Below are 144,179 nucleotides of genomic sequence, written 5' to 3'. Positions count from 1 at the left end.
CTAGAATCAAAGGCCCCACTTCTGTTCTCCTTTAGCTTCCTACCATCTTACTCCCTGCCTCCTCTACAACAACGTGGCCTCCCTCTCCTGCAACAACGTAGCCTCTTCTCTCCCAAAATGGCCTCCTACCTCCTTCTTTTAAAACTTTTTGGGGTGAAAGCTCTCTTCCAGCACATATTAGCATACAAGCCCCTTTCCAAACAGAAAGGTAATTAGCCATATCACCTGGGCAACAGCCATTCCACATGGGCAGTGCCATTTTTAAAAATAAAAGTGAGCAAATCCAAATAACACAAATTTTACAAACATATTTGCCCAACAGTGGCTCTGTGGTATAATTCAAAGTCAGGTAGTATGATACCTCTGGCTTCATTCTTTTTTTATCAGTTGGCTTTGACTATTCGGGATTTTTTGTGATCACATAAAAATCTGATGATTTTTTTGTTCTATTTACTTAAAAACTGGCATTGTGATTTTAATGTGGATTGCTTTAAATCTGTATACTGCTATTGGTAATATAGCCATTTTAATAATTTTGATTCTTTCAATCCATGAACACACAGTATCTTTCCATTTCATTTTGTCCTTTTCAATGTCTTTTAATAATGCCTTGTAGCTTTCAGTATAGTGGCTATTCACATCCTTTCTTAAGTTTATTCTGAAATATCTTATTGCTTTTGTTGCAATTATAATTTTATTTTAATTTGAACTTCTTATGTTTCATTGTTGGCATATAAGAAGGAAGTAAACTTTTGTATAGCAGTTTTATACTCTGCAACTTTACAGTATTTGTTTATTGTCATCTGCAAAAGTGACATTTTTTACTTTTTCTTTCCTAATTTGGATACTTTTAATTTCTTTTTCTTGCCTGATTTTCTGGCTATACTTCCAGAATTATGGTGAATAAAAATGTTAAGAGTAGTCATTCTTGTCTTTTCATGGTTTTAGACAAAAAGATTTCAGTTTTTCACCACTGAGTATGATACTGGCTGAGGGTTTTCATATATGACCTTTGAAATATTGAGGTATTTTTCTCCTTTACATATTTTAATGATAGATAAATATATTTTATTGAATAATTTTTCTACATCTATTGATAGGGTGAAGGTTTGGGAAGAAGGAGGTTGAAAAAATGGGACAGGAATTCAGCAGAAAAATGAAACCAAAAAACAAACAGATAGACAAAATAATAGAAGTTATTTTTGGTTAGAGTGAAGCTATACATAAAATATCTCCCAAAGTTCTGCTTGTCTCATAAAAATTTGTTGCTCAAACTTCCAAAGGTCAAGAGATACTGAAAAGAAAACCATGTACTAGTAGCAAATGTAATTTTCCTTTTCAACTATTGCTATGGCATAAGGTAATTTTGCTTGGAGTATAAACTATAGTATTTATCTTATTGACTTTAGGATTTGGATCCATACTACCACAGTCCAGGCAAATGTCTTTAGTGCTTTCCCTTTAAGGACCCAGCCAGGTAGCACACCATCTTTATATGCCATGTTTGCAGGTTTGAAGCCCGGTCAGGACACATAGAAGAATCAACAAATAAATGCATAAATAAGTGGAAAAACAAAGTTAATGTTTCTGTTTCTCTCTCTCCCTCCCTTTCTTTCTTTAACAATAATTAAAAGTTTTAGAAGAACTAAAAACATTGAACACATGAAAAAAAAATGAATGCTTCACCTTTTGTATTTGGCCATCATTACCCCCCCCACACACACACACACACACGAATATGGGATTAGGGAGACCAGACAAGAGGATCAAATGAGAAAGAGGAGCCACTGAGAACGTGCAAGAGAAGAGAGGGCCATGCAGGGAAGATAGAGTTAGGTGGATGAACCAAAAGAATTTTCCTAGATTAAAGAAGGCCATTGTTTCCCAGTGCCTTCTGATATAACAGAGGGTACAACCAAACATTGAAGAGGTAAAATAAACCTTCAAAACCATAGGGTGGCTTTTTCAGGGTTGTGTAAAGAAAGCTGAAGTCAGGAAGAACAGTTGGAAGCGAGGAGAATATGAAGAAAAATCTGGAACTCAAGTTCTAGAGTAAAAATGACAGACAGAGTGGGAGGATCAGGCTTTGTGAGGCACAACTTTTCTCTGATATGCAACATAAATGAGGCAGAGTTTTGTCCCTTGGAAGAGGAAGTCACTATATAGGACTGAGGAAACGACGGTTTACTGAGTTCAGAGATCAAACAGCAGCTCTAAGAGTCAGAAGTACCATCTCCCTGTGAAATGCGGCTTCTGTCACTTCTATTGCTAGGAGTTCTCATCCCAGGTGGTGACAATAAGCATGAACACAAGCACGGTAAGAGTAACCCTGGCTGGAACTCTGGGTGTGGGTGATATGGATGAAAGCATGCTGTGCATACCCCTGAGGGTCTGGGCCAGCCCGTCTCCAGCCCTCTTCTTCTATTTTGGAGGCTGAGGATGGAGCCAGAGGCCCTGGTACAGGCAAATAATTCTGACATTTTGTTTTTCAGACTCTATTTGTTTTTTTTTTCTGAGTGTTTTTTAGTTTTCATTATTTTCCCTCCATTTTCTTCTGCTTTTCTTTTTATTTCACTTTCCTTATTCTCTTATCCTTTCACCACAGCTCTCCACGGGCCGACCTCTTTCCATCTCATCCAGATATCATCATTTGTCAACAACACCTGGGCACAAAATCAAGGCTCAGGCTGGCTGGAAGATTTGCAGATTCATGGCTGGCATAGTGACTCGGGCACTGCCATTTTCCTGAAGCCTTGGTCCAAGGGAAATTTCAGCGATGTGGAGATTACTCAGTTGGTGGAAACATTCCGGGTTTATTTCATCGGACTCACTGGGGAAATACAGACTCATGTCAATGACTTCCAGATAACATGTGAGTATAGTCCTCTAATTTTGGGAGATTACCAATGAAGCTCTCTCTCTCTCTCTCTCTCTCTCTCTCTCAGTTCATGCTACTGCATCCCAGGATCTTTATTCTTCTTTCTAAGTTTTTCCAACTATATGTACACATTTCTCTAGAGCAGTTTTCCTCTTAGACTGCTTACCTCCCCAAGGTATTTCAGATTCTTCCTGCCTCTTATATTCTTGCCTGATAAAAACCCTCCTTTTTGTATAACTCTTTTTAAAACCCAAAGCAAGAAGCTCTCACTTTTTCTTCCCTGTCTCTGAGTAAACTTAAGTGTGACTTCTTTTGTTCATAATCCATCTCCTCAGGCATCTCCTGCCTGCTCCTCCTCTCAATGTAATTCTCCCATTCATCCTAGAATGTGTACTTCCTCCTGACTTCACCACGCTGCTCCTCACAAAATCCCCTTCTTTCTTCTCACCCACTGTACTTTATTACAACAGCCCTTCCCCACCATTTATGACATGTATACTTTTCCTCTGTTCTCTTCTTATTGAAAAGTCTCCAAATAACCTTGACTGGATAGCTCAGTTATTTAGAGCATCATCCCGATATGCTAAGGTTGCAAGTTCAATCACCAATCAGGGCTTATACAAGACTTAACCAATGGGTGCATCAGTGGGTGGAAAACAAATTGTTTCTCTCTCTGTATTTCTCTCTCTCTCTCTCTCTCTCTTTCTCTCCCTTTCTCTCTAAATCAGACAGTCAATAAAAATTAAAGAAGAAAAGTCTCTGAATACAATCATACACCACTTGATATTGAGAACATGTTCTAAGAAATACAATGTTAGACAATTTTTGCGGTATAATCTCCCACACACCTAGGCAATATGGTATATTTTATTCCTTCAAGGCTAAAATCCTTTACAGCACAGTATTTAAAAAATATATATATAACATTAAATCAAGCACAAAAGAAAATTATCCAATCAAGAGATGCAGTAAACATAAGAGATATAAGATTATTTCTGCATACTGTTTTGCAGCAGAATTCTTTTTCTGAAGTAGGAAGTATTCATTTTAAAATTCCAATTAAAAGTATAATAAATACATAAACCAGTAGCATTATTTATTATCATTATCAGTTATCATGTACTGTATATATTTTGTTGTTATTCTCTTATACAACCAGCAGCAAAGTAGAGTTTTTACCCCATTATCACCACAAACACAAGCAAAACATTATGATGTTATCATGGCCACGATGTCACTAGGCAGCTTCATTATAATCTATGGGGCTACCTTCTTGTATGTGGTTTCTTCACTGGAAAGTCATTGTGCAGCATGTGATGGTGCTGGATTGGTTTTAGCTCATCATTTCATACCTCAAACCTTTCTCCCCAACCAAACTCAATAGTCTAGACTCTTTCTTCATCCCTTTCCTACTTGTTGGCATTTAAATATCTTTGTCTGTGTTTTTCTTCTATACAGATCCCTTTGAGATCCAGGGTAGAGCCGGCTGTGACCTTCATTCTGGAGAGACCATAGTAGGATTCTATAAGTTAGCTTTTGGAGGTGTAGATTTACTGAAAGTCCAGAATTATTCATGGATGCCTGCCACAGAGGGCGACAGCCTAGCACAGAAGTTCTGTGACCATTTCTCTAAATTCCAAGGTTTCACTAATGATATAGAAGAGCTCCTGTCAAACACCTGCCCTCGATTTCTCTTGGGTGTTCTCGATGCAGGAAAGGCGGAACTGCAGAGACAAGGTCAGTCCTCTTTTCTCTCCAAGACTTTTCTATTTCACATTCCACCACCTCTGTGTATTCAAAGGTTGGAGTTGCCTAAGTGGGAGGGGCTTAATCAATAAATTATTTGGGTTCCAACAAAGTGGAAGGAGTCACTCTACAAACATGGATTGCTGAGCCCTTATGCTCTAGATTAGAGTCATAATGTGACACTGTCCTGCTCCTTTCTGCCCCAGTGAAGCCCGAGGCCTGGCTTTCCAGTGACCCCCCTCCTTTGCCTGGTCATCTGCTGCTGGTGTGCCATGTCTCAGGATTTTACCCCAAACCTGTACGAGTGATGTGGATGAGGGGTGAGCAGGAGCATCCAGGAACACGTCAAGGTGACATCCTGCCCAATGCTGATGGGACGTGGTACCTCCGAGTAACCCTGGATGTTGTGGCTGGGGAGGAGGCTAACCTGAATTGCCGAGTAAAGCACAGCAGCCTGGGAGGCCAGGACATCATCCTCCACTGGGGTGAGAAAGAACTGGATCTGGCCATAAACGGGAAGAGATGGTCAACAAACATGGAGGGAGGGACGAGCAAAATGGTGAGACTTAGTAGGTGTGACAGAGAAACAAGGAGGGAGGGAGAAAAAGAAAAAGGGAAAAACAGCAAGAGTGAGGAAGAGAGAGATGAAATAAGGCAGCAATTTTTAACTGGTGTGCTGTACGAATTTTATAAATACTTGGCTATTTAGTCAGGGGCACTGACCTCTTTTTCCTTAGATTGTGAAATTTAAAAAATGACAACAGCCAACACAATAGCCATCCAGAGTGAATAAATTAAAATTATACTTATTTTTGTCATATCTGCAAAAATAAATTTTTTGGTGTACCACAGTATTTTAATAATAACTTTATGTTTGCCATGAAAAGAAAAAGGTTGAAAATCACTCAACTAAGGTATAAAGGAGGCAAGAATTAGGGACTTATAAATTGGGTGATGTGGGCAAGAAGAAGTGACAGAAGATAGATATAAATAAGGATTATTGTGTTAGAGAATTCTGAGAGGGGAAGTTGGATTTGCCTTTACATCCAAGCAGGTGAGTGATGGTGCTGACACTCAGGTGAGCAAAGGAAGGGCTGGAGACTCAGGGATGGGTTTGCAGTGACATCTGTGTGTCTTCTCCTAATTTCCAGGACATCCTACCTCCACTGTGGTGATAATTTTGGCAGTAATATTGCCCATTTTCATTCTTTTGATATGTCTTGCATTATGGTATTTGCGGCACCGGTAAGTTTTAAAAATCTTTTCTGCCCACCTCTTACTCTTTTATACCATTTTTACCTATTTATATCACTTTAGCCTCAATTTTTATCTTTTTAATTTATTGGGTAACATGGTTCACAAAACCATGCAAGTTTCAAGGGCACAACTCAATATAACACCATCAATGATGCAATAAAACTGCATTGTTCTCTGCCCCACCGCCATCTGTCTCTTTCTGCCCACCTTTTCTGCCCTTTGTCATCATCCCTCTACTTCTGCTCCACTTTCCCTCTGGTTTTGGAATTCTGTTGTCTGAATCTATGTGTTATGTATTTACATTTTGGGCTAATCACTTCACTTTCTTTCATCCAGTCCCTTCTTCCCCGCCCCTCTGAGAGCTGTCCATCTCTTCCCTGTGTCCATGCCTCTGCACTTTCTCCCCACTTCCCATCTATTTATGTAAATCTATTTTTAACTGTGGTAAAGTATACATGACATGAAACTTATTATCCTAGTCACTTTAATTTCCCGAAGTTAGAAGCAGGAGGCAGTTAGACTGTCGCATGCACCCGATCTGGATCCACCTAGCATGCCCACCAGGGGGCATTGCTCCATTGCAGCTGGAGCCATTGTAGCACCTGAGGCAGAGGCCATGGAGCCATCCTCAGTGCCTGGGCCAACTTTGTTCCAATGAAGTTTTGGCTGCAGGAGGGGAAGAAAGAGACAGAGAGGAAGGAGAGGGGGAAGGGGGGAGAAGCAGATAGGCGCTTCACCTGTGTGCCCTGACCAGAAATCGAACCCGGGACTTCCACACGCTATGCTGATGCTCTACTACTAAGCCAACCAGCCAAGGCCATCTTAGTCACTTTTAAATGCATATTTTAATAGTATTAATTCCACTTATATTTTGGTTCAATCTCTAGTATTCTTTTCATCTAGAAAACTAAAACTGTATACCCATTAAACAACATCCTGTCATTTCTTGTTTATCTAGGCCTGAACAACCAACATTCAACTTTATGTCTATATAAATTTAACCTCTCTACATACCTCATATCAGTGGAATCATTAGTATTTTTCTTTTTATAACATTGTATTGTTTTATTTAGCATAATGTACTCAGGGTTCAGCTATGGTATAGCATATGTCAGAAATTATTTCCTTTTTAAGGAAGGCCGAATAATATTTTATTGTATTTATATAATATCTTTGTTTATCCATTCACCTGGCAATAGGCATTTAGGTTGGTTCTACATTTTGGTCATTTATGAATGAGTTGTTATGAAATGGGTGTAAAATATGACTTATGCAGAGTTAAAGCTGTTTGTGTTCTTAGCAGGTCATGTCAGAACATTCAGTGAGATTTCATCATGTCTCCTTTTCCATTTGGAATAAGTACCCAGAAGACCAGAAGCTCAACTGACCAGCCCAAGAATCAATCTCATCGTACTTAAAAATACAATCATATTTGATCCACTCAGAGTATCTAAAAGGTTGTGAGATATATCATAATTTATCCACTAGAAGAAAAATAATTAAGAACGGTGAATTTATTAAAGATGGCATCAATAGTGGGCTCCACCAGGATTTCATAGATGTAAGGTGTGAGAAAGAATTTATCTCAAAATAAATAAAATAAAGTGCAAATTGCCCCTGACTTACAATCTGTTCACTTTATAATGGTGTGAAAGCAATACACATTTAGTAAAAATGCTACTTGAATTTTTATTTTTTTCTTGCACTATTTATATGCAGTATGATACCCTCTCATGATGCTGGGCAGTGTCAGTGAGCCTACGTCCCAGTCAGCCGCAAGATCAGAAAGATAAACCACCAATAATCTGCCATGTGTTTATTGTTAGATAATTTTCCCACAGGAAAACTAATGTGTTTTCATTGTGTTGAAGGTAGGAGAGGCTAAGGAATGCTATTCAGGTTAGTTGCATTAAATGGTTTTTGACATATAAAATTTTCAATTTACAATGGATTTTGTTGCATGTAACTCTATTGTGAGTCAAGGAGCATCTATATCCAATTTAATGGTGACATATCTCTGGTTGTTTCAGAACATTTTAAAATATATTTTTAACCCTAGTCAGATAGCTCTGTTGGTTAGAGCATCGTTTCAAGCACAGAGGATGCCAGTTCAATCCCTGGTCAGGGCACATACAAGAACAGATCAATGTTTTTGTCTCTTCCTTTCACTCTCACTGTAAATCAATAAATAAAAAATTTTAAATATGTACATTTTTTTCTGCTTGTACTGAAATAACATTTGTCAAAGTAAGCTAATTAAAATTATACTATAATAATTGTGATTGCAGAGATACTGATTATTTATATTGTAATTCCTCTGCTTCTACCTGATGACTTTCTAACACTCAATGCATATTTGTGATATTTTCTCCTTCCCTAGCACTACAATGGAAGGACCTTCCCCTGTCTGGTGTCATGCAGAGATCCATTTTACTCAGTGTCCTCAACATAGCAGTGACCTTTTTTTTTCTTTTGTACTGGTAAGTCCTTTGAGAGAAGGCTTGCTCTAGATGGTTCCCTGGCAAGATGTTTAAATTCATATGTATTTGTTCAGTAAAAATTATCTGAGTTAATATAAATGCCATGTTAATGGTTTCCTTAAAATTATGTCCCATCTTTTTATTTTTTTTAGTTGATGCTCTACATTTTCCTCTTATAAAATACTTCTCACATAGCAAAATAACATATATATCATATTATCCTTTTTTCTGTACTGAACCCCTCTGGAAAAAAAAAACCCTCCATCCATACCCATACTAATATAGCTAATATTTACCTACAAAGATTAATCAGAATAGGATCCTGCTCCTCATTTCTTAGTGAGAATGAATGAGAGGTAGAAGTGTGAGGGATAATAGAGCAAGGAAGTTGTTAAATAGTCTAGTCTGAATCAAGAGGGTTTTTCTGTCTCAGGGACTTTGAGATCTGTGATGTTCCAATTCATTTTGATCTTTGATTTACATTTTGTTTTATTCTTTGTTTTTTCCTTATTTTATAGTTCTCTAGTAATACCATTTTAAAAGTTCAAATTCACTTGATCAAACAGCGGCAGGAGATAGGTGGAAACCATATAAGTATAGTTTTTATAGAACTTAAAAATAATGTAAGAGCAAGCAGAACTTTTGGAAAAGCTAGGGGTACTGGAAGCATTTCCTTCACCTGGAAATTTTAAGACAATGTTGACTTTAGGAGTTGGAATGAGAAGAAAATGACTGAAAATGTAGGTTTAATGTCTCTCCATTAGAATAGTGGTCACTTTCCAGAATGCATTAAACTCCATCTCATCTTGTAGAGTACACATGTTGTTGTATGCTTTCCTGCACCTTCAGTTACATTTTAGGGACAAAAACAATCCATGTTTCTTGGAAAGTGGACTATGAGTCAACAGCAGCAGCAATACCTATGAGTTTGCTAGAAAAAGATTTTTCAGCCTGACTCCAGACGTATTACATTAAAAAAAAAAAATGGAAACAAGAATGCGGTCTTTTATATACATTTAAGTTTGAGAACTCCACATCCTAAAATTTCTCAACCTTTCACTACTGACATTTGGAGGCCAATAATTCTTTGTTATGGAGGGTTGTCCTGTGCACAATAGATTTTTAGCAACATCTCTACTCACCAGATACCAGTTACATCTTCTCAATTTTGACAACCAAATATATCTTCAGATACTGTTAAATGTCCATTAGGGGGCAAATTTTACTGCAAAAAAAGAGAGCAGGCTTATTTGGAATAATTCATGTGTTTGTCCTTAATTTGGTTCCAATCCAGATGAAGCCTACTGATTATGTTTGGTGGATAAAAAAAAGGGGGGGATCTTTATTGTCTCGATGGCATGCCTCCTTCAAAGCTCAAAATTGACATAGAATTTGGTTGCATGAGTAAATCTGACCAGGAATAAAGAGCACAAATGCAGCAGAATGATGAATTAACAGAGCCAAAGATCATATCCTGCTCTATGTGAAGATTTAGCCACCTCTGGATACCTTAGTTATATAAACCCAGGTATTCAGCCAGGGCTTAAATTCTCCAGATATTTTAAAATGAAGAACTGTAGGTACCATGCAAGTATGTCAGGAATCCCAGCTGGGGATGGACAGTGTCTGTCTTCGAGATTCAGATATGAGGGGTAGTCAGCCTGATTTGTGGGCTGAACATTTGAATCACACAGAAAGCTATAAAATCCTTAAACACGAAGACCTTTTCCAAATTTAATGAAACTACATTAGTACAATTTAATTAAATACTGTACTGAACAGCACAGAATAAAACATTTCCACAGTAGTTTTATTGGACAGAATGACTTTAAGTTGTGTATAGTGGGGAGAAGAAAAGATAGTGCTGGAGTAGGCAGACATACCAACATCTACCTCCCAGAACCAAAGTGGATTACAAACTAATTTTAAGAACTATCATCTACAAAAACCAACTTTGGACAAAACTAAGAGGACTCTTCAAACAAGGAACACTGAAGAAGCCACACGGAGACTGGTAGGAAAAGCAGAAACGTGGAGAGGGCTGCCCAGCTCCCCGGAGTGAACAGCAGCCAGGAGAGACTCGCGTGGTGTGAAGTGAGTTTAGCAGAGAGGGGAGGGTCCTGAACCCCAGGAACAAAGCTCCAGCCTACAGCCCCAGAGCCTAGAAGAGGTGTAAGGACAGTATTTCGCTGGAAACAAGTCAGAATACTGTTTGTGAGAAAGAGTCTGATTTCTCAGACCCAGGATTCTTCTTAAAGGGACCGCGCAGAACACCTCTCTCACAACCACTTACTTGGGGTTCCAGGGGTCAGGGAGAGAAGAGAGTACCAGAATAGCAGGAAGAGAGTGTAATCTAGGAGGCAAAGGAAGAAACATTTTGGGAGATAGCCACCCTAACCCCTGGGACAAGTCATTCCCCAAATTTGAAGTGAATATTTCCCCTTGAAACAGCAATACCAGCAAAGGGAAGCAGGAGAGCAGCCAAACAAGCTCCCCCCGTGGCACTCAGAGCACAGTCGCATACAAGGAGAGAGCTTTCAGGCCTACAGTAGTGAGTGTTAGGGTCTGAACTGTAGTGCTCACACCCACGCGGCTGAGGGCTCACCAGAGGGCGGGCGGCAGCGGGAGATGGAAGCGTGGTTCTGTTGGCAAGGGCAGAAGGCAGCTGGCCACCACTGGGCTCAGGTGTGAGCTCAGCCTTGCCCGGCTGGGAAGGAGGGGGCTTGCAAAAGCAGTCAAGCCCAGCTACCGGCAGCCTGTAATCCAGCCTGCGGGAGAAGGGCAGGAACCCTGGAAAGGGTAGAGACCAGCCCCTGAGCAAGGGTGCAGGAGCACAGCCTTGCCCCACCCATGCAACCCAGGCTTGTGGTCTAACTTGGGAGCCGGCTCCTCCTGTGGGGGTGGAGCCAAAAGCACAGAACAGGCAGAGACCCGCAGCTGAGCAAAGGTGCTCGCCAGTGCGCTCAGGACTGAGCTTAATGTCATCCATGGGGGAGGGGCAAAGGCCAAGGCCACCAAGGCTTGTGCACCCGAGCACGTGATCACAGCCACTCCCATGAAGAGAAAATGTGGAGGCAGAGAAATGCAACACAAATGAACCAAAAGTAATCCCCAGAAAAGGATCTAAATGAATCAGATATAACCAAATTACCAGATGCAGAGTTTAAAATAACGATTGTTAGGAAGCTCAAAGATATTAGAACAATAGATGGTCATTACGAAAACCTAAATAAAGAGATAGCAAATATAAAAAAAGACATTGAAATAATAAAAGAGTCAGTCAGAAATGACAAATACAATATCTGAAATAAAGAACACAATGGAAGGAAATAAAAGCAGGATAGATGAAGCGGAGAATTGAATCAGTGACTTAGAGGACACGATAAATAAAGGCACAGAAGCAGAGCAGAAAAAAGAAAAGAGACTCAAAAAGTCTGAGGAAACTCTAAGAGAGCTCTGTGACAACATGAAGAGAAATAACATCTGCATCATAGGGGTTCCTGAAGAAGAAGAAAAAGAACAAGGGATAGAGACTTTGTTCAAACATATCATAGCTGAAAACTTCCCTCAATTAAGGCAGGAAAACATCTCACATGTTCAGGAAGCACAGAGAACTCCATTAAGGAGAAACCCAAAGAAATCAACACCAAGGCACATCATAATTAAAATCCCAAAGCTAAGTGATAAAGAGAAAATATTAAAAGCTGCTAGAGAAAAAAAGACTATCACCTACAAAGGAGCCCCCATAAGAATGACTTCTGACTTCTCAACAGAAACACTTGAGGCCAGAAGGGAATGGCAAGAAATATTCAAAGTAATGCAGAACAAGAGCCTACAACCAAGATTACTTTATCCAGCAAGGCTATCATTTAAAATTGAAGGAGAAATAAAAAGTTTTACAGACGGAAAAAAAAAAATGAACTCAAGGAATTCACTGCAACCAAACCAAGGCTGCAAGAAATGCTAAGGGACCTGTTGTAAATAGATCAAAGGAGAAAAAGAATATAGCAAAAGAGGAATACAGTTTTAAAGAATAAAATGGCAATAAACAATTACATATCAATAATAACCTTAAATGTAAATGGATTAAATGATCTGATCAAAAGACATAGGGTAGCTGCATGGATAAGAAAGTAGGACCCATACATATGCTGTCTACAAGAGACACACCTTAAATCAAAAGATGCACACAAACTGAAGATAAAAGGATGGAAAAAAAAATATTTCACGCAAATGGAAATGAAAAAAAAGCTGGGGTAGCAATACTTATATCAGACAAAATGGACTTTAAAACAAAGACCATAGTTAGAGATAAAGAAGGTCACTACATACTGATAAACGGAGCAATCCAAAAGGAAAATATAATCATTATAAATATCTACGCACCTAATATAGGAGCACCTAAATATATAAAGCAGACTTTGATGGACTTAAAGGGCGAGATCAACAGCAATACTGTTATAGAAGAGGATTTCAATACCCCATTAACATCATTAGCTAGATCCTCAAGAAAGAAAATTAACAAAAAAACAGCAGACTTAAAGGACATATTAGATCAACTCAATTTAATAGATATCTTCAGAACCTTTCACACTAAAGCAGCAGAATATACATTCTTTTCAAGTGCTCATGGTACATTCTCTAGGATAGACCACATGTTAGGGCAAAAAGTGCTCTCAACAAATTTAAGAAGATTGAAATCATATCGAGCACTTTCTCTGGTCACAATGGCATTAAACTAGAAATCAACCACAACAGAAAAACTGAAAAACATTCAACCACTTGGAAACTAAATAGCATGTTATTAAATGATGAATGGGTTAACAATGAGATCAAAAAAGAAATTAAAAAATTCCTAGAAACAAACGATAATGAGCATACATCAACTCAAAATTTATGGGACACAGCCAAAGCAGTCCTGAGAGGGAAGTTTATAACATTGCAGACATACCTCAAAAAACTAGAAAAAGCTCAAATAAACAACTTGACCCTACATCTCAAAGAACTAGAAAAAGAACAGCAAGTAAAGCCCAGAGCTAGTAGAAGGAAGGAAATAATAAAGATCAGAGCAGAAATAAATGACATAGAGGCTAAAGAAACAATACAGAGGATCAATGAAATGCAGGAGCTGGTTCTTTGAAAAGGTAAACAAGATCAATGAACCTTTAACCAGACTCACCAAGAAAAAAAGAGAGAGGACTCAAATAAATAAAATTAGAAATGAGAGTGGAGAAATAACAATTGACACAAGAGAAATACAAAATATTGTAAGAAAATACTATGAAGAACTGTACACAAAAAAACTAGACAACCTAGATGAAATGGACAAATTCCTTGAAACATATAATCTTCCAAAAATCAATCTGGAAGAATCAGACAACCTAAACAGACCAATTACAACAAATGAGATTGAAACAGCTATCAAAAATTCCCAAAAAAGAAAAGTCCTGGGCCCGATGGCTTCACAAGTGAATTCTACCAAATATTCAAAGAAGAACTAACTCCTATGCTTCTCAAGCTATTTCAAAAAATTTAAGAGAAAGGAAGACTTCCAAATTCCTTTTATGAGGCGAGCATAATTCTGATTCCACAGCCAGGCAAAAACAACACAAAAAAAGAAAATTATAGGCCAATATCCCTGATGAATTTAGATGTAAAAAATCCTCAATAAAATATTAGCAAACCGGATCCAGCAATATATGAAAAAAATCATACGCCATGATCAAGTGGGATTTATTCTTATGAGGCAAAGCGGGAGGTATCACACTTCCAGATATCAAGTTATATTATAAGGCCATTGTTCTCAAAACAGCCTGTTACTGGCATAAAAACAGGCATATAGATCAAAGGAACAGAACTGAGAACCCAGAAATAAACCCACACTTTTATCAACAAATGATATTTGACAAAGGAGATAAGAGCATACATTGGACTAAAGACAGCCTCTTCAACAAATGGTGTTGGGAAAATTGGACAGCTACCTGCAAAAAAGTGAAACTAGACTACCAACTTACACCACTCACAAAAATAAACTCAAAATGGATAAAAGACTTAAATGTAAGCTGTGAAACCATAAGCATCTTAGAAGAAAACATAGGCAGTAAGCAGTCTGACATCTCTCGCAGCAATATAGTTGCTGATTTGTCTCCACAGGCAAGTGAAATAAAAGACAGGATAAACAAATGGGACTTTATCAAACTAAAAAGCTTCTGCACAGCTAAAGACAATAAGAACAGAATAAAAAGACAAACTACACAATGGGAGAATATATTTGACAATGCGTGTGATAAGGGGTTAATAACCAAAATTTATAAAGAACTTGTAAAACTTAATACCAGGAAGACAAACAATCCAATCCAAAAATGGGCAAAAGAAATGAATAGACACTTCTCCAAAGAGGACACACAGATGGCCAACAGGCATATTAGAAAATGCTCAACATCACTAATGATTAGAGAAATGCAAATTAAAACCACAATGAGATATCACCATACAGCAGTCAGAATGGGACTCATCAATAAAACAACACAGAGTAAGTGCTGGCGAGAATGTGGAGAAAAGGGAACCCTCCTGTATTATTGGTGGGAATGCAGACTGGTGCAGCCACTGTGGAAAACAGGATGGAAATTCCTCAAGAAATTAAAAATCGAACTGCCTTTTGACCCAGCTATACCACTGTTAGGAATATACCCCAAGAACACCATAACACTGTTTGAAAAGAAGAAATGCACCCCATGTTTATGGCAGCATTGTTCACAGTAGCAAAGATCTGGAAATAGCCCAAGTGTCCATCAGAGGATGAGTGGATTAAAAAGCTTTGCTATATATATACTATGGAATACTATTCAGCCATAAGAAATGATGACATAGGATCTTTTACAACAACATGGATAACATTATACTTGAGCGAAATAAGTAAATCAGAAAGAACTAAGAACTATATGATTCCACACATAGGTGGGACATAAAAATGAGACTCAGAGACATCGACAACAGTGTTGGGGTTACAGGGAGGGGGAAAGGAGGGGGGAGGGGAGGGGCACAAAGAAAACCAGTTAGAAGGTGACAGAAGACAATTTTATCAATGTCACCCCATCAAAATTAATAAAAAAAAACCCAAAAACGAATGTGTCTCATGGCTAATTCAGACAGTTAGAAGAATAGTATAAGGATGCTAATTCTGCTTCTCAGTCCATATCCTGAAAAAGGGGCCCCAAGCAAATTGGTGATTTGGCTCCTCTGATTTTGCCAATTGGATTTAAAAAAAATAGGTCAGGGACACCCTGAAATGGAACTAACAATACATGAGCATAAATTTAAAGGACTTTTAGATACTGGAGCTGATGTAGCTGTTATTGCTAAGCTACACTGGCCTCCTTCCTGGCCTACTCATGCAACAGCCACAGAATTATAAGGTATAGGTCAGAGTAAATCCCCTCAACAAAGTTCTAGTTTTCTACATTGGGAAGATTAAGAAGGTCATTCTGGATTTTTTAAGCCTTATGTGCTCTCTGGATGGCCAATTAATTTGTGAGGTAGAGATGTTTTGAAAAATATGGAAGTGTTGCTTGTCTGTCCTAATGGTTTAGTCAGTACTCAGATGCTCGATCGGGGATTTTTGCCCAGCAAGGGTCTAGGGAAAGAACAGCGAGTAATTCTCACCCCCATAGAAGTGGCATCCAGTATCAGAAGGTGTGGATTAGTATATCAAAATTTAGCACAGGGGCCTGGGTAGCTTCTGCTACCTCAATAATGCATTGTGTAGACCCAATTACTTGGAAATCAGATAATTCTGTATTGGTAGACCAATGGCCTCTTTTTCAAGAGAAACTTAGGGCAGCTGCTCAATTGGTACAAGAGTAGCTACAGCTTGGGCACATTGAACCATCTAATAGCCCATGAAATGCACTTCCATATTTTGATCTTGTTACCTTCTGGATTATCAAGGGGCACAGGCGACCCATACACCTTATAGGTTTTGAGCCTCAAAATTATTGTTGTTCCTTTTTTCAAAGGATCAGCAACAATGGCTCTGGGAAACTTACAGTAAAGGGCAAATCACTCTTGCAAATCAGTGGACAACTTTATACTGAAACTGTCAACTTAAAATCAGCTAAAAGTCTAGAATTATATGCCATTATCATGGTTTTTCAGCATTTGCCATATTCCTCCTTTAAACTTTATACAGACAGCAATATTTACTTATGGTGTTTCCACTACAAAGACTGCTGTCTTAGGGACAAATGCTGATGAACTATTTCAGCAGTTCCTCCTTCTTCAAAGACTTGTATGTCAACATAGAGCTCCATGTTTCATAGGACATACTTGAGCTCACTCCATGCTCCCTGAAGCTTTAGCACAAGGGAATGCCCTTTTTATTTATTTATTTTTTTGAAGTTGGAAATGGGGAGGCAGTCAGACAGACTCCCTCATGCGCCTGGATGGGATCCATCCAGCACGCCTACCAGGGGGGAATGCTCTGCGCATCTGGGGTGTTGCTCTGTTTCAACCAGAGCCATTCTAGCACCTAAGGCAGAGGCCATGGGGCCATCCTTAGCACCCAGGGTGGCTTTGCTCTGGTAGAGCCTTGGCTGTGGGAGGGGAAGAGAGAGACAAAGAGGAAGGAGAGGAGGAGGAGTGGAGAGGCAGATGGGTGCTTCTTCTGTGTTCTCTGGCTGGAAATCAAACCCAGGAATCCTGCACACCAGGCCAATGCTCTACCACTGAGAAAACCGGCCAGGGCCTAGGAATGCCCTTGTTGATCAAGCTACCCAAAAGAAAATTATTTGGAGTAACCATGACAGATCAAGCAATTCATTCTCATACTATTCATCACCAGAACGCTGCAGCATTGTGTAAACAGTTTTAACTTTCTCGGGAAGCAGCACAGCAGATTGGGAAATCCTGCCCACAGGGTCCTATACTATAATCTGCCCCTTTATTTGGAGTTAACCCTCAAGGACCTCTACCAGGACAACTTTGGCAAATGAATGTTACTCATATACCTTCATTTGGCAAACAGTCCTATGTCCACATTACAGTGGATACATATTCTGGATTTATAGTAACCTCTGTCAGAACAGGACAGGCTGCTAAGCATGTTATAGCTCATTGTCTGTATGCATTGTTCTATTATTGGATTTCCTAAACTGGCTAAACTGAAAAATGCTTCTGCATATGGAGCAAAAGCATTTACTGTATTTTGTCATGGTTACAATCTTTACGTTAAGGTATTATTAAAGTATACCCAGCAAATATTTTAAGGTCAATTAAAAAAAAATTTAAAAGGGGGTAGTCATATCTTAGAACTCCTACAGGTCTACCATATCATGCTTTTTACTTAAAAAAAATTAAATTTCTTTTGAATGCTGATGTACAGGCAACACCAAATCTTTTTCGCCTGCAAACTACTACCTTCTTTATTTGATCCAGCTAAAACACTCTTTTGTCTTTTTCCAAACAGCTCCAGATATATGGAAAAGATTTATATAAGCCGATGGGGATCCTCAAACCCCTCAGCGAGATCTTCTGAGCATGGCTTTTAAGATACCTAGAGGCAGAAAAATCCCAATAACGATCAGCTTTTAGGATACACTCTTAAAGACCCCAACGCCCTAAATGGATCTCATAGGATGCCATCTAGGTCTTGCTTCAATAGTGGAAAGGAAGGTCATTGAGCTAAAGCCTGCCAGGCTTACACGCCTCTGCTGTGAGGAAACAGGGACACTGGAAGGTAGGCTTCCCCTTCGCTCCTCTAAGGGAGGGTTCAGTCTCTTCCAGCCCTGCTCCAGCCGCCTATGACCTAACCTTGCCCAGAATGTTGAGGTTTGCCACTGAAGGCTGAAGGTGCCCAGGGCCATCAGCCCCATCTACGACACTGTGGACGAGCCTAAGGTATTTCTTCCAAGAAACAGCTAAACTGATCTCATTTGCACAAGGGCCACTTGTCTTGCCTGAATAGTCAGGTTTTTTATTCTTCCCTCAAAGATCTCTGTTGTGGGTGTTGATAGTCCTATTTTCTGCTGCTTTGTTTAATATATAGTGTTTCCTTTTTTTTTCCTACCTCAATGCCCCACTCATATTTCAGGCTGGGACCTACTCCTAATTTAGAGCTCTCTTTCCCCCTTTTGCCAACTTCTATTATGAAAATGCCTTTGCCACCCAGCTTAGTGTATCCCAAGGTTCTCTTTACCAAGCCAGAGTCACAGAACTCCAGGGAAAAGCAACCTGGTCTCATCTCTCCAGGCAGAGGAGAACAGAAGCTCCATATCCACACATGCTGCAGATGGCTTTTCCAGTCTACCTGAATCATTACCAACTAGAAGCAGCGGTCACTGGAACTTGGACGTGAGCTGCAAAGTATAGAATTGTGACAACAATTCCAGTGCCATGCGGACTTTTCCTGAATGTGGACTTTTCCTGGACTTCTGCTCCTTGTGACAGCTCCTAACAGACGAAACTGGGGTTGGGTTGCAGTTTTCAGGGATTTGGCATGGTGTTGGGGCCAACTTGGACTTGGTAAACATGTTAAGGACACTACTCTTTTATGGATTCTTGCTGTATTGGCCAAGAGTTTGCTTAAAGGCTTTAATCACTGTAAAAAAAAAAGACTAGATAAAGAAGACGTGGCACATATACACCATGGTATACTATTCAGCCATAAGATATGATGACATCGGATCACTTACAACAAAATGGTAGGATCTTGATAACATTATACCGAGTGAAATAAGTAAATCAGAAAAAAACAAGAACTGCAGGATTCTATACATTAGTGGGACATAAAAATGAGACTAAGAGACATGGACAAGAGTGTGGTGGTTATGGGGGGTAGGGGGAGGGAAGGAGGGAGAGGAGGAGGAGTATAAAGAAAACTAGATAGAAGGTGACAGAGGACAATCTCTCTTTGGGTGATGGATATGCAACAGAATTGAATGACAAGATAACCTGAACATGTTTTCTTTGAGTGTATGTACCCTTATTTATTGATGTCACCCCATTAAAATAAAAATTTATTTCTAAAAAAATGTGTATAGCATAATTTAAAGCTTCTTAAGCTACATGACAAAAATGTAACTAAAAGTTACATGAAAGATAAGATTTCCATGTGAAGGTAGCACTTTGAAGGCTTCAGAGCTTATGTAATAAGTTTAGCAAGTGTTCCCAGTTTATGTCAATAGCCACAAGTGTAATGATATGTGACAGGTGGTGACTGAGACCATGGGAGACAGGGTTAGGGACTCGCACACAGGTGTTCAAGGCAGGAGCTAAATGCACTCAATGGTGAGTTTATGAAAGAATCAGAATTTTTGAAGGTTTTGAGGAATCTGAAAGTAGTGTAAGTCAATATGATTAGAGTAATATGGGTTGATACTACTGAAGAGATCTTTCTTGTATCCTTTACTGGACTTATTTGGGATAGTATTGACATCATACATTCACATGAATAAAACTGTTATCTAAAGGAAAATCACTTTGAAAAAGAATGAGCCCAGGGAAAAAATATTAGTTAGCTCTAAAATTTGATATGGGGTAGGAAGAAGCTGGAGTGTATAAATCTTCTAAAAATTAACCCTAAGAAGAAGTTGGCTGTGTGGGCAGAGTTGGAAAATTAAATAATTGCTGAGTAGATGAATGGACTTAGAAAAGGCCCCATTGTGTAACTATATAGGACAGTCTGGGCATTCATTCTCTAACCCTATGATGAAAGAGCAACTTGTTCAACCAAAAGGCACAATTTTATTATACAAAACTTTAGGTGTCTATTGTTTGTAGATATAACTGTTGATGTTATTTATAACTTCTGTTAACATTTTCATGGATTGGCATTTTTTATTCTAATATAATATTATAAATCAGACTTCTTTGAGGAAAATATAAGAAGGTCATCCTTTTGATTATTACAAAGTTTTCAATAATAGATGAAACATTTTCTTATATTTACACAAATTTACTAAAAATATGATTTTAGATCAATTCTACGTGATTTCCTCTATTTTCATTTTCTTACTTAGGAAATTCTCTTTGTTTCTTTGTTTAATTATTTGTTTGTTTTGTTTTTTTAAAACTGATTTTAGAGAGAAAGGAAGGGAGAGAGAGGAACAATGATCTGTTTCTGCTTGTATCCTCACCTAGGATAAACCAGCAACCTCTATGCTTCTGATGTTCTAACCAACTGAACTACTCAGCCAGGGCTCATTTGTTTAATTTGTGTCTTGTGATGTTTAAAATGAAGTTTTTACTTTTGGCAGGAAGGTTAATGAAAAAGGATCTGTGAGTATGACTATGGGATACCCCCAGGGACAAACATAGGAGGGGAGATTTCTTCTAAAAAGAGACTTGACCACAAAAATAAATATTTTTTGTGAAAAGAGGAACTTAACAAAGAAAAACATTTTAAACACACAAACAACAGTGTAGAGATTAAGGGTAGAGGGGCATAGATGGTAATGGAGGGAGACTTGACTTGGAGTGGTGAACACACAATGCAGTATACAGATGTTGTATTTTAGAGCTGGACACCTGAAAACTTTATAACTTTATTAACCAATGTCACCTCAATAAATTCAATAAATATTATTTAATGGTTGTTAGGAGCTAATGAAATTTTATCATATTAGGAGAAAATAATATTTTATTCCAAAAAATAAAATTAATGATATATATATATATATTTTAATTTGTCCTTTGACTGATTTTAGTTTAGAAGGAATTTCTCTAATGATTTTATTAAGTGTTGCTGGGTTGTTACCAGAAATTAATTTCTGCTTTCCTAGTACTTTACTGTGCTTTGTGAATTTCATCACCTCAAAATTGAAATATGGTCTCTGGCTATTTTTATCCATAGAATAGCCCAATTTCTTGTGGAAAAATAAAATTATTTTACATTGATTTTTCATCCAACATGGAGGTTAAGTTCTGGAACCCATTGTAATAGGCAAAAATCCTCAAAGTAGCAAACTTATATTTATTATTATTATTTATATATACAGAACACAGTGCTCTGGTTGGTTGCCTCTCATCCTTCAGCCAATAGTATGTTGTGTACAATCTCACGTAGGCAAACTAGCTCAAGTGAAAATAGCCGTAGCTCCATTTTCCATATGTGCAAGTCTTTGTCTATTCATCTGCTGTACACTACATATTTAATTTTGACTTAATATTCTTTTAATATGTTTTAATTAACATTTTTATATTACTTTTAATTTTTAGGTTAGAAAATGCTTATTTTACTTCAAAAATAACTAAAATATTAAATATATAAAAATACTTATATACTACAAAATCCTGTCATATAACTAAAAATCCACAATACAAAGTTAGATATATACAATTTAGAATTTATTAGGACGTCAGAGTAATGGCGGGGCAGGAAGCGATACCGATAAATCTCCCTCAAAACTCAACAAGATCTTCAACCAAAAACAGAAAAACCTATCCTTGGAGCCTCCAGATGTTTCGCAATACACCCGAAGGTATGGTCAAGCGAAAAATTGGCTAAATATATAACCAAACCCCAAAGGAAATAGGGAGTAAGAAATGCTCCGCCTTCCTCACTAACCTAAACAGGGCAGCTTTCTCTGGGATCCATGAATATAGAAACTGAGGCGGGCAAAGGGGGTGAATAGATCCAGGCCGCGGCATAAACGGCCGAACCAGGCTGTGGCACGGAGATCCAAGCCGAGGAAAAACTGATCCTGTGACAACCCGGGCAATACAAGCTAACACTCGCGCCAAACCCAAACAAAGAAAGACAAGTGGGGCAGCCATTTTACCCGATCTCCTGGTTGGCACGAGCAGATAGTGGGCGAGAGATTTCTTCCTAAGCCCCGAGAGTGGGTGTCCGTGTTACCCCACAGAGAGGCAGAGTCAGAGGCCTTTCTGTGGGCCAAAAGCAGAATCTCTGGGCAGCCCCAGCACCCTGGGAAAGACATGCACGGGAGGGAGCGAGAACTAATTCCAACAGTGGAACTTCTCCGTGCTGGTAGGGGATTCACTCAGAGGGAAATGCGGCCGGCCTCATATCCTGGTCTGCGCACGTAGAGATTCCTCCGAGTGCCTCGGCAGTGCATGCCCGTGTTATCGAACAGAGGGGCAGAGTCAGGGGCATTTGTGTGGGCCAAAGCGGAATCTCAGGCCACCCCAGCGCCTTGCAAAAGCCACGCACGGGAACGGAGCGAGAGCCAATACCAACGCTTCAACTTTTCCATGCGGTTGGGGGTTTCACTCAGAGCATGAGACTGCTGGCCGGATATCCTGGTCTGCGCATGCAGATAGTGAGTGAGAGTTTCCTCCAAGCGCCCCGGAAGTGGGCGCCCGCCTGTGTTACCAGACAGAGTGGCAGAGCCAGAGGTCTTTGAGTGGGCGGAAACCCTGCCTGATTATGCTAGAAGCTCTGACTGACTGAGCCTTACCCAGAGCCCTGTGCTGAGTGGAAATAGAGTGGGGAGAGGCCATCTTTTTAAGCCTCTTACTATCCAGGCAGAGGTAGCAGCAACCCCATAGCTGGATTATCAGGCTACTAATTGAGGAAGGAAAGACTAGGATAAAGGCTCCAGGAACACGAACTCTCTCACTGTCGGAGCCTATAAATGCTAATGAGCCTTGACTGCCAACGAAACTAAGGCACAATACATGACATCGCCATAGAGACTTATCAACTGCAAACCTCTACCTGAGCATGCCAAAGGGGCAGAACCCGGAGTACAGAGTCACTGACCAGGAAGAGGGAGAGAAAAGAAAAAGCAAGAAGATAACCTCTCAAAATCAAGAATAATCCGCAGACTTTATAACCTATCCCATTTTATTATATTTGTTCATTTGTTTCTCTTATCTTCATTCTTGATACTTTTTTTTCCTCCTCCAATTTGGCCGATTAAGTCTTTGCCGGTCTTACTCTCTCCTCTCCTTGAACTACACTACCCATAAGTGTTACATCTCCCATTATCTGTTCTCTCCTCTTCCTTTCTCTCTATGAGGGTTGCACTCCAAAACCCTTAACTCTCTCTCTCCTCTTTTTTCTTTTTTCTTCTTTTAGTGGTTTCCTCTTTTTTCTCTCTCTCTCTTTTTCTTTTCTCCCTCTATATTAGTTTCTTCCTTTCTCCTTTACATCTCCTTTCATTCAAACCTCAATAACAGACAAATTGTCGTATCTGGGACTCAAACTTATGTTTGTGGCATTTTGGGGGGTTTTTACTTCACCTTTTTAACTCACTAGCAGTGCTTTCATCCCTGGCTCTCCATTTTATCTTGTTCTTGTTCCACTAAATACAATAGTAATTTTTCAATTTGTCCCCCCATTTTTGTGTTTTCCTCTAATTCCTCTCATCATAACTCTTAGTCAACCAACACCTAAAAGAAAATCATTTTATTCTTGACCCAAATTTTTTCCTTATTTGCTTTTTGTGGGTCCATACCCCCTTCTTTTTTTTTTTTTTTTTTTTGCCGCTTTATTACTTTTCCCCAATTCAGGCCCTCCATTACAGGCATTGTTTGTTATAATTCACAGTTCACCACAAGATTTTCTCAAGAAAGAGAGGAGAGGAGAGGAGAGGAAAAAAGGAGGGGGGGGAATAATTTCCTTTTTTTTAAATTTTTATTTTATTTTATTTTTCTTTATTTTATTATTAATTTTTTTGTAAAAAAAAACAACTCTTTTTGATTTTTTATTTTTTAACTTTTTATTCTTTATTAAATCTCATTAATACTATCAACAAAACCACCCTCAGATGCCATTAAGGAAGAGAAAATCAAATATCATGGATACAAAAGAAAGAGAGGTAACACAGCTAGATGAGGAAAAATCTATGGAGAAAAAATTTAATATATTGGAAACCTTGGAACTAAATGACAGAGAATTCAAGATAGAAATCCTAAAAATACTCAGAGATATACAAGAAAACACAGAAAGGCAATTTAGGGAGCTCAGAAAACAACACAATGAACACAAACAATATATTTCCAAGGAAATTGAAAGTATAAAAACAAATCAAACAGAGATGAAAAACTCAATTCATGAGCTGAAAAACGAAGTAACAAGCTTAGCTAATAGAACAGGTCAGATAGAAGAGAGGATTAGTGAAATAGAAGACAAGCAACTTGAGGCACAACAGAGAGAAGAAGAAAGAGACTCAAAAATTAAAAAAAATGAGATAGCCCTACAAGAATTATCTGACTCCATCAAAAAGAATAACATAAGAATAATAGGTATATCAGAGGGAGAAGAGAAAGAAAATGGAATGGAGAACATACTCAAACAAATAATAGATGAGAACTTCCCAAGCCTGTGGAAAGAACTAAAGCCTCAAGTTCAAGAAGCAAACAGAACTCCGAGTTTTCTTAACCCCAACAAACCTACTCCAAGGCATATCATAATGAAATTGACATAAACCAACAGCAAAAAAAAATTCTCAAGGCAGCCAGGGAAAAGAAGAATACAACATATAAAGGAAGGACCATTAGATTATCATTAGATTTCTCAGCAGAAACTCTACAAGCTAGAAGAAAGTGGACCCCAATATTTAAAGTCCTGAAAGAGAGGAACTTTCAGACACGAATACTATCCCCATCAAAGCTATCCTTCAAATATGAAGGAGAAATAAAAACATTCACAGATACAGAAAAGATGAGGGAATTTATCATCAGAAAACCCCCACTCCAGGAATTACTAAAAGGGGTTCTCCAATTAGATACAAAGAACAACAACAACAAAAAAAAACAGAGCCACAAGTAAAAGCTCCAAGAAGAACACAATAAAACCAAATTTAAACTGTGACAACAACAAAAAGAGGGGGGGGGGAGAGGATGGAGATTAACAGTAGCAAAGGACGATGGAGCGCAAAAGTACTAACAAAGTAGTTAGCTACAATGAACAGGGTAGAGACCCTTTTCATTACTCAAAGGTAACCACCATTGAAAAAGCACCACAGAAGCACATGAGATAAAAAAGATAGCAACAGAGGAAAGATGTATTGAATACAACCAAATAAAAACAAAAGATAGAAAAACAAAAGAGAAGGATCAAACAAGACACAAAACTAACAGAAAGCAAGATATAAAATGGCAATAGGGAACTCACAAGTACCAATAATTACACTAAATGTAAACGGATTAAACTCACCAATAAAAAGGCACAGAGTACCAGAATGGATTTAAAAAAAAATCCAACTGTATGCTGCCTACAGGAAACTCATCTAAGTAACAAGGATGAAAACAAATTCAAAGTGAAAGGCTGGAAAACAATACTCCAAGCAAATAACATCCAAAAAAAAGCAGGTGTAGCAATACTCATATTGGATAATGGTGACTACAAGACAGGAATAGTACTCAGAGACAAAAATGGCCATTTCATAATGGCTAAGGGGACACTGAATCAAGAAGACATAACATTCTTAATATATATGCACCAAACCAAGGAGCACCAAAATATATAAGACAGCTACTTATTGACCTTAAAACAAAAACTGACAAAAATACAATCATACTTGGAGACCTCAATACACCGCTGATGGCTCTAGATCGGTCATCCAAACAGAGAATCAACAAAGACATAGTGGCCTTAAACAAAACACTAGAGCACCTGGATATGATAGACATCTACAGGACATTTCATCCCAAAGTGACCGAGTATACATTTTTCTCCAGTGTACATGGATCATTCTCAAGAATTGACCATATGTTGGGCCACAAAAACAACATCAGCAAATTCAGAAAAATTGAAGTTGTACCAAGCATATTTTCTGATCATAAAGCCTTGAAACTAGAATTCAACTGCAAAAAAGAGGAAAAAAATCCCACAAAAATGTAGAAACTAAACAACATACTTTTAAAAAACAAATGGGTCAAAGAAAAAATAAGTGCAGAGATCAAAAGATATATACAGACTAATGAAAATGACAATACGACATATCAGAATCTATGGGATGCAGCAGAAGCAGTGATAAGAGGGAAGTTCATATCACTTCAGGCATATATGAACAAACAAGAGAGAGCCGAAGTGAACCACTTAACTTCACACCTTAAGGAATTAGAAAAAGAAGAACAAAGACAACCCAAAAGCAGCTGAAGAAAGGAGATAATAAAAATCAGAGCAGAAATAAATGAAATAGAGAACAGAAAAACTATAAAAAAAATTAATAGAACAAGGAGCTGGTTCTTTGAAAAGATCAACAAAATTGACAAACCCTTGGCAAGACTTACCAAGGAAAAAAGAGAAAGAACTCATATAAACAAAATCTAAAATGAAAGAGGAGAAATCACCATGGACACCGTAGATATACAAAGAATTATTGTAGAATACTATGAAAAACTTTATGCCACTAAATTTAACAACCTAGAAGAAATGGATAAATTCCTAGAACAATACAACCTTCCTAGACTGAGTCAAGAAGAAGCAGAATGCCTAAACAGATCTATTAGTAGAGAAGAAATAGAAAAAAACATTAAAAACCTCCCCAAAAATAAAAGTCCAGGCCCTGACGGCTATACCAGCGAATTTTATCAAACATTCAAAGAAGACTCGGTTCCTACTCTACTCAAAGTCTTCCAAAAAAATTGAAAAAGAAGCAATATTTCCAAACACATTTTATGAGGCCAACATAACCCTCATACCAAAACCAGGCAAGGATGGCACAAAAAAAGAAAACTACAGACCAATATCTCTAATGAATACAGATGCTAAAATACTAAACAAAATACTAGCAAATCGAATACAACAACATATTAAAAAAATAATACATCATGATCAAGTGGGATTCATCCCAGAATCTCAAGAATGGTTCAGCATACGTAAAACGGTTAACGTAATACACCATATTACGTTACGTTAACAAAACAAAGAACAAAAACCACATGATCTTATCAGTAGACGCAGAAAAGGCTTTTGATAAAATACAACACAATTTTATGTTTAAGATTCTCAACAAAATGGGTATAGAAGAAAAATATCTCAACATGATAAAGGCCATATATGATAAACCATCAGCTAACATCATATTAAATGGCACTAAACTGAAGGCTTTTTCCCTTAAATCAGGAACAAGACAGGGTTGTCCACTGTCTCCACTCTTATTTGATGTGGTACTAGAGGTTCTAGCCAGAGCAATCAGACAAGACAAAGAAATAAAAGCCATCCATATCGGAAAAGAAGAAGTAAAGGTATCACTTTTTGCAGATGATATGATCCTATACATCAAAACTCCCAAAGAATCCACAAAAAGACTACTAGAAACAATAAGCCAATACAGTAAGGTCACAGGATACAAAATTAACATACAGAAGTCAATAGCCTTTCTATATGCCAACAATGAAACAATTGAGAACGAACTCAAAAGAATAATCCCCTTCACGATTGCAACAAAAAAAATAAAATACTTAGGAATAAACATAAAAAAGAATGTAAAGGACTTATATAATGAAAACTATAAACCATTGTTAAGAGAAATCGAAAAAGATATAATGAGATGGAAGAATATACCTTGTTCTTGGCTAGGAAGAATAAATATAATCAAGATGGCTATATTACCCAAAGCAATATACAAATTTAATGCAATTCCCATCAAACTTCCAATGACATTTTTTAAAGAAATAGAGCAAAAAATCATCAGATTTATATGGAACTATAAAAAACCCCGAATAGCCAAAGCAATCCTAAAGAAAAAGATTGAAGCTGGGGGCTTTACAATACCTGACTTCAAACTCTATTATAGGGCCACGACAATCAAAACAGCATAGTATTGGCAGAAAAATAGACACTCAGACCAATGGAACAGAATAGGAAGTCCAGAAATAAAACCACATATATATATAGTCAAATAATTTTTGATAAAGGGTCCAACAACACACAATGGAGAAAAGAAAGCCTCTTCAATAAATGGTGCTGGGAAAACTGGAAAGCCACATGCAAGAGAATGAAACTGGACTACATTGTGTCCCCCTGTACTAAAATTAACTCAAAATGGATCAAAGATCTAAACAGAAGACCTGAAACAATTAAGTACATAGAAGAAGACATAGGTACTCAACTCATGGACCTGGGTTTTAAAGAGCATTTTATGAATTTGACTCCACAGGCAAGAGAAGTGAAGGCAAAAATTAATGAATGGGACTACATCAGACTAAGAAGTGTTTGCTCAGCAAGAGAAACTGATAACAAAATAAACAGAAAGCCAACTAAATGGGAAATGATATTTTCAAACAACAGCTCAGATAAGGGCCTAATATCCAAAATATACAAAGAACTCATAAAACTCAACAACAAACAAACAAACAATCCAATAAAAAAATGGGAAGAGGATATGAACAGACACTTCTCCCAGGAAGAAATACAAATGGCCAACAGATATATGAAAAAATGCTCATCTTCTTTAGCTATTAGAGAAATGCAAATCAAAACGGCAATGAGATACCACCTCACACCTGTTCGATTAGCTATTATTAGCAAGACAGGTAATAGCAAATGTTGGAGAGGCTGTGGAGAAAAAGGAACCCTCATACACTGTTGGTGGGAATGTAAAGTAGTACAACCATTATGGAAGAAAGTATGATGGTTCCTCAAAAAACTGAAAATAGAACTACCTTATGACCCAGCAATCTCTCTACTGGGTATATACCCCCAAAACTCAGAAACATTCATACGTAAAGACACATGCAGCCCCATGTTTATTGCAGCATTGTTCACAGTGGCCAGGACATGGAAACAACCAAAAAGCCCATCAATAGATGACTGGATAAAGAAGATGTGGCACATATACACTATGGAATACTACTCAGCCATAAGAAATGATGACATCAGAACATTTACAGCAAAATGGTGGGATCTTGATAACATGATATGAAGCGAAATAAGTAAAACAGAAAAAACCAGGAACTGCATTATTCCATACGTAGGTGGGACATAAAGGTGAAACTTAGAGACATTGATAAGAGTGTGGTGGTTAGGGGGGGAGGGGGGAATGGGAGAGGGAAAGGGGGAGGGGTAGGGGCACAAAGAAAACAAGATAGAAGGTGACAGAGGACAATCTGACTTTGGGTGATGGGTATGCAACATAATTGAACGACAAGATAACCTGGACATTTTATCTTTGAATATATGTATCCTGATTTATTGATGTCACCCCATTAAAAAAATAAAATTATTATAAAAAAAGTAATTATTAAAAAATCTGCAATATAGTGAGACCATAAAAAATGAACTGTGATATGGTGAGAAATGACTGTATTTTCTAATGTATTTCTTTATTTTATTATAAGTTACCCAAAACTTCTGAAAATTAGTACACTTATTTATCACATTGATGTTTGGCATATCATATGTCATTTCTTTTTTTTTTAATTTTTATTTATTTATTCATTTTAGAGAAGAGAGACAGAGAGAGAGAGAGAGAAAGAGAGGAGCAGGAAGCATCAACTCCTATAAGTGCCTTGACTGGGGAAGCCCAGGGTTTTGAACCAGCGACCTCAGCATTCCAGGTCGACTCTTGATCCACTGCACCACCACAGGTCAGGCGGCATGTAACATTTCAATTTTTTGACTATTAAGATTTTTGTTCATTGTTATATATTCACTTCAATATCTCTCCTTCAATATCTATAGTTCATAATGGTATTATAAAACCAAGATGGACTTACAGAAAAATTTATAGCTTTAAATTTATTTGTAGACATAGATAAATGTTGACAATAAATAATCTAGAAGGCACTCTAGAACCAAGTAATAAACGTAAATAAGCACAAAAGTGTAGAAGAAAAAAAAATCAATATAAGGGCTGTATTATTAAAATAGAAATAAGACAATCCATAAAATAGTAATTATCAAATTATCTATAAACTATTTTATGAAAATATTAACAAAGTATAAATGTAAATTCTAGCAGAATTGATAAAAAATGCACAAATGAAAAACACTAAGAAATAAAAAATGAGTGTTAATGGACAGAGAAAATGGATATTTCAAGTGATCTGATGTCAAAATGAAATGGAAAGTTTTATTGAAAATTGTAAATCATTAAAATAGAACTCAAAAGAAAAAATCCTAAGTATGCCAGTTACCATGACAATTCTAAAGGCAAAGAGATAACTAAACTCACTGGTCTTAAATTCTTATTTTTTTTTGTTTGTTTTTTTTTGTTTGTTTGTTTTATTTTTGTTTTTTGTTTTCAGAGAGAGAAGGATAGACAGGGACAGACATACAGGAACGGAGAGAGATGAGAAGCATCAATCATTAGTTTTTCATTGCGCATTGCAACACCTTAGTTGTTCATTGATTGCTTTCTCATATGTGCCTTGACCGCGGGCCTTCAGCAGACTGAGTAACCCCTTACTGGAGCCAGCAACCTTGGGTTCAAGCTGGTGGGTTTTTTGCTCAAACCAGATGAGCCCGCGCTCAATCTGGTGACCTTGGGGTCTCGAACCTGGGTCCTCTGCATCCCAGTCCAATGCTCTATCCACTGCGTCACCACCTGGTCAGGCTTAAATTCTTATTTGATGGTTCATTTCAGAATATAAAAAAGACAAAAAATGAAGTCATTTTATGAGACTAGGATATCACAACTGAGAAATACTACAACCTGACAAAAAACTTGAAACAAAATGTTTGCAAATAAATAAACACTAAGCAAACAAATAAACCAATTACCCAAGAGCTGTTATCCCATGTAAGTAAAAAAAAATTACTTTTTTTACTCATGGAAAAAAAGTAAATTTAGGTGTACATGCAAAGTTTTACTGAGAATGTAAGAATAATTGAACATTAGAAAATGAATTAAAGATGCTGTCTAAGTTAACAAACTGAAGGGAAAAAATGAACAATCTTATCATCTCATTATATATGTGACAAAAGCTTCAATAAAACTAATATACATTGATGAAGAAAACATCTTATCAATTTTTCAGTAATAAGGAACTTCCTTAATATATTTTTGTTTAGCTATAACCAAGGTATAAGAAATATACTTGAAAAAGAATTTTAAAATTTTAACATTAAAATTAGGAACAGGAGAGTTGCCATTACACTATTCAAAGTGGTACTTGCTAGTGCAGTACGTAAAAAGGAAGGATATAAAGAAATATGAAATTGTAAGTATTTGCCTCTTGTTTGTTAAGTGCTGTTGAGTAGGCTCTTACTCCAGGAGACACTATGAATGAGCTATGTCCACAATGTTTTGTCCTCAACAGTCTTGCTCAGCTCCTGTGTATTCATGTCTATGGCTTCTTTTACAAAGTCACTCCATCTCACAGTTGGTCTTCCTCTTTTCCTACTGCTTTCTAGTTTTCTCAGCATTATCATTTTTTCCAAAGAACCTGCCTTTTCATCATGTGCCCAAAGTAGAATAACTTCAGTTTTGTCATTTTGTCTCCAGCAATGCTTGAGACTTAATTTGCTCTACAACCCAGTTTTTCTTCTGACAGTTCACGATATTCATAGAGCTCTTCTCCAACACTATGTTTCAAATGAGTCATTCTTTTCCTATAAACCTTCTTCATTATCCAACTTTTGTATCTGTATATACTAACCGGGAATAAGAAGATAATATCTAATGACATGTCTTTTTTAATTCTTCTATTGTTTCTCTTTCATTGCTCAACTTGCTGTTAATTTCTTTGCCACAGTGTCCACTTGACTTGCATATGCTATAATATGCATATTACTTTATACAATATGATCTGATCTGTTTTTTAGAAAACAAATTAAATAATAGAGAAGTGAATATTTAAAAAACTCAACTATTCAAATGAATATAAAATCAACACACTATCTTATCTGGACAGCAAGAAAACAAATGTTCTGCTACATAATTAAGTAGACAAATTAAGGAGTCTTTAATTTAATGCTGGCAACCAAGAGTGGATTCACAACCTAAAGAATTTGCAGCTCAAATGAATTTAGGGGTTTGCTTTTATAAGCTGTATGGCCAGTATTCAGAGCCACCATCACAGCCACCTGGCCTGTGGAGATTTGTATTTGATTTGGACAGATGGTGATTTAACAACAGAACCAAGAACTGGTGGGCCATTAAATTTAATCCTAGCTTGCACCCAGTGGGCAAGAAATACATACAATGAGAAAACACTTCCCTTTCCATTCAGGGCTCCCAAAGCCACTGACTTATCCAAGTTTCCTAGAATCAAAAGTCTCTCCCTCACCAGCCTTATTTACCTCTGTTCCCCATCTCCTTCTCTCTGCACAAACTCTGCACAAACTGGCTTCTCCTTCAGCACTCCACCATCTTGGCTGCCTCTCCTCTCCTCCACATGGTCTTTTTCTGCTCTCCTCAATTATGGGCTCCTCTGCCCTATTTTATAGTGTAGAAATCAAAACGTTTAATCCAATGTACAAACAAGGAAGTCTCTGATACAAAGTCACTTATCTGAAGCATAATGGGATTCCTCATGAGAATGCACCACTGCACATCATGCAAAGTCAACGGTGTGGGGAAAAGCCTTAGGGTATAATGACTTTGCCAGTTTACAGCTTGTCTCCCACACGCAATGCAAACTATGAGCGAGCAAATATCTACATCATATTTACAAACTTATTTGACCCACACAGTGGGGGGCAGCTTTGCTGGAGGCCTTCCCCTTGTCCCGAGAAGCTTTTCAAAAAACTAGAGAGAAGGCCAAGGACATTTTGTGCTTTTGACAAAGTGTTCAGAGACTGGTGAAATGTACCTTTGTAATTGTTGAAATTGAATGATTTGTCATGTTGTTGTAATTTGTGTAATGTGTCTAATTTGCTTGTGCAGGAATACCTGTGCTTTAGGTTGTAAGTGAACAAAGGGTGTGGAATGTTGGTCCAATAAGATTGTAAATATGATGTATATGTTTGATCGCTCATAGTTTGCATTAGGTGTGGGAGACAGACTGTAAACGGGCAAAGTCATTATAGCATAAGGCTTTTCCCCACACCACACGATGTAGGGTGGTGCAATCTCATGAGGAATCCCATTATGCCTCAGATAAGTGACTTTGTATCAGAAATTTCTTTGTTTGTATATTGGATATTTACACTATAAAATGGGGCAGAGGAGCCCATGCTGGAGGAGAGCAGAGAAAGGCCATGTGGAGGAAAAGAGAAGCAGGATGGTGGAGTACTGAAGGAGAAGTCAGTTTTTGCGGAGTTTGTGAAGAGAGAAGGAGATGGGGAACAGAAGTGAATAAGGCTGGTGAGGTAGAAACTTTGATTCTAGGAAAGTTGGATAAATCAGTAGCTTTGGGAACCCTGAATGGTAAGGGAAGTGTTTTCCCACTGTGAGTATTTCTTGCCCATCAGGTGCAAGCTAGGATTAAAGCTAATGGCCTATCAGTTCTTGGCTCCATAGTTTTATTAGCATCTGTCCGGATCAAATGCGAACCTGCATGGGCCAGGTGGCTGTGATGGTGACTGTGGCTACTGGCTATGTACACCCCCATCAGGGTATTTCACAATGTCCAAAATCTGTAAGTCCATCCAACAAAGGAGCCAGTGCCCACTCCGGTCATAGTCCAGGATCAGTCCACGCACATAGGGCCTCAGCCACTCCCCTCATCCCTGCCGTCCTGGCAGGTAAACACTGTCTCAAAGAGGAGCACATGGCAATGTCAGTCAGCATTTCCATCTCTGCTCCAGAGAACATGATGGCACCCACCCCTGTGTCCCAACCTTGCAGGCCTACCAGTGTGGTAATGTACCAAAGAATTGCAAAAAGTAATACTAGTATTTTAGGAGGAAAAACTCAGGCTTCTTGCCCTGTCCTTATTTTAGAGAATGAAGGGAGAAGAATATGGGAGTTTCCTGACTTACAAGGACAACTGGGCATTTAGTTTAAGTATAATTCTCTGAAAGGATTAAGATTATTTAAAGAACTTTCTTTCTCTTTCAAATAAGAGACAAAATTTACATACCACCATACACTGATTTTAACTCTCCTTCCTTTCCTGGAATCCTGAGAGTAACATATACCTCTAGGCAAAGGAGGGGAGATAGACACTAAAAGATTTATGAATGTCTTCAATATGTAAAATGACATCACTATTGTGTTACCTTGAAAGTTTTAACACTTTTTATAGATCCTCTAGACAAATGTTATAAGCTGGCTAACGATTGTGTCATGCTGTCATGCCCTCCCAACCTTTATGTAGTCAAGGGTATATAACCAGCCTCAGAGTTATATTTGACACTGCACAATTTGGGTCAGATATATCCTGTGTTAGTCATATGCAGCCGGCTTAATAAACCTCTCCTCCTAAAAATTCATTTGAACTTGGTGTCTCTACATAAACCCGTGGAAGTAAGGTATGGTATTTTATAACACCAGGGGCATAGTAGGTACTTCTTGCTGCTGGGCTTTCACCTTTGGAGACAGTGGATTGCAATTCCAGACCCAATTATCCTCATTCTCCAATGAGGAATTGAAAACCCCAGCTTCTGCTGCTGGACTTGAGCCTCGGGCTGCCACCGCCTTCTGCTCCACGGGCCTCCCACAGCTGCTGGCTCTCCACAATGTCCAGGGCAATCTGCAACTCACAAATCTGTGATTCCTTCTCCAGCAGCTGCTCCATTTTCAAGCAAATCTCATGAACTTGATCAGCCTTCTCCAGTGTTTGCTCCAGATCCAGGGTCGGCATCTCTTTCTCCCACATTTGCTCCAGCTACTTCCACTGTTCAGTTTGCAGGTCCCAGGAAGCTTCTTCCACAGAGCTCTTGGTTTCCTCACACATAGCTGTAAAAATCAGCCAGTTTATGGTCCCCGAAAGGACAGCCATGGGGAACCATAACAGCATCCAGTCCTCTACTCCACTGCTCAAAGGTGGTGGTGGCTTCATACCGATCTGGATTGAATCCTGCCACAGACTGTGCCAAACGTAAAGCTAGTAGCCATGGCCACTCTCACAGCTGACTGGCCTGTGGTATCATTTGATTTGGACAGATGGTAATGAAACAATGGAGCCAAGAACTGGTGGGCCATTAGCTTTAATTCTAGCTTGCACCCAGTGAGCAAGAAATACACACAGTGGGAAGACACTTCCCTTTCCATTCAGGCTCTCAAAGCCACTGACTTATCCGAGTTTCCTAGAATCAAAGTTTCTACCTCACCAGCCTTATTTATCTCTGTTTCCCATCTCCTTCTCTCTACACAAACTCTGTACAAACTGACTTCTCCTTCAGCACTCTGCCAACTTGGCTGCTTCTCCTCTCCTCCATGTGGCCTTTCTCTGCTCTCCTTCAGTATAGGCTCCTCTGCCCCATTTTATAGTGTAGAAATCAATACCTTCAATCCAATATACAAACAAAGAAGTCTCTGATAAAAAGTCATTTATCTAAGACATAATAGGATTCCTCATGAGAGTGTACCACCCCACATCATGCAATAGTCAATGGTGTGGGGAAAAGCTCAGTTTTAAAATTAAGCCTTAGGTTATAAGGACCCTGCCTGCTTACAGCCTGTCCCCCACACCCAATGCAAACTATAAGTGAGCAAACATATCATATTTACAAACTTATTTGACCAACAATTACCATCTGCCTGAATTAACTGAGAACCTGTGAGGGCCAGCTGTGAAGGTGGCCATGGCTACTGGCCTTACAGGTAATTACCAGAAGATAGAGGGAAAAGGAGGGTTAGGGGAGGCAGATGAGGGTAACAGGATGATTGTTAGGTTGACCAGGGAGAGATAAACAAGGCCTGGTAAATTTTATAAGAAGTTTATTTATGCACCTGTGGCCAGGTGGGGTGAGACTCTAGTGGCATCAACAGCGAGAGAATAAAAAGCCTCATCCTAAATAGGGCAGAGTTTGGTGTATTTCTTGTTGCAGGGGGAAAACTTCTGTTCCCTTGACTGATTGCATGATATGGGGTGGTGCACTCGCAGGAGGATTCCATTATGCCTCAGATAAAAGACTTTGTATCAGAGACTTCCTTGTTTGTATATTGGATTACAGGTTTTGATTTCTATACTATAAAGTGAGGCAGACTGAGAACTTGCTCTCTCTTGGTTCCTGAGATTAGCATTAGAGCAGAGAGCAGAAAAGGAGAGCAGAGAAAGGCCACGTGGAGGAGAGGAGAGGCAGCCAAGATGGCAGAGTGCTGAAAGAGAAGCCAGTTAGTGCAGAGTTTGTGTAGAGAGAAGGAGATGGGGAACAAAGGAGAATGAGGCTAGTGAGCTAGAAACCTTTGATTCTAGGAAACTCAGACAAGTCTGTAGCTTTATGAGCGCTGAATGAGTGGGTTTTGGAGCCCAGTATGTGTTTTTACTTGCCCGCCGGGTGCAAGCTAGGATTAAAGATAATGGCCCACCAGTTCGTGGCTCTGTTGTTTCATTAGCATCTGTCTGAATCCAATGCAAACCTGCATGGGCCCGGCGGCTGTGATGGTGGCTGCGGCAACTGGCTTTACACTGTACCATTCTGAAAAGTAAGCCAGAGAGCAGCGGATGCCTCAGGGACTCAGTTTTGTGGCATTGAGGTCAGAGTTTTCCCCATGTTTTCACAAGAATGTTACTGGTGCTTCTGCCTCACAGGAGAATCAAGTAGAAAATGTTTGGATTGCAGGAAGATCAAATCTCTGGGTCTCAGAGGCCACACCCACTGGACTCCTTGTATCTATACACCCTACTGAGATATGTAAAAAAAGTAAGGAGAGACTGACACCTGGGGCCATGGAATGGGAGCCACACCCACCATCCCTCCTAATCCCTAAATTGCCCCAGGCTCCAGACTCTACCAGAGGTTTTATTTCAGTGGCTGAGCCCAACAAGCAGCCAGCACTCAGAACCAGCAGGAGGCAGAAAACATGGAAACTTTGGCTTTTTCTGACTTTATTCCAGGGCCAATTTGGGTAAAACACAGCCTAGGTGTGCATCTTCGTGTTTCCATGTGCACCTGGGCCCAGCAGAGGCAGCCACAAACTCTGGTTTGCTTGGAACCCTAAGAATGTTGTGGAGGGCTAGTCACGGGAAGTGTTCCCCATTAGTCTACACGAAGTCCCCTTCACAGAGGCCCAGGGCAAGCACATCCAGAGGCCAACTATGAAAAGCATTTGTTCAGAACCTAATGACCCTTGCTGGTGGTGTGTCCTAAGGGAGGGCACGTTGGACACAGGGCCTAGCCAAGGCAATCTCGCTTTATGTGATCAACATCTGCATAGCAGCTTGCACACACATTGAACAGGGGAGAGCTTCACAGTCAGCTGATCTTGGTCCCAGATATCTTTCCTGCTATGGTAGGTTTCACAGGGGGGAGAGAGGTTTGGGACACAAATATTCAACGTATGGTGTTGGTCAAATAAGTTTGTAAATATGATATATATGTTTGCTTGCTTATAGTTTGTATTGGGTGTGGGGAAAAGCCTGTAAGCACGCTGAGTCTTTTATTTTTTTTGTGCTGATTCTTTTTTTTTTTTAATAAATAAATTTTTATTTTAATGGGGTGACATCAATAAATCAGGGTACATACATTCAAATAAAACATTTCCAGGTTATCTTGTCATTTAGTTCTGTTGCATACCCATCACCCGAAGAGAGATCGTCCTCTGCCACCCTCCATCCAGTTCTCTCTGTACCCCTCCCCTCCCCCTCTCCCTCCTTCCCTCCCCCCACCCCCCGTAACCACCACACTCCTGTCCATGCCTCTTAGTCTCGCTTCTATGTCCCACCAATGTATGGAAGTTCCTGTTTTTTTCTGATTCGCTTATTTCACCCCGCACAATGGTACTAAGACTCCAACATTCTGCTGCAAGTGATCCAATGTCATCATTTCTCCTAGCTAAATAGTATACCATGGTGTATATGTGCCCCATCTTCTTCATCCAGTCCTCTATTTTTTTTTTGACACTGATTAAAAGACTTTAAGCAAACTCTTGGCCAATACAGCAAGAATCCATAAAAGAGTAGTGTCCTTAACATGTTCACCAAGTCCAAGTTGGCCCCATCACCATGCCAAATCCCTGAAAAATGCAACCCAACCACAGTTCAGTCTGTTTGGAGCTGTCACAGGGAGCAGGAGTCCAGGAAAGTTCCCCACAGGAAAAGTCTGCATGGCACTGGAATTGTTGTCACCATTCTATACTTTGCAGCTCATGTCCAAGTCCCAATGACCGCTGCTTCTAGCTGGTAATGATTCAAGTAGACTGGAAAAAGCCATTTGCAGCATGCGTGGATATGGAGCTTCTGTTCTCCTCTGCCTGGAGAGTTGAGACCAGGTTGCTTTTCCCTGGAGCTCTGTGACTGTGGCATGGTAAAGAGAATCTTGGGATAAACTAAGCTGGGTGGCAAAGGTAAATTCATAATACAAGTTGGCAAAAGGAGGAAAGAGGGCTCTAAATTAGTAGTAGGTCCCAGCCTGAAATATGAGTGGGGCATTGAGGTAGGAGGGATAAAGGAAACACTATATATTAAGCAAAGCATAGGACTATCAACACCCACAACAGAGATCTTTGAGGGAAGAATAAAAAACCTGACTATTCAGGCAAAACATAGTTAAGTGGCCCTTGTGCAAATGAGATCAGTTTACCTGCTTCTTGGAAGAAATACCCTAGGCTCGTCCACAGTGTCGTAGATGGGGCCGACGGCCCTGGGCACCTTCAGCCTTCAGTGGCAAACCCCAGCTTTCTGGGCAAGGTTAGGTCATAGGTGGATGGAGCAGGGCTGGAAGAGACTGAACCCTCCCTTAGAGGAGCGAGGGGGAAGCCCACTTTCCAGTGTCCCTGTTTCCTCCCAGCAGAGGCGTGTAAGCCTGGCAGGCTTTAGCTCAATGACCTTCCTTTCCACTATTGAAGCAGGACCCAGATGGCATCCTATGATACCCCTTTGGGGTGTTGGAGCCTTTAAGGGTGTATCCTAAAAGCTGGTAGTTCCCCTGATCTCTATTGGGTTTTTTCTGCCTCTAGGTATCTTAAAAGCCATTCTCAGAAGATCTCACTGAGGGGTTTGAGGATCCCCATCCGCCTATATAAATCTTTTCCATACATCTGAAGCTATTTGGAAAAATAAAAAACAGTGTTATTAGCTAGATCTAATAAAGAAGGTAGAAGTTTGCAGGCGAAAAAGATTTGGTGTCTCCTGTTCATCAGCATTCAAAAGAAATGTAATTTTTTTTTTAAGTAAAAAGCATGATATGGTAGACCCATAGGAGTCATTGGCCTGGTGTGCAGGATTCCTGGGTTCGATTCCTGGCCAGAGCATACAGGAGAAGTGCCCATCTACCTCTCCACCCCTCTCCCTCTCCTTCCTCTTCGTCTCTCTCCTCCCGCCCTCAGCCAAGGCTCCATCAGAGCAAAGCCACCCCAGGCACTAAGGATGGCCCCATGGCCTCCACCCCAGTCGCTAGAATGGCTCCAGTTGTAACAAAGCAACACCCCAGATGGGCAGAGTATTCCCCCCTGGTAGGCATGCCAGGTGGATCCCAGTCAGGTGCATGCAGGAGTCTGTCTGACTGCCTCCCCATCTCCAACCCCAGAAAAACACAAAAAATAAATAAATAAAAGAAAAAGTACTAAAAAAACCAACCCCCCAAAAACAAACAAACAAACAAACAAAAAACAGGGGGCATTCCCTTGTGCTAAAGCTCCAGGGAGCATGGAGTGAGCTTAAGTATGTCCTATGAAACATGGAGCTCTATGTTGACATATAAGTCTTTGAAGAAGAAGGAACTGCTGAAATATTTATCAGCATTTGTCCCTAAGACAGCAGTCTTTATAGTGAGCACACCATACGTAAATATTTGCTGTTTGTCTACAGATTAAGGGGGGAAAATGGCAAATGCTGAAAAGCCATGATCTTTGTGCCCCTCCCCTCCCCAACCCCTCCCTCTCCTCCCCCAACCCTGTAACCCCAACACTGTTGTTCATGTCTCTGAGTCTCATCTTTATGTCCCACCTATGTATGGAATCATATAGTTCTTAGTTTTTTCTGATTTACTTCTTTCACTCAGTATAATGTTATCAAGGCCCATCCATGTTGTTGTAAAAGATCCTATGTCATCATTTCTTATGGCTGAGTAGTATTCCATAGTATATATATAGCAAAGCTTTTTAATCCACTCATCCTCTGATGGACACTTGGGCTATTTCCAAATCTTTGCTATTGTGAAGAATGCTGCCATAAACATGGGGGTGCACTTCTTCTTTTCAAACAGTGCTATGGTGTTCTTGGGGTATATTCCTAACAGTGATATAGCTGGGTCAAAAGGCAGTTCAATTTTTAATTTCTTGAGGAATCTCCATACTGTTTTCCACAGTGGCTGCACCAGTCTGCATTCCCACCAATAGTACAGGAGGGTTCCCTTTTCTCCACATCCTCGCCAGCACTTATTCTGTGTTGTTTTATTGATGAGCACCATTCTGACTGGTGTGAGATGATATCTCATTGTGATTTTAATTTGCATTTCTCTAATCATTAGTAATGTTGAACATTTTTTCATATGCCTGTTGGCCATCTGTGTGTCCTCTTTGGAGAAGTGTCTATTCATTTCTTTTGCCCATTTTTGGATTGGATTGTTTGTCTTCCTGGTATTAAGTTTTACAAGTTCTTTATAAATTTTGGTTATTAACCCCTTATCAGATGCTATGTCAAATATATTCTCCCATTGTGTAGTTTGTCTTTTTATTCTGTTCTTATTGTCTTTAGCTGTGCAGAAGCTTTTTAGTTTGATAAAGTCCCATTTGTTTATCCTGTCTTTTATTTCAGTTGCCTGTGGAGACAAATCAGCAAATATATTGCTTTGAGAGATGTCAGAGAGCTTACTGCCTATGTTTTCTTCTAAAATGCTTATGGTTTCATGGCTTACATTCAAGTCTTTTATCCCTTTTGAGTTTATTTTTGTGAGTGGTATAAGTTGGTGGTCTAGTTTCATTTTTTTGCAGGTAGCTGTCCAGTTTTCCCAACACCATTTGTTGAAGAGGCTGTCTTTACTCCATTGTATTGTCTTACCTCTTTTGTCAAATATCAGTTGTCCATAGAGCTGTGGGTTTATTTCTGGGTTATCAGTTCTGTTCCATTTATCTATGTGCCTGTTCTTATGCCAGTACCAGGCTGTTTTGTGTACAATGGCCTTATAATATAAGTTGATATCTGGAAGTGTGATACCTCCCGCTTTTTTCTTCCTTTTCAAGATTGCTGAGGCTATTCGTTTTCTCTTTTGGTTCCATATAAATTTTTGGAATATGTGTTCTATATCTTTGAAGTAAGTCATTGGTATTTTAATTGGTATTGCATTGAATTTATAAATTGCTTTGGGTAATATAGACATTTTAATGATGTTTATTCTTCCTAACCATGAGCACAGTATATGCCTCCACTTATTTGTATCTTCCCTGATTTCTTTTATCAATGTTTAATAATTTTCCGAGTACAAGTCTTTAATCTCCTTGGTTAGATTTATTCCTAGGTACTTTATTTTTTTGGTTGCATTGGTAAAGGGGATTGATTCCTTGATTTATCTTTCTGACAGGTCATTATTAGTGTATAAAAATGCCTCTGATTTCTGAGTATTGATTTTATATCCTGCCACCTTGCCAAATTCATTTATCAGGTCTAGTAGTTTTTTGACTGAGACTTTAGGGTTTTCTATATACAATATCATGTCATCTGCAAATAATGATAGTTTCACTTCTTCTTTTCCTATTTGAATGCCTTTTATTTCTTTTTCTTGTCTGATTGCTGTGGCTAGGACTTCCAGAACTATGTTGAATAAGAATGGTGAAAGGGGGCACCCCTGCCTTGTTCCTGATCTTAAGGGGATTGCTTTTAATTTTTGCCCATTAAGTATGATGTTGGCTGTGGGTTTGTCATAGATGGCTTTTATCATGTTGAGGTATGTTCCCTGTATTCCCACTTTGCTGAGAGTTTTGATCATGAATGGGTGCTGGACTTTATCAACATAATGTTAAAAGGAGCAATCCAAAAGGAAGATATAACCATTATAAATATCTATGCACCTAATATAGGAGCACCTAAATATGTAAAGCAGACTTTGATGAACTTAAAGGGCGAGATCAATAGCAATACTATAATAGTAGGGGATTTCAATACCCCATTAACATCATTAGATAGATCCTCAAGAAAGAAAATTAACAAAGAAACAGCAGACTTAAAGGACATATTAGATTAACTCGATTTAATAAATATCTTCAGAACTTTTCACCCTAAAACAGTAGAATATACATTCTTTTCAAGCACTCATGGTACATTCTCAATAATAGACCACATGTTAGGGCACAAAAGTGGGCTCAACAAATTTAAGAAGATTGAAATCATATCAAGCACTTTCTCTGATCACAATGGCATTAAACTAGAAATCAACCACAATAGAAAAATTGAAAAACATTCAAACTCTTGGAAACTAAATAGCACGTTATTAAACAATAAATGGGTTAACATTGAGATCAAAGAAGAAATTAGAAAATTCCTAGAAACAAACGATAATGAGCATACATCAACTCAAAATTTATGGGACACAGCAAAAGCAGTCCTGAGAGGGAAGTTTATAGCATTACAGGCATACCTCAAGAAGCTAGAAAAAGCTCAAATAAACCATTTAACCCTGCATCTAAAAGAACTAGAAAAAGAACAGCAAGTAAAGCCCAGAGCTAGTAGAAGGAAGGAAATAATAAAGATCAGAGCAGAAATAAATGACATAGAAGCTAAAGAAACAATACAGAGGATCAAAGAAACCAGGAGCTGGTTCTTTGTAAAGGTAAACAAGATCGATGAACCTTTAATGAGACTCACCAAGAAAAAAAGAGAGAGGACTCAAATAAATAAAATTAGAAATGAGAGTGGAGAAATAACAACTGACACAACAGAAATACAAAATATTGTAAGAAAATACTATGAAGAACTGTACGCAAAAAAACTAGACAACCTAGATGAAATGGACAAATTCCTTGAAACATATAATCTTCCAAAAATCAATCTGGAAGAATCAGACAACCTAAACAGACCAATTACAACAAATGAGATTGATACAGCTATCAAAAATTCCCAAAAAAGAAAAGTCTTGGGCCCGATGGCTTCACAAGTGAATTCTACCAAATATTCAAAGAAGAACTAACTCCTATGCTTCTCAAGCTCTTTCAAAAAATTCAAGAGGAAGGAAGACTTCCAAACTGCTTTTATGAGGTGAGCATAATTCTGATTCCAAAACCAGGCAAAGACAACACACAAAAAAACATTATAGGCCAATATCCCTGATGAACTTAGATGCAAAAATCCTCAACAAAATATTAGCCAACCGGATCCAGCAATATATGGAAAAAATCATACACCATGATCAAGTAGGATTTATTCTTGGGAGGCAAGGCTGGTACAATATTTGCAAATCAATCAATGTGATTCAACACATAAACAAAAGAAAGGAGAAAAAGCACATGATAATTTTAATAGACGCTGAGTCTTTATAGCCTTTGTTTTAAGACTAAGCTTTTCCCCTCACCCTTGACTGATTGCATGATGTGGGGTGATGCACTCTTATGAGGAATCCCATTATGCCTCAGATAAGTGACTTTGTATCGGAGACTTCCTTGTTTGTAAATTGGATTAAAGGTTTGGATTTCTAATCTACACTATGAAGTGGGGCAGACAGTGAGCTTGTGCTCTCTCAGTTTCTGAGATTAGCAGTAGAAGAGAGAGCAGAGAAAGGAGAGCAGAGAAAGGCCATGTGAAGGAGAGGTGAGGTAGCTAAGATGGTGGAGTGCTAAAGGAGAAGCCAGTTTGTGCAGTTTGTGTAGAGAGAAGGAGATGAGAAACAGAGGTGAATAAGGCTGGTGAGGTAGAAACCTTTGATTCTAGGAAACTCAGATAAGTCAGTGGCTTTGGGAGACCTAAATGGAAAGGGAAGTGTCTTCCCACTTTGTGTATTGCTTGCCTGCCAGATGCAAGCTAGGATTAAAGCTGATGGCCCACCAGTTCTTTGCTTCATTATTTCATTACCATCTATCCGAATCTAATGCAAATCTGCATGGGCCAAGTGGCTGTAACGGTGGCCACAACTACTGGCTTTACATATGGGTTCCCTGGAACCTATTGTTGGAATGGATTGAGAGGTTTAGTTACTATCTGGAAGGGCACAATCAGCCCCAGTGGAGGACTATTGGCCTTTCTCCCTGTGACCAGGATACCCCAGCTGGAAGAACTTCTGTAGAAGAGACTGTTAGCCCTGCCCCATCTAACCTGCTGCTAACCTCACTGGGGAAAAATAGAATTGGAGCGTCCAGCAGTATGTAACGGATTAAACTCTGATGTAGTTGGCCCTTTCCCCATACTGAGCTCCTGATGAAGAGACCCCTAACATAAGAGGTTCTTGTAGTGTTGTCATCTTGACCTCAGCTTTCCTGACCTACCATGCTTACAACCTGTGAAGGGGTTCATGTTGTGATGCCAGTCTGAATCCACACTACAGACTTTCAACAGAAGATTCTGTGGAAAGACCTGGCAGCTGCAAGAGAAAGTAGAATAGCTGAAAAGTGGAGAAAACTTATGGAGTTTTGGTACTTTAGAGAAGCTGCTGTCAACTCTAAGCATGAGAAAGCTGATCCATACACAAGTTGATACCACCCACACTATGCAGGCACAGAAAACACTGACAGAAACAGTGAACAGAGCAGTAGATCTAGACAAGTAGCCCAGAGTGAATTGCAAACAATGGCTGATTCCAGCCCATACCCAAATCCTGCCAAGAGGATCCAGAACCAACACAAACAGTGGTGGGTGGCTGACCACACAAATGCTAGACTCAGTTAGCTACACAAGCAGCACACTCAGTGGAAGAGTCCAAAAAACATGAGACACAGTGGAGAATAAGTATGCTCAAGAGGGTAGACCCTGCAGAGCATCTTAAACACATGATCAAAGTTGACCCTTAGAGCCAGCCAGCCTGAAGGGATAACCTTACGACTGAAAGGGCCAACTGCATTCAAAACTTACATACAACAAAAAGATAAATATAACCATCAAGAAGCATTGTTAAAGGAAGTAACTCAGGTAGCCTAGAGGTCAGTACCACTGAGCCTATGTTCCTCATAAAGACAGCACAACAAATTTGAAAGCCAAATAGCACTACGTACTACACAGAAAAAAATGGGCAGACTAAGAAATATGACTCAAATAAATCAATAAGAGAGTTCCCCAGAAAAGAAAATAAATGAAATGAAAATAATCAAACTACCAGAAGCAGAATTTAAAATAATGGTTATTAAGATGCTCAAGGATCTTAAAGTAAGATTGGATGATCATAATGAGAACTTAATGATAGTAAGCATTAAAAAGAACATTGAAAACATAAAAAAGTACCAGTCAGAAATGGAAAATACAATATCTGAAATGAAGACTTCACTAGAAGGAATCAACAGAAAGCTGAATGAAGTGGAAGATAGAATTAGTGATTTAGAGGAGAAGACAAACATAAGCACAGAAGCAGAGCAGCAAAAAGAAAAGAGGTTCAGAAAGACTGAGGAAAATCTAAAAGGCCTTTGTTTCAATATAAAGAGAAACAACATCTGAATTACAGAGGTTCCTAAAGGTGAAGAGAACAAACAAGGGATAGAGGACTTGTTTGAAAAAATCATAACCAAAAACTTCCTTATATTGATAAAGAAAAAAGTCACGTAAGTTTAAGAAGCACAGAGAGATCCATTAAAGAGGAATACAAGGAGGTCTACACCAAAACACATCAAAATTAAAATGTCAAAGTTGAGACAAAGAAAGAATACTAAAAGCTGCAAGACAGAGGCAATTAATTTCCCACAAAGGAGCTTCCATATAGCTGACATCTGAATCTGACTTCTCCACAGAAACACTTCAGGCCAGAAGGAATTGGTGAGAAATATTCAAAGTGATGTACAAGACCTAATCAACACTACACTATCCAACAAAGCTATCATTTAAAATTAAAGCTGACATAAAGTGTTTCCTGGACAAAAAAAAAAAAAAAAGACTCAAGGAGTTCATTACCACAAAACCATTACTGCAAGAAATATTAAAGGGTCTGCTATAAGAAGAGGAAAAGAAGAAGAAGAGCGAGAGAGAGAGGGAAAGAGAAAAAGCAAGAGAAAGAGATTGATAGGTTTAAGGAATAAAATGATAATAAATAAGTACATATCAATAACCTTAAAGGTAAATGGGTCAAATGTTTCAATCAAAAGACATAGGATAGCTGCATAGTTAAGAAAACAAGACCAGTGTATATACTGTTTACAAGAGACCCACTGAGGACAAAAGATACACATTGACTAAAAGTGAAAGGTTGGAAAAAAATATTTCTTGCAAAAGAAAATAAAGAATGGTAGATATATGATAGAACAGGGAGGCACTTTAAAATCATTATGCTAAGTTAAAGAATTCAGACATGAAAGATACATGTATGATTTTATTTATGTAAAATATCTAGAACAAGTAACTCCATAAAGACAGAAAGAAGGCTTTTGATTAATAGGAGTGTGGGGTTGGGGAGTGACTGCTTAATGAATATGGTATATTATTTTAGGGTGATAAAAATATTTTGGAAATTGTTAGAGCTAATGGTTTCACAACAATATAATGAACTAAATGCCAATAGAGTGTATACTTTAAAATGGTTAACTTTATGTCATTTTTCACCTCATTATAAAATGAACAAGTAATTATGAGATATTCACACTTTAACAAAAAACTTTGGAGTTCAAGGATAAGATGTTTTATTAGAAAATAATGAAAAAAAGATGAAAAATATTTAGAGGAAAAATATTGCCTATTGTAACAGTAATATGTTATAGTAATTAAATATATAAAAATATAGAAAAATATGGGAGATATAGAGAAATGTTAGGATATGATATTAAAAACCATTAAGGCAATTGAATAAGGCTGTCTGGATCAGAACTAATCTAGTGTGTACAGATATGATAGGCAGATTATGCTTATCACGTAGGGCCCAGTTAGTGTGTGTGTGTGAAATTATATATAGACAAAAGTGGCTTGATGTCATAACTCTGTACTGTAAGTTAACATAAACAAGAAGCTTTCCTGGGAACATCTTAAAAGTGGCTTGATGTGACATTTCAAAAGATTAACATAAAAAGGCCTACCTGCTATGAACTCCCCAAAAGGTGGTTTATGGTGATAATTCTTTAGATTGACACCTGTTAGAAGGTGTAGGAAAGAAAGGGTACTAAAGCTAAGGGGCCTCCCTGCTGTGGTAGTTGCCAAACTCCAAACATTGAATATGGTCTGTCTCCACACCACTCTGACCAAGGACAGCTGAGAGGAGCACACCAATGGGGTCCCCTCAAGCTGTACCCAGGTATGCCAAAATAATTTTTGAATAATATACTGCCTGTGTGATTCTTGCAACTAAGTTGTTTGTCAGTCATGTCTTTCCTCCGGTGGCAGTTGGTCTCGACACTGAAAATAAGTAGAATCCTCATAGCTGCCTCAAGAGTAGTCTCGAAGAGGCTGCCAGTTCTGCTGTTAAGCAGGAGTGTCCCACTGTGCAGTGAAGTCGAATCAGGGACGTCTGATTGACGTAGAGCTTGAGCTCTACTAGGACACCTATGAAGTATAATAGAAAGAAGTTGCCTCATCAACAATAGAAGCAAGAAAAGAATAAGATTGAATTGACACTAGCATTTGAAATACTTGGACACATATCTGCTATTTATCTATAAGGATCACATGAACCACATGTTCACTGATCCATTTTGAATTAATTTTTGTACATGGGGACCAACTGTAGCTTACTGGTTTTTTTTGTTTGTTTGTTTGGGGTTTTTTGGGGGGGATTTTTTGCATGTGGCTTTCCAATTTTCCAGCAACATTTATTGAAGAGACTTTCTTCCATTGTGTGTTTTTGACTCCTTTGTCAAAAATTATTTGCCCTTGTACATGTGGTTTTATTTCTGGGCCCCATATTTTGTTCCATTGGTCTATGTGGTTTTTGGCCAACACCATCCTGTTTTATTGTGGCTCTGTGAAATAATTTGAAGTCTAGTAGTGTGATACCTCTGGCTTCATTCTTTTTTTTTTTTTTTTCAGTTGGCTTGGGCTATTCAGGGTCTTTTATGTCTCCATACAATTCTGATGATTTTTTGTACTATTTCATTACAAACTAGCATTTTGATGTTAATAGGTATTGCATTAAATCTGTATATTTATTTAAATAATATAGCCATTTTAACTATATTTATTCTTTCAATCCATAAACACAAAGTATCTTTGAATTTCAGGTGTCCTTTTCAACATCTTTTAATAATGAATGCTTTGTAGTTTTCAGTATATAGGCCCTTCACATTCTTTGTTAAGTTCATTCTTAAATATTTTATTTTTGCTGCAATTGTAAAAGAAACTGTTTTATTAGTTTTATTTTCTAAGGTTTTATTGTTGGCCTATAGGAAACCAGTAGATTTTTGTATGTCAATTTTATAGCCTGCAACTTTACAGTATTTTTTGGTTTCTAAGAGTTTTTTGGTGGTCTTTGGAGTTTTCTGTATTCAAAATTATGTCATCTGCAAAAAGTGACATTTTCCTTCTTCTTTCCTAATTTGGATGCATTTTTTTCTTTTTCTTGCTGATTGTTCTAGCTAGAACTTCCAGAAGTATGTTGAATAAGAGTGGTAAGAGTAAGCATTCTTGTCTTCTTCCTGATTTTATAGAAAAAGCTTTCAGTTTAGTTTTTTACCATTGAGTATGATACTGGCTGATGTTCTTTATATATGACCTTTATTATGTTGAGATGACTTTCTTCTATAAATGTTATATTTTATCAAATGCCTATTGTGCATCTATTGATAAGATCATATAATTTTGTCCTTTGTTTTGTTAACATCATGTATTACATTGATTGATTTGTAGATATTGAAACCTTCTTGTACCCCAGGAATAAATCCCACTTAATTGTGATGTGTTATTTTTTTAAGGTTTTGATGTATTCCATTTTCTTGTATTTTGTTTACATTTTTGCATCTTTATTCATCAGAGATATTGTTCTATATCTTTCCTTTTTGTCTTGTCCCTGCCCAGTTTGGTATTACAGTTATGTTGGTCTTATAAAATATATTAAGAAGTATCACTTTTTCTTCAATTTTATGGAAGAGTTTGTGAAGAATAGGTACAAAATTTTTGAATGTTTGTTAAAATTCACTAGTGAAGCCATCTGGTCTTGAACTTTTATTTTATGGAAGTCTTTTTATAGTTGTTTCAATTTTCTCACTGATTATTGGTCTATTGAGGTTTTGCAATTCTTCATGATTCAGTCTAGAAAGATTATATAGTTCTAGACAGTTATCTATTTCTTACAGATTACCGATTTTGGTGGCACAAAGTCTTTCATAGTATTTCAATATAATCCTCTGTATATCTATAATGTCTGGTAACTTCTCTTTCATTTCTTATTTGATTTATATAAGTCATTTCTTTTTTTTTTTTTTTTAGTGAGACTAGTCAGGGTTTTTTTCTAGTTCTTTAAGATGTAATGATAGATTATTTACTCAAAATAGCTCTTGTTTCTTGAGATAGGCCTGAAATGATATAAACTTCCTCTTATTACTGCTTTTGTAAAATCCAGAAGTTTTGATATGTTGCATTGTCATTCTGAATTCTCTATTTATGTCTTTGATCTACCTTTTATTTCTTCTTTGACCTCCTCAGTTTTTAGAAATATGTTGATTAGTTTCCACATTTCTCTAGGTTTCTTTTTTTCTTTTGGCAGTTCAGTTCTAATCTCAAAGTATTGTGTTCAGAGAATATGCTTGACATAAATTCAACAATTTTAAATTTATTGAGGTTAGTTTTATGATCCAACATATGATTAATCCTGAGAAAATTCCTTGTGACCTGGGGAAGAATGTATAATCTGATGTTCTTGGATCAAAGTCTCTGTAGATGTCAATTATATCCATTTGGTCTAATCTATCACTTAAGGCCATATTGTTTTATTGATTTACTTTTTAGATTATCTATTTAGAGCCATCTATGGAGGATTTAACTCCATAACTATTGTTTTAATTTTTTTCAGTTTTCCCCTTTAGTTCTAAGTACTTGCTTTACATATTTTGGTGCTCAGTGATTCTGTACAAAAATATTAGGAAGTGTTATGTCTTTTTGATGTAGTGTTCTCCTTATCATAAAAATAGCTGTACTCATAACATTATAAAACACTGAAGAAAAAAATTGATAAAGATACAAAAAAGTAGAAACATATATTGTGTTCAAACTAAAGAGAATTAACATAATTAGATTGTCCATACTACCAAAAGAAAACTGTATGTTCAAAGCAATTTCTATTCAGATACCAATGATGTTTTTCAAGGAATTAGAATAAATATTCCAAAATAGATATGGAACCACAAAAACCCTCAATAGCCACAGCAATCTTGAGAAAGAAGAACAAAGTTGAAAGAAACATGCTACTTGATACTTAATTTTACTACAAGGCCAAAGTAATCAAAATAACATGGTACTGGCAAAAAAATAGACATATAGCTCTCAGTGGAAGAAAACAGAGACCCCAAAAATAAATGCATGCTTGATGGTCAATTAACTTTTTTTATTCTGAAAGTATGTTTATTAAAGCTGGAGTCAGTAAAACAAAGAGAGGTTTAGGATAGAAGAATCAACATAAGAGAGCCCAGACACAGCTGTTTTGTTTTCTAGAAATGTTGTAGGGAAGAAATGAGCTTAGGCAGGGCTGCATGGCTCACTGAGAAGGAAATGTCACAGTGGCAGAAGTGGGCCAAGGTAGGACTGTTTTGCTTACTGAAAAGTCAGAGAAAATGGGACCTTGGAGATAAGTTCAGGGGTTAGCCTTGAAAGAACTGCTTCTGACCATTGCTTTACTGGTTGCAAGTCTCTGGGCCTAAGAGGGAAAAAAAGCTGTGGGTATACTCCCAGGAAGAAGGGCAAAGGTCAATAAATATTTGACAAAAAAGAATTTACATTGAGACCAAGCCACTTCATTCAATAAGTGGTGTTGAGAAAATCAGATACATGCTAAAAATAAATAAATAAATGAAAGTAGACCACCTTCTCACACCACATACAGGAATGAACTTAAAGTAAATTAAAGATTTAAATTAAGAAGAGAAACTATAAAAATTCACCCCAGCCAGTGGTTCAGTGTTAGAGCGTCCTCCCAGTGTATGGAAGTCCCGGGTTCAATTCCCGGCCAGAGCAGACAGGAGAAGCACCAATCTGTTTTCCCACCCTTCCCCTTCTCTTTCCTCTATCTCTTTCTTCCCCTCCAGCAGCCAAGGCTCCATTGAATCAAAGTTGGCCCTGAGGACGGCTCCATGGCCTCCACAGCAGAAGCTAGAATGGCTCCAGCTGCAATGACACAATGCCCCAGATGAGGAGAGAATCGCCCCCTGGTGGACATGTCGGGTGGATTCCGGTTGGGCGCATGCGGGAGTCTGTCGACTGTCTCCCAGCTTCTAACTTTGAAAAAATACAAAAAAACCCACAAAAACTGTAATGAATTCTAGAAGAAAACATAGAAAGTTAAATCCTGGAAGTTTCCATAGCAATGTATTTTTTCTGATATATCTCTTTAAGCTAGAGAAACAAAAGAAAAAGGAAACAAAATTACATTAAACTAAAAAGATTTTGCATAGCAAAGGAAGCCATCAACAAAATGAAAAGACAATTCACTGATTGAGAGAACATATTAATCAATAATACATTTGATAAGGGGTCAATATACAAAATTTATAAAGAACTTATACAACGCAAAACCATAAATTAAAAAAATATATATAATTAAAAAATGGGCAAAGAACCTGAACACACACTTCTCCACAGAGAATAAACAGGAATTATGAAAAGGTTCTCAAATCAGGAATTAAGCATAAAAATAAAAAAAAATCATAGACAAAATAATATAGGTGATCTTTGATTTAGTCTGAAGCTATATATATCATATCTCCCAAATTTCGGCTTGTCTCACAAAATTTTCCTTCTCAAACTTCCAAAAGTTAAAAGCAACTACAGGGAAGGTCATAGACTGGTAGCAAATGTCATTTTTCTTTGCATAAGTTGCTCTCCTCAATGTAATTCTCCCATTCTTCCCGGAATGTGTACTTCCTCCTGACTTCATCACCCTGCTCCTCACATTACCCAGATTTCTTCTTACCCACTGTATGTCAGCAACAGCTCTTCTCCACTATTATGATATGTATACCTTTTCCCTGTCCTTTTCTTATTGAAAAATCTGAGAATAACTTGGATGATTACTCAGTTGTTTAGAGCATCATCCTGTAATGCTAAGGTTGCCGACTTGATCCGTAATCAAGGCATATACAAGACTCAACCAATGAGTACATGAATGGGTGGAAAACAAATGGTTGTTTCCCTTCCTCTTTCTCTCTCTCCCTGTGTCTTTCTCTCTGTCTCTAGCTCTCTCTCTAAATCAGGCAATAAATAAAAAAATTTTCATAAAGTCTCTGAACATAGTTATACACCACTTCACATTGAAGCCACGTTCTGAGAACTATTGTTAAACAAATTTATTGTTGTGTAACTATCATAAAGTGCTCTTAAACAATCATAGATAAGATGGCCTACCACACTCCTAGGATATATGGTATATTTTATTGCACCAAGGCTAAAATCTTATAAAGCACATTTCTGTACTAAAAATATATAACATTAAATCAAGCACGAGAGAAAATCAACCAATCAATTCCTGCAGTAAATATGAATGGTATTAGGCTATTGATGGAATAATATAGCATATTGTTTTATGGTAAACTTCTTTTTTTGTAAGTAGAATGTGTACATTCTAAAATAACAATTAAAATATAAAAAAATACATGAACCAGAAGCATCATTATCTCTATCAAGTATAATGTACTGTACCTATTGTATTGCTATTCTCTTATAAAAGTGGCAGTAGAGTGGGTTTATCACAGTATCAACACAAGGACATGAGCAATTCACTGTGCTGTTTTGATAACAATGATGTCACTAGGAAAATAAAAAATTTTTAGCTTTATTATAATAATATGGGATTACCTTCTTGTAGTTAGTTTGTTGTTCACTGAAAAGTCCTTGTTCAACAAGTGACAACACTGGATTGGTTTTTGGCTTATCACTTCACATCTCAAATATTTTTTTTCACCCAAATAAAAAATACTAGGATCTTTATCAATCCCTTTTCTCTTGTTGGCTTTAAATATATTTCTCACTCTTTTTCTTCTATTCAGATCCCATTGACATACAGGCTGTGAGCTGCATTCTGGGGAGAGCACAGTAAGCTTCTTGAGGGGAGCTTTGGGAGGAGTGGATTTCATGAGCTTCCAGAATAATTCGTGTGTGCCTGCCGCACAGGGTGGCAGCAGAGCACATAGGTATTGTGCAGTTCTCTCTGAATACCAAGGTATCTTTAATATCATAGAGGTGCTCCTCTCAAACACCTGTCCTTGATTTCTTTTGGGTGTTCTCGATGCAGGGAAGGTGGAACTGTGGGGATGTTAGTCCTGTTCTTTCCCCAAGACTTTTTTTCAGTTTTCCCCAATTCTGTGAATTCAATGTTCGTAAGTGCCTAAATAAGGAGGGCATTAGTCACTAAAGTATTTGGTTTCCAAAGAAGTGGGAAGGGTCACCGTCCAAATTTGTGGATTTCTGAGTCCCTATGCTCTCGAATAGTGTCACAATGTAACATTGTCCTGCTCCTTTCTGCTCCAGTGAAGCCCGAGGCCTGGCTTTCCAGTGGCCCCTCTTCTTTGCCTGGTCATCTGCTGCTGGTGTGCCATGTCTCAGGATTTTACCCCAAACCTGAACGAGTGATGTGGATGAAGGGTGAGCAGGAGCATCCAGGAACTCATCAAGGTGACATCCTGCCCAATGTTGATGGGACGTGGTGCCTTCAAGTAACCCTGGAATTGTGGCTGGGGAGGAGGCTAACCTGAACTGCCGAGTAAAGCACAGCAGCCTGGGAGGCCAGAACATTATCCTCCACTGGAGTAAGAAAGAACTGGTCCTGGCGGAAATGGGAGGAAATGGTCCACAAACATGGAGGGAGGGGAAAACAATATGGTGAGACAATGGATATGAGAGAGAAACAAGAAAGGAGGAAGGGAGGGAGAAAAAGGAAGAGGGAAAACAAGAGAGAGAAAGAGATGTACTAGGGCAGCAATTTTCAACTGGTGTGCTGCAAGATATTTTAAAACACACAACATTTGCCTTATATAGTCAGGGGCACTAAACTCTTTTCCCTTAGATTATCAATTAATAAAAATAATGAAAACAGCCAATACAGTAGTAGCCATCTAAAGTGAATGGATCAAAATTTTACCTATTTCTTTTTTGATCTGATCAGCATAGAATATAATATAATTTTTGGTGTGCCAGAGAACTTTAGTAATTAGTTTGTGTATGTCACTAGATGAAAAAGGTTGACAATCACTTCTTTAAGATAAAAACGAGGTAATAGTGATGGACCTATTAATTGGTTCAAGTGGCACAAGAAGTGATAGAAGATAGATATGGATGATTGTGTTAGAGAATCTGAGAGGGCAAGTTGGCTATGCCTTTACATCAAAGCAGGTTGTGATGGAGCTGACACTCAAGTGAGCAAAGGAAGGGCAGGAGACTCAGGAATGGGTATTTCAGTGACATCTGTGTGTCTTCTCCCAATTGCCAGGACATGGCACCTCCACCACGATGATAATTTTGGCAATAATATTGTCCACCTTTATTCTTTTGATATGTCTTGCATTATGGTACTTGAGGTGAAGGTAAGTTTTTAAAAATCTTACTTTTTTGTCCATCTCCTACTTTTTTATGCCATTTTTATTTATTTATGTCATTTAGCCTCAATCATTCTTTTTTTAATTTATTTTTTAATTATTTGGTTGACATGATTTGCCAAATCATACAGGTTTCAAGTGTACAACCCAATATTACATCATCTGCACTCTGCATCATGCTCAGCCCACCTCCAGAAAAGTCTCTTTCCATTCACCTCCCATTTCTTTGCCCTCCTCCCCCTACTGCCACCCCCCCTTTCCCTCTGGCTATTGCCATTCTGTTATCTGTGTCAATGCGTTATATATTAATGTTTTTGGCTTATCCCTTCATTTTCTTTGATCCAGTCCCCTCTTCCCCTGTCTCTCTGACAGCTGTCCATATTTTCTCTGTTTCCATGGCTCTGAATTCTCTCTCTACTTCCCACCTATTTTATGTAAACTTGTTTTGTTATTGTGGTTAAGTATACATGACATGAAAATTATTACCTCAGTCACTTTTAAATGTATAGTTTAATAGTATTAATTACACTTCCAGTTTTATACAATCAATCTCTAGTACTCTTTTCATTTAGAAAAATTAAACTATATACCTATTGAAGTACATTTTGTCATTGCCTGGACATTTGGCCTGGGCAACCAACGTTCCATTTTCTGTCTATAAATATTTGACTACTCGACATATCAGTGGATTCATCAGTATTTGTTTTCTATGACTGGATTATTTTATTTAGCACAATATACTTATATGGTTCAGTTATGTTGTAGCATGTGTCAGAATTTATTTCCTATTTAATGAAGGCTGAATAATATTCAATTGTACAATATATAACATGTTTATTTATCCATTTACCTGACAATGAGCATTTGGGTTGATTCCACCTTTTGGTCATTATGAATAAGTTGCTATGAAATATGTCTAATACAGAGGTAACCTGTTTGTGTTCTTAACAGGTCATATCAAAATATTCCATGAGGTTTCATCATGTCTTCTTTCCCATTTGGAATAAGTACTCAGAAAACCAGAAGATCAAGTTGGCAGCCCAATCTCATCATACTTAAAAAATAATCATATATGATCAAGTCAGAGTTTGCATAGATTGTGAGATATATTATAATTTACACACTAGCAGAAAAATAATTAAGAACTGTGAATATATTATAAAGTGGTATTTATGGTAGGCTCCACCAAGATTTTATAGATATAAGATGTAAAAATAATGGATCTCAAAATAAATAAAATAAAGTAAAGATGGTCCCCAAACTTACATATTTTTTTTTACTTTATAAAGGTGTGAAAGTAATACACCTTTAGTAATAGTGGTACTTGAATATTAATTTTTTTTTAAGTGAGAAGTAGGGTGGAAGAGAGACAAACTGTCACATGCTCCCAACCTGGATCCACCCAGTAAGCCCCCTGCTGGGCGATGCTCTGCCTATCTGTGGTTGCTTCTCTGTTGCTAGGTAACCAATCTATTTTAGAGAATACGGCAAGGCCTTAGCACCCAGGCCCAACCTGCTTAAATTATTTGAGCCATGACTAAACCAATGGCCAGGGCTACCTCAGTTGCTCTCTGGTTGGTTCTCTGGTCAGGCACATACTTGGAGTCCACACAGCTACTGGCAACTGGCCAGTCTGTGTGGTTCTTAGAGCTGCATGGCTGCTTGGAGAATGCACAAATGAATGGAGCAAATGTTGCCAGTGAGTACAAAGAAGAGAAAGCTTATTTGTTATGCTTGGGTTATATTGCCTTAGTCTTTGGGAAGGACTAGGTCTTCTTTAAATTAACAAATTAACGTTTATATCATTTGCAACCTTGTGTTGGATTTTCTCCCTAATCTATCAGATACTTTTTCCAGACTAGACTAACAGGACTCTATGGCTCCATCTTGACTTCTACTTTTTTTTTACCCACATAGTCTGGGAATAGAAGGTTTGTACCTTAGGGAGATTGAAAATTTGGCCTTTCTTCTTAAATGGCGGAGGTGGTGTTTTAATCCCCTTAGTGGGGCAAAGATGCAGTATACTGGAATGTCTGAAACTGTAACTTCCTAGAGAAGCAAGTAGGCTTTTAAATGTCTAATTTTCTTTGCTCCCTTCCGTTATTAATGTGTAAAACCTACACTAGTAATTTCATCACCTTAACCAAGGAACTAAACATATCTATTACTTCCAATCATTGCCTTCTGTTTCTGTGTCTGTATGTGTGTGGGGGCGTGCGCTTGGGGAGGTTATAACAATTAACATAAGATCTATCCACTTAGCACATTTTTAAAGTACACAGTATCATATTGCTAAGTATAGGTACATCTACCACAGATCTTTAAAACTTTCTCATCTTGAATAATGGAGACTTAGTGTCTTGGTTCCAGTAAAAAGAGTGTGAAGAGGTAAAAGAGTAACTTCACTGTAAAAAAAACCCAAAAAAACTTCCAGACACAATCTTAGTCAGATGATTAAGGTTAAAATTACCAGTCATAAGTCATATTGATATCATGTGTCCCAACTATGACATAATGTGAAAAGCATGTTATTGCTATGGTGTTTTTTCTTCAAGTCCACAACCCCAAAATTATCAGACAAACCCAAAGTTTTTCTGAAAAGCTTCAGACAAACCAAAAGAGTTTTAAAAAATTATGTAATATTTAACCTGTATTCTTTAAAATTATCAAGATTATGAAATCAAGGGCAGACTGAGAAGATGATGCTGATCAGAGAAGACTACGGAGACGTGATAGTTAAATGCAGTGTGATAACCTGGACAGATTCTTTGAACAAGACACAAAAATTAGTGAAAAAACTGGTGAAATCTGGAAAATCTGAATTTTGTTATTGATAATGTATCAATGTTTATTTCTGAGTTTGAAAATTTTTTCAGAATTTTGTAAAATATTAACTTTAGGGGACATCAGGTAAAAGTTATATGGAAACACTATACTCTAAGTTGTGTATAGCATAATTTAAATCTCTTTAAGCTACATGACAAAAATGTAACTAAAAGTGCGAAAAAAGAAAGATCTTGCATTTGCAGTTAACACTTTGAAGGGTTCAGAGTTTATTTAATAATTTTAGCATGTGGACCCAGTTTATGTCAAGAGTTATGACTGTAATGACACATGACATGTGGTGACTGAGGCCATGGGAAACAGGGCTAGGGACTCTCACAGAGGTTTTTAAGGTGGGAGCTAAATGCACTCAGTGGTGAGTTTATGAAAGAATCACAATTGTTGATGGTTTTTAGGAATGTCAACATTGTGTAATTAAGAGGTAGAGAGATGATGATTAGAGCAATGTAGATTGATACTACTAAAGAGATCTTTTTGTATCCTTTATTGTGGTTATTTTATACAATATTGACTTCATACTTCACATGAATAAAGCTGTTATCTAAAGGAAAAACACTTTGAAAAAGAATGAGCCCTCAAAGAAATAATATTACTCAGCTTTAAAATTTGGTATGGGAGGGGGAAATCTGGAATATATAAACCTCCTAAAAATTTACCCCAAGAAAGTTGGCTGTGTGGGCAGAGTTGGAAAATTGAATAATTGCTGAGTAGATGAATGGGGCTTAGAAAAGGCCCCACTGTGTGACTAAATAGGACAGTCTGGGCACTCACCCTCTTCTAGACCTATGATGAAACAGCAAAGTGCTCAAATTGAAAGATAAAATTTTATTTTACAAAACTTTAGTTGCTTATTGTATATAGATATAATTTTTTTATTTTATTTATAAAATTAAATTTAATGAAGTGACATTGAGCAAGAAGAGTACATAGGTTTCAGGTAAATATTTCTATAGCATTTGATTTATTAATTATGTAGTGTACCCATCACACAAAATCAAATTATTTTCTATATAGCTATATAGATATAACTATTGATGTTATTTTAAAATTTCTGTTAACTTTTATTAAATTGGAATTTTTTTTGTGGCAGAGACAAAGAGTCAGAGAGAGGGACAGATAGGGACAGACAGACAGGAAGGGAGAGAAATGAGAAACATCAATTCTTTGTTACGGTTCCTTAGTTGTTCATTGATTGATTTCTCATATGTGCTTTGACCGGGGGCTACAGCAGACCGAGTGACCCCTTGCTCAAGCCAGCGACCTTGGGCTCAAGCTGGTGAGCCTTGTTCAAACCAGATGAGCCCACGCTCAAGCTGGCGACCTCAGGGTCTTGAATCTGGGTCCTCCACATCCCAGTCAGGTGCTCTATCCACTGCGCCACCACCTGCTCAGGCAAATTGGGATTTTTTTGTTCAAATAGTATTAAACTTACAAGTCTGACTTCTTTGAAGTAAATACAAGAAGGTCATTCTTATGATAAATACAAAATTTTCAGTAATAGCAGATGGAATATTTTCTTACATTTACACAAATTTATTAAAAATATGATTCTAGATCAATTTTAGGTAATTCTCCACCCATCATTTTTTTAGTTAGGATATTCTATTTGTTTAAAGCATGTCTAGTAATTTATTTCCAGTGAATTTTTCACTTTTAGCAAGATAGTTAATGAAAGAGGATCTTGTGACTATGGGACACTCCCAGGAAAAAGCATAGCTAAGGAAATTCTTCTGAAAAGAGATGTGGCCACAAAAAGTAAATATTTTTTGTCAATAAAAGAATTCAGCAAAGGAAAAAAAATACTTAAAGACAACAGTGCAGGGATTGCAGGAGGAATATGGGGGTGAGGGAAGGTGGATGAGGGGAGAGGGGAATAGATGGTGATGGGGGAGACTTGACGTGGGTGCTGAACACACAATGCAACATACTGAGGATGTATCTTAGAGTTGTACAGCTGAAACCTAGATAATTTCATTAACAATGTCACCCCAATAAATTTCCTAATTTTTTTTATAAAGTAGTTAGAAGCTAATGAACTTTTTTCAAGCTAGAAAGAAATAATATATAATACCTTATAACAAAAATTAATATTAATGCTACAGATTTTTTTCTTTGGAATTTGTTCATTGCATAATTTTAATTTAAAAGGAATTTTACTAATATTTTTATTAAGTGTTATTGAGCTGCTATCAGAAACTTATTTCCACGTTCCTCAGTTCTTTGCTGTATTTTTATAAGTCTGGTCACTTCAAAACTGAAAAATGATATGTGGTAATTTTGACCCATGTAATAGCACAATTTATTGTGAAAAAATAAAATAATATTATCTAATTTTTATTTTGTAAAGGATTTGAACTTCCTCAAATTAATATAATACTTATAATATTGACATTTGGCACATGTTATATCAATCTTTTGATATTAAGTTTTTTGTAGGTTGGTATATATTCTCTTCAAATTTACTCTTTATCTAGAGTCCATAATGGTATTATAAAACTAGGGTAGACTTACAGAATTATTTATTGCTTTAAATATATTTTTAAAGAAGAATAATTGTTGACAATAAATAATCTAGAATTCACTCTAAAAACAAGCAAAAGAAACAGAAAATAAACCCAAATGTGTGGAAGAAAAAAAATCAATATAAAAGCTGTACTATTAAAATAGAGATTGAGACAAACCATATAATAGTAACTATCAGATTATTCATAAACTACTTTTTGGAAATATTAACAAAGTATAAATATAAACTCTAGCAGAATTGATGAAAAAATGATGCACAAATGAACAACACTACGAATTAAAAAGTGGGTGTTAATGGAGAGAGTTAATGGATATTCAAGTGGTTTGAAGTCAAAATGGAATGGAAAGTTTTATTGAAAATTATAAATGATAAAAATGAGTCAAACAAAGAAAAAAACCCTAAGTATGCCAGTTATCATAAAAATTAAACCTAATAACAAAGATGTAAGTAACCTGAAAGGTCCTAATTTTTTATTTGAGGATTAATTTAAGGACATAAAAAAGATGAGAATAAACTGAAGTCATTTTATGACACTAGTGTATCACAACAGAAAAATGCCACAGGTTAACAGAAAACTTAACATGAAATATTTGCATGTAAATAAAAACTAAGCAAGCAAGTAAACCAAACATCCAAGAGCTGTTACTTAATTTCACTCATGGAAGATAGTAAATCTAAGTGTATATGCAGAGCTTTTATTAAAAGTGTAAGAATAATTGAACATTAGAAAATGAATTAATGTAGTTATCAAAATTAAAAAACTAAAAGAGAAAAGTGAACAATCCTGTCACCTCATTATATGCCTAACAAAACTCTTAATAAAATTAAATATACATTGTTGAAGAAAAATTATCAAGTTTTTAATAAAAGGGAACTTCCTTAATATAGTTTACTTAACCAAGATAAAGGATATAGGCTTGATAACAAAAATTTACAAGGTGTAACATTAAAATTAGGAACAAGACAAGAGTATCTGAAATTGCCATTACACTCTTCAAAATTAGTACTAAGTTGTACTTTCTATCCCAGAGAGTAAATAAAAAGATAGGGTATGAAGAAAGATAAAATTGTCATTATTTGCCTGTGCTTTTTATATGCAGTTGAGTTGGCTCTGACTCCAGGAGACTCTATGAAGGAGTTATGTCCACAGTGTTTTGTTTTCAACAGTCCTGCTCAGTTCCTGCAGGCTCATGCCTGTGGCTTCTTATAAGGTCAACCCATTGCATGGTTGGTCTTCCTTTTTTTCTACTGCCATCTATTTTTCTCAGCATTACCATCTTTTTCAAAGAACCTGCCTTCTCCTGATATGCCCAAAGTAGAAAAGCTTTAGTTTTGTCTTTTTTGTGTCCAGCAATGTTTCAGACTTAATGCTCTAGAACCCAGTTGTTTGTCTTTCTGACAGTCCAGGATATTTGTTGAGCTCTCCTTCAACATCATGTTTCAAATAGGTCTTTCCTTTCCTATCAACTTTCTTCATTATCTAACTTTTGCATCTGTAAATAATAATTGATAATAAGATAATATCGAATGGCACATCTATTCTAATTCTATTGTTTTCCTTTAATTGCTTAATGTTCTTTTAATTTCTCTGCCACAGTTTCCCTTTTTGCATTTGGTATAATATGCATATTATTGGCCCTGGTTGGTTGGCTCAGCGGTAGAGCGTCGGCCTGGCGTGGGGGGTACCCAGGTTCGATTCCCGGCCAGGGCACATAGGAGAAGCGCCCATTTGCTTCTCCACCCCCCCTTCCTCTCTGTCTCTCTCTTCCCCTCCCGCAGCCAAGGCTCCATTGGAGCAAAGATGGCCCGGGCGCTGGGGATGGCTCCTTAGCCTCTGCCCCAGGCGCTAGAGTAGCTCTGGTCGCGGCAGAGCGACGCCCTGGAGGGGCAGAGCATCACCCCCTGGTGGGCAGAGTGTCGCCCCTGGTGGGCGTACCCGGTCAGGTGCATGCGGGAGTCTGTCTGACTATCTCTCCCCGTTTCCAGCTTCAGAAATAAAAAAAAAGATAATAATAATATGCATATTATTTTATATAATATGATCTGATATGGATTTTTCATAAAATAGATTAAACAATAGAAAGATTAATATTAAAGAAAAGAATTCAGCCTGACCTGTGGTGGCACAGTGGATAAAGCGTCGACCTGGAAATGCTGAGGTCGCCGGTTCGAAACCCTGGGCTTGCCTTGTCAAGGTACATATGGGAGTTGATGCTTCCAGCTCCTCCCCCCCTTCTCTCTCTCTATCTCTCCTCTCTCTCTCTGCCTCTCCCTCTCCTCTCTAAAAAAATGAATAAATAAATAAATAATTAAAAAAGAAAAGAATTCAGCAATTTAAATAAATAAAAAACCAACACATTAAATAAAAATAATACTAAATTAAAAATTTTACATTGAGACCCTTTATCCAAAATTATTTCCAGCAAAAAAACAAAACAAAATAAAAGACAAAGAGTTGTTATTTGCAGAAAATCAAGGTGACTTTTTAATGACATAAGTAGATGTAAACTGAATAGATGTTATATTTTTGTTTATTTTATCCTTAATTATTAGTCTTTGGTGCTTTTATGGCTGCATGAAATGTTTCTTATTTTTATTTAGATTTTTAATTTCTCTCAGCAATTTTTCTTTAGTATTCATTGTATGTTCTTACATTTCTATTAATGAATTTGTTCTTACATATTTTATTACTTTTGAGGCTTTGTGAATAAAATTGTTTCCTTATTGTGTTTTACAATTACTCATTGTTAATGTAGAGAAATAATATTGTTTTTGGTATATTTAGCTTGGATCCTGTTAGCAATTTATTATACGTTTTAATCCAGAATTTTCATTGAGTTATAAAAAATATGTTCTCTTTCTTCATTGGCACTTTCTTTTTGAGTCATCATTGTTTTTTTACTTTCTGTTAATTCTTAAATGTGCGATATATTTTTTAAAATTGATGTTTATTGGAGATGCCGTCAGAGTAATGGCGGGGTAGGAAGCGATACTGATAAATCTCCCACAAAACTCAACAAGATCTTCAACCAAAAACAGAAAAACCTATACTTGGAGCTTCCAGATGCTTCGCAATACACCCAAAGGTATGATTGAGTGAAAAATTGGCTAAATATATAACCAAACCCCGAAGGAAATAGGGAATAAGAAATGCTCCGCCTTCCTCACTAACCTAAACAGGGCGGCTTTCTCTGGTAACTGTGAATATAGAAACTGAGGCGGGCAAAGGGGGTGAATAGATCGAGGCCGCTGCGGAACAAACGGCCGAACCAGGCTGTGGCACGGAGATCCAAACTGAGGAAAATCTGATCCTGTGGCAACCCGGGCAATACAAGCTAACACTCGCACCAAACCCAAACAAAGAAAGACAAGCGGAGCGGCCATTTTACCTGGTCTCCTGGTCGGTGCGCAGTTAGTGGGCGAGAATTTCTTCCTAGGCCCCGAGAGTGGGTGCCCGTGTTGCCCCACGGAGAGGCAGGGTCAGAGGCCTTTCTGTGGGCCGAGGGCAGAGTCTCTGGGCAGCCCCAGCGCCCTGGGAAAGCCACGCACAGGAGTGAGTGAGAACTAATTCCAACGGTGGAGATTTTCCGTGCGGGCGGAGGTTTCACTCAGAGGGAAACGCAGCCGGCCTCATATCCTGGTTTGCGCGCGCAGATAAGGAGTGAGCAATTCCTCCGAGTGCCTTGGGAGTGCGCGCCCATGTTATCGCACAGAGGGGCAGAGTCAGGGGCCTTTGTGTGGGCCAAAGCGGAATCTCGAGCCGCCCCAGCGCCTTGCAAAAGCCCCGCACGGGGACGGAGCGAGACTCAATTCCAACGCTGCAACTTTTCCCTGCGGTTGGGGGTTTCACTCAGAGCGTGAGTCTGCTGGCTGGATAGCCTGGTCACAGACAGTGAGTGAGAGTTTCCTCCAAGCACCCCGGAAGTGGGCGCCCACTTGTGTTACCGGACAGAGTGGCAGAGCCAGAGGTCTTTGAGTGGGCAGAAAGCCCGCCTGATTATGCTAGCAGCTCTGACTGACTGAGCCTTACCCAGAGCCCTGTGCTGAGTGGAAATAAAGTGGGGAGTTGCCAGCTCTTTGAGCCTCTTACTATCCAGGCAGAGGCAGCAGCAACCCCATAGCTGGATTATCAGGCTACTAATTGAGGAAGGAAAGACTAGGAGAAAGGCTCCAGGAACATGGACTCTCTCACTGTCAGAGCCTATAAATGCTAATGAGCCCCGACTGCCAATGAACTGAAGCACAATACATGACATCGCCATAGAGACTTATCAACTGCAAACCTCTACCTGAGCGTGCCAAAGGGGCAGAACCCGGGGTACAGAGTCACCAACCAGGAAGAGGGAGAGAAAAGAAAAAGCAAGAAGATAACCTCTCAAAATCAAGAATAATCTGCAGACTTTATAACCTATCCCATTTTATTATATTTGTTCGTTTGTTTCTCTTATCTTCATTCTTGAGACTTTTTTTTCCTCCTCCAATTTGGCCGATTAACTCTCTACCGGTCTTACTCTCTCCTTTCCTTGAACTACACCACCCATAAGTGTTACATCTCCCATTATCTTTTCTCTTCTCTTCCTTTCTCTCTATGAGGGTTGCACTCCAAAACCCTTAACTCTCTCTCTCTCTCCTTTCTTTTTTCTTCTTTTAGTGGTTCCCTCTTTTTTTCTCTCTCTCTCTTTCTTTTCTCCCTCTATATTAGTTTCTTCCTTTCTCCTTTACATCTCCTCTCATTCAAACCTCAATAACAAACAAATTATCTTATCTGGGACTCAAACCTATGTTTGTGGCATTTTGGGGGGTTTTTACTTCACCTTTTTAACTCACTAGCAGTGCTCCCATCCCTGGCTCTCCATATTATCTAGTTCTTGTTCCACTAAATACAATAGTAAGTTTTTAATTTGTCCCCCCATTTTTCCATTTTCCTCTTATTCCTCTCATCATAACTCTTAGACAACCAACACCTAAAAGCAAATCATTTTATTCTTGACCCAAATTTTTTCCTTATTTGCTTTTTGTGGGTCCATACGCTCTTTTTTTTTTCTTTTTTCTTTTCCATTTTTTTCTTTTTTTTTTTTTTTTGCCCCTTTATTACTTTTCCCCAATTCAGGCCCTACATCACAGGCATTGTTTGTTATAATTCACAGTTCACCACAAGATTTTCTCAAGAAAGAGGGGAGAGGAGAGGAGAGGAAAAAAGGAGGGGGGAATAATTTCTTTTTTTTTAATTTTTATTTTATTTTTCTTTATTTCATTATTAATTTTTTTTAAAAAAACAACTCTTTTCAATTTTTTATTTTTTTTAACTTTTTATTCTTTATTAAATCTCATTAATACTATCAACAAAACCACCCTCAGATGCCATTAAGGAAGAGAAAATTTAATATCATGGATACAAAAGAAAGAGAGGTAACACAGCTAGATGAGGAAAAATCTATGGAGAAAAAATTTAATATATTGGAAACCCTGGAGCTAAATGACAGAGAATTCAAGATAGCAATCCTAAAAATCCTCCGAGATATACAAGAAAACACAAAAAGGCAATTTAGGGAGCTCAGAAAACAACTCAATGAACACAAAGAATATATGTCCAAGGAAATTGAAACTATAAAAACAAATCAAAAAGAGATGAAAAACTCAATTCACGAGCTGAAAAACGAAGTAACAAGCTTAGCTAATAGAACAGGTCAGATAGAAGAGAGGATTAGTGAAATAGAAGACAAGCAACTTGAGGCAAAACAAAGAGAAGAAGAATGAGACTCAAAAATTAAAAAAATGAGATAGCCCTACAAGAATTATCTGACTCCATCAAAAAGAATAACATAAGAATAATAGGTATATCAGAGGGAGAAGAGAGAGAAAATGGAATGGAGAACATACTCAAACAAATAATAGATGAGAACTTCCCAAGCCTGTGGAAAGAACTAAAGCCTCAAGTTCAAGAAGCAAACAGAACTCCAAGTTTTCTTAACCCCAACAAACCTACTCCAAGGCATATCATAATGAAATTGACACAAACCAACAGCAAAGAAAAAATTCTCAAGGCAGCCAGGGAAAAGAAGAATACAACATATAAAGGAAGGACCATTAGATTATCATCAGATTTCTCAGTAGAAACTCTACAAGCTAGAAGAGAGTGGACACCAATATTTAAAGTCCTGAAAGAGAGGAACTTTCAGACATGAATTCTATACCCATCAAAGCTTCAAATACGAAGGAGAAATAAAAACATTCACAGATACAGAAAAGATGAGGGAATTTATTATCAGAAAACCCCCACTCCAGGAATTACTAAAGGGGGTTCTCCAATCAGATACAAAGAACAAAAAAAAACAGAGCCACAAGTAAAAGCTCCAAGAAGAACACAATAAAAACAAAGTTAAACTGTGACAACAACAAAAAGAAAGAGGGGGAGAAGATGGAGATTAACAGTAGCAAAGGACGATGGAGTGCAAAAGTACTCACAAAATAGTTCGCTACAATGAACAGGGTAGGGACCCTTTTCATTACTCAAAGGTAACCACCATTGAAAAAACCACCACAGAAGCACATGAGATAAAAAAGTTAGCAACCGAGGAAAGATGTATGGAATACAACCAAATAAAAACAAAAGATAGAAAAACGAAAGAGAAGGATCAAACAAGACACAAAACTAACAGAAAGCAAGATATAAAATGGCAATAGGGAACTCACAAGTATCAATAATTACACTAAATGTAAACGGATTAAACTCACCAATAAAAAGGCACAGAGTAGCAGAATGGATTAAAAAAGAAAATCCAACTGTATGCTGCCTACAGGAAACTCATCTAAGTAACAAGGATAAAAACAAATTCAAAGTGAAAGGCTGGAAAACAATACTCCAAGCAAATAACATCCAAGAAAAAGCAGGTGTAGCAATACTCATATCTGATAATGCTGACTACAAGACAGGAAAAGTACTCAGAGACAAAAATGGCCATTTCATAATGGCTAAGGGGACACTGAATCAAGAAGACATAACAATTCTTAATATATATGCACCAAACCAAGGAGCACCAAAATATATAAGACACCTACTTATTGATCTTAAAAAAAAACTGACAAAAATACAATCATACTTGGAGACCTCAATACACCACTGACGGCTCTAGATTGGTCATCCAAACAGAGAATCAACAAAGATATAGTGGCCTTAAACAAAACACTAGAACACCTGGATATGATAGACATCTACAGGACATTTCATCCCAAAGTGACTGAGTATACATTTTTCTCCAGTGTACATGGATCATTCTCAAGAATTGACCATATGTTGGGCCACAAAAACAACATCAGCAAATTCAGAAAAATTGAAGCTGTACCAAGCATATTTTCTGATCATAAAGCCTTGAAACTAGAATTCAACTGCAAAAAAGAGGGAAAAAATCCCACAAAAATGTGGAAACTAAACAACATATTTTTAAAAAATGAATGGGTCAAAGAAGAAATAAGTGCAGAGATCAAAAGATATATACAGACTAATGAAAATGACAATACGACATATCAGAATCTATGGGATGCAGCAAAAGCAGTGATAAGAGGGAAGTTCATATCGCTTCAGGCATATATGAACAAACAAGAGAGAGCCCAAGTGAACCACTTAACTTCCCACCTTAAGGAACTAGAAAAAGAAGAACAAAGACAACCCAAAACTAGCCAAAGAAAGGAGATAATAAAAATCAGAGCAGAAATAAATGAATTAGAGAACAGAAAAACTATAGAAAAAATTAATAGAACAAGGATCTGGTTCTTTGAAAAGATCAACAAAATTGACAAACCCTTGGCAAGACTTACCAAGGAAAAAAGAGAAAGAACTCATATAAACAAAATACAAAATGAAAGAGGAGAAATCACCACGGACACCGTAGATATACAAAGAATTATTGTAGAATACTATGAAAAACTTTATGCCACTAAATTCAACAACCTAGAAGAAATGGATAAATTCCTAGAAAAATACAACCTTCCTAGACTGAGTCAAGAAGAAGCAGAAAGCCTAAACAGACCTATCAGTAGAGAAGAAATAGAAAAAACCATTAAAAACCTCCCCAAAAATAAAAGTCCAGGCCCTGACGGCTATAGCAGCGAATTTTATCAAACATTCAAAGAAGACTTGGTTCCTATTCTACTCAAAGTCTTCCAAAAAATTGAAGAAAAAGCAATACTTCCAAACACATTTTATGAGGCCAACATAACCCTCATACCAAAACCAGGCAAGGATGGCACAAAAAAAGAAAACTACAGACCAATATCTCTAATGAATACAGATGCTAAAATACTAAACAAAATACTAGCAAATCGAATACAACAACATATTAAAAAAATAATACATCATGATCAAGTGGGATTCATCCCAGAATCTCAAGGATGGTTCAACATACGTAAAACGGTTAATGTAATACACCATATCAACAAAACAAAGAACAAAAACCACATGATCTTATCAATAGACGCAGTAAAGGCTTTCGATAAAATACAACACAATTTTATGTTTAAGACTCTCAACAAAATGGGTATAGAAGGAAAATATCTCATTATGATAAAGGCCATATATGATAAACCATCAGCTAACATCATATTAAATGGCACTAAACTGAAGGCTTTCCCCCTTAAACCAGGAACAAGACAGGGTTGTCCACTCTCTCCACTCTTATTTAATGTGGTACTAAAGGTTCTAGCCAGAGCAATCAGACAAGACAAAGAAATAAAAGCCATCCATATTGGAAAAGAAGAAGTAAAGGTATCACTTTTTGCAGATGATATGATCCTATACATCGAAAACCCCAAAGAATCCACAAAAAGACTACTAGAAACAATAAGCCAATACAGTAAGGTCACAGGATACAAAATTAACATACAGAAGTCAATAGCCTTTCTATATGCCAACAATGAAACAACTGAGAAGGAACTCAAAAGAATAATCCCCTTCACGATTGCAACAAAAAAAAAAATAAAATACTTAGGAATAAACATAACAAAGAATGTAAAGGACTTATATAATGAAAACTATAAACCATTGTTAAGAGAAATCGAAAAAGATATAATGAGATGGAAGAATATACCTTGTTCTTGGCTAGGAAGAATAAATATAATCAAGATGGCTATATTACCCAAAGCAATATACAAATTTAATGCAATTCCCATCAAACTTCCAATGACATTTTTTAAAGAAATAGAGCAAAAAATCATCAGATTTATATGGAACTATAAAAAACCCCGAATAGCCAAAGCAATCCTAAAGAAAAAGAATGAAGCTGGGGGCATAACAATACCTGACTTCAAACTATATTATAGGGCCACGACAATCAAAACAGCATGGTATTGGCAGAAAAATAGATACTCAGACCAATGGAACAGAATAGAAAGTCCAGAAATAAAACCACATATATATAGTCAAATAATTTTTGATAAAGGGTCCAACAACACACAATGGAGAAAAGAAAGCCTCTTCAATAAATGGTGCTGGGAAAACTGGAAAGCCACATGCAAAAGAATGAAACTGGACTACAGTTTGTCCCCCCGTACAAAAATTAACTCAAAATGGATCAAAGATCTAAACATAAGACCTGAAACAATTAAGTACATAGAAGAAGACATAGGTATTCAACTCATGGACCTGGGTTTTAAAGAGCATTTTATGAATTTGACTCCACAGGCAAGAGAAGTGAAGGCAAAAATTAATGAATGGGACTACATCAGACTAAGAAGTGTTTGCTCAGCAAGAGAAACTGATAACAAAATAAACAGAAAGCCAACTAAATGGGAAATGATATTTTCAAACAACAGCTCAGATAAGGGCCTAATATCCAAAATATACAAAGAACTCATAAAACTCAACAACAAACAAACAAACAATCCAATAAAAAAATGGGAAGAGGATATGAACAGACACTTCTCCCAGGAAGAAATACAAATGGCCAACAGATATATGAAAAAATGCTCAACTTCTTTAGCTATTAGAGAAATGCAAATCAAAACGGCAATGAGATACCACCTCACACCTGTTCGATTAGCTGTTATTAGCAAGTCAGGTAATAGCAAATGTTGGAGAGGCTGTGGAGAAAAAGGAACCCTCATACACTGTTGGTGGGAATGTAAAGTAGTACAACCATTATGGAAGATAGTATGGTGGTTCCTCAAAAAACTGAAAATAGAACTACCTTATGACCCAGCAATCCCTCTACTGGGTATATACCCCCAAAACTCAGAAACATTCATACGTAAAGACACATGCAGCCCCATGTTTATTGCAGCATTGTTCACAGTGGCCAGGACATGGAAACAACCAACAGCCCATCAATAGATGAGTGGATAAAGAAGATGTGGCACATATACACTATGGAATACTACTCAGCCATAAGAAATGATGACATCGGAACATTTACAGCAAAATGGTGGGATCTTGATAACATGATACGAAGCGAAATAAGTAAATCAGAAAAAAACAGGAACTGTATTATTCCATATGTAGGTGGGACATAATAGTGAAACTAAGAGACATTGATAAGAGTGTGGTGGTTATGGGCGGGAGGGGGGAATGGGAGAGGGATAGGGGGTGGGGAGGGGCACTAAGAAAACAAGATAGAAGGTGACAGAGGACAATCTGACTTTGGGTGGTGGGTATGCAACATAATTGAACGACAAGATAACCTGGACTTGTTATCTTTGAATATATGTATCCTGATTTATTGATGTCACCCCATTAAAAAAATAAAATTATAAAAAAAAAAAAAAGGGAATAATATTCAGGATTCTGATCCAAAAAAAAAAAATTGATGTTTATTGTTTTCCAGTTTTGAAGTTATTCTTCTATGTTTAACACATGAGCAACATCAAAGGCTATTTATATTGAATTCTTTTTATCCTGTGTATAGTTACATTTCTCTCTTTCTTTTCATGCCTTGTATTATATTGTTGAAAATGCATGATGATATATGTATTCTGCTCTCCCAAGAGTTATTGGTGTTGTTCTTTGTTCCTTTGCATGTTTGTTTAGTGACTTGCCTGGAATAAGTCTGAACAGTCTGACTTCAGACTCTCCCACAGTATGTGGCCAGAGATAGCTCAGCAAGTTTTTTTTTAAGTCTTGTTTTTCTTTTTAAGATTGCTTTCTTAGTGAACACTTGTATGTCAGCTTGTCTTAGTAAACTGTTTTCAAACACTAAGCCTGTAAGGTTTCTACCTTTTGCCTATGAATCTTTGTTTGAGAAGAGGTATACATTTAAGGTTCAGGAAGTGTTCCCTGAACTTGACATTCCTCTCAACTTTTTGTTTCTATCCACGGCATGTGCACAAGCCTCATATTCATCTAGGGACCTGCAGTGAGAGGGGAGAAACCAGAAGAATGCAGCAGAAGGGCCTGCCAGAATGACTGGCTCAGCCAGTTAAAGATTATCCACATCTTTAACTCTAACAGGAAATCTCTAACTGTTCTCCTGGAGAATCTTACAATACTTACAAGAAAAACAAGATCTGTAAATAGATAGGGCCAAGGGTCTGGAAATCCCATCCCCCTTGTTGCCCCGCAACCCCCACCCCCACCCCATTAAATCTAACTTTGGGGAGTTATGCTTTGGTGCTACTAGCTCAACATGCTATTCCGGGTACCAATAAATTCTTCTTCCTCTGTTAAATTGTCTGGGCATCTACTATTCTCCTCTTGGTGTGCCATTTTTTTCTACAGCAGAAGCTGTATATGATCATTTCTGGTCACTTTTGAGCATGCATGCAGCCTTGCTTATGTGTGCATCCTTCCAAACTGTCACGGATATGTGGAGGATTATCATGATTCACTAAGGTCATTTATTCACATGATCTTCCTCTAAATTTTCTTACTAGTCTGCAGTTATTTTGCTGACCCTATCCAGTGATATACCCCCAGGCAAGTTGGGAAGTTAACTTTTCTATGTGTGTGACTTTGAGTTTTCTATTGTTTTTGACAATATTGCCCCTGACTTTGTTTTCTTCCCTACTTCTCTCTACATCAAGTTAGCCACCTCCTGAAGAAAAGCTTCTGATTTTTGTGGTTCTTCCTTCCCTACTAGCACTGCACTGAACATTCTGGGCATGGGGAGGAGCTGAGAGTAGCTCAGATTAGAATCCCAGTATGCTTATCAAGAATTAATACTTTTTCTAAAATAAGCACTTCTCAATTAATTATATGTCTTTGAATCATTCCAGAGACATACGTAAATATGGATGTCTTTAAAAATAATTGTTCAGTGTCATTACTGTTTTTGGGGAAAAGATTAGCTAGTCTCCTCACTTCAATATTCTGAAAGTTTCCCATACTGAAAGCAGGTGGTCAGATTTTGGCAGCACCATTTGCCTGCATAGTATTAGGATGCTTTAGGAACACTCCCACTAATGTAAGGCCTTGGTGTCATGCACAGAACTAAAAACTAACAAAGACTTAGTTATGTTTAAAAGGGCCGTGGGGCCTGTTGGGTGGTGGTGTAGTAAAGTGAAGTACTCAAGTTTCCTTTAACTCACATTTGGGTACCAGGGTGGGGTAGAGAGGAACGGCCCCATGTTACCCAGAAGTAATCAAAGAGCATGTTATTCTGAAAATTTTGGGTGGCCAGCACACAGAAACCTGGTACTTCAATGAATTAATTGATAATGAGATTTGAAACAACACTCCTGAGTTTGAGATTTGCATATGCTTCAAGTTACCACCAGTGAACTATGTCCTTATCAGATAACCAGCCTCCTGAGTATGTTACCTAGATATAAATATGACCTAAGTTTTACTATAGTATACATTGGAATTTAGTGCATAATTAGATACTAAATACCATTTGTCCATTTTTTCAAAGAAGACATTTACTTAAAACAGGGCATCAGATTTTAATGATATGGAGAAGTCTTGTGTCATGAAATACATATGAATTGTAACTTGTTTTTAGTTCCTCAAATAGGATATACTCCCTATATTTACTGGGACTTAGCATATACTGTGTTCTCTAATTCACAATAACTCTTACTCTTCTCTCAGAATGCAGATCTATCATCACTCTATGGAAATTCCCTTTGATATCCTTGACTTGGTCCATCCCTCCTATCACTTGTTATCATGTCACTGTATACTTCAAAAATGTCTGGCACAGAGTAAGTACTCAATATTTAATAAAGAAAAGAAAAATAAATAAATCCAAGAAGCTTTTTAAAGACAAATAATAATATTGATTAAATTTAACTTTAAAATGTAATTTGAAAAATAGGGACAAATATACAGATATCTACACTGCTTTCTATGGTATCACATGCTCAGCAGATATGGTGCAGCCCATAACACATCCTTGCAACAACCCATATGCTAGAACCACCAAAACACTTCCAGCTAGAGCCTTAATTTCAACATGACCCGAACTGACTGTGCATCTCCATACCATTTGTATGGCCAGTGGCCACTGCTGTCATGACAATACAGGTTCTCACTGGATTCAGGCAGATGGTCAAGAAACAATGGAGCCAAAAAATGGTGGGCCATTTCATTTATTAAAGTCTTGTACCAGTGGACAAGTAAACAGGCAGGGAAGATTGCTTTCCTGTCATTCAGAGCTCCCAAAGCCCTGATGCATTCTCTGGTTCCACAACCCCAAAAATCTCCTCAGTTCCTCTTGGAATCAAAGACCCTCACAAGCCTTAGCTCCCAAAGCCCCTCAGCTTTGGTTCCACATCAGAACTTCTTCTTCTCTTTCTGCAAAACCCAGGCTGGGGAAAAAATCCCTTCTCCAGCAATCATTAGCAGTACAATGGCCCCTATCAAGCAGGAAGGTAATCCACAATTTGCAATCTGCCACCCTGACAGCAAGCACCACAGCCTTTCAGAGACTACATACACATGGTGCTGCCCAGGCCATTGCAAAATATGTGAGCAAACCTAAAAAACACATTTTGCAAACTTATTTGCCCAACATCGTTCTTCTCAAAAATGTTATCTATCTTCATAAATGACACCATTTTATGTCCTCCTGGTCACACTTTGTTTGACTAATCCTGCTTACCACCATGCTTTGTTCTTTCTACTCTGCAGCCTCACTGCTACTGCCTTTGTTCAGGTCACTAAAGTCATCTGCCTTGTAGCTTTCATCACTGTCTGATTGCAAATCTCAACGTGAATTAGAAAACTTTTCTAAATTCTATTTTAGCCATGTCACTCTCATGTTTAAAATCCTTTAAAACTTGCTTGAAAAACAAGACAATTTTTCAATATGGCACCTGTAATCAGGGCCTTCTCTTGTTTTGTATCTCTACTTTTTTTCCTTTGATCCCTAAAGTTCAATATCTACTTCTCTCATGTAAGTTCCTACAAATTTTCTACTTTCTAGTATGTTTTTCTATGTGTAAGGCAGATAGTCCCTTCATTACTATAATAAAAAAATATGTAGAACTTAATGCTTTTACTTTTCCCACATAAAATTTTAAAAATATGTCATATGTATTAGAACTTTCTATAGAGCTAGAGGGCTGCTACTCGGAATACACACTTGTACCCCTTTACCTTTGTGTGCACATGGTGCAATTGATCCTTTAGTTTCTAGCAGAACCAAAGGAGAAACTGTTGATGGTCTATTTACTATAGTCCTAGATTACTTTTCTTGCAAGTACAGTGACTGTTTTCAGGATGAAATATCTTCCCAGGCATATATATCTCTCTGCTTGGATTACTGTCACATGACCAACTGCTCTTACAGCCTAAAACTCAGTAAAACCAGTGTTAATAAATAATCCTTCAGCTATTACTAGCAAGGAAAGTTATATTAAGTGTTGAAGATGTGATAGAGATCAAGAAACCCTCAATCACTGTTGATAAAATGTCAATTGTTATAACCACTATGGAAAACAATATGAAGGCTCCTCAAAAAATTAAAAATAGAGTTTCCATATGACCCAGCAATCTCTCTGCATCTACCTAAAAATTTTGACAGCATTTATTTCTAAAGATATATGTACTCCTATGTTCATTGTAGCATTTATTCACAGTGGCCAGGACATGAAACAATTGAAGTGTCCCTCAATAGATGATTGAATAAAAAGGATGTGGTACATAAATACAATGAAATACTACATAGTAATGAAAAAAAGAGAAATACTTCCATTTACATCAAGGATGAATCTTGAGAATATTATGCCAAATAAAAGAAGTCAAATGAGAAAAGTCAAGAACCATAAGATTTTACACATAAGTGGTATATAAATCTGAGAGCAACAAATAAGCAAAGAAAACAAACAAAATCTTACAGATAACAAACAGTATGGTTGCTACCAGAGGGAAAGAGGGCAGGATGAGGTAAAAAAGGGTAAAGAGGGTCAAAACATGCTGATGTAAGGAGTCTTAATTTGAGGTGGTGAACACATACTGCAAAATACAGAGAATGTATTATAGAACTGTACAGTTGAAAACTATATAATTTTATTAAACCATGTTATACCAATAAATTTAATATAATTTTTAAAATAAATAAATAATTTTTCATTATTATACTCTGTGTGCTTTTATTTATATTTGTAGCATCTGTAAACATCACTTATATGTATTATTTTTTTATTGCATGAACTTTGGACTGTGGATTTTGAAGTCTTTTATCTGCTGTCTTTTTTGAAGAACTTCTTTAATGTTTCTCTTCACAGTTGAACACTTTCTCTCTTTTTTTTTATTCATTTGAGAAAGTGAGAAAGTGAGAGAGAAAGTGATACAGTCAGAGAAGGAGAAAGAGGAGAAACAGAAAGCATCAACTCCCATATGTACCTTCACCAGGCAAGTCTGGGGTTTTGAACCAGCAACCTCAGCAATCCAGATCGATGCTTTATCCACACTGCACCAAAAAAGGAAGCAGTTAAGCCCTTTCATTGTTTTCTAACATTATAATGAATCTATTCATCTTTTAAAATAAATATTTTAAAAACATTTTTAGCATTTTAGAGATAAATGAAAGAGTGGGGTTCTTTGCCACTGTGACTAAATCAAGTCTCCTATAAAAAGCATAATTTAATAAATTTTTCTGACAAACACTATTTTATCTTGTTCTTTGGTAGTCAATAAGATATGATTTGATGCCCTAGCTGGGTAGTTCAGTTGGTTAGAGCATTGACCACAAGCACAAAAGATATGATTTCATATAAACTTTATTTATTTATTTTTATATCTACCTCCCCAGGGTATAAAGTAATATGAAAATTAATTCTTTGATTATTAACACTTTTTCTGAAATATTAATCAAATGCATTAAATTTTATAAGTACATATAAATTATTATTTAGTTAACTATATATTTTAAATAAATTTTTAAAATTACATTTATTGAGGTAATTTTATTTATTTATTTATTTGTTTACAGAGACAGAGAGAGAGTCAGAGAGAGGGATAGACAGGGACAGACAGACAGAACAAAGAGAGATGAGAAGCATCAATCATCAGTTTTTCTTTGCAACACCTTAGTTGTTCATTGATTGCTTTCTCATATGTGCCTTGACTGTGGGCCTTCAGCAGACCGAGTAACCCCTTGCTCGAGCCAGCAACCTTGGATACAAGCTGGTGAGCTTTGCTCAAACCAAATGAACCTGCGCTCAAGGTGGCAACCTCAGGGTTTCAAACCTGGGTTCTCTGCATCCCAGTTCGATGCTCTATCCACTGCACCACTGCCCGGTCAGGCTATTGAGGTAATTTTAGTGAATAACATTATATCAGTTTTAAGTGTACAAGTTTATAAAAAAAATCAATATATTGTGTTATGTGCTCATTACTTAACATCTAGTGTCTTTCCATCACCATATAGTTGACCCTTGTTACCCTCTTCAACCTCCCTTTACTCTTCTTTTTCTCTGATATCCACCCTACCGTTGTCTGTGACCATGTGTTTGTTTGTTTTGTTTGTAGCTTTCTGTTTTCTATCCCATATATTATTTTTTGAGGAAATTATACTGGTTCCATAGTGGCTGCACCAATTTACATATTTACCAGCAACATATGACACTTTCTTCTCTACATCTTCTCCAACACTTGTTACTTATCTTGTTGATAACAGCCATTCTAACAGGTGTGAGGTGGTAGCTCTGTGTTTGATTTGCATTTCTCTTGTACGTAGAGAAGTTGAGCATCTTTTCATGGATCTGTTGGCTATTGCTGTCTTCTTGAGAAAAGTATCTTTTCAGGTCTCCTGCCCATTTTTAAATTTGGATTTTTTTGTTTCTTGTTGTGGTGTTGAGTTGTACGGGTTCTTTGTATATTTGATTATTAGTCCCTCACTGAAGATCTTGTTTGCACATATCTCCTAATATTTGTTGGTTGCCTTTTAGTTTTGTTGATGGTTATTTTTACTGTGAAGAAATGTTTCAGTCTGATGTAGTACACTCATTTATAAAAATAAATTTTAGTATTTTTGTATTATTTAAGTTAATTTTTGGTTTTACTTAAATAATTAGTTTTAAAAGGGAGTTTTATGGCATATTCTTTCAGTTTTTGAGTATTCAAAATTAATTAGGCCCTCATTAGAAAATGATACTTTACCTGAACAAAATATTTTAAATTTCTTTCATTACTTTAGAATTCTGATACATTCCCCACAATACTGAATTGTCTGAAGCCAGTGACTTAGAGTCAGAAACAATGGATGAGATTGAGTGAAAACTTTTTTTATTATTATTATTTAGACAAATTTAATAGGGTGGCATTGGTCAACCAGAGTACACAGATTTAGAGAAATCTCCACATCATCTGGACAGTCAATTATGCTCTATACTCATCACACAAAGTCAAATCATCCTCTTTAACCCCATATTTGTTTCTCTTTATAACCCTACCTCCACCCTCAGCTCCTTCCCTCTCCTCACTTACCCTCCTCCTGTTAATCACTGCACTCTTATCTATGTCCATGAGTCTCAATTCTCTGTCCCACCTATGTATAGAATAATACAGTTCTTAGCTACTTCTGATTTACCTATTTTACCCTGTATAATGTTCTCAAGGTCCATCCAGGTTGTCATAAATGATACTATGTCATCATTTTTTATGGCTAAGGAATATTCCATTGTACATATGTACCACATCTTCTTGATACAATCCTCTATTGAAGGGCATTTTGGTTGTTTCTATATTTTGGCCACTGTGAACAATGCTGCAATGAACATGGAGGTGCATGTGTCTTTATGTATCCGTGTTTTCAAATTTTGGGGGTATATACCCAGAGGGATTGCTGGGTCACATGATAGTATTATTCTCAATTTCTTGAGGAACCACTATACTTTCTTCCATAATAGTTGTACAACATTATATTCCGACCAACTGTGAATGAGGGTTCCTTTTACTCTGCAGCCTCTCCAACACTTGTTATTACTGGTTTTGTTGATAATAGCTAATCTTACAGGTGTGAGGTGGAATTTCATTGTAGTTTTGATTTGCATTTCATCAATACCTAGTGAAGATGAATGTATTTTTATACATCTATTGGCTATTTCTTCTTGAGAGAAGTGTCTGTTCATGTCCTCTTCCCATTTTTTTTTATTGGATTGTTTGCTTGTTTGTTGTCGAGTTTTGTGAGTTCTTTACATATTTTGGATATTAGTCTCTTATCTGAGCTGTTGTTTGAAAATATCATCTCCCATTTAGTTGGTTGCCTGTTTTATTGTCAATTTCTTTTGCTATGCAGAAGCTTCTTAGTTTGATGTAGTCCCATTCATTTATCTTTGCCTTTTAATTCCCCTGCCTTTGGGGTCAAATTTATAAAATGTTCTCTATGGCCAAGGTTCATGAGTTTAATACCTATGCTTTCTTCTATGTGATTTATTGTTTCAGATCTTATATTAGGACTTTGATCCATTTTGAATTAATTTTTTTGCAAGGAGACAAACTGTAGTCAAGTTTCATTCTTTTGCATGTGGCTTTTCAATTTTCCCAGTACCATTTATTGAAGAGGCTTTCTTTTCTCCATTGTGTGTTTTTGGCTCTATTATCAAAGATGATTTTATGTTATATATGTGGTTTTATTTCTGGGTTCTTGATTGTGTTCCATTGGTCTGTGTGTCTATTTTTTTGCCAATACCATGCTGTTTTGAGTATCATGGCTCTGTAGTATAATTTGAAGTCAGGTTTTGTAGTACTTTCAGCTTAGTTTTTTTTCCTCCCCTTAGGATTACTTTGGTTATATTCAGGGGGTTTTATGGTTCCATACAAACCTGATAATTTTTTGTTCTATTTCCTTAAAAAATAACATTGAAACTTTGATGGAAATTGTATTAAATTTGTATATACTTTGGATAATATGGCCATTTTAACTATATCTATTCTTGTTATCCAAGAATAAAAAATATTTTTCCATTTCATTGTGGCTTTTTGATATCATTTAATAATGCTTTGTAGTTTTTAGAATATAGGTTCTTTACATTCTTTGTTATGTTTATTTGTAGATATATTTTTTTTCATTGCAACTTTAAAAAGAATTATTTTTTTTCTGAGTTCAGTTTCTGAAGTTTTATTGTTGGCATATAAGGAAGCAATAGACTTTTGTATATTAATTTTGTATCCTGCAAACTTTGTGTATTGGTTTATTGTTTCTAATAACCTTTCTGTGGAGTCTTTAGGGTTTTCTATATACAGGATCATGTCATCTCCAAAAAGTGAAACCTTTACATCTTCTTTCCCAATAAGAATGCCTTTTATTTCTTTCTCTTGTCTGATTGCTCTGGCTAGAACTTCAAGCACTATGTTGAATGAGAGTGAAGAGAGTAGGTAACCTTGTATTGTTGTTGATTTTAGAGGAAAAGTTTTCAGTTTTTTACCATTTAGTATGATGTTAGCTGATGGTTTGTCATAAATGGCCTTTATTATGTTGATATATATTTTCCTTCTATACTCATTTTGTTGAGTGTTTTAAACACAAGAGGATGTTGTATTTTATCAAATGCCTTTTCTGCATTTATTGATAGAATCATATGGCTTTTGTTCTTTATTTTGTTGATATGGTGTATTACATGAATCATTTCTTGTATGTCAAACCATCCTTTTGTTTCTGGGATGAATCTCACTTGATCATGATGAGTTATTTTTTTAATGTGTTGTTGTATTTCATTTGCTAGTATTTTGTTTAGGATTTTTGTATCTGTGTTCATTAGAGATATTTGTCTATAGTTTTCTTTTTTTGTGTTTTCCTTGCCAGGTTTTGGTATGAGGGTTATTTATGTTGGCCTCATAAAATGTGTTTGGAAGTATTGTTTCTTCTTCAATTTTTGGAAGACTTTAAGAAGGATAGGAACCAAATCTTTGAATATTTGGTATAATTCACTAATATAGCCATATGGTCCCAGACTTTTATTTTTGGAGAGGTTTTTGATAATTTTTTCTATTTCCTTCCTGTTTATGGGTCTATTTAGGCTTTCTACTTCTTTGTGATTCTGTCTAAGAAGATTGCATTTTCTAGGAATTTATCCATTTTATCTAGATTGTTGAATTTGGTGGCATATAGTTTTTCATAGTATTCCACCATAATCCTTTGTATATCTATGATATCTGTGGTAATTTCTCCTCTTTCATTTTGGATTTTGTTTAAATGAGTCTTTTCTCTTTTTTCCTTAGTGAATTTTTCCAGGGGTTTATCAATTTTGTTGATCTTTTCAAAGAACTAGCTCTTTGTTGTATTGATTTTTCTATAGATTTTCTGTTCTCTATTTCATTTATTTCTGCTCTAATTTATACTATTTCCTTTCTTCTGCTGGTTTTGGGTTGCCTTTGTTCTTCTTTTTCTAGTTCCTTAAGATGTGATGTTAAATTGTTTACTTGAGCCCTCTCTTGTTTCTTCACATAAGCCTGTAATGATGTGAACTTCCTCTTATTATTGCTTTCACTGCATTCCAGAAATTCTGATATGTTGTGCTGTCATTTTCATTTGTGTGTGTGTGTGTATATATATATATATATATATATATATATATATATATATATATATATATATATATCTTTTGATTTCTGCTTTTATTTCTTTTTTGACTCAGTTGTTTTTTAGAAGTATGCTTTTTAATTTTCAAATTTTTATGGGTATGTTTACTTATTTTTGCAGTTAAATTCTAGATTCAAAGCCTATGGTCAAAGAATATGCTTGGTATAATTTTAATCTTTCTGAATTGATTGATGTTAGTTTTGTGACCCAACATATGTCTATTCTTGAGAATGTTTTATGTACACTGGAGAAAAATGTATACTCTAACATTTTGAAATAAAATGCCCTGTAGATGTTTATTATGTTCATTTGTTCTAGGGTTTCATTTAAGGGTAATATTTCTTTATTTATTTTCTGTTTGGATGATCTAATGCCATCACTGGTGTATTGAGATCTCCAAGAATGATTGTATTTTTTGGGGGGGTGTATTTTTAGATCAGTAACTAGATGTCTTATATATTTTGGTGCTACTTAGTTTGGTGCATATATTAAGAACTGTTTTGTCTTCTTGATACAATGTTCTTTTTATCAGTATGAAATGCCCATCTTTGTCTCTGGTTACTTTTGTTGTCTTGTAGTCAGCATTGCCAGATATGAGTATGGCTAATTCTGCTTTTCTTTGGATATTATTTGCTTGTAGAATTGTTTTCAAACCTTTCACTATGAATCTATTTTTAGCCTTGTAGCTTAGATGTATCCCTTGATGGCAGCATACAGTTGGATTTTGCTTGTTAAACCAATCTGCTACTCTGTGCTTCTTTATTGGTGAGTTCAATCTATTTACATTTAGTGTAATTGTTGACACTTGAGGATTTTCTATAGCCATTTTATATACTGCTTTCTGAGAGTTCTGTGCCTTGTTTGTTTCTTCTCTTTTGTTTTTCTGGTGGTGGTATTCCATACATGTATCCTGTTTCTTCTTTTTTTAAGCTATGTGTTTCAGTAGTAGCATTTTTAGGGGTGGTTACCATTAGGTTATTAAAAGAAAATTATTATAGTTATTAGAGTCCACTATTTCATGAATGCTTCTGCACTCCATCTTCTTTTGCTATTTCTGGTCTTTATCCTTTCTCCTTTTTTTTTTTTGTTATTATTGTCAAAGATTATAATTTTTTTTACTGTGGTCTTGTTAAAACTTTTACTTGTTATTTAGTTTTGCTTTGTCCTTTGGTCATATAACCCCATTTACTATTTCCTGTAGTAGGGGTTCTCTTGTAATAAATTCCCTCAGCTTCTGTATGTTTGTAAATGTTTTTATATTTAAAAGATAGCTTTGATGGATATACTATTTTTGGCTTGTAGCTCCTCTCTTTCAGTATTTTAAATGTTGGGGTTTGCTCTCTTCTGGCTTGTAGAGTTTTTGCTGAGAAATTTGATGATAGCCTAATAGACCTTCCTTTATATGTTATATTCTTCTTCTCCTTAACTACCTTAAAATTCTTTCTTTGTCATTGATTTGTGATAATTTCAATATGATGTGCCTTGGAGTAGATCTGTTTGGGTTGAGGTAACTCAGTGTCTATTTGCTTCTTGGATTCAAAGCTCTAATTTCATAGACTTGGGAAGTTCTCATTGATTATTTGTTTCAATATGTTCTCTATTCCCTTTTCCCTCTCTTCTTCTTCTAATATACCCATTATTCTTATATTGCTCTTCCTGATGGAGTAGGACAATTTTGTAGGGCTTTCTCATTTTTTTTAAATTCATGAGTCTCTCTCTTCTTCTCTCTGTAGTATCTCTAGTTACCTGTCTTCAATGTCACCGATTCTCTCCTCTATGTGGCCTGTTCAATTGGCTAAGCTTGTTACCTTATGTTTTAGTTCATGTATTGAGTTTTTCATCTCTGTTTGGTTCTTTTTTATAGTTTCAATTTCCTTGGTGAAGTACTCTTTATATTCATTATGTTGTTTTTTGAGCTCACTAAATTGCCTTTTAATGTTTTCTTGTATCTTAGGGAGTATTTTTAGAACTTCAATTATGAATTCTCTGTCATTAAGCTCTAAGATTTCCATGTAATTGAGATTTTTTTCTGAAGATTTTTCATCATCTCTCTGAGTTATGTCTCTGTCTTGTATATCCACATTTTATTTTCTTTCTTATTGGCATTTGAGAGTGGTATTAATAACACTAACAAGAGATAACTGAAAAATAATTAAATAAAATATAAATTGAAAAAAATACAGTGAAAACATAAAGTCAAAAACAAACAAAATGCCACAAAAAGTAGTATGATTCCCAAATATAATAATTTGATGAAAAATGATGTTCAGGTGAGAGAGAAAAAAATAAGAGAAAAGAAAAAGGAGATAGAAGGGGAAGAAAAGGGAAGAGAGATAAAAAAAGAAGAGAAAGTGTCAGAAATGAAACCCCTGAAAAAATCAAGAATAAAAAATATAACAACTAAGAAAAATTAAGTTCACATGGGAAAAAAAGAGAAAGAAGAAAAAAGGGGGAAAGATGGGAAAAAGAAAAAAATATAAAACAAGTATTTTTTCCAGTTTTGAAAGATGCCCAGGTACCTCTGCCTCTTATAGGAAAGAGCAGCCCAGAGACCCAGCTGAGGGGGTCCACCATCACCACTGTTTTTACAGCAAGAAGAGCAATTAGGGACCAGGAGGTGGCACACCTGGTCTTCTTCCAATGCCACTAAAAGCACAGCCTTGGGCAACACAGGGGCTATGCACTCTGAGCTGGTGTTCAAACTTTGGGAGCATGTGGGTCACAGATTGTACAGATCAAGCACATCTCCATACCACATAGGCTAAACTCCACAGAGCACACAGGCAAATCAAGTGTGCCTCTATGCCCCATGGGCCAATCTCCACAAACTATTCATGCACAGTTCTTGGGAGCATACCACAGGCTTTGTGCATGCCCAGGGACTTTAATCACAAATGGGTGCAGTAGACACCACAAAATGGACCAGCTCCCATTCTTTGTTGTCAACCTTATCTTAGCTTCTTCCCCCTCAGATTCTCCTCTTCTCCTGGCTCCAAGACAAAGCCTGTACTATAAGTGCCTCCCTCCCTCATGTCCACGAGGGAAGTGAAAAACTCAGTCCTCTGGTTTTTATCTTCTGTGAGCAAATTCTATCCCTGGCCCACCTTCTCGTGCAATCATACATTTGCCCACCTGGTATGTGTATATTTCAGGTTCATCTTGCTTTATTTCTTTGTAAATAGTTGTAGAATTTGTTTAAATTTCAAGGGAAGAGATTGGGAGTATCTCTCATGCTGCCGTTTCTCTGATGTCACTCTCAAGTGAAAACTTTTCTCAACTCTGAGCATAATTCTGTGAGTGCTTTATATTACAAACAGAGGTTTTAGACTGGGTGGCTTTGTTTTCTCTTAAGGATTTCTTTCTGAAATTTTAGTGTTGAACATATCTTTTGGACAAGGTGGGCTCTGACTAAATGTCAGTTGAATGTGTCTATGAAAACCAAAGTTGTAGTATTTAAACTGCCTGCAGGCTGCCACAGCAAGAACTGATGAACAAAAGTAAACTCTGCACACAGAATTAAGTCTCCCATAAACAAACCAGTCTCTGGAGTCACTTTTCTGTCTCAAATAAAACTCTTCTATTAGACACACTGAGGGGACTCCAGTGCGTCCAGTACATAGACTGTGAGGAGAAGACTGCATGACTGCTCTTCATACCCAGGGACCTGGAGACACACTCAACTCATTTAGGGTTGAGTGGGAGCCCAAGGCCCTGTGCATTCCCTATAGACCCACTCATACAACATTAATGAACATCCATCTACTTATCAGCTCACCACTTCTAGGACAAGCATACTCATGGAAAATTTTAACATTGACAGTTGATCTGACAGGAAAAACTGAGAAAAGAAATATTTTCCTAAGATTACCTGATAATCTGTATTGCCACTGCTGCTCCTTCCTCACTGTGGATTATGGACATTTGCTTGTGGATTATACAGCTAGACTCAAAGTGCCTATTGTCTTCTGATAATGATTTTAGGAAGAGCAGGATATAAAGACAGAGGATAGTCTGAGAGGACAGGAGAAACAGGCAAGGCAATAAGAATAGTGACAGTAGATCTCTGAGAAAAATTAATGCACAAGTAGAGAAATACCAAAAAGACCAAGAAGAAGAGGAAGGGAGTCTGCGAAGCTGATCAGAGAAGGAAACCACAGAGAGACCAGGAGTTGGGACACTGCTGAAAAGGCCATGGGGCACTACTGAAGACCTTCTGTTACTTCTTTTTATAGAAAACAATATTGAGTATCCAAGTGTGGGCTTGAGTTCTCCAATGCCAAAAGGTACTACATTTTCGAGACAGACCACCAACCATAAACTTTGTTATAAAACCAGGATCCCTTCTCTAGTTTTTGGTACAATGGGAAGGTTAGGAGGTAAACAAGAGCAAACAGCAAATCTGGAAGCCAGATAGTAAAAGAGATGGAGGGGAAATGAGAGACCTGTGGGAGGCTTGTGGCTGAGGCATGCAGTCAGGTTTCTCTGACAGGGAAGTGAGCAGAAAGAGAGGTTTGTTTGTGTGTATGACAAGAGAAGTTACAGATGAGTTCAAAAGGTTTTGTAGGGGCAGCTGATATCTGAATCACTCACATACTGAGGCATCTTTGCCTAACAGAGTTTCAATGCTGCTGCCCCTGCTCTTCAAGGAAATTCTACACGAGGGGCCAAGTACAGTGGGTGAGAAGAACCCAGGTGGATAGATACTTGTGGTTTGGCAAAACTTGGTGAAGAAAAGTTCTGGAGAGGATCTGGAGGCAGGGAGTAATTTTTCCCCTGGGTGCCGAAGGAATCTGTATAACAGGCTAGTGCCAGACAACATCCATGACCTCAGTCTGTTTCTCTTTCTGATTTGGGGGATAAGAAGGAATATTGTGGAGAAGGAGATGTAGGAGTATGTGCAAAATTTGTAACTATTCCCATTTTTCTATTCCTATATAGGTCCCTTGTCTACTCGCCTCTTTACCCTTTTTCAGTGGTCACTTCTCTGTCTTTTACCTACCCAAATAGCACCCCATCATCCAGAAGTAGAGTATCTCTTCTTTCTCATGCTCCAGATCTCATCCTTTGCCAACCAGAGTGTCAGTACACAGAAGGCTCAGGCTGGCTGGGTGAGCTACACAATCATCACTGGGACAGTGTGTCAAGCACCATTTGCTTTCTGTGGCCCTGGTCCCAGGGTAATTTTAGAAAAAAGAGTCAAAGAACATCCACATGGTATTGCAGTTTTACATCAATAGTTTCCCCTGCTAAGTGCAGGCATTTTCCAGTCAGTTTCAGTTTGAATGTGAGTTTGCTTTTTCAAGCCAATATTTGCTGGAAATCTATGACCACGGAAAATGGTATATGGGCTCTGACCATTATTCAATCTTCCTGATCTTAGGTTCAGTCTCCCTTGGTTCATTCCTTCTTTGTTTCACCTTTTACTACTATTCCTACTCTACTGTCACCCCACCACATATAAAGAAGGGCCTGCATGTACATATCTCTGCACCCTACCCTTGTACTCTGGCTCCTGGGTATATTTGTCACCTTTTCCTTTTTCCCTCATTCTTGGACACAGACTCAGCCTCTTCCAGGATCTGCCTTCCTTTCTGCCTTGCCTAAGTTTTCACATGACGTAATTAGTACCTAACCATTCCTGAGTGAGCTCTTTCTGACTTGTCTGCTATCTTTTTAATAGTCTTCCCATCTAGTCCCTTCAAATTAACTATTTTAACATTTTTTTACTATCTTCACATTTTCTTCTCACAGATTTCTTCTGTCTTTTCTGTCAAACTCTAGTCTTCCACATGATTTACCAGAAAATATTTCTTTTCTTGAATCCCTGTATTTTCTAGATGTTGATGTCTCCTCCTTACAGTTCCTTCCATATTGACTCTCTCTTCCTTGTCCAACCCCAAATCCCTTTGAGACCTATGTATCAGGTGGCTTTGGAATGGATTCTTGGAAGGCTCAGAAAGTTTTTTCAATGAGGCATGTCAAGAATCAGATTTCCTGAATTTCCAAGGAAATTCCTGGAAGCCGTCTCCAGGAACAGGGAGTCAGGCTCAGAATGTCTGTAATGTGCTTAATCACTACCACCTTGTTAAAGAAATAGTGCAGGGTCTTCTCAGTGACACATGCCCTCAATTTCTGTCAGGCCTCCTGTAAAGAGGGAAGTCAGACCTGGAAGTCACGACAAGGTGAGCCCAACCTCCTCTCCCCTTATAACCTCAGTGTTAAACTTTTGTATTTGAGTTTTGTACTCTCTGTCATCCATTTGCAATACAGAGTAAGAGGCTAGAAGGGGAGTGTGGGTTCAGGGGTGTTTTCACAACAATAGAAAAAGGGATTACTCAAACTGCTAAGGTACCCAAGTCACGAAGCTCTGACTTGGGATGGCCTCCTAAACTCTACTTCTTATATCTTTCCAGTGAAGCCACAGGCTTGGGTGACCAAAGGCTCCAGTCCTGGTCCTGGACATCTGCTGCTGGTGTGCCACGTCTCTCTCTGTCTTTCATCTGAAACCTGTGTGTGTTATGTGGATGTGGGATAACCAGGGGCAGTGAGACACTCAATGTGGTGAAAACCTGCCCATTGTTGATGGAACATGGTATCTCGAGTAACCCTGGATGTGGCAGCTGAACAGGCAGCTGGCCTGACCTGCCACGTGAAACACAGTCTGGGAAGCCATGATGTAATTATCCACTGGGGTGAGAAAGAATAAGGGCCCCAATTAGAACGATAGTCGTCCCATAGTTCCAGGCTAATGAATGAGCAGCTGAAGAATGAATAGGAATGCTATGCATCAGAAAATAGAAAAATGACAATACAAACCACGAAAAAGAGTAAAGATTTATAGCAATTAAATTTCAAGAAATGAAAGGGAAAGCTTTAGAGGTCCTAAAGAAAAATAAAGGAAGGAGCTCATAATTTGGTAAGAAAGAGAGAAGGGGATAAGATTAGACACATAGACTCAGGAAGAATTGCAATAAGTGATGTAGAAAATACAGAAGGAAACTCTTGGAAGGTCCAAACTCTGTGTAATGAGAAGTATTAACTGAGATAGGACTGACTGTTTAATAGATTGACATTATTTTGACCCCAATCAGATGGATAACCCATCCCCCTGATATTTATCTGTTTGGCTATAATAGTTACACTGGTTACACTGGTGGTTGTGGGCTCATTGTTTAAACAGCACAGGTGAGACTTTCCTTGCTTTGTTTCTTCAACTATACTGCTCACAAAAAATTAGGGAATATTTTAAAATGAATATAAGGTGATAAAAAAGGAAGCATTTGATTTTTTTTTATTAAACAAGAACATCAGAAAAACAAAATACAAGTCAAAGTAAGTTGTTTGATTATGCAAATGAGGTGCAAAACCAACTTTTATTTCATTGGTGAAAATTCACTATACAAAAGGATGAAAGTACTGGAGTATCTACACATTCCCTGATCTCCTAATTTTTGTGAGCAGGTACTTATCTACTTTTTCTTTTCTCTCACATTTTTATTTCTATCTGAGTTCCCATCTTTGAGATAAAAAAATCTTCTTTTTCTCCTACAGCTCAAATTAGAATGTGTGCTCTCTTCATGCCCCTAACCCTGTCTCTTTCACAGAAGGCAACATCCAGCTACCCAGGAGTTCAGGAAATTACTGGCACAGAATTTATGGGTTAAAAACAGATTGTTGAAGAAATAGAAAATGAGCCTGAACCAACTCTGATAATATTTGTTTTAACTTATACATAAATTTCTGCTCTGTTTCTTATTAGAAATGGTTCATACCAATAAATAAAGCATGATTTCATTAAAATAGCTTGTTCTCACAGAGATTCTTACTCATTTGGAAACCCCTGTACTGCCTCCTCAATCTTCTGACAATATTTTTTCTCCTTTGGTCATCTGTTTATTGATCCTTCAAATTCTATTTCAGATGCCTGTGTCTGAGTGTTCCTTGAAAGCTTCTTTAAATGCCTCCATTGAAATCTCCAAACAAGTGCCAGATGATTTCATTTAGATGTAGAAATTAATGAACAAAGTAAACTAACAAACAAAATGAAAACAGACTCATAGACACAGAGAACAGACTAATAATAGCTTTCAGAGGGGAGCAATTTGAGGGGCTGGTAAAAAAGGTTAAGGGATTTAGCAGAGTAAAACCCACAAAGACACAGAAAACAGTATGGTAATTACCAGAGAATTGAGTGAATGGAGGGTAGGGGGAAGCAGAAAGAAGTAAAAAGGAAATAAATAGTGATGAAAGGAGATCTGACTTGGGATGGTGAACACACAATACAGTATATAGGTGATGTATTATAGAATTGAATACTTTTAAAGCAAATAATTTTTTAACCAATGTCACCCCATTACATTCAATAAAAATAAATAGGAGAAACTCCAAGTGGTAACATAGTAGGTGGATATTCCAAGTTTCATCTCCCAGGACTAAATTGGGATTACAACTACACTCTTCACAAAAATAAGGGGATATTTCAAAATAAATATAAAGCAGTAAAAAAGGAAGCATTGTATTTATTTATTTTATCACACAAGAACATCAGAAAAGCAAACAACAAGTCAAAGAAAGTTGTTCAATTATGCAAATTAGATGCTGTTGGGCAGATAAAATATATTATGCTCACTTTGTTAAAGATGGCACTGCCCACGTGGAAGCCCATCACCCAGGTGATAATATTGATTGTCTTTCTTGCTTGGGATGGGTGTGATTATATTAATGTGTGTTGGGGGACAGGCTGTAAATAGGCAGGATCCTTATAGCCTAAGGCTTAGTTTTAAGACTAAGCCTTTCCCACCCTTTTTGATGTAAGGTGGTACACTCTCATGAGGAATCTCATTATGCCTCACATAAGTGACTTTGTATCAGATACTTCCTTGTTTGTATATTGGATTAAAGGTTTTAAATGTACACTATAAAGTGGGGCAAACCAGAAGCTTGCTCTCTCTTGGTTCCTGAGATTAGCATTAGAGGAGAGAGCAGAGAAGCCTATGCTGTAGGAGAGCAGAGAAAGGCCACGTGGAGGACAGGAGAAGCAGCCAAGATGGCAGAGTGTTGAAGGAGAAGCCAGTTTGTGCAGAGTTTGTGCAGAGAGAAGTAGATGGGGAATAGAGGTGAATAAGACTGGTGAGGTTAGAAACCTTTGATTCTAGGAAACTTGGATAAGTCTGTGGCTTTGGAAGTCCTGAATGGAAAGGGAAGTGTTTTCCCACTGTGTATTACTTGTCCACCAGGTGCAAGCTAGTACTAAAGCTAATGGCCCACCAGTTCTTGGCTCCCTTGTTTTATTATCATCTCTCTGAATCTAATGCAAACCTGCATGGTCCAGGCAGCTGTGTTGATGGTGGTGGATACTGGCTTTACAGATGCCAAACCAACTTTTATTTTATTGGTGAAAATGTATTATAAAAAGGCTGAAAATACTGAAGTATCTGCACATTGCCTGATCTTGAAAGTGCACAGCCTACAATTTCCCCATCCTTGCAATGCCCCTGCAACACGACTTGCCAAAATGCAAAGCTTAGAGAGTCATAGGATATCTTGAAGGTGGTCAAACATAGATGACAGTGGCAACAGCACTTGGAACATCCCAAAATGTGAGTAGCAGACTGTAGGATTGCTTTCAAAAGACTGGCACAATACGAAAAAGATGAGGGCAGGGTTGCTCATCTGCCACAACAGCAAGAGATGGCTGATACTTGACCATATTGGCAAGAAGAAACAGGTACAACAATGCAACAGAGCTGCAGGGACAGTTTGACAGTTTCTTGCTGCCACTGGTCAACAGATATGCATCCAGACCATACAAAATTGTTATAAAGTACTGGACCCCAGATTCTGAAAGGCACTGTACCTCACTTCATCTAGTCCATGTAGAGACACCCAGTCCAGATAAATTTTGAAGAGTTTTATTAAAGAAAGAAATTTTAAATATGCCGGCCACATATGGCTGACATGGAGCATCTGCAGGCCCAAATTGTGCAGTCCCAAAAATAGTTCAGGGGCTGCTTATATACTCTTGATCACACACGGGCGGGGGAGAGCATGACATTATAGCACAATTATTAACAAGATTATAACATTTGTCTAGGGGCTATACAGAAACATTAAGACTCAAGGTAACACAATCAAAGACATTTACAAATCTTTCAGGGTTCCTCTTGCCTCACTAGCATAGAGGTATTTTACTCAAGATTCCAGGAAAGGGAAGAACTACAATCAATGCAAGGTGGTATGTAAATTCTTCCCCTTATTGAAAGAGAAGAAGTTTCTCAGTTAACCTTAATCCTTTCAGAGAACTTAAAACTAAATGATGCTAGTCATCGTTCCATCCTTTTTACATTTCCTTTTACATTTCTTTTCCTCCATTTTCCAAGGAAAGGTCAGGAAAGCTTGATCTTTTCCTCCTAGAATATCAATATTAATTTTGAGCTTTTTGGTACCTTACAACAAAATCACTCCATTATGTTGGACTTTATGCCCAACAACCAATGAGATGCATTCTGTTATCTGCTGAACACTAAAGAACCCATAGAAGGTGGGCTAATGAGCATCATCATTGGCCCCATGATGAGTCATGGTTCAGTCTGCAGCCTGACAGTTATTGTGTCCTGATCTGGCATGAACGAGGAACATGGGAAAATCCACGTTTCATGTGAGAAAGAAACTCCTTCGGTGGTGGTGGAATTATGGTAAGCTGGCATCACCTTGGTGGTCATACCAACTTCCACATCATCAAAAATGGATCACTGACTGCTGTCAGATATCAAGATGAGGTTCTGCACCCTATAGAGTTACCCTATGCTGGAGTAGTTGGAAACAACTTTCTTTTCATGGTCAATAATTCAAGGTCCCACCATAAATATCTCATCAACAACATTCTTCAGGAGTATAAAGCCAGTAGCCACAGCCACCATCAAAGCCACCTGGCCCATGCAAGTTTGCATTTTATTTGGACAAATGGTAATGAAACAACGGAGCCAAGAACTGGTGGGCCATTAGCTTTAATCCTAGTTTGCACTGGCGGGCAAGAAATACACACAGTGGAAAAATACTTCCCTTTTCATTCAGGGCTCCCAAAGCCACTGACTTATTCGAGTTTCCTAGAATCAAAGGTTTCTAGATCACCAGCCTTATTCACCTCTGTTCCCCATCTCCTTCTCTCTGCACAAACTGGCTTCTCTTTCAGCACTCTTCCATCGTGGCTGCTTCTCCTGTCCTTCATGTGGCCTTTCTCTGCTCTCTTCTCTAATGCTAATCTCAGGAACTGAGAGAGAGAGAAAACAAGCTCCCGGTCTACCCTATTTTATTATATAATGTAGAAATCCAAACCTTTAATCCAATATATAAAAAAGGAAGTCTCTGATACAAAGCCACTTATCTAAGGCATAATGGGATTCCTCATGAGAGTGCACCATGCCCCCCACCATGCAACAGTCAAGTGTGTGGGGATAGGCTATAAGGATCTTGCCTGCTTACAGCCTGTTCCCCACTCCCAATGCAAACTATAAGCGAGCAAACATATATATCATATTTACAAACTTATTTGACCAACAAAGAGGCAGAGATCAAATGCATGGACAGGTCTTCACATTCTCCAGTCTTGAATCTTATTGACATATGTTGGGCAGATAAAATGTATTACGCTCACTTTGTTAATGATGAGGCCGTCACCCAGGTGATATTAATGTGTGTTGAGAATCCTTGTAGCCTGGGGCTTGGTTTTGGGATTAAGCCTTTCCCACCCTTTTTGATGTGGGGTGGTACAATCCAATCATGCCTCAGAAAAGTGACTGTATTAGAGACTTCCCTATTTTGTATATTGGATTAGAGATTGTGAAGCTACAATATAAAATGGGGCGGAACGAGAATTTGCGCTCTTGGTTCCTGAGGTTGGCATGAGAGAGCAGAGAGAGTAGAGCCAGCAGCGGAAGGAGGCCATGTGGAGGAGGCCAGGAAAAGCAGCCAAGATGGCGGAGTGCTGAGTGAGATGCCAGTTTGTACAGAGTTTGTATCTGGGATAAGGAAGGAGATGAGGAACTGAGGAGAATAAGGCTGATGAGCTAGAAACCTTTGATTCTAGGAAACTCAGATAAGTCAGTGGCTTTGTGAGCACTGAATGTGATTTGGAGCCCTGTGTGTGTTTTTACTTGCCCGCTGGGTGCAAGCTAGGATTAAAGACTATGGCCCACCAGTTTGTGGCTCCATTGTTTCTTTACCGACTGTCCGAATCCAATGCGAACCTGCATGGGCCGGGCGGCTGTGATGGTGGCCCTGGCCGTGGCTTCTGGCTTTACAACATACATGGGATACACTGGGAAGATGTCTGGAAAACTATCCGATTCTTCCCACAACTCTTCTTGAGCTGGAAGTTGCCCTGGAGCAAGAGTGGCAGAGGATCCCACCAGAACAGCTGGAAAATCTGATCTTGTCCATGCCCCATCATTATCAGTGTGTTTTGGCAGTCTTGGGTGACCATATACCCTAATGAACAGTCAATGTGTCACTCTTGCCCAGTTTGACATGCTTCTGTTCACTCCCACCAATATGTCACTTGCTACTCTATCACCATAGTTCAGTTTGCATCATTTGCATAATCAAACAACTTTCTTTGACTTGTTTGCTTTTCTGATGTTCTTGTTTAATAAAAATATCAAATGCTTCTTTCTTTATCACTTCATATTCATTTTGAAATATCCACTAATTTTTGTGAGCAGTGCAAATTTAAGAACAATCATCTTGACAGACTATCTTTGGACTAAATGAAGGGGAGTCCACAACCAAGGAGTTACAGAACCCACATCAAAACTAAAAGGAGGGCAGAGACCTAAAAAAAAAAGGCTGCCTTGCTTCCAGAAGCAAGCAGGGAGGGGGGAGGGCCTGGAGGGATTTTTCACTGTGTGGAGGTTTGTCTGACAAGGGACAGTCCTAAGTCTGAGGGCAGAAACCCTAACCTAAAGCCTCAGAGCCTAGAAGAAGTGCCCACACAGCATTTGGAGGTGAAAAGAGCTGAGGCTTTTATCCGCAAGAATAAGACGGAACTCTCAGAAATGCAGACTCTGCCTTAAAGTCAGCACAGAAAATCTCATACACAGACACTTGCCCAGGGCTCCTGAGAATAAAGGGCTGAGAAGACTAGAGTTGCATGAGGAGAGTGTAGAGTTGGAAGGCCAAGGAGAGACACATGGGGGAGGGCCACCAGAACCCCTGTGTTGAGTCATTCTCCAATACTGCAGTTGCCATTTTTCTTGGATGACACAGTCCCTTCTGTGCAGCACTGGCCTGGAGGAAAGCAACTGCTCTGCCCTCAGGAATCTTTTCTGCCCCACCCTGTGAAGACTTGGCCTCACAGGCAGGAAGCAGGGAGTGTAGCAGTGACTCAGTTTTCTGGTATTGAGACTGGAGCTTTCCACCACACTCTCCTGAGACTTTGCCTGGTGTTTTGGCCTCATGGAAAACTCAGTAAAAACTGTCCAGAGTGTAGACAGACCAAATTGCTGTGACTCCAAATTCCTTGCTGTCTTCCTTCTTGAGACCAAAGGCTTCCCAGCTGGAATAATTCTATAGAGGGGAGTGTCAGCCCCATCCAATTTAAACCTGATGTCACCTTGCTGGGGAAAAATAGATCTGGAATATCCAGCAGTGTCTAAGAACTAGACTCTGGAGTAGGTTCTACTTTCCCCACACTGAGCTCCTGACCAAGAAATCCCTGAAGTAGTGGGTTCCAGTAACATTGTCATCTCAACCTCAACTGCCTTAACTGACCAAGCTGCAACATGTAAAAGAGTTGATGCAGTGAGGTCAAACTGAGCGCACACTACATTCTTTTTACAGAAGACTCTGTGGGAAGACCAAACAGCTTTAAGAAGAGGTGGGGCAGCTGAAAAGTGGAGGCAAACCTTTTAGAGATTGGGTCCTTTTATGGAGCTGCTGTTAGCTCTAAGCAGGAAGAAGCTGATTGTTATACACAGGTTGGCCCTTCCCACACTACCCAGGCCAGGAAAACACAGACATAAACAGAAAACAAAGCAGTAGCTTCACACAGGTAGCACACGGCAGGTTACAAACAATGGCTGACATCAACCCACACCCAAACCTTGCCAAGAGACCCAGAATTGATACAATCAGTAGTGGATGGCAGACCCCACCAATGCCAGACTCTACTAGCTACGTAAGTGACACACCCTAACTAAGAAGGAGCCCAGGCACCAAATACTACAGAGAATAAATACAACAAACAGAATAGACACTGCACAGGTCAAATCCCATGATCAAGGTTGACACTTGGAGCTAGCCAGCCTGAAGTGATAACCCCAACCATGAAAGGGCCAACTGCATTCAAGACTCACATACACCAGGAGAGTAAATATAACCCTCAAGATACATTCCTAGAGCAAGGAAATCAGATGACCTGGAGTTTAGTACCACTGAGTCCATCTTTCTCATAATGATGCCACAACAAATCTTAAAGTCAGAATAGAGCTATATAATACACATACAAGATGGAAAGACAAATAAATATGATCCAAATAAATCAACAAGTGAAATCCTCAAGAAAAATAAAAAATGAATTGAAATGAAAATAACCAAACTATCAGATGCAGAGTTTAAAATAATGATTATTAGAGAAAAAAATGATGGTTATTACGATGTTCAAGGACCTTAGAGTAAGAATGGATGATCACAATGAGAACTTAAACAAACAGATTGTAAGCATGAAAAAAGACACTGAAATTATAAAAAAAAAGAACCAATCAGGACATCAGAGTAATGGTGGCAATGGAGATACTGCTGATCTCTCTCCTTGAAATTTCAATAAACTGAACAACTATAATACAGTAAAGGAATCCAAGCTGGGCTTGTAGGCATGCCTAAAATATCTGCACACCAGTTGACTAATGGTGAGAAAAGCTGGAAAATGGGACGAAAGATAAAATGCACTTGTGGTAATCTTCAAAGAGAATCCCAGAGTGACTGGGTCCTTTTTCTCTCTGACAGAACTATAGGGAGGACGAAATCCTAAGCTCTCTGGGTTTTGTCTGCCAGAGATATGAAGATGGCAGCCCATCTTCATATCTGAATATTTTTTCTGCAGAGAGGAGCAAAGAGATTAATGAGCTGGAGGGGTGCTACAAAACCAAAGCAGTGACAGAACAATGGGTTATGGCCAGTGGTCCAACAATCTACTCACAGCTCACACTTAGTACAGAGACAGAGGAAACCAAAGTGTAAACCCACAGCCTCCGAGATCTTGCCTCTCTCACTTTGCAAGGCAGAGACAGACCCCACAGCTAACTCTCCAGAGGCACACTCTATCCTGAAGAACAGAAGTGCCCCACATTTGGTCCCCTAGTCTGCTGAGATGTGAAGAGGAGCACCTGCAAACCTGAGAATGCCACTCTTAAATTTGAAAAGCATAAAGCCATAAATCTGCAAAGCCCTCAAAACATGGCTCACCCACTAGTGCAACTGCAGCTCCACCTACATTATTTTGACAGCAATACCTCAGCAGAAGTCAGCCTAAGAATTTAACAGAGCTAAAACTTGTAATACATTGACATTTACTGGAAGAAAACAGTAATCTCTCAAAACTAAAAACATTTCTTTCTATTTTCTCTTTTGAATTTCACTTTATTTAATCTTTATATTTTTATTCTTATTGTTTGTTTTTTATTTTTTTGGATTTCTCTCTTCTTTGTTTTTTTTTTACTTGTCATTTTTAAACTTTTATGCTTTTCATTGCTTTTTTAACTTTTATATTTATTCTTTAGTTGTTTTATTTTAGAGTTACTAACAATACTGCTCTCAAATGCCATCAAGGAAGAAGAAATTCAATACCATGGCTACATAAGACAGACAAGTAGTTCAGAAAGACAATAAAAAATGTACAGAAAGCAATCTTAATCATATGAAAACCTTAAAGTTAAATGATAGAGAAGTCAAAATTAAGATTCTGAAAATATTTAATTAGACATAAAAACACTGACAGGCAATTTAATGAGCTTAAAGAACAAATTAATGAACAAAATGAGTACTTCACTAAGAAGATTGAAACTTTAAAAAAGAATCAAGCAGTGATAAAAAAAATCAGTACATTAATTAAAAAATGAAATAGCAAGTTTACTTAATAAAACTGGCCAGAAAAGAAGAGAATCAGTGGCATGAAAGACAGGAAACTAGAGAAGCTACAGAGAAAAGAAAAAAGAGACTCATGAATTAAAAAAAAAAATAGAGTTCAAGAAGAACTATGTGACTCCATCCAAAAGAGCAATATAAAAATAATGGGTATATCAAAAGAAGAAAGGGTGAAGGGAATGGAGAGCCTATTCAAATAAATAATTGATGAGAACTTTGCAAGCCTATGTAAAGAGTTAAGAGCCTTGAATCCAAAAAGAAAATAAAATGCCGAGTTACCTCAGGCAAAATAGATGTTCTGCAAGGCATATTGTAATAAAATTGTTAAAAATCAATAACATCCTCAAAGCAGCAAGAAAAAAAAAGGACATAACATGTAAAGGAAAGCCTATTAGGTTATCTTTCTCTGCAGTAAGTCTACAAACCAGAAGAGAGTGCCCCAAACAGTTAAAATACTAAAAGAGAGGAATTACCAGCCAGGAATACTATATACATCAAAGATATCTTTTAAATATGTAGGAGAAGTAAAAACTTTTGCAAACATCAGAAGCTAAATTTCAGAAAACCTTCACTGTTAGAAATATTCAACGAGGTTATTCAACCAGATACAAATAGCAAAACAAATCAAAACTATTGATACAAGTAAAAGCTTTAACCAGGTCAAAATAAAAATAAGGATAATCTGTGACAACAATAGCATAAAAGGAAGAGGATAAATATCTGCAGTAGGAAAGGAGGGTGGACTGCAGAAGCACTCGTAAGACAAAGAACTCTTCTACCTAATAGTAAGCATCTACAAAAAAAGCCACTATTGAAGCAAACAGCTTAAAAAGAAGAAAAAGAAACAGTGGATAGAAGTCTGGAAACCACCAAACAAAAACAACTGATAGAAACACAGAAGAGAAGAGCCAAATGAGACACAGAGCTACCAGAATAAGAAACATAAAATGGCTATTGGATATCCTCAAGTGTCAATAATTACCCTAAATGTAAATAAGCTGAACTCACCAATAAAAAGGTACAGAGTAGCAGACTCATTCAAAATGCAAAACCCAACCTTATGCTACTTTCAAGAGACACATCTAAGCTGCAAGGACAAAAGTAGACTCAAAGTAAAAGTTTGGAAAATAATTCTCCAAGAAAATAATACCTAAAGAAAAGTAGGCCATAGCCATACTCATATCTGACAATGCTGACTTCAAGACAACAAAGGTAACAAAAACAAAGATGAACATTTCATAATGATAATGGGAACACTATATCAAAAGACATAACATTTCTTAATATACATTCACCAAACCAGGGAGCACCAAAATATATAAGACATCTATTAACTGATCTAAAAATAGAAACAGACAGAAACACAATCATCCTTGGAGATCTCAACACATTATTGATAGTTTAGATGGAGCATTCAAAATTAATAAAAAAATAAATAAAATTAATAAAGTAATCTTGGCCTTAAATCACTCACTAGACCAAATGAAAATATACATTTATAGGACATTTCATCCCAGATCATCAGGTTATACATTCTTTTTCAGTGAGCATGGATGATTCTCAAGGATAGACCATATGTTGGTCCACAAAACTAACATCAACAAATTCAGAAATATTAAAATTATAGCAAGCATATTTTCTGAACATAAGGCTTTGAAATTAAAATTCAACTGCCAAATAAATAAATAAATAAATAAGCCCACAAAAATGTGGAAATTAAACAACATACTTATAAAAATATGCATGGGTCAAATAAAAAATAAAAGCAAAGATCAAAAGATATATACAGACAAATTGGAATGACAACATGATATATCAAAATATCAAAATTTAAGGGAAGCAGCAAAAGCAGTAATAAGAGAAAAATTTATATCATTATATTCTTCTGTCAAGAAACAAGAGAGATCCCAAGTAAACAATCTAACATCACATCTTAAAGAAGTAGAAAAAGAAGAACAAAGGCAATTCAAAATTAGCGGGGAAAAAAGAAATAGTAAATATTAAAGCAGAACTAAATAAAATAAAGAACAAAAAAATGTATAGAAAAATTAATACAACAAAGAGCTGTTTCTTTGAAAAGATCAATAAAATTGACAAACACCTGGCTATACATACTAAGAAAAAAAGATAAAGAACTCATATAAACAAAATTCAAAATGAAAGAGGAGAGATTATCACAGACAGCATAGGTATACAAAGGATCATAGTAGAATGTTGTGAAAGATTGTATGCCACCAAAATCAGTAATCTATAAGAAATGGATAAGTTTCTAGAACTATACAATCCTCTCATACTGAGTAACAAAGAAGTAGAAAACCTAGATAGACCCATAAGCCAGAAGGAAATAGACTTAACTATAAAAACCTCCCCAAAAGTAAAAGTTCAATATTAGATGACTATACTAGTGAATTCTACCAAACATTTAAAGAAAATTCTATACCTATCCTTCTCAAAGTCTTCCAAAAAAAAAAAAAAATAGAAGAAGCAATGCTCTCTAAAACAATATAATTCTGACACCAAAACCTGGAAAGGACAACAACAACAACAAAATAACTACAGACCAATATATCTAATGAACACAGATGCAAAATCCTAAATAAAATACTAGCAAATCAAATACAACAACACATTAGAAAAATAATACATCACCATCAATTGGGATTCATTCCAGGAGCACAGAAATAATTCAACATTTGTAAGTTGATCAATGTCATACATCAAATCAACAAAACAAAAAGCAAATATTATATGATCCTATCCGTAGACGCAGAAAAGGCATTTGATGAAATAAAGCATCCTTTTATGTTTAAAACACTCAATAAAATGTGTATAGAAGGAAAGTATCTCAAGTCAATAAAGGCCATAATGACAAATCATCAGCTAATATCATATTAAATGGTGAAAAACTGAAGGCTTTTCCTCTAAAATCAAGAACAAAACAAGGCTGCTCTCTTTCTCCATTTCTAGTCAACAAAGTTGTGGAAGTTTGAACCAATGCAATCAGGCAAGATAAAGAAATAAAATGCATTCATATTAGGAAAGAGGAAGTAAAGGTATCATTTTTTGCAGATAACATTATCCAGTATATAAAAACCCCAAAGACTTCACCAAAAAACTATTAGAAACAATAAACCAATACAGTAAAGTCAAAAGAAAAAAAAGGGATATACAAAAGTCCACAGCTTTCCTATATGCTAACAATAAAACTTTAAAAAATAAACTGAATAGCCTGACCTGTGGTGGCGCAGTGGATAAAGCATCGACCTGGAAATGCTGAAGTCGTCAGTTCGAAACCCTGGGCTTGCCTGGTCAAGGCACATATGGGAGTTGATGCTTCCAGCTCCTCCCCCTTCTCTCTCTCTGTCTCTCTTCTCTCTCTCTCTCTCTCTCCCTCTCCTCTCTAAAATGAATAAATAAAATTTTTTTAAATTAAAAAAATAAAAATAAAAAAATAAACTGAATAAAACAATTCCTTCTACAATTGCAACAACAACAACAAAAATACCTGGGAATAAACTAAACAAAACATGTGAAGGACCTATATACAAAATAACTACAAAGCATATTAAAGGAAATAAAAAACACACAATGAAATGGAAAAATATTTCATGTTCCTGGATTGGAATAATCAATATAGTTAAAATAGCCGTATTAACCAAAGAAATATATAAATTTAATGCAATTTCCATCAAAATTCCAAAGTCATTTAAAAAAGAAATAGAACAAAAAATCACAGATTTGTATGAAGCCATAAAAAACCCTGAATAGCAAAAGCAATCCTGAGAAAAAAGAATGGAGCTGGAGGTATCTTACTACCAAACTTTAACCAAAGAAATATATAAATTTAATGCAATTTCCAAAGTCATTTAAAGAAGAAATAGAACAAAAAATCACCAGATTTGTATGGAGCCATAAAAAACCCTGAATAGCAAAAGCAATCCTGAGAAAAAAGAATGAAGCTGGAGGTATCTTACCACCTAACTTTAAATTATGCTATAGAGCCACAATAATTAAATCAGCATGGTAATGGCAGAAAAATAGACATACAGATCAATGGAACAGAATCAAGGGGCGAGACATTAAAGCACATATATAGTATATGGGCAAATAATCTTTGACAAAGGAGCCAAAACACATAATGGAAAAAAGAAAACCTCTTTAGTAAGTGGTGCTGGAAAAATTGAAAACCACATGCAAAAGAATAAAACTTGACTACAGTTTGTCCCTCTGCACAAAAATTAATTAAAAATGGATCAAAAACCTAAATATAAGATCTGGAACTATATATAAAAGCAATTCTTTATATATATATATAAAACTTTATATATATTTTATATATATATAAAACTGCAATTTTTATCACAATACCAATGATGTTTTTTTATGGAACTAGAACATATATTCCAAAAACAGATACAGAACCACAAAAGGCCCACAGAGTCATAGCAATATTGAAAAAGAAGAACAAAGTTGGAGAAAGCATGCTACTTGATATTGAACTTTATTACAAGGCCATGGTAATCAAACCAACATGGTACTGGCACAGAAACAGACATATCAATCAATGACAGAAAATTGAGACCCCAGAAATAAACCCATGCCTTGATGGCTAATTAAATTTTTTTTATTTTAAATATATTTATTAAAGCTGGGGACAGTGAAACAAAGAGGGGCTTAGGATAGAAGAAACAAAAGTCCAGGCACAGCTGTTTTGCTCTCTGAAAATGTTATAGGGAAGAAATGAGCTTAAGCAGGGATGCTTTGGCTCAAGGAAAAGTAAATGTCACAGTGGCAGAAGTAAGTCAAGACAGGGCTGCTATTGGCTTACTGAAAAGTCAGAGAAAGAGCCTAAGACATAGGTTCAAGGGTAAGCACTAAAAGAGCAGCTGCTGCCTATTGTTCTACTGGTTACAAGTCTCTATTCCAGAGAAAAAAGAAAGATGTGGGTGTGCTTCCAAGAAAAAGGGCAGAGGTCAATTAATATTTGGCAAAGGTGGACTTACAGTAGTGTAAAGACAGTTTATTCAGTAAGTGGGATTGAGGCCTCCCTGTGATGTCGTAGTGGATAAAGTGTCAACCTGGAATGCTGAGGTCTCCAGGTCAAGGCACATATGGGAGTTGATGCTTCTTGCTCATCTCCCCTAACTTTTCTCTTTCTCTCTTTCTTCCCTCCTTCCTCTCTCTCTAAAATGAATAAATTAAAAAATAAATTTACCAAAAAAAATAGGTGGAGTTGAGAAAATGAGAAAGATGTATGAAAAAAAAAGACACTAGAATACCTTTTTACACCACATAGGAGAAAAAGTAAAAATGGATTAAAGACTTAAATTTAAGCTTTGAAACTGTAAAAATCCTAGAAGAAAATATAATAGTAAAACTCTGAATTTTTTTGTGAAAATATTTTTTTCTGATTTTTCTCTTCAGGTACGGGAAATAAAAAGAAAAGTAAACAAATGGGATTAAATCAAACTGAAGAAAGTTTTTGCATAGCAAAGGAAACCATCAACAAAATAAGACAACCATTAAATAGGAAAATATATTCATCATTAATATATTTGATAAAAAGTCAATATCCAAAATTTATAAAGAATTTACACAATCCAAACTAGAAAAAAAAATCTGACTAAAAAATGAGCAAAAAACCTAAATACACTTTTTTCCAAAAAGGTGATCAATAGACATATGAAACAATGCTCCACATCACTAAATATTGGAAAATGCAAATTAAAACCACAATGAGATGTCACCTCACACCTGTAAGAAAAATTCTCATCAAAAAACCAATAGAGCCCTGGCCAGTTGGCTCAGTGGTAGAGCATCAGCCTGGCGTGCAGGAGTCCTGGGTTCGATTCCTGGCCAGGGCACACAGGAGAAGTGCCCATCTGCTTCTCCACCCTTCTCCCTCTACTTCCTCTATGTCTCTCTCTTCCCCTCCCACAGCCAAGGCAAAGTTGGCCTGGGCACTGAGAATGGCTCTATGGCCTCTGCCTCAGGCACTAGAGTGGCTCTGGTTGCAACAGGGCAATGCCCCAGATGGGCAGAGCATCGTCCCCTGGTGGGCATGCCCAGTGGATCCCAGTTAGGCGCATGCAGGAGTCTGAGTGCCTCCCCGTTTCCAACTTCAGAAAAATACAAAAACAAAACAAAACAGAAAACCAATAAACAAGTGTTGGTAAGGATGAGTGAAAATGAAACCCTGTGTATTCTGAATGGCACATAAATTGGTGCAACCACAGTGGAAAGCAATGTGGAGTTTCTTTAAAATATTAAAAATTAAACTGCCATATGGCTCGGTGATTCTACTTCTGGAAATATAGCCAAAGACAACGGAAAGACTAATTTGAGATTATATATACATCTCTATGTTCATTCCAGTGTCATTTAAAATGGGCAAGATTTGGAAGCACACCAAGTACCCATCAGTAAATGATTGGATCAAAACCTTTTACATTTACTCTGTGAAATACTACTCAGCCATAAAAAAATTTTAAAAAAAATTTAAAAAAGAAATCTTACCTTTTGTGACAGCATGGATAAACCTGGAGTGTATTGTGCTAAGTGAAATAAGCCAATTGAAGAAAGATTAATAATACCTTATGATTTCACTTATTTGTAAAATATAATGAACAAAATAAACAAAATAGAAAAAGACTCATAAGTACAGAAAATAAACTGACAGTTGTCAAAGGGGTGAAGTTTTGGGAGGGAAAACAGTGTTTAAAAGGTGCAGAAATGACGTCAGAGTAATGGCGGGGTAGGAAGCGATACCGATAAATCTCCCCCAAAACTCAACAAGATCTTCAACCAGAAACAGAAAAACCTATCCTTGGAGCCTCCAGATGTTTCGCAATACACCCAAAGGTATGATCGAGTGAAAAATTGGCTAAATATATAACCAAACCCCGAAGGAAATAGGGAGTAAGAAATGCTCCGCCTTCCTCACTAACCTAAACAGGGCGGCTTTCACTGGAAACTGAGAATATAGAAACTAAGGCGGGCAAAGGGGGTGAATAGATCCAGGCCGTGGCACAAACGGCCGAACCAGGTTGTGGTACGGAGATCCAAGCCGAGGAAAAACTGTTCCTGTGGCAACCCGGGCAATACAGCTAACACTCGCGCCAAACCCAGACAAAGAAAGACAAGCGGGGCAGCCATTTTACCCGATCTCCTGGTCGGCGCGCGCAGATACTGGGCGAGAGATTCCTTCCAAAGCCCCGGGAGGGTGCGCCCATGTTACCCCAGAGAGAGGCAGAGTCAGAGGCCTTTGTGTGGGCTGAAAGCCTCTGGGCCGCCCCAGCGCCCTGGGAGAGCCACACACGGGGAGAGAGTGAGAACTAATTCCAATGCTGGAACTTTTCCTTAAGGGTGGGAGTTTCACTCAGAGGGTGAGGCCACTGGTCTGATATCCTGGTCTGTGCATGCAGATAGTGAGCGAGAGATTCCTCCGAGTGCCTCAGCAGTGCCTGCCCGTGTAATCCCACAGAGGGGCAGAGTCAGGGGCCTTTGTGTGGGCCAAAAAGTGGAATCTCGGGCCGCCCCAGCACCCTGAGGGAGCCTCACACAGGAAGGGAGCAAAAGCCAATTCCAACGCTGGAACTTTTCAGTGTGAGCGGGGGGTTTCACTCAGAGGGCGAGACTTCCGGCCTGACATCCTGGTCTGGGCGCACAGAGAGTGGGCAAGAGACTCCTCCCAGCACCTCAGGAGTGGGTGCCTGCCCGTGTTACCGGACAGAGTAGCAGAGCCAGAGGTCTTTGAGTGGGCAGAAGCCCTGCCTGATTATGCTAGCAGCTCTGACTGACTGAGCCTTACCCAGAGCCCTGTGCTGAGTGGGAATAGAGTGGGGAGTTGCCAGCTCTTATGTAGGATTAAACTGTATAATTCTATAATACATTATCTGTATATTGCATGGTTTGTTCACAAACCAAAGTCAAATCTTATTTTGTCACAACATACTTGGTTCCTTTTAACTTTTACTACTCTCCCACCCCCTTCCCTCTAGTAACCACAATACTATATTGTTTGTATCAATTAGTTTTTATTTGTTTGTTTTCTTTGTTTATTTGTTGCTTTCAGTTTTATAATCTAAATGTGAGTGAGACCATATGGTTCTTGACTTTTCTGTCTGACTTCGCTTAGCATATATTCTCAAAATCCACTTATGTTGTCAAGAATGACAATATTTCATCTTCTCTAATTGCTGAGTAGTATTGCATTGTACATGTGTACCACATCTTCTCTATCCAATCCTCTATAAAGTGACACTTGGATTGTTTCCATGCCTTGGCCTCTGGGAACAATGCTGCGATGAACATGGGGGGTGCATGTGTTGTATGTACCCGTGTTTTTAAGTTTGCAGGTAGATACTGAATAGAGGAATTTCTGGGTCATATGGTAGTTTTATTTTTTAACTTTTTGAGAAAGCACCAGACTTTCTTGGATAATGGTTGTACTAGTTTGCATTCTGACCAGCAGTGAATGAGGATCTCTTCTTCTTCACAGTTTCTCCTCCAACACTTGTTATTATCTTTCTTGTTGATAAGAGCCAATCTAACAGGTATGAGGTGGTACCTCATTGTGGTATTGATTTGCACTTCTCAAATAGCTAGTGAAGATGAGCATCTTTTCATATATTTGTTGGCCATTTGTATGTTCTCTTGGGAGAAGTGTCTGTTCAGGTCCTCTCCTTGTTTTTTTAATGTGATTGTTTACTTGTTTGTGGCTGAGCTTTCTGAGTTCTTTATATCATATATTTTGGATATTAACTCCTTATCAGAGCTGTTATTTGCAAATATCATCTTCCATTTAGTTGGCTGTCTGTTTTGTTGTCAGTTTCTTTTTTTTTTTTTTTTATTTTTTTTTTTTTTATTATTTTTTTTATAGAGACAGAGAGAGAGTCAGAGAGAGGGATAGACAGGGACAGACAGACAGGAATGGAGAGAGATGAGAAGCATCAATCATCAGTTTTTTGTTGCGCGTTGCGACACCTTAGTTGTTCATTGATTGCTTTCTCATATGTGCCTTGACCGTGGACCTTCAGTAGACCAAGTAACCCCTTGCTCGAGCCAACGACCTTGGGTCCAAGCTGGTGAGCTTTTGCTCAAACCAGATGAGCCCGCGCTCAAGCTGGTGACCTCTGGGTCTTGAACCTGGGTCCTTCTGCATCCCAGTCCAACGCTCTATCCCACTGCGCCACCGCCTGGTCAGGCTGTTGTCAGTTTCTTTTACCGTGCAGAAGCTTTATAGTTTGATATAGTTCCATTCATTTATTTTTGCCTTTGCCTGACCTGTGGTGGCGCAGTGGATAAAGCGTCGACCTGGAAATGCTGAGGTCGCCGGTTCGAAACCCTGGGCTTGCCTGGTCAAGGCACATATGGGAGTTGATGCCTCCAGCTCCTCCCCCCCTATCTCTCTCTCCTCTCTCTCTCTCTCTCTCCTCTCTAAAAAAAAAAATGAATAAATAAAAAAAAAAAATTATTTTTGCCTTCACTTCACTTGCTTTTGGGGTCAAATTTATAAATTGTTCCCTACAGCCGAGTTCCATTTCAATGGATGGGAAGGAGTTTCCCCACATACCTAACATGAAATTTCTTGAAGACCAGGTAGATGTTTTATAATTCAACCAAAGCCTGACACTGTTTACCTGGAGATAGTATCAGATTTCACAGGATAAGAAATTAGTTCTTTAAGAATGGCCACCTCCTACCTAACTTCAGTTGCCAATTCCATGCTCAGATTTCAACTGTGCTTCTGAATAACTAACTCATTATGGATTACAAGTTTCCATGCTTTCATCTTGGGATTTCATTAAATTTCTAGAGTTCCTCACAGAATTCAGATAAATATTATTCTTACTGGATCACCTTTTTATTATGATAATAACTTAACTCAGGAAAAGACAGCTGAAACAGATGCATAAGGCAAGGTACAGAGAAATGTCTCAGAGCTTCCATGTCTTTTTTTTTTTAACAACTAAATTTAACAGGGTGATATTAGTCCTTTACAAGGGTGTCATCCCTTAAATCTTGAGGTGTTTGTCAACCCAGAAGCTTTCTGAACCCCATATTTTGGGGCGTCTATGAAAATATCTTTATGTAATAAAATTAATTAAATAATTTCATCGACTATTGATTTAACATCCATTTCCTCTCCCCTTCTTGAAGTTCAGTTCAGTGGAACTGAAAATTTTATTTTTCTATAATATACCACAGGGTATTATTTTCTATAATACAATCACAGGGCCAACCCTCATCTTTTGGTTACCTTAGGGCTTTTTAAAAGTCACATTATTAACATAATAAAAGATACCTTGAATACTTCTGAACACTTAGAAAATTCCAAAGATTTTAGGAGCTCTGTGCCAAAAACAGATGAAGACCAATATATACTTCTTATAAAGTATAATATCACATTATTTCTTATTTTTGGATGTATACTCAAACAATTAATATTTAAACCAAGCATGGCCAACAGTTTTTGCCCCCAGGCCAGATTAGAAAGAAGACTTTTCTCACGGATGAGACGAAATATTAAAATTTAAAAATGTTAAATACATCGCTTCTTGGCCTTTTGGCTAAGATCAAGTGTAAAAAATGTTAAATACAAAAACGATTTGTTTAAGTAAACAAAATTTTATTATGTAATTTGTTTATTAATAAATGTAAGGAATTTAGTACAACAAATAAAATAATGTGACATGCTGCGCTTTGCATCGCTTATTATTTTTTAAATATCTGGCTCTATAGTTGTAGTAGCTATTCTTAACACAGCCTCCAAATGTAAATCATTCAATCTTGATCTTGTTGTACTTTTATTTAGATTCATTAAAGAAAAAGTTTGTCACAAATATAACTTGAGCTGAAGATTACTAAATATTCTTGGCAAATTTTTTTAAAATTTCTGTATTTTCCATTATTCAATTGCTTATAAAAATTGCACAGCTGAATACAGAAGTTGTAAATCTTTATAATGGAATTTTTTTAAAAAATAAAGAAGTATCGCGAATCCATTCAACCAATTATTGGAAGTTAACCCTAGATTAGTCACACACGGATTTCTTTTCAGCATATCACTATCTTCTTAAATATCTCGATTTCCAATAATCAAAGATGCTTCCACTTCTGAGTAGCTGAGATTTTATCTATCATTGTTCTACATAGTTAGATATTGTAGTTTATGTATAATGATTTAAAAGTACCATTTATTTCATTTCCACAGTGTGTCATTCAAAGAATATTAAAAATTTAAGCATGGGCTGCATAAACTCATGGACTGGATCTAGCCTGCAAGCCGTACATTGGCCATGCCTAATTTAGACATTATTTTATATTTTCTTTTAAGGCTAAAAAAAATTTTTAAGCATGTCTTTAACTCCATATAAGAAAATATAACATAGTGCTTGCCTTTGTCAGTTTGATAGATATTCTAATCATTTTGACATATTAGTTACTTAGAATTCTTATTTTGAATTTCCAGACATTGAACAATAAATGGTTATATTTTCATCATTTGTATTTAGTTGAAATTTTTGTATGCTTTTTAAATTTTTTATTATTTTAATCTTTTTAATTTTTTATTTATAATTGAAATACATACAATATTATATTACTTTTAGGTGTGTAACATAGTGATTAGACATTTATATAACTTATGATGTGATCACTCTAAAAATTCTAGAATTCGTCTCATACATGTATGGTGCTAAGCATTTGAAATTTATTCATGTTACCTCATAGATAAATATGTCACCTCTTTTTCTTTTTACCTTTATTGAGATATAATTGATATTGAAGAAATTCACATACATTCAATGTATATATCTTAATAAAATAAATTTAAACATCCTTACATACATAATTCTGTCTCTGGTAAAAATAATGTTCTTTTCAAAGTTGCAGGGAATGCATTCCAAAGGACTCACATATAGGAGATTGTGACTTGGTAATGGAGTTGAAATCGAAAGCTTCCTACAGGTTCCCAATGTCTCATTTATGTTTGTTCCATCATGGAAAAGTCTAGCCTAGTCTTCACCAAGCCCAAGAAAAAAATAGTGTCCAGAAATTCTATGCCATGATCCAATCCATATCTAGCTTAGTGCAGTCCATTCTTTGTCTTTGTCCTTCAGCACAATCCATATTCTTAACTATGCTCTGGTTGGTGTTGTGGCCAGGCCTATGCTTGGAGTCTACAGAGCATCCAGCAGCTGGCCAGCCTGTGTGGTTTTTAGCGGTGCATGGCAGCTTGGAAAATGCACTAATCAATGAGGCAAACATGTTGTCAGTGAGAACAAAAAAGAGGGTTTTTTTTTTTTTTTTTTTTCTTAGGCTTGGGTTATATTGCCTTAGGCTTTGAGAAGGACTAGGCCTTTTTTCAAATAACCAATTAACTTTCAAATTTTTTGCAGGCTAGAATTGGATTCTCCTCCTAATCAATCAGATACTTTTTCCAGGCTAGATTGACAGGCCTTTATGGCTGCCATCTTGGCTTCTATTGCACATGCCTCCAAATAGAAACAACTCTCCCTGTGCCATCTTGACTTCTACTGCTTTTCCTTCCCTCATAGTCTGGGGATGGACTGGTTGTACCTGCAGAAATTGAAAAACTTGTCCTTTCTTTTTAAATGGAAGACTAGGTATGTTAATCCCCTTAGTGAGACAAGCCTGCAATCTCCTGGAATGTTCAAAATTCTATCTTCTTAGTGAAACAAGCATGCTTTTTAAGGTCTAATTTCCCTTGCTTCCTTCCCATATTAATATCTAACTACTTACATTAACAATTCTGTCAACATAACCAAGCTACTAAACATATCTATACTTCCAAAAATTACCTGTGTGTGTTTAATTTGTGTGTGTGTGTGTGTATCTGTGTGTGGTTATAACACTTAACATAAGATTTATCCTCTTAGCACATTTTTAAAATACACAAAATATCATATTGCTGAGTATAGGTACTATGGACTGTAGATCTTTAAATCTTACTCATCTTGCATACTGGAGACGCACTCTCTCACTTCCAACAAAAAGAGTGTGAAAGGTAAAAGAGCAACTTTACTGAAAAAGCAAAACAGAACAAAAAAACTGACAGATACAATTTTAACCAGATGATCAAAGTTAAAATTACCAGTCTTAAGTCAAGTTGCTATCACATGACCCATCTATGACTTGATATGAAGAACATGTCATAGCTGTGGTATTTTTTCCTCAAGCTCACAACCCCCAAATTACAATAAAAAAATTATCAGATAAGCCCAAAGTGAGAAAAATTCTGTGTAATATCTGACCACACTCTTTAAAATTATCAAGGTCATGAAATCAAGGACAGAATGAGAAGCTGTCGCAGATCAAAGAAGACCTAGGAGATGCAATGACTAAATGCCATGTGATAACCTGGACTGAAACTTTGAACAAGAAACAAAAATTAGGCCCTGGCCGGTTGGCTCAGCGGTAGAGCGTCGGCCTAGCGTGCGGAGGACCTGGGTTCGATTCCCGGCCAGGGCACACAGGAGAAGCGCCCATTTGCTTCTCCACCCCTCTGCCGCACTTTCCTCTCTGTCTCTCTCTTCCCCTCCTGCAGCCAAGGCTCCATTGGAGCAAACATGGCCCGGGCGCTGGGGATGGCTCTGTGGCCTCTCTCCCAGGCGCTAGAGTGGCTCTGGTCGCAACATGGCGACGCCCAGGATGGGCAGAGCATCGCCCCCTGGTGGGCAGAGCATCGCCCCATGGTGGGCGTGCCAGGTGGATCCTGGTCGGGCACATGCGGGAGTCTGTCTGACTGTCTCTCCCTGTTTCCAGCTTCAGAAAAATGAAAAAAATAAAAATAAAAAAAAAATAGAAAAAAAAAGAAATAAAAATTAGTGAAAAACTGGAGAAATACAAAAATATCTGTAGTTTAATTAATGATGATATAGCAATGTTCATTTTTTAGTTTGGGGAAATTTTCCAGAATTATGTAAAATGTTAACTTTCCAGGGAACCAGGTAAAAGTTATATGAAAACTCTATACTTATCATTGAATCTTTTCATTAAATCTAAAATTATTTCAAAATACAATATTTATTTTAAAATGTTCTAGTTAATTCTAAAAAAGGCTAGAATTTCTACAATATCAAGCCTAATATTACTTACAGAAGTGTATGCCTCATAAACTTACTCTGAGAGCATTCATTCTCTGATGTAATCTATAACAACTTAAAGAAAATTTGGAGTATGAATAATAGAAGTAAAAATTTAATCAGAAGTACAGGGACAACATGTTGACAAAAAATATAAAAAATATAAAGGCTAAATTTCAGTGTTAAAGATATTATTAAAATATTTTGTCATTGAAAAACTTCATAAACCTATTGAGAAATGACAATAACCCTGGCTGTAAATGATGAGAATAGTGATATTTGTGTTAATAAAAAAAACAAAAAAATGGCTATTCCATTGTCTATTATATTTCATGAAGAAGTGTAGAATTCTGTGGCAATCAATTCTCCAGACTTTCTTTTTTTCTTTCCTTTCTTTCTTTTTCTTTCTTTCTTTCTTTCTTTCTTTCTTTCTTTCTTTCTTTCTTTCTTTCTTTCTTTCTTTCTTTCTTTCTTTTCCTTCCTTCCTTCCTTCCTTCCTTCCTTCCTTCCTTCCTTCCTTCCTTCCTTCCTCCCTCCCTTCCTTCTTTCCTTTTCTTTCCTCCTTCCTTCCTTCCTTCCTTCCTTCCTTCCTTCCTTCCTTCCTTCCTTCCTTCCTTCCTTCCTTCCTTCCTTCCTTCCGTTCCTCCCTCCCTCCCTCTCTCCCTCCCTCCCGTCCTTCCTTCTTTCCTTCTCTTTCTTTCTTTCTTTCTTTCTTTCTTTCTTTCTTTCTTTCTTTCTTTCTTTCTTTCTTTCTTTCTTTCTCTCCTTCCTTCCTTCCTTCCTTCCTTCCTTCCTTCCTTCCTTCCTTCCTTCCTTCCTTCCTTCCTTCCTTCCTTCCTTCTTTTGTTCTATTTTATAGAGAGAAAGAAAGGGAGATCATTAGAGCTGTCTCAGTGTGTGCCCTGACCGAGATTAAACTGGCAACCTCTATGTTTTGGGATGATATTCTGACCAACTAAAGTATCCAGCCAGAAGTTAAGTTTTCCAAACATTTTTAAATGAAACACTTTACCATGCAGGTGTGTCAGGAGTTCCACTAGAGATGGACAGTGTCTGTTTTCAGGATTCATATATCATGGGTAGCTCAGCCTGAATTGTGAGTTGAAAATTTGTATCACAGAAAGCCATAAGGATTTAGATAAAAACTGAAAATAATAACTTTCAGTTTAAACATGAAAACTCTTTACAAGTTTAAGCTTAGTTCAATTTAAATATTCTACTGAAGAACACAGAATAAAACATTTCCATTGTAGTTCTATTAGCAACACTACTCTAAATTGTGTATAGCATAATTTAAGGCTCCCTAATCTACATAACAAAATTGTAACTGAAATGAAGAAACAACGGAATTTCAATTTGTATTTAGCACTTTGTGGGCCTCAGAGTTTAAGTAATAATTTTAGCATGTGGACACAGTTTATGTCAAGAGCCATGACTGTAAACACATGTGGCAAGTGGTGACTGAGGCCATGGGAGACAGGGCTAGGAACTCTCAGAAAGGTTTTCAAGGTGAAAGCTAGATGCTCTTATTGGTGGGTTTATGAAAGAATCACAATGGTTTAAGGTTTTGAGGAATCTGAAAATAGTGCAGTTAAGAGGTAGGGACAATGATGATTAGAGCAATGTGCATTGATACTACTGAAAAGATCATTAACTGTGGTTATTTGGGACAGTATTGACTTTATATGTTCACATGTATAATATAAAGCTATTATCTAAAGGAAAATCACTTTGATAAAGAATGAGCCCTCAGAGAAAAAAATATCACTTAGCTTTAAAATTTGATATGGAGGAGGAAAAAGCTGGAATATATAAACTTCCTAAAAATTAACCATAAGAAGTTGGCTGGGTGGGCAGAGTTGGAAAATTAAATAACTACTGAATGGACTAGATGAATGGACTTAGAAAAGGCCCCATTGTGTGACTATATAGGACAGTCTGGACACTCACCCTCTTCTAGCCCTATGATGAAAGAGCAACTTGTTCAATTGAAAGATACAATTTTATTCTACAATACCTTAGTTGTCTATTGTTTGTAGTTAGAATTGTTGATGTTATTTTATAACTTTTGTTAACTTTTCAATAAATTGACATTTCTTACTCTCATATTATTAAAGTACAGTATATAAATCAGAATTCTTTGAAGGAAAAACAGATAGATCATCCTTTTGGTGATTACAAAAGATTGATATTTTCAATAATAGCAGATAAAACATTTTCTTATATTTACACAAATTTATTAAAAATATAATTTTAGATTAATTCTAGGTGGTTTTCCCCATTCACTGTTTTCTTAATTAAGAAATTCAATTTATTTAAAGCATGTCTAATAATGTTTTCCCAGTGAATTTTTCATTTTTGACGGGAAGGTTAATGAAAGAGGATCTGTGAGTGTGACTATGGGATGCCCCCAGGGAAATGTACAGGAGGGGAGATTTCTTCTGAAAGTAGACTTGGCTACAAAGAGTAAATATTTTTAGTCATAAAAAGGAATTAAGCAAAGAAAAAATAACTTATAGACACAGACAACAGTGAAGTGCCTGAAGGAGAAAAAAGGGTGGTGGTGGGAGGTGGAGGAGGGGAGAGGGGAATAGATGGCGATAGAAGGAGACTTGACGTGGATGCTGAACACACAATGCAACATACAGAGGATTATTTTAGAGTTGTACACATGAAACTCATATAATTTTATTAACAATGTCAGCCCAATAAATTCAATAAAAAATTTTAAATCGTAATTTAAAGCTAATGATATTCTGTCAAGCTAGGAAGGAAAAATATATAATATTTTATATCAAAAATTAAAATTAATGTTACATATATTTTTCTTTAAAATTTGTTCTTTGGATGTTTTTAATTTAGAAAAAAAAATTCACTAATGATTTTACTAATTGTTGTTGTACTGTTATCAGAAATTTATTTCTGCATTTCCCAGTTCTTTGTTGTGCTTTGTAAATTTGGTCACCTCAAAACTGAAAAATGGTGTGTGGCTATTTTTACCCATATAACAGCACTATTTCCTGAGGAAAAATAAAACTATCTTATTATGGACTATTTTTCTTGATTTTGTAAATGATTCGAAACTTCATCAAATTATTATAGTTACATATAACATTCATGGTTGGCATATATGTCATTTCAATCTTTTGACTATTAAATATTTTATAAGTTGGTATATAATCTCTTCAATATGTTTTGTTGCCTAGAGTCCATAATGGCATTATAAAACCAAGATACACTAGCAGAACAATTTATAGCTTTTAATGTGTTTAGAAAACTAAATGTTAACAATAAATAATCTAGAATTCACTTTGAAAATAAGTTAAAGAAACATAAAATAAACCTAAAAGTGTAGCAGAAAGGAAATCAACAGAAAGGCTGTATTATTGAAATACAGTTTAAGTTTATTTCTGGGTTCTCTGTTCTGTTCCATTGATCTATATGCCTGTTCTTATGCCAGTACCAGGCTGTTTTGAGTACAATGGCCTTGTAGTATAACTCGGTATCAGGAAGTATGACACCTCCCACTTTATTCTTCTTTTTTAAGATTGCTGAGGTTATTTGTGTTCTCTTTTGGTTCCATATAAGTTTTTGGAATGTGATCTATATCTTTAAAGTATGTCACTGATATTTTAATTGGTATTGCATTGAATTTACAAATTGCTTTGGGTAATATAGACATTTTAATGATGTTCATTCTTCCTAACCATGAGCACGGTATATGCTTCCACTTGTTTGTATCTTCCTTGATTTCTTTTATCAATGTTTTATAATTTTCCAAGTACAAGTCTTTAGTATCCTTTGTTAAATTTACTCCTAGGTACTTTATTTTTTTGGTTGTAATAGTGAAGGGGATTGTTTCCTTAATTTCTCTTTCTGACTATTCATTGTTGGTGTATAAAAATGCCTCTGATTTCTGAGTATTAATTTTATATCCTGCCACTTTGCTGAATTCATTTATCAGGTTCAGTAGTTTTTTGACTGAGACTTTCGGGTTTTCTATATACAATATCATATCATCTGCAAATAATGATAGTTCTACTTCTAGGAATATACCCTAAGAACACCATAGAACTGTTCCAAAAGGAGAAATGCACCCCCATGTTTATGGCAGCATTGTTCACAATAGCAAAGATCTGGAAACAGCCCAAGTGTCCATCAGTGGAATGAGTGGATTAAAAAGCTTTGGTACATAGAGTGTTGGCCTGGCGTGCAGAAATCCTGGGTTCGATTCCCAGCCAGGGCACACAGGAGAAGTGCCCATCTGCTTCTCCACCCCTCCTCCTCTCCTTCTTCTCTGTCTCTCTCTTCCCCTCCCACAGTCAAGGCTCCATTGGAGCAAAGTTGGCCTGGGTGCTAAGGATGGCTCTATGGCCTCTGTCTCAGGTGCTAGAATGGCTCTGGTGCTCTGGTTTCAACAGAGCGACACCCCAGATGGCAGAGCATCACCCCCTGGTGGGCATGCTGGGTGAATCCCAGTCGGGCGCATGCGGGAGTCTGTCTGACTCCCTCCCCATTTCCATCTTCAGAAAAATACAAAAAAAAAAAAAAAAGCTTTGGTACATATATACTTACTACTCAACCATAAGAAATGATGACATTGGACCATTTACAATAACATGGATGGAACTTGATAACATTATACAGAGTAAAATAAGTAAATCAGAAAAAACTAAGAACTATAGAATCCATACATAGATGGGACATAAAAATGAGACTCAGAGACATGGACAAGAATGTGATGGTAACAAGGGTGGGGGAGGGGAGGGGCCCAAAGAAAACCAGATAGAAAGTGACGGAAGACAATTTGACTGTGGGTGAGGGATATGCAACGTAATCAAATGTCAAAATAATGTGTAGATGTATTCTCTGTACATATGTACTCTGATTTATCAATGTCACTGCATTAAAATTAATAAAAAATACAGTTTAAGGCAAAACATAAAATAGTAATTATCAAATTACCTACTAACTATTTTTTAGAAATATTAATAATAAATGCAAAAGTAAATTCTAGTAGAATTGATGAAAAAGATAATGCACAACAATGAGATTTAAAAAGTAGGCATTAATGGATAGAGCAAATGAATATTCAAGTGGTCTGATGTCAAAATAAAGTGGAAAGTTTTATTGAAAATTATAAATGATTAAAATAAAATTCAAAAGAAGAAAAACCCCAAACTATGCCATTCACCATAAAAATTAAACTTAATAGCAAAGACATAACTAACCTAAAAGATCCTAAATTCTTATTTGATGGTAAATTTCAGGATATAAAAAAGAAAAGATTAAAGTCTTTTTATGAGACTAGGATATCACTATTGAAAAATACCACAAGCTGACAGAAAACCTGAAACAGGTATTTGCAAATAAATGAAAACTAAGCAAAGAAGTAAACCAAATACCAAGAGCTGTTACTCAATTTTACACATAGAAAAAATTAAATTTGCATGTATATGAAGAGTATTTACTAGTAGTGTAAGAATAATTAAATATTAGAAAATAAATTAATATACATAGTTGCCTAAATTAACAAATTAAAAGGAAAAAATAATCTAACAATTTCATTATATGCCTGAAAAAACTCAGTAAAATTAAATATAAATTGATGAAGAAATCATCTTATCAATTTTGCAATAAAAGGGAACACTCTTAATATAGTTTAGTTTAGCTATAACCTATCTGTCTGTCCTTTTCTCTAACTCTCTCTGTTTCTGCCAAAATAAATATATCAATAAATAAATAAATAAATAAATAAAAATAAAACTACTTATTGTTCATATAGAGAAATGTAATTTTGATATAATTATCTTGCATCATGTTATCAATTTATTGTACTTTTAAATCCAGAATTTTTATTGACTTATTAAAAATATGTTATTTCTTCATTGATATTCCCTTTTTGCATCATTTTTTCATACTTTCCCTTAATTCTTAAATGTAAGATTTATTCTATAAATATATTTGATATTTATTGTTTCCAGCTTTGAAGTTTTTCTTCTATGTCTAACTTGTGAGCAACATCAAAAGCCATTTTGTTGACTTCTTTTTACCCCTGTATAGTCATGCTTCCCTCTTTCTTTTTATGCCCCTTATCATGTTGTTAAAAAATGCATGCTGATGTATTGATTCTATCTCCCAACAGTTCCTGCTGTTGCTCTTTGTTTCTTTGCATGTTTGTTCAGTGACTTGTCTGGTATAATTCTGTACAGTCTGACTTTCCCATAGTATGTAGCCAGAGATGTCTGCAAGTTTATTTTTAAACCTTATTTTTCTTTTTAAGATTGTTTTCTTAGGGAATACATGTATGTCAGCATAGCTTAGCAAATTGTGTTCAAACACTGAGCCTGTAAGGTTTCTACTTTTTACAAATGGATCTTTGTGATGGGGTGTGCATTTAAGGTTTAGGAAATGTCCCCTGAACTTGACTTTCCTCTGCACTTTCTTGTGTCTTTTCACAGCATGTACATAAGCCTCATATTCATCCAGTGACCTGCTGAAGCTGGATATGGTCATTTCTGGTTTCTTTTGAACATGCATACAACTTTGCACATGTGTTCATCCTTCTGAACTGTCAGAGACATGTGGAGGATCATCGTGGTTCACAATGGTCATCTTATTCATAGAATCTCCCTCTAAACTTTTTTGCTAGTCTGCAGGTGCTTTGCTTCCCCTCCCCCATCCAGTAATACACCCTCAAGCAAGTCGGAAAGTTAACCTTTTCTGTGTGTGTGCCTTTGAGTTTGCAATTGTTATTCACAACATTGTCTCTGACTTTGTGTTTTACTCTACTCCTCTTAAAATCAAGTTAGCCACTTCCAGCAGAAAAGCTTCTGATTTTCATGGCTCTCCCTGCCCTGCTAGAACTGCATTGAGAGTGCTGGGCATGGGGAGGAGCTGAGAGCAGTCCTGATTAGAACCACACTGTGCTTATCTAGGTTTAAGTAGTTTTTCTAGAATAAACATTTCTTATTTAGTTATATGCCTTTGAACAATTTTCAGATTCATAATAAGGTTGTCTGAAAATAATTGTTCAGTGTCATTGCTATTTTTAGAGAGAGGATGTGCTAGGTTCCTCATTTCCATGGTCTGTAAATTCTCCATACTAAACAAAGCAGGTGGTCAAATTTGCTGCAACACCACTTTTCTGCATGGTATTAGGATACATTAGGTACAGTCCCACTCCTGTAAGGGTTTAGTGTCACGCTTAGAACAAAAAACTTAAAAGGCTTAGTTGGATGTTTAAAAAGGCCCTTGGGAATTGTTGGGTGGTGGTATAGCAAAGTGAAGTACTCAAGCTTGCTTTTAGCTCAAATCTGAATTGGGGTGGGAGGTGGGATAAAGACTCTGTGTTACCCTGAAGCAATTGAAGAGGCTACTATTCTGAAAATTTTGAGTGTCCAGCTCATAGAAACCTGAAACTTCAACAAATTGATTGATAATAATATCTAATATAACATTCCTGAGTTTGAGATTTGCATATGCTGCAGGTGAACTATATGTCCTTTATCAGATAATCAGCCCCCTGAACATATTACCTAGATATAACCATGACATAGTTTTAACTAGAGTATACATTGGAATTCAGTGCATAATTATATCTAAAAATAACTATTGTCCATTTTTTCAAAGGAAGAATATACTTAAAACAGAGCAGGAGATTTTAATGGTATTTGAGAAGTTTTGTGTTATGAAGTATATGTGAATTGTTACCTTTTTTCAGTTTCTGAAATGGTATATATTCCCTGTATTTACTGGGTCTTAGCATTTACTGTTTTCTATTTTTCAGGTTAACTCTTAATCTTCTCTCAGAATGCAGATCTATCATCACTGTATGGGAATCCCCTTTGATATCCTTGACTTGGTCCATACCTCCTATTGTTTGTTATCATGTCACTGTATGCTTGGAAAACGTCTGGCACAGAGTAAGTGCTCAATACTTAATAAATAAAGAAAATATAAATAAATAATTTCAAACGACTTGAACATTTTCTAAGACACAAATAATAATATTGATTAAATTTAACTTAATATAATTTGAAAGACAGGGACAGATTTATAGAGATCTACACTGCTTCCTATGGCATCAACGTGCACAGCAGATCCAGGGCAGCCCATAGCACCTCCTTGCAATGCCCATATGCCAGAGTCACCAAATACCTCCAGCTGGGGCCTCAATTTCAACATGACCCAAACTGGCTGTGCTTCTCAATACCCTCCTTCTCAAACTGTGACACCATTTTATGTCCTCCTGGTCACACTTTCATTGACTAATCTGGCTTACCACCATGCTTTGTTATTTCTACTCTGCAGCCTCACTGCTACTGCCTTTGCTCAGGTCACTAATGTCACCTGCTTTGTAGCTTTCATCACTGATTGCAAATCTCAAGTGAATTATAAACCTTTTCTAAATTCTATTTTAACCACATCACTCTCATGTTTAAAATCGTTCACTTGCTTGAAAAACAAGATAATTTTTTTAAATATGGCACCTTTATCAGGGCCTTCTCTTGTTTTGTCTCTTTTTTTTCTTTGTTTCTTAGCTTCAATATCTACTTTTATATCAGTTTTTATATATTTCCCACTTTCTAGTATATTTGGCTATGTGTAAGGCAGATAGTCCTTTCATTACTTAATATGAACAATATGTAAGAACTTATATAAGAACTTATTTTTTTCAGATAAAATTTTAAAATATTTCATATCTACTAGACCTTTCCATAGAACTAGAGAGCTGCTACTCATAATATGCCGTTGCTCCCCTTTAACTTTCTTTGAACATGATGCAATTGATTCTTTAGTTTATAGCAAAAACAAAAGAGGAGGAGGTGGGCATCTAGTTACCTTCATCCCCGCTCTGTTCTTTCAAGAACAGTGCCTGTTTTCAGGGTGGAATATCTTTCCAGGCAAACATATCACTCTGCTATGAGAGAAATTCCTGGACTACTGTCATATGACCAACTGCTCTTATAGCTTGAAACTCAATAAAACCAGTGTTAATAAATAGATCTTAAACTATTATAAGTAATACAAATAATAAGTGTTGGAGAGGGAATGAAGAAAAAGAGACCTTCATTCACTGCTGATGAAAATGTAAATTGTTATAACCAATGTGGAAAACAATATGGAGGCTCATTTAAAATTAAAAATATGCCTGACCAGGTGGTGGCATAATGGATAAAGCATTGGACTGGGACATGGAGGACCCAGGTTGGAAACGCCATAGTTGCTGGCTTGAGCGTGGGCTCATTCTGCATGAGCACAGGCTTACCAGCTTGGGCTTGGGGTCGCTGGCTTGAAAGTGGGATCATAGACATTACCTCATGGTCACTGGCTTGAGCCCAAAGGTCACTGGCTTGAGCAAGGGGTCACTCACTCTGCTATAGCCTCTGGTTAAGGCATGTACTAGAAAGCAATCAATAAACAAGCAATCGACAAACAACTAAAAGGCCGCAACAAAGAATTGATGCTTCTCATCTCTCTCCTTCCTGTCTGTCTGTCCCTATCTGTCCCTTTCTCTGACTCTCTCTGTTTCTGTCAAATAAAAAAAAATTAAAAATGTATTTCTATTTTTTATCAGTTTCCCCAGGGAATTAAATAATATGCAATTTAATTCTTTATTAACTTCTTTCTGAAATATTAATCAAATGCATTAAATAATTAGAGTTAACTATATATTTTTTTATTTAAAAAATTAAATTTAACAGGGTGACAATGATCAACAAGAGTACATAGATTTCAGGTAAACATCTTCACATCATTTGAATAGTTGATTATGTTGTATGCCCATCATCCAAAGTCAAATTATCTTTTGTGACCTTATATTTGTCCTCTTTGTACCCTTTCCCCAAGTCCCTCCCCTTTCTCTCCATCCCCCCCAACATGGTAACCACTGCTCTCTTGTCTATACCCATGAGTCTCAATTTTGTATCACATCTATGTGTGAAATCACACAGTTCTGAGCTTTTTCTGATTTATTTATTTCACTCAGTATAATGTTCTCAAGGTCCATCGATGTTGCTGTAAATAGCAATATGTCATCATGTCTTATGGCTGAGTAGTATTCCATTGTATATGTGTACCACATCTTCTTCATACAATTCTCTATTGAGGGGCACTTTGTTTCAATGTCTTGGCCACTGTGAACAATGCTGTGATGAACATGGGTGTGCGTGTGTTTTACATATCAATGTTTTGGGGGTATATACCCAGTTGAGGAATTGCTGGGTCATATGCTAATTCTATTCTTAATTTTTTGAAGAACTACCATGCTTTCTTCCATAATAGTTGTACTAATTTACATTCCTACCAGCAGTGAATGTGGGTTCCTTTTTCTCCACAGCCTCTCCAACACTTGTTTATTACCTGTCTTGCTAGCCAATCTTACAGGTGTGAGATGTATCTCATTGTACATTTGATTTGCATTTCTCAAATAGTTTGTGAAGATGAGCATTGTTTCATATATTTGTTGGCCATTTGTATTTATTTTTTAGGAGAAGTGTCTGTTCATGTACTCTTCTCATTTTTTAATTGGATTGCTTACCTGTTTATTGCTGAGCTTTGTGAGTTCTTTATATAAATATATTTTGGATATTAAACCTTTATTAGTGCTGTTGTTTGCAAATATCATCTCCCATTTAGTAGGCTGTCAGTTTGTTTTGTTGTCAGTTGTTTTGTTGTTGTTGTTGTTGTTGTTTTCTGTGCAGAAGCTTTTTACTTTGATATAGTCTCATTCATTTATTTTTGCCTTTACTTTCTTTGGGGTCAAATTCATAATATGTTCTGAATGGCCAAGGTCCATGAGCTTAGTACCTTTGTTTTCTTCTATGTAAATTACTGTTTCAGATCTTATATTTAGTTCTTTGATTCATTTTGAATTAATTTTTGTGCAGGGGAAAAAACTGTAGTCAAGATTCATTCTTTTGCATGTAGCTTTCCAATTCTCCTAACACAGTTTATTAATGAGGCTTTCTTTTCTCCATTGTATGTTTTTGGCTCCTTTGTCAAAGATGATTTGTCCATGTATATGTGGGGTTTTTTTATGGGCTTTTGATTCTGTTTTATTGGTTTCTGTGTCTATTTTCCTGCCGGTACCATGCTGTCTTGATTATCGAGGCACTGTATTATAATTTAAAGTCAGGTATTATAATGCCTTCAGCTTTGTTCTTTTTTCTCAGAATTTCTTTTGCTGTTTGGGAGTCTTTATGGTTCCCTACAAAACTGGTAATTTTTTGTTCCATTTCTTTAAAAAATAACATTGGAATCTTGATGGGAATTTTATTAAATTTATATATCGCTTTGGAAAATATGGCCATTTTAACTATTTTGACTCTTCCTATCCAAGAACATGAGATATTTCCCCAATTCATCGTGCCTTTTAAAAATTTCTTTAATAATGCTTTAAAGTTTTCAGTATATAAATACTTTACATACTTTTTAAATTTTATTCCTAGGTATTTTTGTTGTTGTTGCAACTGTAAAAGGGATTATTTTTTTGAGTTCATTTTCTGAAGTTTTCTTGTTGGTGTATATGAAAGCAATAGATTTCTATATATTAATTTTGTATCCTGTGACCTTACTGTATTGGTTTATTGTTTCTAATAGTCTTTCTGTGGAGTCTTTGGGGTTTTCTATGTATGGAATTATTTAATTTGCAAAAAGTGTAACATTTACTTCTTCTTTTCTGATATAAATGCCTTTTATTTCTTTCTCTTGTCTGATTACTCTGGCTAAAACTTCCAGCACTATGTTGACTAAGAATGGAGAGAGTGGGCAGCCTTGTCTTGTTCCTGGTTTTAGAGAAAAAGTTTTCAGTTTCTCACCACTTAATATAATGTTAGCTATTAATTTGTGATATATGGCTTTTATTATGTTGAGGTATTTTTCTTCTATTCCTATTTTATTGAGAGTTTTAAACATAAAGGGATGTTGTGTCTTATCAAATGCCTCTCTGTATCTATTGATAGGATCATATGATCTTTTTTCTTTGTTTTGTTGATATGGTGTATGATGTTTATTGACTGATGTAGGTTGAACCATCCTTATGCTCCTGGAATGAATTCCACTTGATCATGCTGTATTACTTTTATAATGTGTTATTGTATTTGATTTACTAGTATTTGGTTCAGGATTTTTGCATCTGTATTCATTAAAGATATTGGTCTCTAGTTTTTTGTTTTGTTTTTTTTTTGTATTCTCCTTGCCAGGTTTTGGTATGAGGGTTATGTTGGCCTCATAAAATGTGTTCAGAAGTATTGCTTCTTCAATTTTTTGGAAGACTTTGAGAAAGATAGGAACCAAGTCTTCTATGAATGCTTCATAGAATTCACTAGCATAGCATTCTGTTCCTAGACTTACATTTTTGGGGAGGTTTTTGATCACTGTTTCTATTTCTTCTCTGCTTATGGTTCTATTTAGGCTTTCCACTTCTTTGTGACTCAATCTACAAATATTGTATAGTCCTAGGAATTTATCCATTTCTTCTAGAGTGTTGAATTTGATGGCATATATCAATAGTTTCCATAGTATTCTACAATGATCTTTTGTATATCTATGATAGCTGTAATAATCTCTCCTTTTTCATTTTGGATTTTGTTTATATCAGTCCTTTCTCTTTTTTCCTTAGTGAGTCTATGCAGCGGTTTGTCAATTTTACTGATCTTGTCAAAGATCAATACTTTATTGTATTAATTTTTTATACTTTTTCTGTTCTCTCATTTATTTCTGCTCAATTTTTTACTATTATTTCCTTTCTTCTACTGATTTTAGATTGCCTTTGTTCTTTTTCTAGTTTCTTAAGATGTGATGTTAGGTTTTTATTTATGCTTTCTCTTGTTTCTTGATATAAGCCTGTAATAATATAAAAACTTCCTTCTTATTACTGCTTTCTCTGTATCCTAGAACCTTTGATATGTCATGTTTGTCATTTTCATTTTTCTGTATGTATCTTTTGATCTCTGCTTTTATTTCTTTTTTGACCCAGTTATTTTTTAGAAGTATGTTGTTTAATTTTCACTTTTTTTTTTAGGTCTCTTTACTTCTTTTTTGCAATTGAATTCTAACTTCAAAACTTTACGGTCAGAAAATGTGCTTGGTATAATTTCAGTCATCCTGAATTGGTGATGTTAGTTTTGTGGCCCAAAATATAGCTTGTTCTTGAGAATGTTCCATGCACACTGGAGAAAAATTTAAACTAAAGTTTTAAGATAAAATGTCCTGTAGATATTTATAATGTCTATTTGGTCTAGTGTGTCATTTGAAGCCGATATTTCTTTATTAATTGTCTGTTTGTATGATTAATCTAAAATCATCAATGATGTGTTGAATTCTCCAAGTCTATTTCTATTTTTAAATCAGCTGGGCCTGACCTGTGGTGGCGCAGTGGGTAAAGCGTCAACCTGGAAACGCTGAGGTTGCTGGTTCAAAGCCTTGGGCTTGCCTAGTCAAGGCACATATGGGAGTTGATGCTTCCAGCTCCTCCCCCTTCTCTCTGTCTCTCTATCCTCTCTAAAAATAAATAAATAAAAAAAAAATTAAAAAAAAAACTATAAAACCACATCAGGTTTTAGAGTTGTTGTTGGGGAGGGGGGAATGGGGGAGGGAAAGGGGGAGGGGGAGGGGCACAGAGAGAACAAGATAGAGGGTGACGGAGGACAATCTGACTTTGGGTGGTGGGTATGCAACATAATTGAACGACAAGATAACCTGGACTTGTTATCTTTGAATATATGTATCCTGATTTATTGATGTCACCCCATTAAAAAAATAAAATTATAAAAAAAAAAAATCAGCTGGTATATGTCTTATATATTTTCATGCTCTTAGGTTTGGTGCATATATTAAGAAGTGTTATATCTTCTAGATACAATGTCCCTTTTATTGTAATGAAATGACCATCTTTGTCTCTAGTTATCCTGTTTGTCTTGAAATCAGCATTGTCAGATATGGGTATGGCTATACCTACTTTTCTTTGGGTATTATTTTCTTGGAGAATTGTTTTTCCAACCTTTTACTTTGAATCTACTCTTACCCTAGCAGCTTAGCTATGTCTCTTAAAGGCAGTATATTGTTAAGTTTTGCTTTTTTATTCAATCTACTATTCTGTGTCTCTATTGGTGAATTCAATCCATCTACACTTAGGGTAATTATTGACACTTAAGGATTTCCTATAGCCATTTTATATATTGCTTTCTGAGAGCTCTGTGTCTCATTTGGTTCTTCTTTTTTGTTTTTCTGTCATTTTTTCTGTTATTGTATGGTGGTATTTCATACTTCTTTCCCCTCTTTCTTCTTTTTCTAAGATACATGTTTCAGTAGTGGCATTTTCATGGGTGGTTACTATTAGATTATTAAAAAATTGTCATATTTACAAGAGTCTATTATCTCATGAGGTCTTTTGCACTCCATCCTTTTCTGCTACTGCAAAACATTATCCTCCCCCTTTTTTTGTTATTGTTATCACAGATTATCCTTGTTTTTATTGTGATCTTGTTAAAGCTTTTTCTTCTTGTTTTGTTTTGTTATTTGTATCTGATCTGATAACCCCCTTTAGTATTTCCTGCAGTGGGGGTTTTCTGGTGATAAATTGCTTCAGCTTCTCTATGTCTGTAAAAATTTTTATTTCTCCTTTATATTTGAAGAATACCTTTGATGAATATAGTATTCTGAGCTGGTAATTCCTCTTCTTCAGTACTTAAAATATTTGAATCTACTTTTTTCTGGCTTGTAAAGTTTCTGCTGAGAAATCTGGTGATAACCTACTGGACCTTCCTTATATATGTTCTATTCTTCTGTTTGGATGCCTTAAGGATTCTTTCTTTCTTTGTCATTGATTTGTGAGTTTCATTACAATATGCCTTGGAGTAGTCTGTTTGGGTTGAGGTAACTCAGTGTTCTATTTGCTTCTTGGATTCAAAAATCTAATTCTTTCCTTGGGCTTAAGAAGTTCTCAATAATTATTTGTTTGAATAGGCTCTCCATTCTGTTTTTCTTGCCTTCTTCTGATATACACATTATTCTTACATTGCTCTTTCTGATAGAGTCAGAGAGTGATTATAGAGCCCTCTCATTCTTTCTTATTCATGAATCTCTTTCTTCTTTTCTTTGTAGTATTTCTAGTTTCCTGTCTTCAATGTCATAATTTATCTCTTCTATCTGGCCTGTCCTATTAGCTTAAACTTGCTACCTCATTTTTTTAGTTCATGTATTTAGTTCATGTATCTCTTTTTGGTTCTTTTTTTATAGTTACAATCATCTTGGTGAAGTACTCATTTTGTTCATTAATTTGTTTTTAGAGTTCAGTAAATTGCTTATTAGTGTTTTTTTATTTTGTTTTTTGTTTCTTGTGGGAGTTTTTTTGCATCTCATTAAGTATTTTTAGTATTTCAATTTTGAATTCCCTGTCATCTAACTCCACAGTTTCCATATAATCAAGATTTTTTTTCTGGAAATTTTTCATTATTTATCTGAACTCTGTGTGGTGTATATACATGATATTTGATTTTTTTCTTGATGCCATTGGAGATAGGTTTTGTTTAAAACTCTAGCAAGAAACAACTAAAAAATAAAAATTGAAAAAATAAAGTGAAAAAATAAAAATTCTAAAAACAGCCCTGGCCGGTTGGCTCAGTGGTAGAGCATCGGCCTGGCGTGCAAGGGGTCCTGGGTTTGATTCCCAGCCAGGGCACACAGGAGAAGCGCCCATCTGCTTCTCCACCCCTCCCCCTCTCCTTCCTCTCTGTCTCTCTCTTCCCCTCCTGCAGCCGAGGCTCCATTGGAGCAAAGATTGCTGGGGTGCTGGGGATGGCTCCTTGGCCTCTGCCCCAGGTGCTGGAGTGGCTCTGGTCGCAACAGAGCGACGCCCCGGAGGGGCAGAGCATCGCCCCCTGGTGGGCAGAGCGCCCCCCCCCAGTGGGCGTGCCAGGTGGATCCCGGTCGGGCGCATGCGGGAGCCTGTCTGACTGTCTCTCCCCGTTTCCAGCTTTGGAAAAATACAAAAAAAAAAAAAAAAAATTCTAAAAACAATGATATCACTGGGGAACAAAATTTTTATTGCATCCACAAAAACACTTGTTCTTATCTAATTCGAGTGTGCTGATCTCAAATCTGACATTAGTTTTTCTCTGTAAGCTACATTTTTTTTTTTTGCAATTCAAGATTTCAGGTTTTCATCTTGTAAAATTTTTAACATTTAGTTTAACATACTGAAGTAGAATATCTTCTTGGGCATCATCTTTGTGAAAATATAATAATTTATATAATGCAGTAAATACACTAATACACTAAAAGATATGATTGCATCAGAATTTGTCTATAATTTCAAAATAGAACATATTAAAACACTTATTTTAATCAAAAAATTTGCGCAAAACTTATTTAAATTCTATTCAGGCAGAAATTTGTGTTTATAGCTCTTGCATTTGTGTACTTGTTGAGGACAATCTCATTTGATGCTCCAGCAGTAGTATGCTTATCACTAACAGCTCCAAGATTTTCGGGAAACTTATCAAGGTGCCTGTGCAGGAAGTAAATCTTAATGCTCATGTTACATCCAATGTTGCGGAAAGCCAACAGCATTCTTTGAATCAGAAGTTCATAGGTTTTTGCTTTTTTGTTGCCAAGGAAGTTCTTTGTAAATGCCACAAAAGACTGCCATGCTACTTTCTCCTCCTTATTCAGCTTTCTGGCAAATTCTTCATCACATATCAGGGTTCGAATTTGAGGTCCATCAAATACACCTGCTTTTATCTTCTCTAAAGACAAGGCAGGAAAAGCAGAAATACTATGTTGAAAGCATTCACTTTCTCTATTCAAAGCCTGAACAAACTGCTTCATTAAGCCAAGCTTGATGTGAAGTGGGGGAAAAATGATTCTGTCTCAATTAACTACAGGTTCATTCACAATATTTTGCATCCCTACTTCCAGAGCTTCGCATTTTGGCCACTCCTTCTGTGTCCAGTGCTCCTCCCAAGCTCAGCTGTCCCACAAACACAAAAAGCAAGGATACTTTGTGAAACCTCTCTGTTGTCCTAGAACAAAATTTAACATTTTAAGATCCACACAAATTATCCAGTAATGTTTCTCATACCTTAAAAAGTTGAGGACAATTTTTATGGCATTATAAACTTCTCACAGATGAGTTGAATAACCAGTTGGAACTGCTGTAAACATTACTGTTGTGTAGGAGAACACATTTCAGACTCTGTTTTGAACTGTCAAGAAATAGCCACTGTTCTGTTGGACTGTAAGTGGTAATGCCTAGCTGACTGAGAAGACTACTAATATCCTGACAATAAACAAAATGTTTGTCTTAAAAAAAAAGTCCACAAAAACTTGTTCATGCTTCCTGAAATGGGATACTTTAGCTGACCGGTGAAGTACACTCTTTTCTTGAAGCCTGGAGGCTAATAACTCAGCTGCCTTCTTTGATAGGCCCAAATCTCTTACTAAATCATTCAATTTGAGGTGGCTAAACTGCTGAGGGGTTAATGACTGCTTGGCATCAGAAGAAGACCCTTCAGATTCTACAACCATTTCCTCATGCATCTTATCAAAATACACTTGATCACCATGTTCACTTTCTTCGTCCTTAGAAGAAATAAAACCATTGAAAACTGGAACCGGGAGTGTCTCAGAGTGTGAGATAGGTCATATTGCTGTAGGAATATTAGGATATGCAATCATATGCCGTTTTTTCTTGCCGATGCCCTTTGTATGGATCAGACAGATATAACAGTCACTGCTGTGGTCCTTAGGTTCACGCCAAACCATGGGAATACCGAAAGGCATTCCTTTGAGTTTTCCTTCTGTCCAGTCACAAAGCATTTCCTCACAATTATGACACACAATATGAGGAGCCAAATTTTTGTCTTGATTGCCAAGGGAAACTTGAAAATAAACAATATATGCACATGTCACAAATGATGAAATATTGCACCTTTGACGTTGAAGTATATAACAGCCACATATATAACAGAAGGTGTCAGGACTATTCTTACATTTACCCCAACTCCAAAAAGCCATGATTCAATCTTAAAACAAATTAAGAGGGTTTTTCTTTTTCAGACAGAGAGAGTATAAGAGAGAGAGAGAGAGAGAGAGATAGGGACAGACAGACAGGAACAGAGAGATGAGAAGCATCAATCATCAGTTTTTTGTTGTGACACCTTAGTTGTTCATTGATTGCTTTTCATATGTGCCTTGACTGTGGGGCTACAGCAGACCGAGTAACCCCTTGCTCGAGCCAGCGACCTTGGGTCCAAGCTGGTGCACTTTGCTCAAACCTGATGAGCCCTCACTCAAACTGCTGAGCTAGGGGTCTTGAACCTGGGTCCTTCGCATCCCAGTCCAATGTTCTATCCACTGTGCCACAGCCTGGTCAGGCATAAGAGGGTGTTTTTATTAGATAATAATTTTTTACATTTAAATAAACTACAGGCCCTGGCCGGTTGGCTCAGTGGTAGATCATCAGCCTGGCGTGCAGGAGTCCCAGGTTCAATTCCCAGCCAGGGCACACAGGAGAAGCGCCCATCTGCTTCTCTACCCTTCCCCCTCTCCTTCCTCTCTGTCTCTCTCTTCCCCTCCCACAGCCAAGACTCCATTGGAGCAAAGATGGTCCAGGCACTGAGGATGGCTCTGTGGCCTCTGTCTCAGGTGCTAGAATGGCTCTGGATGCAACAGAGCAACACCCCAGAGGGGCAGAGCGTCGCCCCCTGGTGGGCATGCTGGGTGGGTCCCGGTCGGGCGCATGCAGGAGTCTGACTGCCTCCTCGTTTCCAGCTTTGGAAAAATGCAAACAAAAAAAATAAGTAAAATAAAATAAATACAACTACAATTATGTAAAAGTGATGTTTGTAAAACATTAATTGCCTTGTGGTTTTGTTTAATCCAAGAGTTGTTGCCCTTTAAGTCCAATTTAAAAACCAGTGCATGCCATTAAGTGTAACAAAAAGAAATTAAAATTGCATAAAAACTAGAGCATGTACCAAAAACAGATTTCAGATTTGGAATCAGCAATGCAGAAGTATATAGAAACAGTTCTAAAACCTCATGTAACAGAAAATGAAAAAAATAAGAGTAAAATGTATAATATTTGGGAAAAAAATAAAATTTACATAAGAAAAAGAAAAAAGAAAAAGGGAAGAAAGAAAAAAGTAAAAAATAAAACACTCACAAAAATAAGAATAAATATAAAAACTATGGATAATGAAATTCAAATAGGAAAAGAGAAAGAATAAAGAAGAAAGCAGAAAAACTAAGAAAAAAATAATTTTAAATTTTGAGAGGTTACTTTATTTTTTTTCCAGTAGGTGTCACTGTGTCATAAGTTTTGGCTTTATGAAATTCTTGGGCAGAACACTGAGGTGTTGCTGTCCTAATGATGTAGGCCACCATCTTGTTGGTGGGTGGAGCGTGTTTTAAGGGCTTACGGTTTCAGCTTTATAGGTTTGCCGTTTTATGGCTTAGCAGTTTTAAAGCTCTAGGAATGGCAGCTTCAGGTCCCTGGGCATTTCTCTTCACGTCCCAACAGACCAGGGTATCAGACACTGAGCACCTCTACCTCCCAGGAGAGAGAGCGGTTCCAGAGGATCAGCTGTAGGGGTTCTGCCACAGCCACTCCTAGCACCAAGAGGGGAGGGAGGAGGAATCTCGAGTCTAGGGAGGCTATACCCTGGTCCTTTCTGACACTGCACAAAGGAGGAGCAACTGGTAGAGTGTGGGCTACAGGCTCTAGGCCAGGCATGCCCAAGCACTGTAAGCCAGGTGTGTCTGAGCACTGTGGGCTGGGAACATTTGAGCATCATTCACACCAAACTCCATGCACTAAACACGTGCAGATCAAGTGTGTTTGAGCACCATGTTGGTTGAACTCTGTGGGCTAAATGTGCACAGATCTGCTGAGTGCTGCAAGCTGTGCATGCTGGCACACAGGCCAGATCACAAGCAGAGTCGAGTGATGCGGGCAGACCAAGAGAACCCAGGCCATGACCCTGTGCTTGGTTGTGTGTTGCCCTAATTCAGCTCCTTCCCTTCTGCCCCTCGATCTCTCTGCCTTTCCCAGCTCAAAACAAAACCCAAGCCAGACAAACTTCCCCTGTTCATTCCCAGAAGGAAAGAGAAAAATTTGGTCGTCTGGCTTCTCTCCTTTCCAGAGTTCATCCCCAAAGCTTTTTATCTTTCACCTCACTTTTCAACCCATTCCACCCTCAGTCCCTTAGGTGCACAAATCTTTCACTCAGAGCTGCAAGCCCAAGTGAGTTTCTTCACTGCATTATAGTTGCTGAATTTGTTGAAATCTTAAGAGGAGAGACCAGAAGTATCTCTCACACTGCCATTTTTCTGACATCACTAACTGCATATTTTTAAAATAAATTTTAAAAATTAAAATTATTGAAGTGACATTGGTCAATAACATTATATCAACTTCAGTTGTAAAATTCTATAATAAATCATTGGTGTATTGCATTGTGTTTCATGACCTGAAGTCTAGTTTCTTTCCATCACCATACAGTTGGCCCCCTTTATTGTCTTCAACCTCCACTTATTCCCCTTCCCCTCCAATAACCACACTACTGTTGTCTGTGACTATGTGTTTGCTTGTTTGTTTTGCTTATTTCTTGCTTTCTGTTCTCTATTCCACATATTGAAGAAATTCCATACTGTTTCTATAGTGGCTGTACCAATTTACATTTTTGCCAGCAGTGGATAAAGCTTTTTTTTTTTCTCTCCATACTCTTCAACCCTGTGTTTTCTTATCTTGTTGATAAAAAACCATTCTAACAGGTGTGAGGTGGTAGCTCTGTGGTTTTGATTTTGCATTTCTCTTGTAGCTAGTCAGGTTGCGCATCTTTTCATATATACCATATGTTGGCCATTGCTATGTCTTCTTAAGAACAGTGTCTTTTCAGGTCCTCTGTCTATTTTTAAAATTGGACTTTTTATTTCTTGTGCTGTTGAATCGTCTGAGTACTTTGTATATTTGGATATTAGCTCCTTATCGGATATTTTGTTTTCATATTTCTCTAAATTTTTGTTGATTTCTTTTGGTTTGTTGATGATTGTTTTTGCTGTGCAGAACCTTTCAGTTTGATGTAGTCCATTTAAAAATAAATTTGTTAATATTTATTACATTATTCAAGTTAATGTTTGATTGTACCTTAGATCATTAGTTTTTATAAGGGAGTTTTATAGTATATTATTTGAATTTTGGAGTATTCAAATATATATTTATTTGGTCCTCACAAGAGAATGATAATTAGCTTGAACAAAAAAAATTTAAAATTATCTCATTACCTTAGAATTCTGACATAATTCCCAACAGCATTAAGCATGAGGTGTCAGAGGTCAGTGTTTCAGAGTCAGAAACAATGAATACTACTGAGTGTAAAGTTTTCTCAATCACTCTGAGCATAATTCTGTGAGTCATTTATATTATAAATGTAAAGGTACTAGAGTGGGTTTTGTTTTGTTTTATTTTGTTTTCTCTTAAGGACTTCTCTCTGAAATATTAGTGTCTGATATATCTTTCAGCACTATGTGGGCTCTGACTAAATATTAGTTGAATGTGTCTATGAAAACCAAAGGTATAAGTCCTGTCTAGTTGGCTCAGTGGTAGAACATTATCCTGGCATGTAGAAGTTCCATGTTCGATTCCTGGCCAGGGCACACAGGAAAAGTGTCCATCTGCCTCTCTACCTTTCTCTCTCTCTTTCCTCTCTCTTCCCCTCCTGCAGCCAAGGCTCCATTGGAGCAAAGTTGGCCCAGGTGCTGAGGATGGCTCCACAGCCTCCACCTCAAGTGCTAGAATGGCCTTGGTTGCAATGGAGCAACATCCCAGACGGGCATAGCATCACCCTTGGTGGACTTGACAGGTGGATCCCAGTCAGGCGCATGCAGAAATCTGTCTGACTGCCTCCCCACTTCTCACTTCAGAAAAATCCAAAAATAAAAATAGGTGTAGTATTTAAATTGCCTGCAGACTGACACAGCAAACATCAATGAAAAGAACAAAAGTACTGATCAACACAGTAATTATTTCTCCAGTGAACACTTCAGTCCCTGTAGTCACTTCCCTGCTTCTGAAAAAAATCTTTCCTAGTTAGATAGCACTGAGGAGACTACTGTACTTCAGTGCATGGACTATGAGGGGAAGGCTGCATGACTGCTCCTCATACCCAGGGACCTGGAGACACACTCAACTCATTTAGGGTAGAGTGGGAGCCCAAGGCCCTGTGCATCCCCTGTAGACCCACTCATACAACATTAATGAAAATCCATCTATTAGCAGCTCACCACTTCCAGGTTAAGCATTCTTATGTATGTATTTAACAAGGACAGTTGGTCTGACTGGTGAAACTGAAAAAAAGACTATGTTTCTTAGTTTACCTGATAATCTGTATTGCACTTCTGCTCTTTTCTTGCTATGGATTATGGAGATTTGCCTGTGAATTATACAGGTACATTCAAAGTGCCTATTGTCTTATGATAATGATTTTGTGAAGAGCTATATGAAAAAAACAGAGGGTAGTCTGAGGGGACAGGAATAACAGGTCAGACAATGAGAAGTGTGGCAGTAGACTCCAGAGAAAAAAATAGTGGATAAGTAGAGAAATACAGAGAAGACTAAGAAGAGGAAGAAAGAAGGCTGGGAAGCTGATTAGAGGAGGAGACCACAGAGAGATTAGGAGTGGGGACACAGCTGAAAAGGCCACAGGGCACTACTGAGGATCTTCTACTACTTCTTTTTATAGAAAAGGACAGTGAGAATCCAAGTGTGGGCTAGAGTTCTCCAAAGCAAAGGGGAGGTACTAGATTTTTCAGCCAGACCACTGATCACAGACTTTGTTATAAAGCCAGACTCCTTTTGTAGTTGTTGGTGCAATGAAGTGATGAGGAGGCAGACAAAAGCAGAAAGAAAATAATCTGAAAGCCAAACATCGGAAGAGATGAAAGATGAGAGACCCTGTGGGAGGCTTGTACTGAGGGAGGCAGTCAAGTTTTTCTGACAGAGAAATGAGCAGAGAGAGGGGTTGGTTGGTTTGTGTGGCAAGGAATGTTAAAGAAGAGCATGTTTGGAGAGGAAGCTGATATCTGAGTCAGTGGGTACTTATGTGCACATGCATCATTCTGAAACAGAGTTTCAGTGCTGCTGCTGCTGTTGCCCCTGCTCTTCACGGGAATTCTCTGCCATGAGCCAGGAGAACACCAGGGAAGACACCTGAAGTTGGGCAAAGCATGGTAAAGAAAAGTTCTACAGAGATCTGGGGGCAGGGAGTAATGCTCTTACTGGGCACCCTTGGAATCTAGATGCCAAACTAGCACCTGGCAACAGCCTTGACCTTAGACTCAGTTTGTCTCTCTGACTTTGGGAATAAGAAACTGGATCAAGGGGATGTGGATAAAAATGTAAACATTTTAACTGTTCTCATTTTTTCTTTTCATACATGGGTTCCTCTTCTCTCCTCCTTGCACCCTGTCATAATGTTAACTTCTTTGTCTTTCAGCTACCCAAGTTCTAGCACCCCATCATCTGGTAGAAGAACCTCCCTCCTTTTGTACTCTTCAGATCTCATCCTTTGCCAACCAGAGCTGGCAGCACACAGAGGGCTCTGGCTGGCTGGGCAAGTTGCACAATATTGCTGGGACAATGTGGCCCTGGTCCCAGGGTTATTTTAGGAAAGAGTTAAAAAACATACAGGTGTTAGTGCAGGCATTTTCCAGTCAATTTCAGTTTGATTTTGAGTTTGTTTTTCCAAGCTGATATTTGTCTGAAAGCTCTAACCAAGAAACATGATATATGGACTCTGACAATTGCCAGGGTCCAGCCCCGGGGGGGATCCAGGGGTCCCACAGGAGGAGACGGTGTCAGCGCAAGTCGAGTGAGAGAGCCGAATTCTTTTTTTCTCTTTATTCTCTAGTTAGCATTTACTGCCAGGCATCTCCGCCAAATGCTAGTACAGCTCCTTTTTTATACACACACACCAAGTTACAATTACATGGTATTAATCATTGCTTCTGTTTCACTATGTTTACATGTTTCCAGATAACAGTTAATTTATATCTATAAACTACAAATCAGGTGGCAAATCATTCAAAGTACAATTAAAAAATAACTTGAATAGCGATAACAACATTGGTAAAAGCTTTTAAAGGATTAGTACTAACTAATAACTCAACTTTACTGTTGTTGTGAGTCAAGGGGCAGAGAGAGATTAACAGACGAAATCATTAAGGACTAGCAAAGGACCACCGCTTGCTCAGGCAAATGGCCTTGAGTTCATGCAGTGTCCTAATTTTTCTCACAAAACTTCAAAAGGCTTGCTTATTAAGAAATTGTCATAACATCAAGAGTAACTTTTGCTTAAAGATATATAGAGTGCACCTGCAAGATAGCTTAGTAGCAACATAATATCAGAAGGCATTAATTGCTATTGCTTCTATGGATTCCCCCATATTTCTCTTTATTATCTGAATGAAAAACCCTGGAAAGTATATAAATCTCATGAGAATGTCTCACTGAGAAAGCCCAGCAACTGCCTTCAGTCATAAAACAATTCTCTTAGCAAAACATTCTTTTCTTGCTGACTGCGTTCCCATCCCAAACCATTACACCTTACCTAAGATTCTATTGTCTAGTCAAATTTTATTTATTTACTATATTCACACACTAGTTAAATTCTAACTATATTCTTCTTAGAGTGTTCCACTATCTGCAGATCAAATAAGCAAGAAGAAAGGAAAGTTTCTCTACTCTATCACCTGAAAAGGTTAGGGAGAAAAAATGATGAATTAAGTGAAGGCCGAAAGATGCTCTGCACAGCCACTGCCTCCTACCCATGCACAAGGCACAATCTATACTTTCTAACATGATTAAGAAGAAATTCTCCTACAAACTTAACTCTTTACGAGGGATATCATAGCCAGCCTCTTATGTTTACGAGCCCAGTTCAAGGGGCTTACAGGCTTTTCTGTGGAACTTACACCTTCTGTCTCATTTCCAAAGAAATTACTACAAATCTACAGGGAAAGCACAGTACTATTATCCCTGTGCCATAAATAATAATAGCACACACCCAGAAAAGGGGGGATATAAGGCCAGATTAATTCAAAAAGTCAAAGGGGGAAGTATTGTTGTGCCTTTCCTTGCGGTGACTTTGTCAACCCGCAGCCATTGGTCTTCACTGCAGTGACTTTGTCAACCAGCAGCCGTTGGTCTTCTCTGCTGTGACTTTGTCAATCAGCAGTTTTTGATCTTCTTCTGCTGTGACCTTGTCAGCCAGCAGTTGTGGGTCTTCTCCTGCTGTGACCTTGTCAGCCAGCAGTTGGGGGTCTTCTCCTGCTGTGACCTTGTCAGCTAGCAGTCATTGATCGGCTCCCGACAGACAATTATTCAAACTTCTTGATTTTGTGTTGGCTCATTCATTGTGTGTGTGTGTGTGTGTGTGTGTATGTGTGTGAAACAGAGACAGAGAGAGAGATAGAGGGACAGATAAGAACAGGCAGATAGGAAGGGAGAGAGATGAGAAGCAACAATTCTTTTTTGTGGCTCTTTATTTGTTCATTGATTGCTTTCTCATATGTGCCTTGACCAGGGAGCTCCAGCAGAGCAAGTGACACTTTGCTGAAGCCAGTGATCTTGGGCTCAAGCCAGCAATCTTGGGCTTCAGGCCACTGACCTTTGGGCTCAAACCAGTGACCCTGCACTTAAGCTGGCAATCCTGCGCTCAAGCCAGCAACCTTGGGGTCATGTCTATGATCCCACGCTCAAGCTGGCGACCTCGGGGTTTCAAACCTGGGTCCTCTGCATCCCAGTTCAATACTCTATCCACTGCGCCACCACCTGATCAGGCTGGCTCATTCCTTCTTTGCTTCATTTTGTACCACTATCCCACTCTACGCCCCACTACATACAAAGAGGGACCTATATGTACATATCTCTTCACACTCCAGAATATATCCTTTTACTTTGGAACTTTGGAATAGTTGTCATCTTCTGATGTTCTTTCTACCATCTTTAGCCTCAGACTCAGCTTTTCCCAATCAAGGTCTGTCCTCCTTCATCCCTGGCCTAAGTGTTCACATGACCTAACCAGGACCTAATCACTCCCGAGTGAGCTCTTCCTGACTGGTCTTCTGTCTTTCTAACAGTCTTCCCATCTAGCTCCTTCAAATTAATTATTTCAATATTTCCTTATTATCTTTAAATTTCCCCCCCCCACAGATTTCCTTCCCCCTTTTTTTATTTTTTTTTAAACAGGGGTTTTTTTTTATTATTATTCATTTTAGAAAGGAGAGGGAAAGACAGAGAGAGAGAGAGAGGAGAGACAGAAAGAGAGAAGGGGGGGAGGAGCTGGAAGCATCAACTCCCATATGTGCCTTGACCAGGCAAGCCCAGGGTTTCGAACCGGCGACCTCAGCATTTCCAGGTCGACACTTTATCCACTGTGCCACCACAGATCAGGCCATCCTTCCCCTTTTAAATGCAAACTCTAGTCCTTTTTTTGATTCACCATAAAAAGTTTCTTCCCTTGAATTCCTTTACTTTCTAGATTGTTGTCTTTTCCTCCCTACAATTCCTTCTATATTGATACTCTTTCTTTGTTCACCCCAAGATCCCTTGGAGATTCAGGTATCAAGCAGCTATAGAATGCATTTCAGGACAGCCTGAGAAAGTTTTTTAAATGTGATATATCAAGCATCAAATTCCCTGAATTTTCAAGGAAATTCCTGGAAGTCATATCTAGGAGCTGAGAGTCAGACTCAGAATGCCTGTAAGATGCTTAATCACTACCGTGTTATTAAAGAAGTTGTGCAGGGCTTTCTCAGTGACACCTGCCCTTGGTTTCTGTCAGGTCTCCTGCAAGGAAGGAAGTCAGACCTGGACAACAAGGTGAGCTCAACTTCCACTCCCCTCACAGCCTCAGTGCCTAACTCTTGTATTTGAGTTTTTTACTTGTTGTCGTCCCTTTGAAACACAGAGTAAGAGGTTAGAAGGTGAGTGTGGGTTCAGTACTGTTTCTAAGACAAGAGAAAGAAGGGATTACTTAAACTGCTAAGGTACTAGACTTATAAAACTCTGGCTTGGGATGCACTCTGAAACTCCATTTCTTCTCATCTCTTTCCAATGAAGCCACAGGCTTGGGTGCCCACAGGCTCCAGTCATAGTCCTGGCTGTCTGAGCGGGTGTGCCACATCTCTGGCTTTCATCCAAAACCTGTGTGGGTGATGTGGATGCTGGGTCAACAGGAGCAGCGGGGCACTCAACAAGGTGAAGTCCTGCCCCATGCTGACAGGACATGGTGTCCTCAAGTACCCCTGGATTGTGGCAGCTGGACAGGCAGCTGGCCTGACTTGCTGAGTGAAACACAGCAGCCTGGGAGGCCATAATATTATCATCCACTGGGGTGAGAAAGAATGAGAGCCCTGCTGGGATATGATATTCTTCCCATAGTTCTGGGCTACTGAATGAGCAGCTGGAGAATGGGTAGGACTGCTATGCACCAGAGGATAATAGTTGGAGAATACAAATCATAAAGAAGGATAAAGATTCATAATAATTACATTTCAAGAAAAAAAAAAGAGGAAAAGGATTAGAGGTACTAAAGGGATATAAAGGAAGGAGCTAATGATTTGGTAAAAAAGAGAGAAAGGGGTGAGATCAGACACATAGACTCAAGAAGAATTGAAATGAGGGCTGTAGAAAATACAGAAGGAAATTCTTGGAAGGTCCCAACCTTGTGAAATGCAAAGCGTTAATTGATGTGGGATAGAGAGTATTTCTTAGATTGACATTATTTTGCCCCAATCATATGGATAGGAAGGGAGAGATATCAGGATCCCCTGATATTGATATATTTGGCTGTAGCAGTTACTCTGGTTACAGTGGTTGTGGTAGGCTCATGGATTAACCAGCACAGGTGAGACTTTTGTAGCTTTGCTTCTTTAACTACTTACTTATTTTTTTTATATTCTTCTATTGTTTGTATTTCTTTCTGATTTCTCATCTTTGAGATCAAAATTCTCTTATCTTTCCACAGCTCAAATCAGAATGTCTGCTCTCCTCTTACCACCAACCCTGCCCCTCGCATGGAAAGCAACACTCAAGAACTCAGGAGTTCAGGAATCCAAATATCCTTGCATTGAAATCATGGATCAAAAACAAATTGTTGAAGAAATGGAAAATGAGCCTGAATCAACTCTGATATTTGTTTTACCTTATACTTAAACTCTGGTCTGCTTCTTCTTAGACACGGTTTATACCAATAAACAAACATGATTTTGCTGAAACGGTTTGTTCTGACAGATATTCTAATTCACTTGGAAATCTCTTTCTCCCTTCTTCATCTTGTGACAATCTCTTCTCTGCTTTTGCCACCTGTTATTTGATACTTCAAAGTCTAATTTAGAATCTTATTAATGAGTCTTCCCCTGAAACTTCCTTGGATGGCTCAATTGAAATTTTCAAAACAATACCAGATAATCTCAATTACACTTAAAATCTAATAAACAAATAAACTAATAATCAAAATAGAAACAGAATCATAGATACAGAGAATTAATTAATAGCTGTCAGAGGGGAGCATTTTGGGTGGCTGGTAAAATAATGTGAAGGTAATAAGCAGAGAAAAACCCAAACAAACACAGAAAACAGTGTGAGAGGAAAGAGGAAAAAGAGAATTGGGAAGAGGCACAAAAGGATAAAGGGGTATAAATGGTGATGAAAGGAGATCTGACTCGGGATGGTGAACACACAGTACAGAATACAGACATTGTATTGTAGAATTGTACAGTTGAAACCTATATAATTTTTTAACCAATGTCACCCCTGATACATCTATAAAAAATAACTAAGGGAGATTACAGGATGGCGACTGAATAGGCAAATCTTACGACTGTCACCTCCCAGAACCAAATTTCAGTTACAACTAAATTTAAAAACAATTGTGTTGAAATACCAACTTTAGACTAAGTGTAGAGAATCCATAACCAAGGAGTGACAGAAGCCACATTGAGAGAGGTAGGAAGGGCAGAGACACAAAAAGAGTCGCCCAGCTCCCAGGAGTCAATGGCAGCTTAAGGTCCTGAGTTTGCTCTTATCTGTGGGGAGATTTGTCCTGAGATGTGGGTCCTAAACTCCATGAGGGGAGCCCTAGCTTAGAGCACCAGAGCCTAAAAGAGCTACTTAGCATTTGGTGGTGAAAATAGGTGAGTTTTTTGTAGGGAAAACAGCTGTGTTAGGCTTGCTCACTGGCACTTTATATGATTAGTGTGTCAACATGTGACAGAGCATCCTGAATGGCATATAAATTGGTGCAATCACTATGGAAAGCAATATGGAGTTTTCTTAAAATATTAAAAATGAAACTGCCTTATGACCCAGTGATTCTACTTTTGGAAATATAGCCAAAGACCACGGAAACACTAATTTAAAATTATACATACACCCCTATATTACTTGCAGTGTTATTTACAATGGGCAAGATTTGGAAGTACGTCATCTCGATACAGCAAGTTTGCAGGTTCTATCCCCATTCAGGGCATATATAAAAATCAACCGGCCCTGGCTGGTTGGCTCAGCGGTAGAGCGTCGGCCTAGCGTGCGGAGGACCCGGGTTCGATTCCCGGCCAGGGCACACAGGAGAAGCGCCCATTTGCTTCTCCACCCCTCCGCCGCGCTTTCCCTCTCTGTCTCTCTCTTCCCCTCCCGCACCAAGGCTCCATTGGAGCAAAGATGGCCCGGGCCCTGGGGATGGCTCTGTGGCCTCTGCCCCAGGCGCTAGAGTGGCTCTGGTCGCAACATGGCGACGCCCAGGATGGGCAGAGCATCGCCTTCTGGTGGGCAGAGCGTCGCCCCTGGTGGGTGTGCCGGGTGGATCCCGGTCGGGCGCATGCGGGAGTCTGTCTGACTGTCTCTCCCTGTTTCCAGCTTCAGAAAAATGAAAAAAAAAAAAAAAAAAAAGTCAACCAATGAGTGCATAAATAAGTGAAACAACAAATTGATGTTTCTGTTTCTCTCTCTTATCCTTCTTCTCTTTAAAATTCATTAAAAAGTGTTGGAAAAATTAAAAACATGAAATAATAATGAATGTTTTTCTTTTGTAAATGGTCATCAACACACACACACAAATGTGGGGTTTGGGAGTCCAGACAGGAGAATAAAATGAGAAGGAAAATTAAGAATGTTAGGAAGAGGCCCTGCCGGTTGGCTCAGTGGTAGAGTGTCAGCCTGGCATGCAGGAGTTCCGGGTTCTATTCCCAGCCAGGGCACACAAGAGAAGTGCCCATCTGCTTCTCCACCCCTCCCCCTCTCCTTCCTCTCTGTCTCTCTCTTTCCCTCTTGCAGCCAAGGCTCCATTGGAGCAAAGTTTGCCCGGGCGCTGAGGATGGCTCTGTGGCCTCTGCCCCAGGTGCTAGAATGGCTCTGGTTGCAACAGAGCAATGCCCCTTGGTGGGCGTGCCGGGTGGATCCCGGTCGGGTGCATGCAGGAGTCTGTCTGACTGCCTCCCCATTTCCAACTTCAGAAAAATACAAAAAAAAAATGAAAGGAAGAGGCAATGACAAAGTGCAAGAGAAGAGAGGGCCATGTGGAGGAAGATGGAGGTGGGATGATGAACCAAAAGAAATTTCCTAGATTAAAGTAGGCCATTTTTTAACCATGCCTTCTGATTTAACAGAGGTTACAAGAAAAGATTGAGGGGGTAAAATGACATTTCCAAACCATATGGTGGCTTATTCAAGGCAGTATGAAGAAGCTGAGAAAGAAGAAAAATCTGGAAGTCAAGGGCTGGAGTGGAAATGACAGGCAGAGTGGGAGGGTCAGGGTGTGGGAGGCATAGTTTTTCTCTTATGTGCAACATGGATGAGGCAGAGTTTTGTCTCCTGGAAGAGGAAGTCACTATAGAAGACTGAGGAATCAACAGTTTGCTAAGTTCAGACATCAAACAAAAGAATCAAAAGTACCATCTCCCTGTGAAATGCTGCTTTTGTCACTTCTGTTGCTAACAGATCTCATCCCAGGTGCTGACAACAAGGATGGACATGAGCACGAGCGCAGTAAGAGGAACTCTGGCAGGAACTCTGGGTGTGGATGGTCTGTTTCATCCACACAGGGTCTGGGCCAGCCTATCTCTAGCCTTTTTCTTCTATTTTGGAGGCTAGCCGTAGAGCCTGACACAATACCACAAATCAATGTTTCTTGCATTTTGTTCTTCAGACTCAGAAATGGTTTGTTTTTTGGATCTTTCTGGTTTTCTTTTATTTCCCTCTCATTTCCTCCTGCTTTTCTGTTTCTTTTCATTTTTCTTATCTTTTCACTACCCACAGCTTTCCAGGGGCCAATCTCATACCATGTCATCCCTATATCATCATTTATCAATAGCGCCTGGGCACAAAAATCAAGGCTCAGGCTGGCTGGAAGATTTGCAGATTCATGGCTGGGATAGTGACTCAGCACCACCACTTTCCTGAAGGCTTTGTTTAAGGGAAACTTCTGCGATGTGGAGGTGACTGAACTGGAGGAGATATTCTGGGTCTATTTAACTGGATTCACCCAGGTATTACAGAATCATGTCAGTGAATTCCAGATGATATGTGAGTGTAATCATCTGATCGGGGGAGATTACCAATGGTTCTCTCTCTCTCTTGCAATTGGCATCTAAAGTTAGGTTCTAGGGGGACATTCTTACAGAACTAAATCCTTAACCTGTGAAATCTGACACTATCTCCAAGTAAGTAGTGTAAGAATTTGGTTGAATTGTAAAACACCTTCCTGGTGTCCAAATTGCTTTTTAGATATGTGAGGAAACACTCTTTACACAGATTGGAATTAGGTTTTTAGAATCTTATATAACACAAATGAAATGTAAAGAAAGTAATCGAAAGAATAAACCTAGTTAAAAATGTCATATTAGCCCTGGCCAGTTGGCTCAGTGGTAGAGCATTGGCCTGGTGTGCAGAAGTCCCAGGTTCGATTCCCAGCCAGGGCACACAGGATCTGCTTCTCCACCCCTCCCCCTCTCCTTCCTCTCTGTCTCTCTCTTCCCCTCCTGCAGCCAAAGCTCCATTGGAGCAAAGATTGCCTGGGCACTGGGGATGGCTCCTTGGCCTCTGCCCCAGGCGCTGGAGTAGCTCTGGTCTCAACAGAGTGACGCCCTGAAGGGGCAGAGCATCGCCCCCTGGTGGGCAGAACGTCGCCTCCTCGTGGGCATGCTGGGTGGATCCCGGTCGGGCGCATGCGGGAGTCTGTCTGACTGTCTCTCCCCGTTTCCAGCTTCAGAAAAATACAAAAAAAAAAAATGTCATGTTACACAAAACAATATACACATTTAATGCTATCCTTATCAAATGCTAAATGATATTTTTAAAGAACTAGAAAAAACATCAGCTTTGTAAGAAATAAAAAAGACCTCAAATAGCCAAAGCAATATGGGGAAAAAACAAAATAAAACAAAACAAAGCCAGGGGTATCACACTCCCTGACTTCCAATTATACTGCAAAACAAAAATAATCAAAACAACATAATATTGAAAGAAGAATAGACACAGAGATTAATAAACAAAATTGAAAGC

At 37.5% G+C, this 144,179-nt stretch overlaps 1 protein-coding gene and 3 pseudogenes across 3 annotated transcripts; all 4 read left to right on the top strand.

Annotated features, from left to right (window-relative positions):
- Positions 1-2,218: 2,218 nt before the first annotated feature.
- Positions 2,219-7,496, top strand: LOC136330541 (T-cell surface glycoprotein CD1b-2-like). Of its 3 annotated transcripts, XM_066267497.1 has the most exons (6): positions 2,219-2,317; positions 2,606-2,872; positions 4,337-4,615; positions 4,831-5,109; positions 5,776-5,869; positions 7,182-7,496. In XM_066267497.1, the coding sequence occupies exons 1-6, from the start codon at positions 2,245-2,247 to the stop codon at positions 7,204-7,206; spliced, it is 1,017 nt and encodes a 338-aa protein (XP_066123594.1). In that variant the 5' UTR covers positions 2,219-2,244; the 3' UTR covers positions 7,207-7,496. The 3 variants fall into 3 exon arrangements, with proteins under 3 accessions (XP_066123594.1, XP_066123593.1, XP_066123591.1); XM_066267496.1 differs by lacking the exon at positions 2,219-2,317 and having other exon boundaries at positions 2,366-2,872; positions 7,185-7,496; XM_066267494.1 differs by lacking the exon at positions 2,219-2,317 and having other exon boundaries at positions 2,366-2,872.
- A 28,409-nt stretch (positions 7,497-35,905) lies between these two features.
- On the top strand, positions 35,906-119,520 carry LOC136329889 (T-cell surface glycoprotein CD1b-like; annotated as a pseudogene).
- LOC136329888 (T-cell surface glycoprotein CD1e, membrane-associated-like) lies at positions 86,981-88,074 on the top strand (annotated as a pseudogene).
- A 13,420-nt stretch (positions 119,521-132,940) lies between the features above and the next one.
- On the top strand, positions 132,941-139,812 carry LOC136329887 (T-cell surface glycoprotein CD1e, membrane-associated-like; annotated as a pseudogene).
- The last annotated feature ends 4,367 nt before the right edge of the window (positions 139,813-144,179 follow it).

Source organism: Saccopteryx bilineata, chromosome 3 (assembly GCF_036850765.1).
Source record: "Saccopteryx bilineata isolate mSacBil1 chromosome 3, mSacBil1_pri_phased_curated, whole genome shotgun sequence".
NCBI classification, from domain to species: Eukaryota; Metazoa; Chordata; class Mammalia; order Chiroptera; family Emballonuridae; genus Saccopteryx; species Saccopteryx bilineata.
The sequence above is the reverse complement of the archived record's forward strand: the minus strand, read 5'-3'. Positions and strand labels throughout refer to the sequence as shown.

Excerpts from the sequence above, each read along its gene's own strand:
- LOC136330541 (XM_066267494.1), top strand. The coding sequence starts at position 2,440 with ATGGAGCCAGAGGCCCTGGTACAGGCAAATAATTCTGACATTTTGTTT. Across the intron at positions 2,873-4,336 it reads CAATGACTTCCAGATAACAT|ATCCCTTTGAGATCCAGGGT; the intron begins GTGAGTATAGTC and ends TCTTCTATACAG. Across the intron at positions 5,870-7,181 it reads TTATGGTATTTGCGGCACCG|CAGGTCATGTCAGAACATTC; the intron begins GTAAGTTTTAAA and ends TTGTGTTCTTAG.